Here is a 144179-nt window from a genome sequence, read left to right on the forward strand (position 1 = left end):
CCTTTTTGTTTTTATTACTCATGAGGCCACTTCTTATATCACCAGAACAGTGGTTCTCAACTAAGTGAGATTGTGCCCTCACAGTGACATTTGCCAATATCTGGGATTTTTTGTTGTTGTCTTAACTGTGGGAACAGCTGCTGCTGGAATCTAGTGAGTAGAAACAAGTTCAGTTCAGTTCAGTTCAGTCACTCACTCATGTCCGACTCTTTGCGACCCCATGAATCGCAGCACGCCAGGCCTCCCTGTCCATCACCAGCTCCAGGAGTTTACTCAAACTCATGCCCATCGAGTCGGTGATGCCATCCAGCCATCTCACCCCCTGTTGTCCCCTTCTCCTCCTGCCCCCAATCCCTCCCAGCATCAGGGTCTTTTCCAATGAGTCAACTCTTTGCATGAGGTGGCCAAAGTATTGGAGCTTCAGCTTCAGCATCAGTCCTTCCAGTGAACACCCAGGATTCATCTCCTTTAGGATGGACTGGTTGGATCTCCTTGCAGTCCAAGAGACTCTCAAGAGTCTTCTCCAGCACCACAGTTCAAAAGCATCAATTCTTTGGTGCTCAGCTTTCTTCACAGTCCAACTCTCACATCCATACATGACCACTGGAAAAACCATTGCCTTGACTAGACGGACCTTTGTTGCCAAAGTAATGTCTCTGCTTTTTAATATACTGTCCAGATTGGTCATAATTTTCCTCCCAAGGAGTAAGCATCTTTTAATTTCATGGCTGCAATCACCATCTGCAGTGATTTTGGAGCCCCAAAAAATAAAGTCTTGACACTGTTTCCACTGTCTCCCCATCTATTTCCCATGAGGTGATGGGACCAGATGCCATGATCTTAGTTTTCTGAATGTTGAGCTTTAAGCCAACTTTTTCACTCTCCTCTTTCACTTTCATCAAGAGGCTTTTTAGTTCCTCTTCACTTTTCTGCCATAAAGGTGGTGTCACCTGCATATCTGAGGTTATTGATATTTCTCCTGGCAATCTTGATTCCAGCTTGTGCTTCTTCCAGCCCAGCGTTTCTCATGATGTACTCTACATATAAGTAGAAACAAGAGATGCTACTAAATGTCTCACAGTGCATGGAACACACCTGTGTGTTATCTGGCCCTCAAGTGTCAGTCGTGCTACACGATAGAGTTCCAGTCCCGTTCTGTAGTTAATTGCATCTACAATCTCTGCTATCTAAGTCTGTGTGAGACATAAACACCTCTCACCCTGCTGGGCACTCAGGCTTAACCCATAAAGAAGCTGCTTGTGTAATAGAGTTCTTGACAGAAAATTTAATTGGGATAGATAATTTTAATTGGGACAGATGAAATCAAGCCCACCAGGCAATTTGAGAGTGCTTCAAATTAATGTGACTTTAAAGCATCCAGATCTGCATTTGAGCTGACTGAATGTAGTTTTCATGTCTACATCCAGCTAGTACTTGGCATACTTGTTAAAATAATGTAGGATTGATATGACTGATGGCTAAGGTCCTCCTCCTTTCTTCCCAACCTTTCCTAATGGAAGATTTCAATTTTACCTTGGAAATACAGCACAGAAAATCCCAATACTGTTCTAGGATACGAATTCCATCATGTTTATTTGTTGTGGTTGATTATTTTAAGATTAGAGTCTGTAAACTCTTTAAGAATACTAACTAATTAGTTATTGCAAAATGCCTAGGAAGAGGTACTAACATTGTCTCTCCAACTGGCTCCAAATTGGCAAAGGAGTACATCAAGGTTGAATATTGTCAGCCTGCTTATTTAACTTACATACAGAATACATCATGTGAAATGCTGGGATGAATGAATTACAAGCTGGAATCAAGACTGCCAGGAGAAATATCAACAACCTCAGATATGCAGTTGATACCACTCTAATGAGAGAAATAAAAAAGGAACTAAAGAGCCTCTTGAGGAGGGTGAAAGAGAAGAGTGAAAAAGCTGATTTAAAACTCAACATTCACAAAACTGAGATGATGGTATCAGGTCACATCACTTCATGGCAAATAGATGAGGCAAAAGTAGAAACAGTGACATATTTTACTTTCTTGGGCTCCAAAATCACTGTGGACAGTTGACTGCAGCCATGAAATTAAAAGATGCTTGCTTCTTGGAAGAAAAGTTATGACAAACCTAGACAGCATATTAAAAAGCAGAGATATCACTTTGCCAACAGAAGTCCATATTGTCAAAGCTATGGTTTTTCCAGTAGCCATGTATGGATGTGAGAGTTGGACCATAAAGAAGGTAGAGTACCAAAGAATTGATGACTTTGAATTGTGGTGCTGGAGAATGCTCTTCAGAGTCCCTTGGATAGCAAAGAGATCAAACCAGTCAATCGTAAAGGAAATCAGTCCTGGATATTTATTGGCAGGACTGATGCTGAATCTGAAGCCCCAAAACTTTGGCCACCTGATGTGAAGAGCTGACTCACTGGAAAAATCTCTGATGCTGGGAAAGATAGAGGGCAGGAGGAGAAGGGGGTGATAGAGGATGAGATTGTTGGATGGCATCACCAACTCAGTGGATATGAGTTTGAGTGAATCTTCAGGATATAGTGAAGGACAGGGAAGCCTGGCATGCTGCAGCTTACAGGGTCACAAAGAGTCAGACACGATTTAGCAAGTGAACAGTAATGAGAAACCCAAAATTAAGAGGTTAGGTGGTAACTTGCTTAAGGTCACAAAGTTAGTAGACCATTAAGGAAGTCTGGCTCAAGATTTTTGTACTTCTCTTCACTATGGTCTCATGTTTTCTTTCTCTAGAAAAAAATTAAATTGGTAAGATTAAAAATTAAACCCAATCATGTGGGTGTTTAGGATGAGAAATTGTTTGGGTTATTCATTCTTTTTGGGGTTGTGATTTCTTTTTCATATATGTATTTTTATCATATTCTGGCACTCATTTGCAGAAGAAGGTAGCAGCCCCTTAGTGTTCAGGAAAATAAGCAATGTCTTCAAGGGTGAGAGGCTTAAATTTTTTAAAATCTATCCACTTACTTAACTTTTAAATATTACAAATATTCTCTTTTCTTTAGTCATTAAACAGTTCTGTTGCAGAGCCAACACTGTAAGTAAAAACAATGACAATAAAGCAACTATATTACCATTTTAAAGATGTTACTATGTGTCAGCTGCTATGCCAGCCATATTTTATATTAATGCATTCATTTAAATTGTACATTTAATTATATATATGAAATACACACCATCATTGTCTCCATTTTAGATGAGGAATCTAAGATTATAAGAGGTAAATTGACTGGCCTATAATTGAGCAGTTTATAAATGGTGAGACAGGATTTCGTCTTAATGACCCCACTCTCCCTACAACACCTCTCTTGTTTTTCAAGTCTTCACTATTATTATTATTTTTTTTGCATTTTAAACATAGTTTGTGACAACTAAAATTAACTTTGCTAAGGTAAAATTCCCCTCCTCCCCTCACTGGAATCCTTAATTAACCAGAAGAGATGCTTAGAATGAAGGCAATTCTAAGGGTATTCCCCAAAAGCAATTTAAAGGAACTTGACTAGGTGATGGATTTTTTTTTTTAGAGGAAGACTATTCTGAAAACATCTTCTGGAGTAATTGCAAGAATTTTATTTATTTCCATATCCATTCCTGGGATTGAATAGAGTCTATAAAAAAAATCTTAATTTTATACAATTGTATTTATTAAGCATCCTAGCAAAAGAAAGCCATATTCATTGTTGAGTATCCACAAATCTGTTTCCAAAAAAAGGAAAATAAAGGCTAGCATCTACCCCTAATCTTTGGTGTCGGTCTTACATGCCTTGTTTTGATTTCTGCTGCCTACTTTCTGTGAATGTTGTGCTTAGTTGCTCAGTCGTGTCCAACGCTCTGTGACCCCATGGACTTGTAGCCCACTAGGCTCCTCTGTCCATGGGGATTCTTCAGGCAAGAGTACTAGAGTGGGCTGTCATTTCCCACGCCAGGGAATCTTCCTGACCAAGGGATCGAACCCACGTCTCCTGCATTGCAAGTGGAATCTTTACAGTCTGAGCCAGCAGGGAAGCCCAGTTTCTGTGAATGATCATTATTAAATAATTAAAAGTAGATAAGCATTCACAGATTTGAATGCTAAACTTTTCGGACTTTGGGACTTGCTGGAAGATTTGGTGAGATTAAAAAAAGAAAATCTTTATCAAGATTGTTTTGAAGTATGTACTTACACTGGGCTTCCCTGATAGCTCAGTTGGTAAAGAATCTGCCTGCAATGCAGGAGACCTGGGTTCAATTGCTGGGTTGGGAAGATCCCCTGCAGAAGGGAAAGGCTACCCACTCTAGTATTCTGACCTAGAGAATTTCATGGACTGTATAGTTCATGGGGTAACAAAGAGTTGGACACAACTGAGGGACTTTCACTTTCACATACTTACTCTAATTTATGTACTTACACTAATTGATATGTTTCCTTAAATGTCTTTATTGATTGCTTTTATGAATTATATATGTATAATAAATACATTAATATGCATGAATATTTCTATAATGATCAGTTCAGTTCAGTCGCTCAGTTGTGTCGGACTCTTTGTGGACTGCAGCATGCCAGGATTCCCTGCCCATCACCAACTCCCAGAGCTTACTCAAACTCATATCCATAGAATCGGTGATACCGTAAAACCATCTCATACTCTATCGCCCCCTTCTCCTCCTGCCTTCAATCTTTCCCAGCATCAGGGTCTTTTCCAATGTGTCAGTTCTTTGCATCAGGTGGCCTAAGTATTGGAGTTTTAGCTTCAGCATCAGTCCTTCCAATGAATATTCAGGACTGATTTCCTTTAAGATGGACTGGTTGGATCTCCTTGCTGTCCAAGGGACTCTCAAGAGTCTTCTCCCACACCACAGTTCAAAAGCATCAACTCTTCGGTGTTCAGCTTTCTTTATAGTCACTCTCATATTCATACATGACTACTGGAAAAACCATAGCTTTGACTAGACTGACTTTGTTGGCAAAGTAATGTCTCTGCTTTTTAACATGCTGTCTAGGTTGGTCATAGCTTTTCTTCCAAGGAACAAGCGTCTTTTAATTTCATGGCTGCAGTCACCATCACAGTGATTTTGAAGCCCAAAATATAGTCTGTCACTGTTTCCATTGTTTCCCCATCTATTTGTCATGAAGTGATGGGACTGGATGCTATCATCTTAGTTTTTGGAATGTTGAGTTTTAAGCCAACTTTTTCACTCTTCTCTTTCACTTTCATCAAGAGACTCTTTAGTTCTTCCTCACTTTCTGCCATAAGAGTGGTGTCATCTGCATACCTGAGGTTATTGATATTTCTCCCAGCAGTCTTGATTCCATCTTGTGCTTCACTCAGCCTAGCATATATCATGATGTACTCTGCATATAAGTTAAATAAGCAGGATGACAATATACAGCCTTGATGTACTCCTTTCCCTATTTGGAACCAGTGTGTTGTTCTGTGTCCAATTCTAACTGTTGCTTCTTGACCTGCATACAGATTTTTCAGAAGGCAAGTCAGGTGGTCTGGTATTTCCATCTCTCTAAGAATTTTCCACAGTTCGTTTTGATCCACACAGTCAAAGGTTTTGGCATAGTCAATAAAACAGAAAAAGGAAAAGGAAAGTGAAGTTGCTCAGTCGTGTCTGACTCTTTGCAACCCCATGGACTGTAGCCTGCCAAACTCCTCCATTCATGGGGTTTTCCAGGCAAGAGTACTGGAGTGGGGTGCCATTTCCTTCTCTGGGGGATCTTCCTGACTCAGGGATTGAACCCGGGTCTCCAGCATTGCAGGCAGACGCTTTACTCTCTAAGCCACCAAGGGCTCCAAAATCACTGTGATGGTGACTGCAGCCATGAAATTAAAAGACGTTTGTTCCTTGAAAGAAAGGTTATGACCAACCTAGACAGTATATTAAGAAGTAGAAGTGGATGTTTTTGATGATCCAATGGATGTTGGATCTTTCTTGCTTTTTTGATGATCCAGTGGATGTTGGCAATTTGATCGCTGGTTCCCCTGCCTTTTCTAAAACCAGCTTGAACATCTGGAAGCTCACCATTCACGGATTGCTAAAGCCTGGCTTGGAGAATTGAGCATTACTTTGCTAGTGCTTGAGATGAGTGCAATTGTGCAGTAGTCTGAACATTCTTTGGCATTGCCTTTCTTTGGGATTGGAATGAAAATTGACCTTTTCCAGTCCTGTGGCCACTGCTGAGTTTTCCAAATTTGCTGGCATATTGAGTGCAGCACTTTCAGAGCATCATCTTTTAGGATTTGAGATAGCTCAACTGAAATTCCATCCCCTCCACTAGCTTTGTTCATAGTGATGCTTCCTAGGGCCCACTTATGATATTGTATCTTTATTTACTTCCAGAGGGAAAATTTTCAGACTATCACAAATATTTCGAGATGAAATAAAATTTTTATGGAATATTAAAAACAACAACAACTTCTTCTTCTCTTGAAATTTGTACCATTTTGCTACTTTATCTCTGGTTCCCACCTGTGGAAACTTTAAAAAAAAGACGTCATAGAGGAGAAGTTGGAGATTCAGATTCAAGCCTTATGTGAGGCCTTGGAAGTTGGTGATTGATTGGCTGAAAGGCCGAGTTCAAAGGGTAAGTTAATCTTAGATGGAGTAATGAAAGAGTTAGTGAGAAAGAAAGGTGGCTTCAAAATATGAGGACCCATGGTATTTGCCAAGAATAGAGATAGAGTTTGCAAATGCTCTTTGAAGTTGGGGAAGATTTATGGCTTGGCTGCACGACTGTAAAGAACTAGATGGGTAGTCTTTGAGAGGTCTAGTTTAAGAATAAGATTGTTAAATTTCAGTTCCAATAAAGCACAACCAACCCTAAACCCCAGCTCATCCACCACAACCCCTCGTAAAAAGAAAAGAAAAAAAAAAAAAAAAAAAAAGAAAAGTAAAATAACCTCTATAAGAAAGCATTAGCCTTGGAAGGAAGATAATCTTGCAAATGAAAGCAACACAGTAGTTAAATGTAGCCAGACTCTAAGCTGCTTACAACAGTATTTGCTCCTTTTATATACATCTATTATAAGATGCTCCTTTCTCATTGTCTTTTATGTACTCTATGCTCTTGCAAGAAGCTTAGCTTTGGGTTTTTCTCACTTTAGTTCCTTACATGTGGAAATATAATTTGTATTAAAGGAGGTTTTTCATTTAATTAAAGAAGGCATTCATTCTGGAACTTGACTACTAATTAAAATCTAACATTTGCTTAATGTGGATGGGTTGATAATTAAAGGAAAATCTTACATATTTTTTTGCACTTCATAATTTAGTTGCTGTTTAATTTTGTACTCCTAATATTGTAATTAATGTATGTTGCTATATTTGATTTTCTGTTTCATTTTTGAAAGTAAGATGGTAAAGTGTCTCACTGCTTCCAGGGGGATTTATCCAGCATAACGCTTTTCCTCTGCCTGATCATTGAATGGCCGCTCCTCAGTTTTGCACCAAATTGATGTTTGTACCTGAATGCCATCTACTCTTTTTTTAAGCTGTTTTGCACTGTTGATATCAGTCAATGTTAACTTTCTTTAATAGGACTAGATTTATCAAGGTGTTTTTTTTTTTTTAAAACTTTGGGCTAAATCATGCAGGTATAGAAATAAAAAATGCAAAACTATTTTCTTTATGGAGCTCACTGTACTGGGACAGACAGAGAGTAAAATAAGGCTTCAGAAAACCATGTAATGTGTTACAATAAAAGCACAAGCTATATACTTGAGAAACAGAAGAGTGGTGAGTTTAGAAATTTTTTGAAACTTTGCATCAAATTTGCTCAGTTTGCATTCCACTCCTTCATGTGACTTATTGGCCAGTTGCTTTAGATTTATATCAAAATCTTGACTCCATTTTTTATCACAAACCAGTCAATTTTGTTATAAAAGTAATATAGGTTAACACATTATGCACATTTAATTGTATCTAATAACAAAAATAAATATAAAGTCATGTGGCTTATACTAATCCAAAATATTTAAACTCAGCTACTTTTTGCCTATTTTTGGGAGTCAGATATAAAGGTGGTGTTTGGTTGAGGATCAAATAGTCCCCTTCATGGATCGTAGCCTTGTCATGGCGAAGGGGCTAGTGTAACTCAGTGTAGCTATAAGCCATGCATGCGGGGCTTCCCAAGATGGACAGGTCATAGTGGAGAGTTCTGGAAAAATGTGGTACGCTGGAGGAGGGAGTGACAAACCATTCCAGTTTTTTTGCCACAAGAACCCTACAGTATGAAAAGGCAAAAAGATATAACACCAGCAGATGAGCTGCCTGCGATCAGGCCGTGTTGCGTGATCAGTGCTGAAAAGTCTCTTTACTATGAAGAGTGGTTTACTGCAAGTGGCATGAGTGTCAGTGAAAATAAGTTTTTCAGACATTTGTGGAGAGGGTGAACTTTTTGAAATATTGGTTGAAAGGGGCGGTGTCCGGCACTTGTTCCTCACTTGGCAGATGAGCGTACCAATGCATGTATGAAATGTGCTGACAGGGATGATGCCTGCCTTCTACCTTGTGTCTCACCTGATGGAGTCATTTTCTCTCTAGAGTCAGTCAGGCATATTGGAAAAGCTGTTTGTCTAAAGTTCAGCCTTATAGCAGTGTCTGGAGCATGTTAATGGCCTTTGGGCATTTTACATGCAAAAACAGTTGAACACTTTCCTCAAATATACGCAAAAAACAAACCAAACCAAACAAAATGCTCCTTGAGGTGAAAGTTAAGACTTCCATCGTTTTTCCACCAAAAGAAAACTTAGATTTAGAAAAAGGTATTGTGTCTACCAGTGGAGTGTGAAGAGTGTGCTTGAAGGGACAAATATGTTCACAACATTGTGTCACATATTCACTATGGTCTTTGTGTTTATGAATAAAATGTTCTTGGTAAGGCTATTTGTTATAAGAACTAATGGAAAATATCCTCAAGGCTTAAAAAGAGAATACTGGTGAATTAAACTAACCAATCTCTCAACTAACAATTATACAGCTATTTAAATTCATATTTATAGAAGTATGTTGTACAATATACTCTTCCCAGGTGGCTCAGTGGTAACAAATCTACCTGCAGTACAGGAGACACAGTAGATGTGGTTCAATCCCTGGGCCTGGATGACCCCTTGGAGTAGAAAATGGCAACCCACTCCAGTAGTTTTGCCTGGAAAATTCCATAGACAGAAGAACTTGATGGGCTACAGTCCATGGGGTTGCAAAGAGTCAGATGGGCTTGGGCACGTGTTGATAGTATACAATCGGGTATTAGTTTTTAAGTGGAAAAGGAAGGAAGTGATATTGTTTACATAGTATAATTCAACTATGTAAAACAATAAAAATTAAAGGAAAACCATTATTCTGCAGAAAATGTAGTATGAACAAAATTGACCAAAATATTGACTCATCCATTTATAAATCATTCATCCTGTTATCCACTTATCCCCTTATATATGATATTTATAAAGCTATTGCAAATATACATTAAGAATAGAATAAAGGGATTAAGACAAATTGCAAGTATGGAACATACTCTGAGCTCATTCTGATTGTGGACTATATGTAAAGTTTTAATACTTTCCTCTGAATCTGCTATCTATTCTATAAAACATGCAAATTTATCTTAAAATGAAAAATCACTAAGGTTAAAACAAAAACTGGATATATTAGCACATAACTATGAAACTTCCTAAACCTGGATTTTTGAGCATGGCTAAATGATACTGTGTAGACACAGCTGAGTCCCATTAGCATTGGAAAGGATGGTACATTTTGTGGTCAATTAAAATCCCAGAGGAAGCTCACTCGCAGCACCCAAAGACCTAATCTGAAATGGGTCCAAGGAGATTGCAAATCTATAGCTTAGTTCTTACAAAAAACACAGTAGAAATTTAAAAATCCACAATGGTTGTAGTTATTTAGCCACACAGACCACGCTGACCAACCGACATTTATTTTGTCTGAATGATAGCAAACCTAAAGCAAAACAAAAAGCCTTCAGGCAGTCAGCATCTAAATGCAGTCTCACCAGTTGGCTCTGCTGAACCTGTATACTTTTCTATCATTTGATGAGTAGCATTCACCACCTCTTTTATGGGCTTCCCAGGTGGCGCTAGAAGTAAAGAATCCGCCTGCCAATGCAGGAGACATAAGAGACCGCAGGTTGGGAAGATCCACTGGAGAAGGGCTTCCAACCCATTCCAGTATTCTTGCCTGGAGAATCCCATGCACAGAGGAGCCCAGTGGGCCACAGTCCATGGGCTTGCAAAGAGTCAGACAGGACTGAAGCAAATTAAGCACACGTGCACATCTTTTTTTATATCATAATCTCTGTCTCAGTCCTGTTCTATTTCCAATGTGGTTAATTATAAAGAATGCGCAGTGAATAAGTGAAAGTGAAAGTCGCACAGTTGTGTCCGACTCTCTGTGACCCCGTGGACTATACAGTCCATGGAATTCTCCAGGCCAGAATACTGGAGTGGGTAGCCATTCCCTTCTCCAGGCAGGAGATCTTCCCAACCCAGGGATGGAACCCAGGTCTCTGATGTTGCAGGCGGATTCTTTACCAACTGAGTCACCTGGGAAGCCCAGGCACCTGCTGACTACTTCTATAACTGCTCGTCCATCTTTCACATAAATATCTTAAGCCTGCGAAGACTGAATCGCCTCCTAGGAAACTTCCATTGTCTTTACCCGGTTTGCCTCGGAGGTTGGGCAACTGCCCTTTTCCATTTCCCTGGTCATAGTGACAAGTATTACAGAGCATCAGCAGGCTCCATGGGTACCTCCCTGCCATCATCCTTTCTTTATGCCCAGGAATCTGGCATTCCCTCTCTCTTAACCCTGAGGCTTAAACTCAGTTCTCTAGACACTATTATCCTCAGACTACAATCTTAAATCCCAAATACTAGCATCCATATCTCAAAAAAACATGGGCCAGAACAGAATTCCATTCTCCTTTCTACATAGAACTTCTCCATGCATTGCTTCTTTTTCTGGCACCTCTCACCTGCTTGAATTTCCAACTTGATAAGTTCTTCTGAAGTTTAATTTTACATCCTGTGTGTTAAACCAACTGCCAATTGCCCAGCTCAAATCAAATAAATAAAAACAAAGCCATGGGTTTTTATTCCTTCCCATTAGAATTTGCTTTTTGCTCTGCATTCTGCAATATGACTAGGGGGTAGAATATCTTTCCTACTGAGTGAACTTTGAGTGAGGTCAAATAATGACAATGCCTTGCGAATGGGGCTCTGCTAGGAAGCCGTGAGATGTATAAAATAGTAATGATGCTTTGAAGCTGAAACTTTCTGAGGTGATCCAAACCAGTCTGTGCCTGCAAGTCTCCTGTTTTTGAGAATGCCATGCAGCTGGGGATAGAGGGATGACATTAGGCCAGATTAGAATGTCCCAAACCTCCACTGTTCTGGCTGCAGTTCAGCAGGTTTTTTAGGATAAATGCTCTTTAGATTGTTGCAATCTTTTTGTTAATTTTGAGTTCTGAAAAAGTTGATTTGGACAATTTTGCCAGCATTTTGTTTTTGCTTCTATGGAAAAACAGATTTATAGAGGTTCTTTTTCCACCATTCCCCAAATCCTTACCTCTAGCTATAAAAGCTTTCTGGTTTCTGAAAAGAAACAAACAAAAAATAACTGAGCTGAGAATTTAAACCTGGTCTGGCAAACCTACAAGTAGATCAGCTTCTTAGATTTTATAATTTTTATTTGTACTGAATGGTTTTAAGGTCTCTCAAAGTCTTTTCTTTTATAGACGTTTGATTCCAGGTAGCTACAGGTGAATAATTAAAATGACTGTTTTGTTTGCAATCAACTCCCAACACTTCATTTACTGCTAGCACCTGTGCTATAAGTGCCTTTAAATCTAACCCATCAGAGAACCAATTATGGATTCCCATTGAAGAAGGAAACAGATAGAACAGGCTTCATCTTGAGAACTGGACCCCATCTTGGACTGGACTGTGGACTTTGAACTATATGCCCAGTATCTATGGAAACGACATACCAACTGGAAAACCAGGCCCCCGGATGGCCTGAAAGAATACTCTCATTATCTGTGTAACCAAATAGAATCATAGATTCTATTATGTTTGTTGGGGTATGACCACAGGCCTGTTGATAATTGTCCACTGTTAACTACCTAGGCTTAAGGCATATGAATCACAGGTTAACTTTGATTGTCTCTTTCTTTTCCTTTGTTCAGACTAGTTTCAGGGAATTTGGGGAGGTGGGTTTGGGCACATACACTTAGAGTATATAAGGTTTTCAAAAAAACTGGCTGGGGTCCTTGGCTAAGAGGAGACTCTGCCTTGGGCCCGCCGGTGTAATAAACTGCACTCCACTATCTGCATTGTCCTCCTGAGTGAGTTTCCTAGAACACGAGGCTACAACACCATCCTTAAGATTCTGTTCTTCTGGCTCTATTTCTAGGATCAATATGAGTGTCTATCAGAAAAACAGAGGCACCATCATATTATGGGATAAAATATTTTTAAAGGCATTAGCAGCATAAATTTAAGGTGGGGTTTGGTCTGGAAATACAAGAAACATCAAGAATTGCCAGAGGAAGTATGAACCATGGCAGTCTGGGAACTGGTGATGCTAAATGGCAAGGGCTGTGACCTGAATCCAGAAGCGAGGTGACATGGGACAAAAACTCAGGTTTAACTTCTCCCTGTCCCCTGGTTTACCCGGTTTTGCAGAATCCAGGTAACTGAAAGACAGATTCTGCTAATGTGCTTATGAAACTATCAGTCCAGGAGACATTTGGCTTAGTTATTGAGTCATTTACTGCCACTTAAATGTGATCTTCTGAAGGTTTAGGGTTGATAGCATATTCAATACTGTTATTTGTTATTTAACATACAGGCTTCCCTTGTGGCTCAGACAGTAAAGAAACTCCCTGCAATGCAGGAGACCTGGGTTCAATCCCTGGGTCAGAAAGATCCCCTGGAGAAGGAAACAGCAAACCTCTCCAGTATTCTTGCCTGGAAGATTCCATGGACAGAAGACCCTGGCCAGCTACAGTCCATGGGGTCACAAAGAGTTGGACATGACCGAGCAACTAACACACAGCTTTCCAGTAGATATCCCCATAGATAGTTACTAAATAGCAACTCTGCAGGTGCACTATACAGCTCATTTCTCCCCAAGGCAAGGATACTCGAATCACTTGCAAGGCAGTGCCTTTTCGCAGAACCTTGCACTCTGGCTCTAAGTATCAGGAGACCTTTTCAGTCACAGCCACACATTGCCATGCTGGGCGTGAAGGCTATTTCCCTCTGGTGTCGTGTCAATTCCACTTTATGCACAACTCCAGAGCTAACCCATCTCGCTTGGACTTTAATTAAATAACCTTCAAGGATGAAGAACCACAGGGGGCAAGGTCGCAGGGATAGCTACAATTATTTCCTGCAGCTATTGATTTTACACTAATGATCTTAAATGATGCATAGCTCTGGATCTAGCAGTCTCACTCAGAATGGCAGGTGGGGACTAACGCTTTGGTTCTCACAAGGGACCAGAGCAATTTAGACAGATTTAAACATGTTGATGCTGTTTTCTAAGAGTGAAGGAGGATGAAAGTTTGAAATTTGGAGGTTATGTGAATGTAATGGAGGGTATGATATTAAGATGAGAGACTTTGGAGCCAGAAAGAACTGAGTTCAAATGACAGTTTTTCCAAAATTGCTTGTGGACCTTGAACAAGTAGCTGGACCCCTTGGAGCTTTGGTTTTTCTTATCTGTAAAACAGGGATAATAATGGACCTTTTGCATTTTTTAAGAACAGTATAGGAGATGGCAATTTTAAACCAGTAAGCACTATGCTGCTTTCTTTTTTTTCCACTTAAGGCACTAGATACATGTTTTCCTCTTAGAGATATTTATCATTTGATTCTTGGTACACCAAAAGCCTTTAAATACCAAGTAAATATATCTCTAATGATGGGATTAGAGACCACATGTTAAGGAAGGTATTGAAAGAACACTTTCAAGACTTCAAAGAACTGGGTTTGCCACCTGATTCTACCCGACTGTGTGACCTTAAGCAACTTTTTGGCCTCTCTGAGCCTCTTGCACTTTCTGAAAAGTATGGGCACTGAGAGATCCCATACTGTGTTGTTTTAATGATAAAGGGGATTAAAAATGTGAAAGAAAGCATTTGACTGAAAGATGCAGTGCTGTAAAATGCTGTTAGCCATTATCCCACAAGTAAGCCTTAGTGGTCAGAAAATCTGAAGGACCAGAAATAGAGACATTTTAACAGCTTTGCAGAGAGTACTGATTTAAACGCTGCTGATAAGGTTGGGAAATGGTGGACACATGCAGGAAGGCTTTTATTTTTCTCCTTTTCTTTGACTTCTGAAGCTTAAAGAGACCAACAATCAAAGGGTACAAGAAATCATACCTTAAGGTTAGAAAATTCTACTAAGAGAGTTCTGAAAACAACCATGAGTCATGGTACTCTGTCTTTCTCTCCAGAGATCTGTGAAGGTAGTTGTATGCCTTCAGTTTTGACAGAGGATCTCTTGACAAAGAAAGCCTTCTATGTCAAACCATATCTTCTCATCCCAGTTTCTCATGGTAAATTTTATCTTCTAGTTTTTCAAGACTGTTTCCATGGGTTGAAATACTCATATTCTGACTCTAATTTACTATCTCTGAAATTCGTGTATTCAGTTAAACATTTTTTTTCACCAAAGATCCATTCCATATCTTTACCATTATGTAACTCCTGTGAGCTGTGAGATATTGGAAGTCCCATTGGACAGCTTCAAGTTACTTAGTGTTGAAAAGGCAGTCCAACGCATGGACAAAGAATGCCTGGAACAATCGTGCACAAGTAAGGAACTTAGCCTGCACCCAGGATGTCACGGAAGACATCCAGAAAGAAGTGATGTCTAAGTTGAGGACATGGGGGTAAGTTGGTCGGAGTAGTGGTGCTGTGCTTTCAGGGCCAGCTTGAGAATCTGTAAATTATGTCCTGTAAAGACGCTGATGCTGCAGAAGATTGAAGGCAGGAGGAGAAGGGGATGACAGAGGATGAGATGGTTGGATGACATCACCGACTCAATGGGCATAAATTTGAGCAAACTCCAAGAGATGGTGAAGGACAGGGAAGCCTGTTGTGCTGCAGTCCATGGGGTCGCAAAGAGTCAGACACGACTAAATCAACTTAGCAGGCATGCTTACCACCCAACTTGAGGCTACTTTGAAAGGACCATCCTAGCTTCAAATCTCCCCATGAGGTTGGCTGGTATGTCTCTTGGCCCCGCTTCACAACTCAGCTTCTCCCCCTCTTGCTTCCTTTCCCCTCTCCCTCAGTCACCTCTTGCTTCCTTCACCTCCCTCGTGAAGGTATTGATCTTGAGGGCACTGCTTAATAACCCTGTCTCACAGTCCACTTCCCAGGGTTTTCAGCCTGCTATGGACATCATCAAATCTATGGGATTTATCTCAGTACACAGGCTGCTGCTGCTAAGTCGCTTCAGTCGTGTCTGACTCTGTGTGACCCCATATATGGCAGCTCACCAGGCTCTGCCATCCCTGGGATTCTCCAGACAAGAACACTGGAGTGGGTTGCCATTTCCTTCTCCAAGTACACAGGCTAGCAACCCTCATTTTACAAATAGATAGTTCAGACCACCAAGTAAAGTAACTTTTCAAGTGATTACTGTTAGTCATGAATATGTTCTAGAGTGCAGGTATCTTGACCCTTTGTTCATTCCGCTTTCCCTGTGATGCAAACTTTGCCATCTATTTGCAACACCTGTGAATTGAAAAGAGAACTTTTCAAGTTGACCACATCTCCCTCCCATCGCCATCTCTCCTCACCCTCTGTGCGTTAGCCACGGTCAACTACTATTTTCACTTCTCCACATGTGGGTGATGAGTTACTTCATTCCTCAATATTCTTCAGTTAGCATCTTAGTCACCAGCCCATTGGTTGCCCGGCTACACATGGGAAGCAAGAATCTATCCAGAGAGATGCTTGACTCCCCTGGGCAGAGTTAGACAGATCTGTCTGCTCCTTTATATCTTCACAACGTACGTGACTTATAGAATGGTCTCTGTTTTCCTGCATTTTCCCACTCCAGCTTAAAATTTCTTAAGGCCTTGAAAAGCTTTTCCCTCTTGTATCTGTATGACTTAGAACAATGAGGAAAAAAAAAAGAAAGAAGATATTATAAATTTACAAATTTATAAATTGCTATACGCTTCTGGGCATATAGTCCATAGGATGGCAAAGAGTCAGACACAACTGAGCGACTAACACTTAGATATTATAAATTTACAAATTTATAATATATGCTATTTGCTTCTGGGCATATAGTCCATAGGATGGCAAAGAGTCGGACACAACTGAGCGACTAACACTTTCACTTTCACTGGGCATGTAAGCTCCTTCTAAATAAATAATGGTTGTGTTGATAGTAGTTGCAGCAATTACAGCAATCATGAATCTGAAAAATATAACAACATTAAAGAACTTTAACAAAATATTTTATGCTATTAAGAAATATTATCCAAAATGTGGAAAAGATTTGGAAAAGGATGATACAATGGCTTTTCAAAATTATATTGGAGTATTGTCTCACAGGTCTGTCTAAGAATCATTTAGTTCCCCCCAGTGAATGCACTTCTGATTGACATACTATTTACTATTTATTAGAACCATGACTCTGTAAAATTACATGTTTTGAGATGGGTTTTTCTGGTAGACATGCAAATCGTTTCTGCCCGGTAGAAGAGAGATCTATAAAGCTCATGAATGTAATGCCGCGTGTCCATGTCACTCCAGCATTCCCTCTGTTAGTGCCTGTATTTACTCAGTTTCTCTATTTCTGCCTTTGAACTAGTTGTAGCATCCTGCTGTTGCCCTCATTAATGAGTGAAACATATCTTTGACATGTACTCACTATATGTTTATATGGGAGGCATATTTTTCATGTTTTGGAAATTATACTTTCACAGTCCTTAATGTGAGGTGGGAAAAAAATACCTATCCTAATTTTATAGATGAGAAACTAAGGCTTAATAAGTTTGAATTAACCCAACATAAGCTTTTCGGAGTGCACAGTGATGGCAGGTTTCAAGTCTAAGGCTCTTGTTAAAATTAATTTTTATTGAAGTCGGTTGCTTTATGATACTCTGTTAGTTTCTACCGTACAACAAAGTGAATCAGCTATATGTATACATGTCGCTCCTCTTTTTTGGATTTCCGTCCCATTTAGGTTACCACAGAGCACTGGGGAGAGTTCTCCGAGCTATACAGTCGGTTCTCATTAGTTATCTATTTTATACATAGTATCAGCAGGGTATATATGTCAATAAATCTAAGTTTCTTGACTTCAGAACACATGTTGTATGCACAGGAATTTTGGATGTGGCTGAGAATATGTGTCAGATGGTAATTCCTAGCAGGGAAGTGTGAGACTGTTGAAAACACACATTTGTTGAATATGTGACTTTGCCAATTGATGGCCTTGATAAATAATCCAAGAAATATTTCAGGGTCACATTCTTCCCACTGTCTATACATTTTAAGTTTTAGGCCACCACAGTGGCGCAAATATTCAACTTTTCCTGCACCCATTCTAGCAATGGTCTTGGCATGTATGACTGTCAGTAGGAAAGTAAGAAAATGAGACAGAGGGAGAAAAGGAAGGAAAGAGAAGGAAAGAAAGTAAGAAAGAAGGAGATCTATGATCTGCCTTCTTTATTAAAAGTATATTTCTATTGCTTTGTTTTCCCTCTGGGACGTTTCTATGAATGATACAGACAGTAAGGGATTGTGCTCTAAGTGATATTTGTGGATGATGGACAGGACAGAGCCGTCCTAGACTAATTAAACATCTCTTTTTGTTTGTTTGTTTGGAGAAATGATGATGCCTTTGTGGAATTAGCTGTATCACTTGAGAAGAAAAAAAAAATTATTGTGAATTATTTTCTTCCTTACTCTATATTTGATCTGACTGAAGAGATTATGTTTATGAAATCTATTCCCTAAGGATAAAAAGAGAAAGAGGTCTAAGATGTTCATGTAATTAATATTAAATATTTTGTGCTTTTTAATATATAATTTAATTTATTTACTTATTTTTGACTGTGCTGGTCTTCGTTACTGTGCAGGCTTTCTCTAGTCGTGGTGAGTGGGGGCTACTCTCTAGCTGAGGTGCGCGGATTTCTCATTGCGGCAGCCTCTCGTTGCAGCATGGACTCTAGGGCAGGTGGGCTCGGTAGTTACGGCTCCTGGTACTTCATTCGTCAGATTCCTATCAGCTATTTATTCTTCCAGCATTTTTACTGAATGCTTTATATTTGCAGGATAACTGGCCAGTGGTAATAATAGGAGCTAAATAGATCCTTCTGTGTCCTATGCCCTCAATGAGTTAGTGGTCGTTCAGTTGGGAAGAGATACAGGTTAATAGAAAGTAATAATTTCCAAATGTGAATTAGAGAAGAAATACCTACAACCAGGATGGGCTGGAGATAGAAGAGGTCAGGAAAATCTTTCTTGAGAAGTTACTGCCTCTTTCTGAAGGAAAGATACTGATTACTTGTTGGACTGTTATATAAAAGACATTTCATGGGTATGGTATCTGATAGCCTGCCTTCACCAAAGGGTTAGAAAATCAGCTCAGATAATGTTAATCTATGTTTTCCCTCATTAAACCTCTTATCTGAGGCCTGAAATTACCCTTTTAAATTTAAGTTTGGGTCATCATTTCCAACTTAATTCTATTTTTTCCAAAGGGGACCCCACAGACATAGCCCCAAAGTCTACCTATCCCTTTGATTGCCTTTTCAGCACCAGGAAGTTCTGGAAGGCATGGGAGGTTAAATTATGCCATGCTTATTCATCAGTTTTCCTGGGGAAGAGAGGTTGAAAAGGTTTTAATTTCTACTTTCAAATCTGTCCAGATCTTTGATCCTTTGATCTCTAAGGAAAACTTGCACTGGAGTTTCCTATTCAAGTCTTAGGTCTGGCCTCATGCCGTCCTATTTTAGGGTCAACTGAAGATTCATACATTCCTGACAGTACTACAACTTAATGATATAGGTCTAGAAAACAAACATAATGGAAACATTTTTTCAAGCAGTGGAGGATCTCAAAATACCCACTGGTTTTCTCCACAGATGTTATTATTATTATTGTATGATTGTTGTGCTCATCTACACTCTCACCAGCAGGAAATAAGTGCAAATGAAAGTCATTCACTTGTGTCTGACCCTTTGTGACCCCATGGATTATAAAGTCCATGGAGTTCTCCAGCCCAGAATACTGGAGTGGGCAGCTGTTCCCTTCTCCAGAGGATCGAACCCAGGTCTCCCGCATTGCAGGCAGATTCTTTACCAGCTGAGCCACAAGGGAAGCCCATTATTATTGTTATTGTATATTATTGCATAATATGCAGCAATAGTAGTTTGCACACTAATGTATGATGTACCTAGAGCATACACCCAAGTGATTTCATGTTATGTCTATCACAAACCTATGAGCAAGTATTTGCTACCCCATTTTCAAACAAGAATGGAGTTTATGTCAAATAATCAATTAGCTCAATGCCAGTCATATAGCAACTGTGTGGTTAACATCTTAAATCCTTAACCCAAATTCCTTTATTCCTCTACAGTCAACATCTTAAATCTTTAACCCGAATTCCTTTATTCCTCCACAGTCACATATTTCTTTGGAGCAATCCATAAAAAAACAAACAAAGAAGAGTGAGGATTTTTATTCCATTAAAAAATTTTTTTATTTTTCAATTGGTGGAAAATTGCTTTACAGTTGTGTGTTGGTTTCTACCATATAACAAAGCAAATCAATCATAATTATATATTTATATCCCTTCCCTCCTGAGCAATAATGAGGATGTTAGTAAACAATTTTAATTTATTCTTAAGAGATATTCAAATACATTTTAGAAAACATAGGATTTTTTTCCCTCACAATTTCCGTTGTGTAAATATGACCAATGAGAGCACATCTTCAGTGTTTCCAAACAGTTCTTTGGAAGGTGTAATCTGTTTTCCTTTGTTATTTTAGGATATCTTGTCCCAACAGCAAGCTCTCGTATGGTTTATACATATGTATATATACATACATACACACAGTTGTATATATATATATACATATACACATATACATAGACAGCGATGCTATTGTCTGTGCGGCAATACGATTCTCAATGAGAGAGGAAATTGAAAAGCAAGAGGTGATGAAAACAAAATGATTACATCTCTCTGGGCACGAACACTGGCAACACCTGATAGTCTTGAAAGACATTTAGTTCTGTCCAATAAATATTTGTATCTGTCCAATGGAACCATTTCTTATTATTTCTGAAGTAGTCGTGACCAGATTTTACATGTAAGTAAACTTAAGGCTTGTTAGGATAATGAACTTGAAAGCTCTGGAGGTGTCACACAAAACTCTAATTGGCTTTGTTCAGGCTCTTAAAGCTGTAGGACACAATGTGGCGGTTTCCCTTGGAAAACGTGGCCGCTGAGACTCTAAGCCCTGCCCCCTGGCACCTAAAAGAAGCAAGCATGAACAACTTGGTTCCGTGTAAAGGAGCCTGTGGACACTGAGAATATGACTTGGTGTGTTTATTTGAACACTGCAGAAATCATAATTATAGGAAAACAACAGGCTAGTCCCTAGGCTCTCTAATTCTCAGAAAAAAAAAAAAAAATTCCAAACAAGTCTGGTTCCTTATATAACATACTCCTATTCAACAAACCCTCTGAATGCAGGGAATCTGGTTTCAACACCAAACGTTGTCATAACATTTAGATTTTTTCCTATCTTCTTATATAACATCCCTCCAATAACTGTAATGAAATATAACACTCTCTTTCTATGACTTGTCAGTGGGAGGTGGTGGAAATTCGCCAAGCAGAAGCAGGTCAATTGGTGCAATTTGTTCTTTAAGTAGGGACTCAGTGATTAAGACCCCTCAGTCATCCTTTGCTGGCTGTGGAATAATAAGAGACCTACTATGTTCCAAGTTCTTTTGTATCCTATTTTACATAATAGTCATAGTAAGGTTGAAATGCAAGTTTGATTGCTCCCTGTATAATGATAAATGCACTGAAGTTCAGAGCTACAGGTATATGACTACACCCAGTGAGAGATGGGCTGGGCTCTGTGCTCCAGCCTTGCTAAGTCCATAGGTCTTCCTAAGCCCACAGTTCTTCCTAATGCAAGAAAGAGCTGTACTACACCTGTTTGCATGAGGTCCTGTTCAGTGAATCCTTCTGGCGCATGTATAGTTTAGTGCATGTATAGTTTAGTACATGACATGGGTCATGTATGTATACTTGTATCAGTTATATTTGTTGGGGAAGGTATTGGACCTAATCATTTGATCATTTGAATGAAACTGATTAGTTCAGTCAAGCTGCCAGGAAATTCAAGGCTGTCAGTAGAGCAAAAAAATAAGAATGAAAGTACCTGAAAATAATTTGGATGTGTAGCTACATCCTCATTGTACGTCACTTATGTTTATTTTGAATTGGCGTTCTGGATTTCTCACTAAGAATAAAACCTGAACTTATTCCTGATGCCATTAAACTCCACAAGACAGGGCATGTCTACATAACCCCATTCTCAGCCCCTCATACCACTCTTCTCTCTTCTTGTATTCGAAGCTCAGGACCTTCCAGAGATTCTAGAATATTCAAGAAGATTTACTGACCGCTTGCCTGTATTTCTTTCTTCCTTTTTCTGCTTTGTCCTTCTCTCCTCCCTTCTTTCATTTTTTACCTTCTTCTTCCCTCCTTCCTTCCATTTCCCTTGATCATCTTCTTTTAACAAATATTTTTTGAGAACTTTTATGTTCCAGATAAGAGATGTTAAAGATTGCAGAATGGACAAAATGGAAAATGCTGACTTTGTATATGATACAATCTTACACAATGAACAAAAATATTTTTAGTATGTTTAAGGAACATCGAGGAATCAGAATTACTGGAGCAAAGTAAGAGAAAAGCATGGTAAGAAATAAGGTATAAAGGGAGCAAGGACTGCCAATGGTAAGGATTTTGAATTTTTTTCTAAGTGATGTATAGAGGCAATGGATATTTGGGTCAGAAAATGGATATACACTCACTGGATGCTTTGCAAAGAATAAAATGTAGGAATTCAAGCATAGATGCAGAAAAACCAGATGAGATATTTACTCTTGTCCACATGAGATATGACGGTGGTGTGGTTTTATAGAGATGGAAAGTATAAGGATTTGGGAAGTAATTTGAAGATAGAGTCAAGATGACTTTTTTTCTTACTTTGCTTAAAAAAGAATGATTCAATCTTTTTGGCTATAACAAGTGGGTGAATTGTAGAATTTTTGCCAATATGGGAGGAGAAACAAATTTTTGGTGAACATCAAGATTTTGTGAAATTCAAAATTTTTATTAGACATGCAAATGCTAATGTCAATAAACTATCTAGAATTCATAGTGGCATTGAGTACCTGTATATGGGAGTTCTCAGACTAAATCTGATCTTCCCACCTTGAGGCCTTTTACTCTGCCTGGAATGTCCTTATTCTGGATCTTAGCTCTCTGGTCCTTTGTCATCCCTCAGAGTTTAGCTTAAATTCCACCTTCTTAGAGATGTCTTCCCTTACCAAACCTTCCAAAGTGCACCTTTTCCTCTTACATAACCTTGTTTACATCTATCTGTCTATCTTTTTGTTGTGTTTTTGCCTTGTAATCGCTGTTGGTTTCTTTTCAGTTTCTTCAAACTTACCAGACATATTTTGCTTCCTAGTTTATTATCTACCCTCTCACAATGCTATAAACCCTGTTAGGCCCAGACCGTTACTATCTTATTTATTGTTGCATCAGTACCTATCTAGCTTAGCTCCTGCATGCAGCAAATACACACATACATCTGCAATAAATAGATATCTTTTCTATTCTGCTCATGACTTGCTCTTTAAGTCCCTCAGGACCGGTTGTGCTCATAGCCCGAGCCTATTCAGAAAAGGAGACACAGCATAAACAGCCTGAAACTGAGCTGCAGCCAAAGTCTGGGATGGTCCATGTACGCTGAGGCTGGCGTCCCTTTGTGGTTGTTATGCTGAGGCTGGCGCTCTTTGTGGGTGCCTCTGTCTAAATCCTTCCACTTCTCTCGAAAGCCCTTTTCCTAGACTTTCTTCAGAGAACCTGCAGTCTTTCTATGAGATAGTCATTAAGTACATAGCTACAATAGAATGTGATAGTTGCTAAAATTGTGGCTTTTCCTCAGAACTCTGTGAGGATAGAGAAGAAAACACAGCTACCTCTAACTAGGGATACAGACAGTGCTTCACAAGACAAGTCAATCCTTTAGCTGAGACTATGATAATGAGACATTTCATAGGTTAAAGTGGTCTAATATAGCTCAAAATATGTGAGTTCTGTACAAAAAATGTCTAAATTCTAATCCCAGCTCTTCCATTTATAACTTGTAGCCTAGACCAAGTAACTTGAGTATTTTAAGTCTCTCTTTCCTCTTCTATAAGACATAGGCAAAAATATATACTCTCTAGGGTTTATTTAAGCATTTCTATGATAGAGGTATAGGCTCTAACACTTTGTCCAAAGTACATGCACTAAGTACGGTATGAGTGTAGTTGTCATCAACGGGAAACTATGATGAAAATGGAAGAATATGTAAAGGTACAGAAGGAAGAAAATCATACCATGTTTAGAAAACTGTTCTCGTGCTTTAGTTCTAAGTACATAATACTAAGAAAATATGCTTAAGTTACTTTTACATGTTTTTAGTTATCTAATAAAATGTTAAGTTCCTTAAGGGAGAGAGATGCTTCTTGCTTCTGCTTAGCATATGGAAGCTTTATCTCATCTACTTTGCTTTAGATTTCTAGCTGGTTTTCCAGATTTGCGGAAAGGTCATATTTCATAGTGAGAATAGCAAATGCTTTGAAGTAAAGACAAACCATATGTGAACAAAATATCCATCACTTCTTTACCTTGAACAAGAGGCTAAACTTTCTGAACTTCAGATTTCTTACTTGTGGACTGGAAATAATAGTACTTATTTCAGAGGGTGGTTTTATGGAGTTAGATATTACATCGAATTTGCTGCCTGTGCTTGTTGGATAATATGACATGGTAGTATAGCAGTAGTAGTAACAGTAGTAAAAGTAGTAGCAACAGCAGCAGTACTAGTACTACTAGTAGAAGCAGTAGTAATAGTTGTTGCGTTACCTTGAAATGTTTAATATCATTATCTGTACAGCAGGAGATCTGTACAGATGCAACATGGTAGAGAATGCTAGTGCTTATCCAAATCTTGTTCCTTTTCCTCCTGTGCTTCTGGAGTAATATTACACATTCCCAACCTCAGGCGGCTCAGTGGTAAAGAATCCACCTGCAATGCAAGAGATGTGGGTTTGATCTCTGAGTCAGGTGGATCCCCTGGAGAAGGAACTGGCAACCTGCTCCAGTATTCCTGCCTGGGAAATGTCACGGACAGAGGAACCTGGTGGGCTACAGTCCATGGGAATGCAAATGAGTCAGACACAAGTTAGCAACTGAACAACAACCCCTTGTGACTAGGCAGGACAAAGTGCTAGTTTTAGCCAATAAACTAGGCACAGGGTCTACGTATTTCATATTGAGGCAGAAGTACAAAGGGCCAGCAGGTGACCCTTCTATTCTCTCTTCCCTGAGTGAGGCCCTATTCCAGATTGAACAACTACAATATAATGAAATTTCCGCCAACTTAGATCCTGAGTGGAATGGAACTCCAGACAACCTAAGTGCATAATATGTGAGAAATAAATACACTTGCAATGTGATAAGCTAGTGAAAACGGGGGCTGTTTGTCACTACATCATTACCTGATTTATAATGACTAGTACATTTAAGAACAGTTCATCGTGATTTTTCAGAACAAGAACGATTCTAATCCATTCTTCTCTTGGAAGGTCTTTGTGGACAATAACTCCCTGGTGACTGACATCAAATTAAGGCAATGATAATACTTCAATAGCAAAAAAGAAATATTTCTTCTGTGAACCCGGGAAACATGACAGGCACTGTCATTGTAAGACTATGTGATAAAGAGTTCAGGTATTTTGAATAGATTATTATGGATAAAATTGAGTTCAGATGGTCTCTTCTCTTACTTGAAGAAAGGCTGGTGCTTCCGATTTAAAGGAATTCCTTTGTGTTCATGTGTGTGTGGGGGGGGTGCTTGTTTATTAATGCAGAGACTTAGTTGACTGTTTTGAATGGTGATTGAAACACAAACAAATAAATCAAAGCCAAAGAAACCTCCCCAAACCAACAATCTAGTGGAGATTGGAATTGAAGTTACTTTCTCTTTAACAGACATTTTAATACACAGTGCCCATTATACAGAGTGAAGTAAGCCAGAAAGAAAAACACCAATACAGTATACTAACGCATCTGTATGGAATTTAGAAAGATGGCAACAATAACCCTATATGCAAGACAGAAAAAGAGACACAGATATATAGAACAGACTTTTGGACTCTGTGGGAGAAGGCGAGGGTGGGATGATCTGAGAGAATAGTATTGAAGCGTGTATATTATCAATTGTGAAACAGATTGCCAGTCCAGGTTTGATGCATGAGACAAGTGCTCAGGGCTGGTGCACTAGGATGACCCAGAGGGATGGGATGGGGAGGGAGGTGGGAGGAGGGTTCAGGATGGGGAATACATGTAAATCCATGGCTGATTCGTATCAATGTGTGGCAAAAACCACTACAATATTGTAAAGTAGTTAGCCTCCAACAAATATAAATAAATGAAAAAAAAATACACAGTGCGGTAGGTGTGATGACCTCCTACTGCTCTACATCTGAAAGCCCTTCCTTTGTCACTATCATCTTGATGGGGGTCTTTAGATAAGTCATTATAAGACTGCATTACCTAGTGATTAAAAGCCTGAATCTTGGAATCAAACTGCCTAATTTGAATGATATCTCTGCTGTTTGTTAGTTGTGTGACCTTAGGCAATTGACTTTAAAATCTCTATTCTTCTGTTTTCCTACTAGTAAAATGTAGATGTTCATAGTAAATATCCTGTAAACCAGTTCTGCTAATTAAACATGACAAAATATCTAAAGCACTTATAAAAGTATCAGGCATGTGTATGGTAACATTTCTGTAACTATTAGCTTTCTGTCTTATTTGTGGCTTTCTGGGACTCTGTTTTATTTTCTATAAAATAAAACAATTGGACTAAATGATCTGCCAAAGTCCTGTTATGTTTTTTCTCCTAATGAAAGTTCTATAGCCTAAGACTGTCTTTGTCCCATTATTTTCCCATAACCTAATTAATTTCAGTACAAAAGACTCTCAATAAATAGTTCTTACATGCATGTATCAATGACTTTATTATAATAGCTACCATTTTTTTAGGATTTAAATGTCACACACTGTTCTAGAGTCTATGACCTTAAATTTTCCCAATGAATCAATAAAGTCAGTACTATTATTACCTCATATTACAGATGAAGAAGTGATACAAAAAGATGCTAGATAACTATTTCAAGGTCATGTAATATAATTACTGAAGACTAGCTGAAGAATGGACTTCCCAGGTGACTCAGTGGTAAAAAATCGTACAATGCAGGAGATGCAGGCTCAATTCCTGGCTTGAGAAGATCCCCTGCAGAAGGAAATGGCAAATCACTCCAGAATTCTTGCCTGGGAAGAGGAGCCTGGACCGAGGAGCCTGGTGGGCTACAGTCCATGGTGTTGCAAAAGAGTCACACACTACTTAGTGACTAAATAACAGCAATAACAAAGTAGAAGAATAAGACTTGGATTTTAATGTATGACTTCTAAGTTCCTAAATGAGAATTGGGTATTTTCATGAAGACAATTCATAATATACTGGAATTGATAAAGAAAGTTGAAGTCAACTCTTGAAATAAAGTTTCCATTACCCACAGCTCTACCACATGGAGGTCATCTTGAACTTGTCTGTGCCACTCACGAAGAAATGAATTGTTTTTGAGAACTACGATTGCATTTATCTTGTCCTTACCACAACACTTAACACATATAGGTACTCAGTATATGTTGAATGGATGAGCATGGAAGGAATGAATAGTAATTAGAAACCTGGTGGTTGCTGAGGGAGACACTGATGGGTTATATTTCATGTGTTGTTTTACATAAAATTACCAATGTCATGATTCACCTTGACTCTATGCGATGTATCTTATATATTTCATTTGCACAGTCATCACAGAAATAGGTATGATGGAAACTGTTAAGTGATTTTACACATGAGGGTATCAGTTCAACCAAGATATTAAGTTTTTTGAATCCTAACTTCTAGTTGTTTCTACCACATCAAGTTGGCATGCAAAATTTTTTTTTTCTAAAAGAATCCAGCGTAGCTTTCTTCGTTAGAACAACTTTTCTGAAGGTTGTATACTTTTCAGGGAGGTGAGGGCACAGAGAACTAAGAGTTGGCAATGACCAACATGCAGCTTCGTATTATTTTCATTTCCATCATTCTATTGTTGAGCAAGTCTTAGATTAATCATTTCTGAATTTTTTGAAATTCAGAATGTCCATTTGAAATGGGGATTCAATTCATTGCCTCAATGTGCCAGCTTCTTGAGCCATTAGCATTTTCTAGGAAGCAACGTGTTCCCAGGTCTTTCACAGAGTAATTGACCCTGAATATCTGTGGTGAGAGACTGTGGAAGCTGTGTGAGGGGGCTGCGGCTGCCTTGCCAAAGCCATTCAGGGTTACCTGTCAGGTGAGTGAGATGACATTTATGAACCAAATATCTGAAGTGCCTCCCACATTTTTGCCCCAGCAGTTCAGCTTGGCAGAGTGACAGCTGCCAGTCGTTCAATATCTCGCTGTTACAGACAGGCTGTTCTAAATTGAAGTGATCAATGCTTTGATTAAAGAGTGAAGATAAAACTAGTCAGGATGGTCAAAATGGTTATTCCTATTAACATTGTCCTGTAAACCACTGAACCATTTGATCAATAGATCAGACTTCTAGATTGGAGAATAATAACTGTGGCTGGCCAGTTGGTGATGGGTTCCCTCAGACATCGTCCAGGGAACTTGTTGCCCTATATTAAAGGAGCACAGCTGGAAAGATCCACTCCAGTGCTTCACAAAATCATTCTTGGAGTGTGAGGCAATTTGGCTTAACATCGAACAAAATGACACATTAACATGGGACCATCTTCCGGGCATTGAATATATTTTGCAGGAAAAAATGGCAAACTGATTTTGAGAAAAGATTCACAGACCTGTAGATGAGTGATGAGAGCTTACTCACTTTTCCTTCTACTTTACAAGCAATACATTGAGTAATTAAGGAAGAATATAGCTACTGAATTATATTTTAAAATATGTACACTGTCCCTTTCCTCACAATCGACTGAGAAGAAATAACACTTCTAATCTTTTAGATGTAATGTTTCTAAACAAATCATAAAGCCAGGACTTGGTTTATATATAAAATTGACGAATTTCAGGGCCAAGTCTCAATGATGAGAAATCAGTGTAATGTATGTTTCTGCAGCGATTTTTAGTTTCTTTAATCTTACACTCCTCTTTGGATAAACAGAAGACATTTTCTAAAAACTGGATAGCAGTTTCTTAATATGGTTTTAGAATATCTCAAAGCACAAAAACACAAGTATAAAGGACACCTCTTCTCTCCTTATCTGGCCATTCAGGAATAGAAAGGTGTTACTCAGTTTCTGGAAGTATGCATTTCTTTATAGCAAACCCCTTCCAAGAAGATTTTGAGGCAAAATGGAAAGACATGGGATAAATCATAATAAAATAAGAAGAAGCCAGAGTGCTGTTACAAAGTAAAGTGAGTTGCAAGAAGGGTTGGAAATTTTAGTACTGTGATGTAAGTTTTTGAAAAATCATTAGAACTCAGCTAAAATTTTGCTATGAGCTGCTAACAACCAAAGTTAAGTTAGAAGATGCCCAATATGTGTAAAGATGACAAGAGCCAGAGCTCAGCTGAAGCAAGGAATGTTAAAATTCCAAAATCACCATTTTCCAATAACCAAGGTAATAATTGATTTAGATAAGGATTATCAAATATTGTTAAACTTATTAACTAAACTGCTTTCAGGAATCAGGCTATTCATATGGTCTTAAAGTATCTTCCCATAGTTAACCTGATACCGCTAAGGAATAAATATACCTTTCCATGAAATGATTCACTAGACATATTAACCAATTTATCAATCTTGGCATCATTAACAATGGGAACACCTTACTATACACCCCTCCTTGTGTGATGCAAAAAGAAGTAAGCAACATCTCTATGTAGTATTCCTACCAGAACTGTTTAACTTGACTCTAGTGATGAAGAAACACGCAAAATCAGAATGTGAAAAGAACTGATTTCTGAGTTCTAAATCCCTATGTTAAGGAGAACACTTTTATTATGTTTTCCGCTCCCCTACAACAAATGCTTGTGATTCAGTGGTCTTAAACCAGTCTTCAAGGGTACCTATTACTTTGAACATTAGCTTATTTTAGATGCTTTTTCCTTCCATAGGCTATAGAAGTCACCTATATGACTATCTATTCAGCTGATGAAGCACCAAGAAGGCTATAAGGTGGCAAATTAAATTCTCTTTTCTTAAATAGTTACTTTAACTGGTTCCATTATGACTTCTAGAATTGACATGGGAATCAGCAGGGAAGGCCCAGGTAGCATTACTCAAAAAAGATTACTATGTCTCAGGGCTTAATGGAAATGTGCTTTTAGGTTGTATCCTGAAAGCATGTCTGCTATAGAAAAGGGTGAGTCTTATGAGATTGGAAGATGTCAACTCTGAATGTTCCTGGAGCTAAATGGTGTCTCCTGGTGGTTATTCTTATGACCTGACCTTGTTCTCCCCAAATGCGCAATTATTTGCAGTCAGAAATTTACTAACATTTTTGTGCTAAATTGTGATAAAAAAGGCAACTAAATAGTCTTATTGAATTGATGGGTCAAAAGAAGATGAGACAATAAAAATGGCTGTGGCATGTACCACAGTTTTTCTGTCACTGTCTATCGAAAAGTTTCCATGACTTTAATCGGATTTCCTCATTTGGTAGGGATCATTTATGAGAGACCCCAAATTAAAAAAAACAAACATTGGATTTCCCCTGGGGAGACAGCCTTGGAAGTTGTAATTTTCTACTCTAAGTATAAACCGCTTCACCGTGAAAAGAAGGCTTCAGATAGATAATGACAATCATGCAGTTTATTTCATAAGACATCCAGCCCAAAGGCTTCCTAAATGGAAAACAGATGTTCTCTACATCTTCACTTTTTCTTCAGAAATACAGCCAATTTTTAGAGAGCTAGGGTGTCACATGGAGCTGAAGGAAGAACCTGTCTAGTGACCTTAGCTACAAATTCCAGCAGAGAAAAAATCATGGCAATAATATTTATTGGACACTTGGGATGAACCAAAGCTTGATAGGCGGTTTACGAACATAGCAACACTATGAGTCTGGTACTGTTGTCATCTTCATTCTATAGTTGGAAAAACTAGAACTCAGGAGAGTTAGGAGAATTGTCCAAATGTAAAGTAGGCATCAGGCAGTCTCATCTAGAAATCATGCCCATCAGTGAAGGAAAACACCAAACTCTATCAGGGCTTGTAGAGATTCCATGGGTTTATTTTCATATTGCTCTAAATTTTTATGACAGCCCTCAAGATAAGTATTGTAAGTAGTGTGGAACATGGAAATTGAGACTCAGAGAGGTGAAATACCTTGCCCACAGTCATTCTTCTGGTAACTGGGTGATGTTTGCACATTCATTGTCACCACTTCCAAAACAGCGTCCTTTAAAGGGTATCATGCTCACACTATTTCATGGATAAAGGAATTGTGGACCATATGTGCAATGAAATATTACTCAGTCATAAAAAGGAACAAATAGGAGTCAGTTGTAGTGAGGTGGTTGAAACTTGAGCTTGTTATACAGAGTAAAGTAAGTCAGAAAGAGAAAAAACAAATATCATATATTAACGCATGTGTATGGAATCTATAAAAATAGTACCTGTGAACCTATTTACAGAGAAGAAATGAGATGCAAATGTAGAGAATGGACTGGTGGACACATCAAGAGAAGCAGAGGGTAGGACAGATTGAGAAAGTAACAATGACATATATATCCTATCATGTGTATAATAGCTGAGAAGCTGCTGAATATCACAGGGGGCCCAGCCTGGCACTCTGATGACCTGACCTAGAAGGGTGGAATCGGAGGGGGCGGGGAGACTATCTATCTATCTATCTATCTATCTATCTATCTATCTATCTATCTATATGTAATTATGACTGACCTGCAATGATTTATGACAGAGACAACCACAACATTGTAAAGCAATTATCCTCTAATTAAAAAAAAATAAAGGGTATCATGTTATCTCTCTCTTTTGCTTATCAGGTTTTTCTTTTTTTGCCTGACTTTCTCTTATGCCTCTGAAGGTGTGAGACTGTTAGTCGCTCAGTCGCGTCCAACTCTTTGTGACCCCGTGAACTGTAGTCCATCAGGCTCCTCTCTCCATGAAATTTTCCAGGCAAGAACACTGGAGTGGGTTGCCATTCCCTTCTCTAGGGGATCTTCCCAACCCAGAGATGGAACCCAGATCTCCTTTATTGCAGGTGGATTCTTTACCAGCTGAACTAACAGGGAAGTTTCTTATACCTCTAATTTGTGTTAAATGGTATGAAATTATATGAAATATTTGGGTTTAAATCTCTATCATAGATAATCCTAGGATGGTCAGAAAATATGGCCGAAGTAAGTAGAATTTATGTCAAGCTTGGGAAAATAATCCCAGGTCCCAATAATAATCACAACAGATTGAGCTAAATTTAAACTTTTAAATAAGAATATTACACAAACAGCAAAGGCCATGCCTTATTTTCTGTGTAAAATACTACTATAAGCCACTGTGGCAAAGATTAATTTTCTCTCAGTATACAGTAGCTCCTTCCTTTTTAGTAATAGAACACCTCAACCACCACACATGGCTTTGTTCACATGACGGTTCGTATGATCACTCAGATAAATGCCACATTTCCAAACTCCTCTTGCAAATAATATTATGTAAGTCAATTACATGGAACATGAGAGAAAGTGAAGGGCTTAATTCAATGACATGAATTAAATGACAACTGCTTGTATTCCATTCCTTCTCTACCCCTTTCTTTGTGTCTAAAGAGAAAGTTGTGCCAGGAAGATAGACTCAGCCATGAAGACATGAGACAGCCCCCTTAGTGACTAGTAGAATGACAAGATGGAAGACAACTGGGTTCCTAGAAGATCTTGTGGGGCCAAACTGCCCACCTACTGTCAACTCTGCCAACTTCTGAACTGAGAGAGGAATATATATTTATTCTGCCTAAGTCACTGTGTTTGAGGTATCTTTATTATAGGAGCTTAGTATATATCTTACTAGATCAGTGTTTACTGAAATGAACATCAAGATCCATATTCTTAATCAAGAAAGCTTTATGAATTACATGTGATTCTATATCAGTTCAGTTCAGTTCAGTTGCTCAGTCATGTCCGACTCTTTGTGACCCCATGAACCACAGCACACCAGGCCTCCCTGTCCATCACCAACTCCTAGAGTCCACCCAAACCCATGTCCATTGAGTCAGTGACGCCATCCAACCATCTCATCCTCTGTTGTCCCCTTCTCCTCCTGCCCTCAATCTTTCCCAGCATCAGGGTCTTTCCAAATGAGTCAGCTCTTCGTATCAGGTGGCCCATATATAGTAACCTCTATATTTTCTAGTAAATTCATGGTGATACACTACATGGCATTATAGGTCAAATGTATCACCTAAAATTCATATATTATAACTTTTTAAAATAGAAAAACAAAACAAAAACAAATGAAAGAAGCAAGAGCCATCTATGTACCGTCTACAAGAGACTATCTTTAGGTATAAGGACACATACAGACTGAAAGTGAAGAAATGGAAATGGAAACCAAAAGAAAGCTGGGATAGCTATACTTATATCAGACAAAAAATACTTTTAAACAAAGACTATACTAAAAGACAAAGAAGGTCATTACATAGTGACTAAGGGATAAATTCAACAAGAGAATATTGCATTAGTATTTATACATCCAATATAGGCAAGTCAAGAAGCAACACTTAGAACTGGACATGATTCCAAATTGGGAAAGGAGTACATCAAGGCTGTATATTGTCATCCTGCTTATTTAACTTCTATGCAGAGTACATCATGTGAAATGCAGGCTAGATGAAGCACAAACTGGAATCACGATTGCCACGAGAAATATCAATAAACTCAGATATGCAGATGACACCATCCTTATGGCAGAAAGTGAAGAGGAACTAAAGAGCCTCTTGATGAAAGTGAAAGAGGAGAGTGAAAAAGCTGGCTTAAAACTCAATAGTCAGAAAACTAAGATCATGGCATCTGGTCCCATCACTTCATGGCACATAGATTGGGAAACAATGGAAACAGTGACAGACTTTATTTTCTTGGACTTCATAATCACTGAAGATAGTGACTGCAGCCATGGAATTTAAAGACACTTGCTCCTTGGAAGAAAAACTATGACAAAAACAAGCAAACAAACAAAAAAAAGCAACTAGACAGCATACTTTACTGATAAAGGTCCATCGTCAAAGCTATGGTTTTTCCAGTAGTCATGTATGGATGTGAGAGTTGGACCATAAAGAAGACTGAACACTGAAGAATTGATGTTTTTGGACTGTGATGTTGGAGAAGACTCTTGAGAGTCCCTTGGACTGCAAGGAGATCAAACCAGTGAATCCTGAAGGAAATCAAACCTGAATATTCATTGGAAGGACTGATGCTGAAGCTGAAACTCCATTACCTTGGCCACCTGATGTGAAGAACTGACTTTTTAAAAAAGTCACCTGATGCTGGCAAAGATTGAAGGCAGGAGGAGAAGGGAGTGGCAGAGGATGAGATAGCTGGATGACATCACTGACTCAATGGACATGAGTTTGAGCAAGCTCCAGGAGATGGTGAAGGACAGGGAAGACTTGTGTCCTGCAATCTGTGGGGTCACAAAGGGCTGGACACCACTGAGCAACTGAACAACAACAACAACACAATAGAGGATCACCTAAATATATAAAGCGAACATTAACAAACCTAAAGGAAGAAATGCAATCTACAGATTCAATGAAATCCCTATAAAAATTCCAGTGGTATTCTTCACAGAAATAGAACAATCCTGAAGGTTGACAGAAACCATAAAAAGATCATAATAGCCAAAGCAGGTTTGAGAAAGAAAAAAGCTGAAGGTGTCGATCTCTCTGATTTCAAAATAAATTGCATAGCTACAGAAATTAAAATAGTATTGGCTTTAAAAAAGACATAGACCAACAGAACAGAATAGAGAGCCCTAAAATAAGCCCACATGTATATGGTCAAATAATTTATGACAAAGGAGACAAGAATATACAAAGGGTCAGGGCAGTCTCTTCAACAATAAACGGTGCTGGGAAAACAAGACAGCCACATGCAAAGGAATGAAATTGGATCCTTATTTATACCATACACAAAAATTAACTCAAAATGAATTAAAAACTCAGATATAAGACCTGAAATTCTGAAGCTCCTAGAAGAGAACACGGGCAGTAAGTTCCCTGTTGTAGGTCTTGGTGATACTTTTTCTTAAAAAATCTGACACTGACAACAACGGATACAAAAGCCAAGATAAACAAGTGGTACTACCTGGAATTAAAAACCTCTGCACAGCTGAGGCAACAATCAACACAATGCAAAGGCAATGTACTGAATGGTAGAAAATATGTGTGAAATATATAACTAATGTTTTAAGATACATAATATTGTAATGGGCTTCCCTGATAGCTCAGTTGGTAAAGAATCTGCCTGCCATGCTGGAGACCCAAGTTTTGATTCCTGGGTCAGGAAGATCCACTGGAGAAGAGATAGACTACCCACTCCATTATTCTTGGGCTTCCCTTGTGGCTCAGCTGGTAAAGAATCTGTGTGCAATGTGAGAGACCTGGGTTTGATCCCTGGGTTGGGAAGATCCCCTGGAGAAGAGAAAGGCTACCCACTCCAGTATTTTGGCCTGGAGAATTCCGTGGACTACAGACCATGGGGTTGCAAAGAATTGGACAGGACTGAGCGACTTTCACTCTATATTGTAATGTAAATATATAATGATGTGTATTTAATATTCAAAATAATAAAGAACTCATACAGTCCAATCACAAAAACCCACAAACAACCCCATTAAAAACAGATGCGTCTGAATAGACTTTTTCCCAAAGAAGTCATACAGACTTCAGGTAGCCAACAGGTACACAAAAAGATGTTAAACATCATTTATCACCAGAGGAATGCAAATTAAAGCTACAATGAGATATCACCCATACCTATTTGTATGGCCATAATCAAAATAAACTGGAAATAGCAAATATTGGAGAGGGTGTGGAGAAAGGGGAACCCTTGTGCAGCGTTAGTAGAAATGTAAACTGGTACAACCACTATGGAAAACAGTATGGACAGTTTTGGGGGAAAATATATATATATATATATATATATATATATATATATATATATATAAAACTACCGTATAATCCAGGGATTCCTCTTCTGGATATTTATCCAAAGAAAATAAAAACACTAAGTCAAAAAGATATATATGCCCTCATATCTAATACAGCACTCTTTATAGTAGCCAAAGTACAGAAACAACCTGTGTCCACTGATGAATGAATGGATAAAGAAATTGTGGTTTATATGCACAATGGAATATAATTTAGCCGTGAAAAGAATGAGGTGATCTTGCCATTTGCCACAACATGTGTGGACCTTGAATGCTTTATCCTAAGTAGAACAAGTCACTCAGAGAAAGACAAATACCATACAATCTGTTTTATATGTGAAAACAAACAAACAAGGTGAAAACAAGCTTCCAAAGCAACCTCATAAACAAGAAAACAGATTGATGGAGCCAACTGATGAGACCAGAGGTGGGCAGTGAGAAGTGGGAAAAATGAGTAAAGACGATATTTAAAACAAGCAAACAAACAAACAAAAACACCCAACAGTGGGCAGTTAGGAAGGCCAGGGCTTTGACAGCACTTTACTGCTTACTGACTTTGACAATGCAACCTATGGCTGGTGGTGGAGATGTTGGTTTAGTGAAACGAAAAAGACTGGGAGCTTTGCGACCCCATGGACTGTAGGCTGCCAGGCTTCTCTGTCCATGGAATTCTCCAGTCAAGAATACCAGAGTGGGTAACCATTCCCTTCTCCAAGGGATCTTCCCAACTCAGGGATTGATCCTGGATCTCCTGCATTGCACGTGGATTCTCTACTGTCCGAGCCACCAGGGAAACCGAAAGAATTCCAGTGTCTTAATAACAAATTTAATTTTCCAATAGGACCTTCAGTAATGAAGCTGATTTTTCAGTGGTGCTAACTACTTAGCTTTGAAAAAGCTGGTGCTTTTAATTCTTAATAATCACTAACTCAAGAGAAAAAAATCTTACTTTTGTGCTATTGCACTAACATAACATGTCTTCAATTTTTATAGCTATTTTTCCCATTGTTATGGATAATAAACCTCAAATGCTTGTCAAAAAGGAAGAGTCAAGCTGAGGCTTTGGAAAGAACCTGACTGGCCTGTTGAAACTGAGGAAATGTCCCCCATGTCCCTTTGGGAACTGAGAATGTAGCCCTGATGATTTCTGAATAGACAAATTTCAGGTCACTGTTGTCTGTACAAATTCATAAAGAATTTTGCATGTTTGAAGCAATAGAAACTATGCAAAGTATGTAGCACATGCATGCTGCTTGCTCAGTTGTGTCCAACTCTTTGTGACCCCATGGATGATAACCCCCCAGGCTCCTCTGTCCATGGGATTCTCCAGGCAAGAATATTGGAGTGGGTTGCCATTTCCTTCTCCAGGGGATCTTCCTGACCCAGGGATTGAACCCACATCTCCTGCATTGGCAGATGGATTCTTGACCACTGCACCACCTGGGAAGCTGCAACAGAAACTATGATACATTCCTATAAAATCCAAGAAGTGGGATAGCCTTTCTTCCTTCCACTCTGTCTCCACCCCCTTTAGCCCAAGCTGGTAGTACTACTGTTGGAGTGACTAGTTAGGTCCATGGTTCATATCTACAACCATCTCCTTATCAAATTCTCGGTCTTGCCATACTCTTATTTTTCTCTCTTGAACAGGTTCTTCTCATTTTTTGGCAATATGAACAGGCAGAATTTCCAAAATCCTTTGTTTCTGGTTCTTTTCTCTTAGTAACTTCTTCCCCAATTTATTTCTCCCTCTCATATTTCACTGTAAGTCAGGAAGAACCAAGCCACAGCTTCAATTCTTGGCTTAGAAATCTCAGCTAAACAGCCAGTTTCATTGCTTGTAAGTTCTTTCTTCTACAAAAGCCTGAAATACAAACACAAGTTAGCCAAGTTTTTTGCTACTGTATAAAGACAATTATATTATTCTCCTTGGCCTATGACATGTTCCCCTTTTCCATCTGAGACCTCATCAAAATGGCCTTTACCATTCCTATTTCTACCAATATTCTATTCATGATTATGTATATATTCTCCAATATGGATACTGACTTTACAGTTCTCTTCTTCTTTTTGCTGATCTGTCATCAGAATTGCTTTTATTTTTTTTTCCATTTATTTTTATTAGTTGCAGGCTAATTACTTTACAATATTGTAGTGGTTTCTGTCATACATTGACATGAATCATCCATGGATTTACATGTGTTCCCCATCCCAATCCCCCCTCCCACCTCCCTCCCCATCCCATCCCTCTGGGTCTTCTCAGTGCACCAGCCCTGAACAATTGTCTCATGCATCCAACCTGGGCTGGTGATCTGTTTCGCCCTTTATAATATACATGTTTCGATGCTGTTCTCTCAAAACATCCCACCCTCACCTTCTCCCACAGAGTCCAGAATTCTGTTCTGTACATCTGTGTCTCTTTTTCTGTTTTGCATATAGAGTTATCATTACCATCTTTCTAAATTCCATATATGTGCATTAGTGTACTGTAGTGGTCTTTATCTTTCTGGCTTACTTCACTCTGTATAATGGGCTCCAGTTTCATCCATCTCATTAGAACTGATTCAAATGAATTCTTTTTAATGGCTGAGTAATATTGCATGGTGTATACGTTCCACTGCTTCCTTATCAATTCGTCTGCTGATGGGCATCTAGGTTGCTTCCATGTCCTGGCTATTATAAACAGTGCTGCGATGAACATTGGGGTGCACGTGTCTCTTTCAGATCTGGTTTTCTCCGTGTGTATGCCCAGAAGTGGGATTGCTGGGTCATATGGCAGTTCTATTTCCAGTTTTTTAAGAAATCTCCACACTGTTCTCCATAGCGGCTGTACTAGTTTGCATTCCCACCAACAGTGTAAGAGGGTTCCCTTTTCTCCACACCCTCTCCAACATTTATTGCTTGTAGACTTTTGGATAGCAGCCATCCTGACTGGCATGTAATGGTACCTCATTGTGGTTTTGATTTGCATTTCTCTGATAATGAATGATGTTGAGCATCTTTTCATGTGTTTGTTAGCCATCTGTATGTCTTCTTTGGAGAAATGTCTGTTTAGTTCTTTGGCCCATTTTTTGATTGGGTCATTTATTTTTCTGGAATTGAGCTGCAGGAGTTGCTTATATATTTTTGAGATTAATTCTTTGTCTGTTGCTTCATTTGCTATTATTTTCTCCCAATCTGAGGGCTGTCTTTTCACCTTACTTATAGTTTCCTTTGTTGTTCAAAAGCTTTTAAGTTTCATTAGGTCCCATTTGTTTATTTTTGCTTTTATTTCCAATATTCTGGGAGGTGGATCATAGAGGATCCTGCTGTGATTTATGTCAGAGAGTGTTTTGCCTATGTTCTCCTCTAGGAGTTTTATAGTTTCTGGTCTTACATTTAGATCTTTAATCCATTTTGAGTTTATTTTTGTGTATGATGTTAGAAAGTGTTCTAGTTTCATTCTTCTCCAAGTGGCTGACCAGTTTTCCCAGCACCACTTGTTAAAGAGGTTGTCTTTTTTCCATTGTATATCCTTGCCACCTTTGTCAAAGATAAGGTGTCCATAGGTTCATGGATTTATCTCTGGGCTTTCTTTTCTGTTCCATTGATCTATATTTCTGTCTTTGTGCCAGTACCATACTGTCTTGATGACTGTGGCTTTGTAGTAGAGCCTGAAGTCAGGCAGGTTGATTCCTCCAGTTCCATTCTTCTTTCTCAAGATTACTTTGGCTATTTGAGGTTTTTTGTATTTCCATACAAATTGTGAAATTATTTGTTCTAGTTCTGTGAAAAATACCGTTGGTAGCTTGATAGGGATTGTATTGAATCTATAAATTGCTTTTGGTAGTATAGTCATTTTGACAATATTGATTCTTCCAATCCATGAACACGGTATATTTCTCCATCTGTTTGTGTCCTCTTTGATTTCTTTCATCAGTGTTTTATAGTTTTCTATGTATAAGTCTTTTGTTTCTTTAGGTAGATATACTCCTAAGTACTTCATTCTTTTTGTTGCAATGGTGAATGGTATTGTTTCCTTAATTTGTCTTTCTGTTTTCTCATTGTTAGTGTATAGGAATGCAAGGGATTTCTGTGTGTTAATTTTATATCCTGCAACTTTACTATATTCAGAATTGCTTTTAAATTTCTACTCATGGCAAACTAGGCTTTTTTTAAGCATACATCTTGAAACTCTTCTAGTCTCTACCTATTGCCTGATTCCAAAGCTGCTTCTGCACATTTAGGTATTTGTTACAGTAGAATGCTATTCTTAGCACCATTTTCAGTCACAATTTGCTCAAACTAAGATTTAGTCTGCCTAGTAACATATACCATAGACTGGCATCTTAAATAACACACATTCACTTCTCAGTTACGGAGGCTGGACATCTAAGATCATGGTGCCAGCATATTTTATATCTTTTGAGGGCCCTACTCATAGATTACATACCACCACCTTCTTGCTGTGTGCTTACACAGAGGAGGAGAGGTCATTTCTCCATGTCTTTTTTTTTCTTTAGCAGATGGATCCTATCATGAGGATAGAATCTTAATCTAAGCCTAATTACCTTCCAAAGTCCTCAACTTTTAATAGGACTTCAATATATGAAAAATTTGGGGAGGGGGGTAGGCACAGAGGGGAGACACAAACATTCAGTCCATAGTACCACTCTTCTCATTTTTTGAATCTCAGCTAAATGTTACCACCTCTGGATGTTTCCTTGAATTCAAGGGAAAAACTGAATTGCCGCCTCCCCTGACGTTACTAGGCATGTGATTGTACCTTTAGTGTGGCATCTATTGCATTGACATTATATTTTTTCTGCTCTGGATTTTACCCCCCACCTGAAATATTAATGAGTTTGTGACTATGTCTAATTTATCCATATAACGTCTACGCCTGTCAGAGGCTCTGGCATCTAGTGTGTTCTCAGTAAATGTTGATTGAGTGAGTAAATAACAAGGACTATTTGTATTTATCTAGGTTATAATATTTATATGTTCAAAGATATGTTCACAGAAAAAGAGAGAAAGGACAGGATTAGAAGGAATTCAGATAATGACCATAAATAAAAGTGCCTTGGTAGACTTCTGAAGACAATCAGAAAATTTAAAAATTTCCCTGCTCAATTCCAGTTGCCTTTTGCAAAAGGAAGCCTTGTGCCAAAGTACTTTCTGAAACAGAGGTTTATCCCTGTTTTTTTTTTTTTAAATAATAATAACATAGCTTCTCTTATTTGTAATATCCCTCATATATCCTTCCAGTGATCATGTAACTAAATATTGTCTACAATAATCTCACCTCTGGCATCTCATTAAGCAAAGCCTGGTTCAGTACTGGAGGGAATAACTCGTCAAAGTCAACAAATTGTGCTGAAGGGCAGCTTCAGTTGCCTCTAGTGTAAGAAAACAGTCCTTTAGGAATCTGCAGGGAAGAAGCTCAAGTGACATCTTAGTCTGATTTGTATAATTCTGAAGCTCACCTTCATATGATAATGAAGAACACAACTCATTAAACTCCATGATACAACAAATATTTAATTAGTAACTAATGTTTATCAGGTATTGTGCTGGGCACTGTAGGTTTGATGACGAATGAGACACATTCTTTGCTTTCAGGGGACCCAGTAAGTTAAGGTGAGACAGATTGTTAAACAAATATACTATTCTGGCAGAACCATTAGGGCAGGGACTGTGTTTGATTTGTTCCCTCTTTAAGAGCTTGGGATAGTTCCTGGGACAGTATGACTCTATACATCTTGTTAAGCAAATTGAAAACAATATGGGCTGGTATATATAAAAGCAAGGGTATGTTCAAGGCACCATATTCTAATGCACTTTGTTGTGAAAGAGAGGCTGGACCTGGGAGAAGACTCCATAGAAGCAGGAAAAATCTGTGTTTTGAAGGGTAACTAGATACCTTGTTGGAAGGTGTAAAATGGATAAAAGGGACTGGGAATTGAGAGGAAGGAACTTTCCAGGCACAGGAAACAGAGCATGCAAAGGCTTGGCATTGTAAAATAGGACAGAAAGAGACAGTCGAAAAGAATATGTCTTACAGAAAATGGAAGAGAAGGATATAAAAGCAACTTATGCTAAGAAGGATGGGAGCCCCATAAAGAGAATAAGGAGAATGACTCTTACTGCAGAGAACTAGTGAAATTTGACAGCTTCTTCAGGTTAAGTTCAGCTCCAGTTAATACTACAAAGCCTGATCTTATGTCAAGGGCTTCCAGAACTGTGCCACCGCTCTTTGAACTAGGAATTCAAAGACCTGGCATATCCATATAATAGAGAGATCATGTTTAAACACGCTCAAGACCTGAAACAGGTGCATTTAAAGTGGGAGGTGGACCAAGGACTACTGCTTAGAAGCTTCCTTTGCTCTCGGCCTTTGCCGAATTTCTTTCTCTGCAGTCTAAATCTGACTTCCCCAGTTTGTAGTTCAGGGAACGTGTCTGAGTTATGTTAGTGCCACTTGTAGAGGCACGTCTTTGCTTTTATCCGCTAGTGAAGCCGTGGACAGATAATAGATTCATCAGCTTTACTATGCCAGAGGCTTTCAATGAAAACCACAAATCAGAAGTGACATGGTGTGATGGGAAGAGTGAGGCTATCGACGTGAGAATAACTTGAGGTCAAGGTCGTATTTTCTAGCTTCTGCCTCAGTGAGACTTTAGTTTCTCTGAGTCTCAGTTTCCTCATACATATTTTAGAGCTAATACAGTTTGTCAAAACTACTAATAAGTTAGTCTTCATATAAAATAAAAATTGACATAAAGTCATAGAAGAATAATGACCATTTTCTGAGTATCTGTTACATCTTCCCCCTACATTTCTCTTGTTTCTTTAATCATCTTAATTACCCTAATAAATTGATATTTCTTACTTTTCTAATTTGCAAATAGTGAAACTAAATTTCAAATGTATAAACTCAATAACACATACAAATATGAATGCCAGCAATATTTATACTTATTAGTAAATCTTCATTTTTTGGATCATGATTTTTGGGGGTCGGAATCCTGAAGATGGAGAAATTTTGTCTTGCTTAACACCAAACTCTTAAAATAGATATTAATAACTTCCTTGAATTCCTAGAGTAACGCATGCAGTACTGGTAATATTATTAGTAGAAGGCAACATTTACTGGGAGTTTTCAATCTGTATTAGACACTGTGCTATCTTTAAATAAGTTAAACCTTAGTTCCTCATAATCACACTAAAATGTATACTTTATGCATGATATCATTCTACCATGTAAATAACATTATCGCCATTTGCACCATGAGAAAGCTGAGGCTCAAGTGAGCAAAGAAAATTTCCCAATGTCAAGCAGAAAGTAGAGGTGCCAGAATTCCATACAGCCTAACCTCAGTCTAAGCACAGTGTTACACTGACTCTACATTTTCTATTGTGTATTTTCAATTGAAAATGTAACATTGATAGAGCAACATGACACCAAAATACCATATTCATCTCAGCCCTCTGTCCTCATGTATACTATTATTCATGCCATAATAATCATCAACCTCTGTTTTATATCTGACTGTACATGTCCTTAGTACTGCATGTGGGAGTAGGGCGGGGTGGAATAAAAGTTTACACTACAAATGTCTTCATCTGGAGATAGGTGGTCTGCCATAATCATTGTGTGGCCCTTTCCTGAGCCATATCCCAATTCACCAAAAACTATGTGTATTAAGTATTCAGAGTAACAGTAGTTTTCAAAATTGGCATCAACAATTGTGCGCTTCTACTATTCAATTTCTTAATCAGAAAGAAAAAAAAAAAAAACCTGACCAACAAACTTTATACCCCATTAAGTATATTTATATCTATTTCCATTTCTAAAATTTTTATTTATTTGCACATTTCAATACTGAATCTAGAAACATTTATAACATTTGCAATGCATCAGGAGAAATTTTCCTAATGGCTTTCCCTCTAGCATCTGAAATTCTATCATTCCTTTTTAGTAAAAAGAGATGATTACTTTGGGTCACTTTAATACCATGCTTATTCATTCAGTTGATATTTACTGAGTTCCTACCATGTGTTAGACAGAAGCAGTATATAATCTGGGGAGAGGGAGAAAAATAACAAATTAATACAATAATTTTGAATAAAGATAAATTTTATGAAAGGACCATAAAATGGCATAATAGATTTAAAATAAGCGGGTCATAAGATAATCTCGGTTAAGGGATGACATCTGAGCTGAGACCTGAATGGGAGTAGCCCATGAAAGGACTCAGCCCGTGAAAGTGTGGGAAAGAGTATCCCAGGAATAGGTGGCAGCAAATGTAAAATCTCTGAGGAGAAAGCAACCTGTATTCCAGAAACTTAAGTAGATCAATGAAGCTGCAGTGTAGAGAAATAAGGATGTCATGATATGAAATGAGATCATATAGGGAGGAAGGAAACGGATAGAAGAATTTTCTGGGCCATGTTAAGGTCTTCGGACCTGATTCCAAGAATGTTAACTATAATAAGCATTCAATGCGAAAGCAAGTGAAAGTTGAAAGAATTTTCCAAACATCATATAAGAATGAGGTTATGAAAATATTTCATCAGTGGAAATACTGATCCAATTATGGCATCCCAGTTGTACAGAGAGCTGTACAGATAGGAAGGGATATGAAGATGAGCCTGGGGTCTGCGTGAGAAGGAGTAAAATGAGCTACAATAGAGGATGATATAAACATTTTTCTAAGGCTCAGTCTTCATGCCAGTGAAGTGAATTCATTTCCTGTGAGCATTCTTGATTTGTGACCACCAGCACCCGCCTCTCCAACTTTTGCAAGAGCACACAGACATCACCCTTGGGAATCACTTCACTCCCACTCGCAGTCCAAGGATTTCAAATGGTGTTGACTCCTTGTCATGTTCCTGGGACTGTGGAGGGATGGCATTTGTGATCGTTGCCTGACTACTTATGGCATCTCATTACTCTGGCCACAAAGTTTGTTTCAGCTTTGGCCATGTAATCCAACTTGGGCTGGTGACCACTATGTCAAGATATCCCTTCCAGTGTTTGAGTAAAAGCAAAACAAAACTGTTTTCCCCAAATTCCAACATGGAAGACTATAAGTCTAGAATTACTGGCAACTTTCTTGCTACCACATGGAGCCTAAATATGAACCAAAATGGAGACGCATGAAGCTGAGAAATAGAGAAAGCTTAGGATTTAATAGCATGGTTTGAGTTCCATCTCAGGCAGTCCTTAGCCTATATCAATCAGGTCCAGGAGAAAGTAGAATTCACTCTAGATGTTTATATGAAAGTACTTTAATGAAACAATTATTTTCAGAGGATTGAGCAAAGTTAAGGGGGTAAAAAAAAAAAAAAAAAAAAAAAACCCAAGGAAAGATGTGGCACTCAAATCTAGACAAAAATGAACTTGTTTTCAACTCTGGATATAAAGAGACAAGGAGAAGAAATAGTGTTATTTTATCAATGTATGACAAAACCCACTGGAAAAAAAAAAAAAAAGAAATAGTGTTATTTTAGCTCAGTAAAGTTGGACTAGTGGAGAAGTGCTTTATAGGGGATATTAGAAGTGGAAAGATGGAAACTCAGCCCTGAAGGATAGAGTGAGAAGAAAAGAAGTGTTCTGCTATTTTTCACATCCAGCCTTCTCATCTCAGGCCAGTAATTCCCCGGTCATCACCCAACTGGAAGAGAGCTAGCAGAGTTAGTGAGGCAATTAAGAGAAATCAGCCTCCAGTGTCATAGGGAAGACTAAAGAAAAGTGGATAGTACATAAGAAACGGGGCAAAAAGAGAATAATTTGTACAAAGTCAAATTGAATACCCTGTAACTTCTCATATATATGAGCTAAAACATACATACATCCTCACTCTTTTTTGAGGCCATCAGAAATTGGTATGCCACATTTTGTAATTAAGAAGATTCTATCTAATAAATCCTTGGTATCTTGAAAAATTGCAGTAGCCTCTGCCACACAGAAATCTTTTATTATAAAGTATCTTGCTCTGTTGAGGGTCAGAGTGATCTTGAAACATCCAGTAATGCAATTGGTAAGTGAAATGTATGTACACATTGTTTCCAGTTCTTTCTTCAAAGACCAGCTGAGAAAGAGATCATGAGTTGGTGAGTCTTCCATATCTATTAGATGGAAATATTAATAGAATGAGTAGAATAGTTGGAATATTTTCATGTCTAGTTTAATGCGGATGGGTAAATATTCATATGACAGCAGTCTCTTTTCACACAGAGCTCAGTGAGAACACTCCTTCAAATTAAATGAGTCCAATGGGGCTTTTAAAGTTGGATAAAGAGAGATAGGAATGTTTCTGCAAGATATAGATGAATGGTTGTGTACACTTTAGGTCTCTAGACACATAAAAGTACCTCCTCTGATTATTCAAAATGAAATTCTATATCATAATGTAGAAGTAATGAAAAGGTAGCAAATTAATCCTAAAGTTTATCATCTGAAAGGAAGGTCACAAAGCTGATCACCTTCATTTTATGGATGAGAAAAGTGCAATCAGAGAGGCGAAGTAACTTGCTGAATGTCACCCAGCTAGTTAGTGGCAGAGCTAAAATTAGACTTTGAATCCTAAATCTTGGCCTTAAGCATTTTGTTCTACCAAGTAATATTATAGAGATTTGAATGCAGAGATAAGAGATGGGTTTGAATTCTAGTTCCATAACTTTGGTGTTGAATCTATTAATGAGGTGCTTACCTTTCCCCTTGTAACTCAGATGGTAAAGAATCTGCCTGCAAAGTGGGAGACCTGGACTTGATCCCTGGGTTGGAAATATCCCCTGGACAAGGAAATATCAACCCACTCCAGTATTCTTGCCTAGAGAATTCCATGGACAATACAGTCCATGGGATCGCAAAGAGTAGGACATGACTAAACAACTAACACTTACCTTTTCCAGAGTGAAATATTCTAGCTTAATGTATAACACCTGTTGATTTTCAATTATTGTCATTTCTCCAGAGTTCAGACATGATTGTATTGACACATATACATTTTCCTTTTCATAGACTTCTTATAATCTTGCTCAACCTAGTCAGTCCTTTTTAAAATTACAGAATGTTGTTCATTAGGGTACTATTGGTAAGTCAAAGTATTAGAACTCAGAAGTTCCTCTACTATTCAGATTACCATCATGGTTAACATATCACCTCTCTCTGCTATCTAAAAACGTCAGTGTATAAAGAGTTAACAAGCTTGACAGTGATGATATTTGGTTATCACTGATCTTCTGTGGTTAAGGAAGCTAAGCTGTGATTTTTATGGCAGACTCTCAAAGTTTCATCCAGAGTTGAAAAGCAAGCATTGATTTTTCTCTTTGATAATTAACTTGGAAGTGTCTTGGGTAATCCAGTCCAAAAGCTGGCAGCATCTATGGCCTCCCACTTTTTTTTTTTTTTTTTTAATATTATTTTATTAGTTGGAGGCCAATCACTTTACAACATTTCAGTGGGTTTTGTCATACATTGACATGAATCAGCCATATAGCCACATGTATTCCCCATCCCGATCCCCCCTCCCACCTCCCTCCCCACCCGACTCCTCAGGGTCCTCCCAGTGCACCAGGCCCGAGCACCTGACTCATGTATCCCACCTGGGCTGGTGGTCCGTTTCACCATAGATAATATACATGCTGTTCTTTCAAAACATCCCACCCTCACGTTCTCCCCCAGAGTTCAAAAGTCTGTTCTGTATTTCTGTGTCTCTTTTTCTGTTTTGCATAAGGCCTCCCACTTTTAAGAAGAGCTTGCAGAATGCCTAGATTCAGCTTTTTTCCCCTCTGTTTCCCCCAAAGAGGCAATAAGGGGTTGACTGCATTTGCCATTTTTAGTGGCTTAGCCTCTCCTGACGTGACAGCAACATTGGGCCAGTAGGTCAGGTTTGATTTACTCTATAATGAGGCTTTAGGGACAGTTTTCTCTACTAATCTCTTACTCCTCTTGAGTAGCAGCAACTGTGGCTTATAAATGTTGCCATTCTGTAACTCCCGGAAAGACTTGCTGATCCTGTGAAATGTCAATGTCACTGTTATTTCTTTGAACTTGAGTTATTTTAGTCTTGTACCTCAAGCCCTAAATGAAGTTCCCAAACCATAAATAAATGTAGTAATTGGCCCCAACCACAGTGACACTGGCAAGACTTTGATATATTACTAAACAATCATATGCTTCTCTTAGAATCATAGCATTTCAGAGTTTGAGGAGGCCGTAGAGGTCATTTGCTCCTACTTCTTATTTTGCCCTCTAGTTACATAGCAACTAGAGTATCAAAGGTTACACAGGACTTTGATATTTAAAGAAAATTGGTTTGAACTGCCTTAGCCCTCATTCCATAAAAGTAGGCACTCTGCAAAAAAGTTTTGCAAATTTTCTACATGGTTATGTCCACTCATCCCCTCTCATTTCAATGGCCACCTATCTTAGTTCTCAGATGGCTCGGTGGTAAAATGTCCACCTGTAAATGCAGGAGACATGGGTTTGACCCCTGGGTTGAGAAGACCTCCTGGAGAAGGGAATGGCTGTCCACTCCAGTGTTCTTGCCTGGAGAATCCCATGGGCAGAGGAGCCTGGTGGGCTACAGTCCGTGGGGGTCACAAAGAGTTGGACACGACTGAACCACTAACACTGTATTATGTATGGGAAGATGCAAGCCTCTGGACTCACTGAATTCATTCCTTTCATATGCACCTCAGCTGTCTGGGGTCAAAACCTGTTTCTTGATTGTTTACATCCTTAATCCCTTGTTGATCGTAAAAGGTGGCAGATGTGGCAGATGGCTGCTTCTTGGATACCCCAGCTCTTCGCAATCACCATGAGGGGTAGTGACATCTGCTGGATTGCAGGCATTGTGTTCCCTTTTGGGAGCCCTCATTTACATTTGGAGGTCAGAAATTGCTGATGGCTGTCATCTCTTGCCCATCGATTTGGCAGGACAGAAGAAGCAACTCGTTGGAAAAGACCCTGATGCTGGGAAAGATTGAGGGCAAGAGGACAAGGCGGCAACAGAGGATGTAATGGTTGGATGGCATCATCGACTCAATGGACATGAGTTTGAGCAAGCTCAGGGAGACAGTGAAGGACAGGAAAGCCTGTTGTGCTGCAGTTGGTGGGGTCACAGAGTCCAACACGACTGAGCTACTGAACAACAACAAACTGGGATTAAGGGGCTTCTCAAATGGCACTAGTGGTAAAGAACCCGCCTGCCAATGCAGGAGTCTTAAGAGATGCGAGTTTGATCCCTGGGTCGGAAAGATCCCTTAAAGAAGGCATGGCAACCCACTCCAATATTCTTGCCTGGAGAATCCCACAGATAGAGCGCCTGGTGGGCTACAGTCCACGGGTTGCAAAGAGTCTGAGACGACTGAAAGAATTTAGCATGCAAGCATACACTGGGATAAAGGGTTCTTTGTGTGTTTCAAGTAACTCTCTTTATCAGATGTGTCTTTTGCAGATATTTTCTTCGAGTCTTTTATTGATCTTCTAATTCTCTTGATACTGTCTTTTACAGAACAGAAATTTCTGATTCTAATTAAGTCTATCTTATCAATTATTTCTTTCATGAATTATGCCTTTGGTTTAGTGTTTAAAAAGTTGTCACCATACCCAAGATAGTCTAGGTTTTGTTAAAATCTTTCATTACCATTTTCTGAATTTCACATTGAACCACTGAGTCAGGATGTGATTTTTCATATTATATTAATAAAGCTATATGTAATAAATGTAGAATCTAAAATTAAGAGGAATCTAATTGTGCTTCCTAAGGCCCACTTGACTTCACTTTCTAGATTGTCTGGCTCTGGGTGGCTGACCACACCATTGCAGTAATCTGGTTCATTTGGATCTTTTCTGTATAGTTCCTCTGTGTATGCTTTCCATCTCTTCTTGATCTCTTCAGTGTCTACGAGTCTCAACTGTTTATGTCCTTTATTGTGCCCATCCTTGGGCAAGCTGCTCTCTTGACATCTCCAATTTTCCTGAAGAGATCTCTTGTCTTCCCCTTTCTGCTGTTTTCTTCTAGTTTTATGCACTGTTCATTGAAGAAGACCTTCCTGTCCCCCTGCGCTGTCCTTTGGGAATCTGTGTTTACTTGTGTTTAGTCTTCCCCTTTCTCCCTTGCTTTTTGCTTCTCTTCTTTCTTTAGCTAGAGGCCTTTAGTGAGGCCTCTTCAGATAACCACTTTGCCTTCTGCTTTTCTTTTTCTTTGGGATGGTTTTGTTTGCTGCCTCCTGTAGAGTATTACGGACCTCCACCCATAGTTCTTCAGACATTCCGTTTACAAGTTCTAATCCCTTGAATCGATTTGTTATCTCCAATGCATATTCATAGGGAATTTGATTTAAATTGTATCGGGTTAGCCTAGTGGTTTTCCCCACTTTCTTTAACCTAAGGCTGAATTTTGCTATGAGAAGCTGATGATCTGAGCCACAGTCAGCTCTAGGTCTTGTTTTTGTGGACTGTATATAGATTCTCCATCTTCAGCTACAAAGAATGTAATCAATTTTATTTCTGTATTGGCCATTTGGTGATGTCCATGTTTAAAGTCAACTTTGTCTACCTCAAATTGGACACCCATTGGGGGGAAAATCTAATTTTTTGCTTTCCCTCTTTTTAATTTACAAAAGTAGCCTTAATTTGGGCCTGAATCCTAACCTTTCTTGTAGATATTAAATCTCAAGGAAAACTAGATTTATATATTTTACTCTTTATACAGAGCCAAAACTAAGTCAATTATTTTCCTCCATCTCTCTTTGAAGGGAAGATTTGCCTTTTTTTGTTTAAATTTTATGTGAGATTGTAGATTTAACTGGTTCCCAGATCTATGCAGCCCTCCATCTTTGTAAATCTAGCATTTTGTCTCCTGACTACTGTGAGTAAGCTTGTAAACCAGAGCAGCTGGTTACCCTAAAATGGTATATGACCTTAAATTCAGTGCTTGTTTGTGCCTGAAGTAAGTGTGTGCTTTTTGATATTCTATAAATTTTATTGTTATAGCAAAGACTTTGTTTATAATTTATGTACCATTTTTTGAATATTTGTAACAAGACAATATTTGTAACAAGACAATATTTTGAATATTTTGTAACAAGACAATATTTTGTAACAAGACAAAAGGTAATGTTTATTTTGTGTTCTGAGCTATCATCCACATTTTGAGGGATATGTCTAAATCTCACTTTTGGGAAAGTTTTCCCATTGGACCCTTTTCTCTGTCAATTTATAAAACTTTTATGTATTTAAAAATAAGATAAATAAAGATAAATATATTTCTAAGTTTTCACAGAGAAAACTAAAAATTTTAGTAATACTATTTGGTGAAACTACTTTTTGAATATTGTGATATACAAATATATGTCAGTTAATAAAAAGGACAAATACAATTTATACTTCAAGAGAATCAAATCTGTGTGTGTTTGTGTGTGGAATTAGGGTCAGGTTTGTTCAGAATGATGTCATTCAATACTTTTTTTTTTAAATTGAGTGCTAGTAATATTTCTATAACTCTGCTCTCAACTATGTGACTAGATTAAAACAAAAAATGGAAAAATGTAATGAAGTTGTTCTATAAAAAGTAGAGAACAATGAATATTTTGGGAGAAAATGCAAAAAATAGCCTGAGGAGGTGCTTCATATTCCCTTCTGTTAGAGTTTGGAGTATACTAAATATTACATAATTCAATATTTATTTGTACTGTGTCTTCAACATGCTTTTAATTAATCTAATTTATTTGTTTCTTTAAAAATCCACATAAAATTTTACATGATAATAATAATTTTTACTATTATTGTCACTTCACAAATAAGGAAACTAACATTTACAATGGGTACATGATATGTGAAAAGTATTAGAACAAAGATGGAAACCTGAGTCTTTAATCTTAAGTTTTCATGATGTGTTATTGGTTTAAAACTCCAGGGAAATAGCCAAATCTCCATCAGCTTCTTAACCTACTCTTTTGTCTTTCAAAGGATGGCATGGTTTGAAAATACAGCTCTCATCAGTTGTCTCTCTTTATCATTTGTAAGGTCTGTAGGGGAAGCGTGGGCAGATGTCAAATAAAACTTGCTTTGGTAAACAGCATCTGATGAGTGTGGTATAGCATAATTCAAAAAGAATTGCAAATATGAAAGTAGGAAGACTAGACACCCACAGTTGTGTTGCTGATGCCAGTGTTTCTGGCTAGCTTGTAAATACAGTCTTGGCATTCATTTTGTGATTTTGTGTTATGTGCATTCTTCATTCAGGACACACATCCAAGCTATAGATTTTCCAACTTGTCCATGTGGAAGTAACAAACTCTTCATCATGGGATTGAGTTCAGAATGCTTTTATAGGACATCTCTCTTTAGGAGTGATTCTGGGCAGATTTTTTTCAGTGGTTTGAAGGCCAATGATATGGATGTTTTCCAGTGGAGAAGAGGATCCAAGATTGTGGCTTGATCAGAGATTGGAAAAAAAAAAAAAAAAATATATATATATATATATATATATATATAACAACACTCAGTCTCTGAATCAACCAGCATGATTCTCAGCTACAAGAGGAAAATTTGAAAAAGAATGATAGACAAGTCTTTTCATTACACCTACTGGATATTTCCATTACTCCTGTATCTGGGGATTTGTTCATCACCTTTTGGGCATAAGATCGTGTAGAAAGGAAGATATGATATAATTCATGGCATCTAGATGAGAGAACAGAGAAATCCCATTTAAATCTAGTAGCACAATAGGAATGTGAGGAAAGAGTGAGTATTGGGAAAATAGAAAATAAGTCTGCTGTGAAGTCTGTCATGCTCAAGTGCATGTCTGTTCTGTAGAATCTGTGATTTGATGATCATTGGTGATGTGACTCTTCCTCCTGCGAATGTCTCATAAAAACTAAGCTGAAGAGAGGAACAAAGTGTTTTTAAGACTTTTGACAGAATATTCACTTAGTAGTTTCCATTAGGAAAAAAAAACTATCGAATGATCTATTTTTACTCCAGGTGATTATGTATTATTTCTGAACACATTTCTATAAAGGATGCATGTAGAAAGCATACATATAGATAAGTGCACACATCAGATTTCATTATATTTTACACAAATTTGAAGATACTTGTATAGTCAGCACCAGTTCAAGAAACAGAACATTCCAGCATCCCAGAAGCCCCGTAATGTTCCCATCCAGTAAAATAGTTCCCTTCCAAAAACTATTTTCCCCAAGAATTAGCAATATCCTGGTTTCTAATATTGAAAGTTTGCTTATTTGTAAACTGTGTAGAAATGGAGTCAGACAGCAGCATTTTGTTTTAGTCTGGTGCTTTTCACTCAATATTATTTTGTTTCAGTTCACTCATACTCATTGGCTTATGATAATCATTATAAGAATTTATGCTAATCAGATATTTGTTAGAGAAAGACTTTTCCATCATTTTATTTGACATTTAGTTATTGAGAGCAAAGTGTGCTGGTCAAAAGACAAAATATAGCAATTAAAGAAATTGTGGTCTTTCCTTCAGGGAGATTTCAAGCTATAGGCTGGAGAATTAGTAATAAGTTTTACAAATCTAATAAACAACTTAAAATATGCAAATGCTATGAAAAAAGGGAACAGAGTAAAACATTTTTAAAAGGTAGATCCTGTCTTAAATACCGTGTTAAAAATTGAAAGCATTTATCTTGGGTAATGCTTAGATAAAAATCTTTAGGCTCTAAAGCAATGGAAGTCAAATATTTTCCATATTTACTTTTTCAATGACTAGCAAACTTAAATTTAACGATGCCCCCATGAATCCTGTGGATATGGAGGGCAACTGTACTAGCTCATTTATATAAGGGAATTGGGCCCCCATGGATTTTAATATCCCCAGTGCATTCTTGAACCAATCTCCCATGTATCCCCCATACCATAGGACAACTATATATATATATATATATATATATATGTACATACTAATTACATACATTTAACAATTGTTCTAAATTTGCATAGTATTTTAGTGTCCAAAAAGATCAATACCAACAAATGAGCACTTACTAATTAATATATCTCTCATTTTTCATCATATTAACACCATGAGGTAGATGGAGACATTATTGTTTCTTTTTTGTAGCACAGAAATCTGAAGGTTAACTTGTCGAAGTTACATGGCTAGTCAATCCAGTTCAGTTCAGTCCTCAGTCATGTCTGACTCTCTGTGACCCCATGGACTATAGCATGCCAGGCTTCCTTGTCCATCACCAATTCTCAGAGCCTGCTCAAACTCATGTACATCGAATCGGTAATGCCATCCAACCATCTCATCTTCTCTTGTCCTGTCCCCTTCTCCTCCTGCCTTCAATCTTTCCCAGCATCAGGGTCTTTTCTAATGAATCAGCTCTTCGCATCAGGTGGCCAAAGTACTGGAGCTTCACCTTTGGCATCAGTCCTTCCAATGAATATTCAGGACTGATTTCCTTTAAGATTGACTGGTTTGATCTCATTGTAAAATCAATAGCAGATCTGTTTTTTGAACTCAGAGCTTTAAAGTCAAATTGAGTGTTCATTCCAGTACCCAAGAAACTAAGTAGGAATGCAAAGAATGTTGAGGGAAAAGAAAAGAAAAATGAGGTAAGAAATTCCAAATTTTAATTTCACCTAGATTCCTTATACTGGAAGTCCTTAAGACTCTAAAGGAACAATTTCCAATTGTGTTTCAGTTTGTTTGAAATAGCAAAAGAATTAGGAAATAAATATAGCACTAACAAAAATTGTCTTTTGACCAATGCTAAAATAATCAAAAGTAAGAAAATTTCTTTACTATAGAACATGTGTTTGCCTTTAATATGGTAACGTAGAGGGACAATTACTAACCATGGAATTCTTTTGCTTTTTCCTGTGAGATATTTCATATAGTCTCACAAAACATACCTAAGAAAATGCATTAATAAATTATCCAAAATCAGCCCACACACTGATTTACACAAGAACAGTTAAGAAAAATACTTGTTATTTTATCCTGAACAGAATTATACACAATGGACAGAACAGTTTATTACATAGTGTTCTAATTATAAAGACTATGTACCCATATTCCCAGACAGAAAATCCATTCTATAACCTTATCTTCCATCAGAACTAGGCCACAGACTTTAAAGAGGGAAACTGCTTGATGGGTTGTCTCCTGAACCCTCAGTCTTCATGTGATTAATGTTTGACAAGAAATTGCTATTAGACTACACATAGACATGTTTAGGAAAGTAAAATAAAGGTCTATTATGAAAGAAAAAAAAGATTTATTTTTGAATAGTCTTCCAAGGTGGTCTCTTCCTTTAAAAGTGAGAGTTCTAAAAATTGGAAGCAGCAGTCACAATCCATAAAGATACTTGACACATTAGTTTAACCCAAGTCATCCCAAATGGGCCAATAATTTGATTCTTTTTGATCCCAGATAATTAAATAGGTAAAGTTGCTTAATGAAACATGGGACCTATGTTCTGACCTCTCTTTGGGTTCACCAACTATTGTTTGCAGGTAGAACACCACTTGAATTTCTGCCTGCAATAGAATGATGCTTCTGTTCTTTTTTTTAATTTTTTTCATGTCATAAAATTTCACCTGTGAGAAGGTAGGGATGGATGACTTCTGTCTTAGGTAATTAATTTTTAGCATGCCAGATCTTTTAATAGCCCCTCTACTGTGAGGCTGTTTCTGTTCCTGGGTCATTCCCAGGGGGATCTAATGTAGGAGCAATGTGTAATTTAAGGAGAATTAGAAACAGTGGAATGCTATTTTTGCCCACCGAGTTCCCTAATATTCCCTTCAACTGTGACATGGCATCCATCCTCTAGCTGCTGAAAGTTCTTAGACTGATAGCTCACATCTGCATTCTTTCCTTGAAGGCTGTCCTTTAGAGATGAACACTGACCAGCCTAGAGACTTTTGGGGGCTATATGGCCCTCTACTTCCCTTGCCTCAAGAGATAGCCTCTGATGCAGTTTAGACTTCAAATCCCTGAGGGATCATGTCGAATTTAAACTTCATCTGAACCCACATTCTGGCTATGCCCCTTCAGCATTACTATCCCAGTTCTCTCACCCTAACTAATTTCTCTTGAGACATTTCTCACCGTAAATCACATGTACACAAATGTCAACATCAGGCTCTGATTTAAAGAATGTACCTTAGTATAGATGTCAAATAGTAACCGGTAAGGAAAGGAGGAGCAAAGACGTGCACCCTCAGAACTTTAAGGATCTAAGAACCAAAGAAAATCCAATTCTCTAGTTGTGTAGCATACTGATTACGACTAACTAAGAAACAAACTGGGGTGAGATTAGTCAGATGCTTGTAAGTTGTTAGTAAATGCATCAGACTGGAGACTAATCTGAACTATTAACTCACAGCAAAAGCAGGCAGTCAAGAGAATCATGTGCAAGTCGATAAAGAGACCTTTATCTCAAGTTACAGTGTAAAAGGATATTAAAACACAAAAATACACTTTTTTTTTTTCTTTTTTTCTTTTTTTTTTTTTAATTTTTTTATTTTTCAGTGGGTTTTGTTATACATTGATGTGAATCAGCCATAGAGTTACACGAATTCCCCATCCCGGTCTCCCATCCCACCACCCTCTGCACCCGATTCCTCTGGATCTTCCCAGCCCAACAGGCCCGAGCACTTGACTCATGCCTCCCACCTGGGCTGGTGATCTGTTTCACCACAGAAAATATACATGCTGTTCTTTCGAAACATCCCACCCTCCCCTTCTCCCACAGAGTTCAAAAGTCTGTTCTGTACTTCTGCGTCTCTTCTTCTGCCCTGCATATAGGGCCATTGTTACCATCTTTCTAAATTCCGTATATATGTGTTAGTATGCTGTAATGTTCTTTATCTTTCTGGCTCACCTCACTCTGTATAATGGGCTCCAGTTTCATCCATCTCATTAGAACTGATTCAAATGAATTCTTTTTAACGGCTGAGTAACAAAAATACACTTTAATAAAAATTATATTTGAGACTACTAAAGAATGGTGTGTTCAAAAGCGTCCAGGAAAATTCATTTCAGAAGAAAACACTCTTTCACAAGTGAAGAGAGAGTCCTGGCTCTTTCCTGGGGGGAAATTTCACACTTAGACGTGGGCAAGAGAATGCCTTCTAGAAAATTTGCAGAGTTAAAAAGAAACCCCTAACAGGAGTGAACTCTTGGTAATGGTGGGGAAGGTAAGGAGATTTAAAGTCACAAGCCCCCCCAAATGTAAAAGCAATCATTAAGCCTTGTAATTCACAATTTCACCCAATGTATCTGAGTAAATGACAGTGACGACAGGACTGAAAAATACAAAATATCTGCAGTCTCGAGTACTCTCACTGTTCTTGGAACAAAGTGACCCCTGCTGCTGACTCTGAAGGAGAAAGTGTGAACCAACGCTCCTTGGGCCAAATCTAATAAGAGAGCTTAGTCATAGGGACTTAAAGGGACCACAGTAACACACTGGTTGGTGGGTTGGACTAACCAAAAGTACAAACTATTTTATTAAAGCTGAAGTTCAGCTGCAGATTAACATGACACTTTATCTTCATTGCCAGATATAAAAAAGACCCGCCATTTCTGAGAAAAACTGATCAAAATGGTAGTGTACTTCAAACTCCACCATTATTCTACTTAAAATACCCCATTGACAATAGAAATGCAAAATATGTAACAGATATTAGATTTAGCAGGCAAGAATCTATAATAATGATTTTAAATATGTTTAAAGACTTAGATGAAAAGGTAGAGTGAATAGGTAAATGGATATGGATTTTCCACAAAGAAAGAGAATCTATAAAAATAATTGAGTCAAAATTCTAGAATCAAAAGTACAATACCTAAAATGAAAAAGAAAGAAAAACAAAGCATAAAAGAAAACAATAAACACTAGATAAACTTAGTAAATGAATGGACACTGCACTTAGAAAAATCAATAAACTTGAAAATAGATCAATAAGTATTAACTAACTAAAACATTTAAAAAACAATATAAATAACCATTTGAAAAATGACAAGCAGTCCAATATATGTGTAATTGGAGTTCAGGAAGGACAAAAAAGTGTGCAATAGTTTTGCTCACAGCTTCATATGTATGAATCTTCAACACTTTATCTAATTCAGTTCAGTCCAGTTCAGTCACTCAGTCATGTCTGACTCTTTGCGACCCCATGGATTGCAGCACACCAGGTTTCCCTGTCCATCACCAACTCTCAGAGCTTACTCAAACTCATGTCCATTGAGTCAGTGATGCCATCCAACCATCTCATCCTCTGTCATCCCCTTCTCCTCCTGCCCTCAATCTTTCCCAGCATCAGGGTCTTTTCCAATGAGTCAGTTCTTCACATCAGGTGGCCAAAGTATTGGAGTTTCAGCTTCAGCATCAGTCCGTCCAATGAATATTCAGGATTGATTTCCTTTAGGATGACCTGGTTAGATCTCCTTGCTGTCCAAGAGACTCTCACGAGTCTTCTCCAACACCACAGTTCAAAAGCATCAATTCTTCGGTGTTCAGTTTTCTTTATAGTCCAACTCTCATATCCATACATAACTACTGGAAAAACCATAGCTTTAACTAGATGGATCTTTGTTGGCAAAGTAATGTCTCTGCTTTTCAATATGCTGTCTACATTGGTCATAACTTTCCTTCCAAGGAGTAATCATCTTTTAATTTCATGGCTGCAATCACCATCTGCAATGATTTTGGAGCCCCCCAAAATGAAGTCTGTCACTGTTTCCCCATCTATTTGCCAGAAGTGATGGGACTGGATGCCATGATGTTAGTTTTCTGAATGTTGAGTTTTAAGTCAACTTTTTCACATTCCTCTTTCACTTTCATCAAGAGGCTCTTTAGTTCTTCTTCACTTTCTGCCATAAAGGTGGTGTCTTCTGCATATCTGAGGTTATTGATATTTCTCCAGGCAATCTTGATTCCATCTTGTGCTTCATCCAGTTCAGCACTTCTCATGATGTACTCTGCATAGAAGTTAAATAAGCAGGGTGACAATATACAGCCTTGATGTACTCCTTTCCCTATTTGGAACCAGTCTGTTGTTCCATGTCCAGTTCTAACTGTTGCTTCTTGATCTGTTTTAAGCAATCACCCATGAAATAGGCAACTTAAAAGAATTGAAACCTTAGTTTTCATTTGAAAAAAGAAGTTTTGAGGTTTTTTTTTATTCCTACATTCAGATACCAAAAATCATGAAAATATTTATTCCTGTAGTTAAGAAAAGGAATTTAAACATTCAAAACTGGCATAAAGAAGAAATAGAAAAATAAGACTAAGGCAGCTGTTTTTTTGTTTGTTTGTTTGTTTGTTTGTTTGTTTTTTAAAACCAGGGCCGTTATTGATTCCAGATAGTGAAATAGCAACTCACTGGACTGAGTTGGCTCTAGTCCAGATTTATTCCCTTGTTATTTGGGTGAACTTAGATTAGGGTGATTTTTACCTTCTATAACCCCAGTTTCTTCTTCTACAGATGATGTATTTGGAGATGAATCTTTTGGCTCATATGCCTCTCAGAGTCTATGCAATTGATGCTTAATCCAAGAGTCAGTAAACTATGGCTGAGGGCCAAATCTGCTCCATGGTCCACTGTTATAAATAAAGTTTTATTAAAACACAGCCATGCTCACTTATTAACATATTGTCTATGGCTTCTTGCAAGCTTAAATGGCAGAGTCAAATTGTGACAACAAAGGTCATATGACCTCCAAAGCCAAAATATTTACTATCTGTGTTTATAGGAAAAGTTCATCAACTCTTTGGCTTATCTGAATGAAAAGTGGACCTCTGTAAACTATCCCCAGTGTCCTAATTCTGCATTCACTTGCATGGCCCTAGGGAGTCTCAGCTCTGCTTCATTAATTTGGCTGCTGCTGAGAAGCGCTGACTGCCCTTTCCAAGCACTTGAACACCAAATTCCCTCAAGAGAGGATAGTGACACTAAATTGCAGTTAGGAACAACAAAAGGGATTTTCAAGGAGAAAGTAATGCTTAACCCAGAAAAACAGAGAAAGTATAAGGATGTTGTCATCTAGAGAAGATATTTTATATAAAAGGATTTAATTATCACAAGTATGCTTGAAAAGTATTCTGGTTCTCCTATTTCTAAGCATGTAGTAGGATTGTACAGTCTATGGAAAATCTCTTTTTTCCATGTAATTTAATACAATTATGGGTGTTATATATGATTTTACTTATAGTCCCAGAGATTCACAGGGGGGTATCTTGGCGGAGGATGCTTAAAATTCTACATAACCCACTTCTGCCTAACATGCTTAATAACATATGAACTGAGATGATATGTTTTATCTCATGGAGTTAACTTTAAGAGTTATCAAAGATTTTCTGTGAATCTTTTCACAGAAAAGATAAACTTGCAATACTCTAGCAATAAACCAGCAATATTGCACATGGTGTCTCTTCTGTCAGCTTGAATTCCAAAGTGAAATGACATAGACTAGAGATTCCAGCCAATCTGTGTTGGACGAGACTAAGAACTGGATCTTTTATTTTCTTATTTGAAGTAAAATGTACATGCAATAAAATTCATTGACATTGAGAGTGAAATGAAATGTATTGATAAAAGTATATACATATATATCCATATAATAAGATATACCAATCAAGATATAGAGAATTTCCATAACTCCAGGATGTTTTCTTCTCATTTGCTTGCAGTCAGTCCTCACTCCAAGAGGCATCCACAATATCACTATCATGGGTTTTTTTCATGTCTTTGGGTATTATAACTAAAATTTTGTGCACAATATTTTATGTCCTTCTAGTAAATACTCAAGAGTAGAAGTGTTATATAATATAGGGTGCATGTGCATGAAATTTTTAAGTAAGTTTTAGTTTTTCGAAATGCTTGTGTTATTTATACTCCCACCAAAAATGTTTGAGAATTGTAGTTACTCTGCATAGTCCAAATTTGGTTTTACCAGTTTATAAGGATATGACTTTTTTTTTTTTTTTGGTATCTTGTATTCTGTTCCATGGCTAAATTCATTTATTAGTTCTAGAAGAATTTCATAGTTCCTTTTCCAGATTTTTCTGGATGGATCCTTTAAAATCTGGAAATTAGAGAATTAATTTTGAGTCTTTCCTCTTTACTAATATCAAAATCTAAAGCTACACACTAGTCTGTAGTCACTGTTTCTATTTCATTCCTTAAATTTTGATATGCTGTAATTTTTTGTCTTCTAGTTGAGATTTTGGCTTCTGATTTCCCCTTTAGATTTTTTTCTTGACATGAAAATTATGTGCAATTGTGTTGTTTATTTTTCAAACACTTGTGGGCTTTCTGAGTATTGCTCTTCACTTCTAATATAATTCTATTGTTTTCAGAAATATTCTACAATTTTACTTATATGAAATTTATTGGGCCATTTTATCAGCAATCATATAGTGTACCTTTGTTTCCACTCTATGTGTACTTAAAAAATATATACTCCAGCTTTTGTTTATAATGCTCTATAGATCAAGGTGATTGATAGCATTTTTTGGAATATTTTATAACTTTGAATTTTTCTGTAGTTCTGCTACCAATACTTACAAAGAAATGTTAAAATCCTCAATTAAACTGCAGATTTGTCAATTTTTGCCTTTAATTTTCTGTCAGTTTTTCTCTATGTATTTTCAAATAGTATTATCAGTTGCTTAGAACTTTTTAATTATCTTTCTAATGGGCTTTCATCATTATGAAATATATTCATTCTGTCTGGTGAGGTTTCTCATCTAACACATCTGTTTCCTCTTGTGCTTACTATAGGTATAGGTATAGTGTGTGTGTGTGTGTGTGTGTGTGTGTGTGTATTTAACCATATTTTAACTGATCTCTCATTTTTATTTATAATATATCTATTAAAAACATAGAATTGTTTTTTATTAAAATCCAATTTGACAATCTCTGCCTTTTATTCATTTAAAAAAATTTATTTATATGCAATGTGATTTTTAGTAGAATGGTTTTCAGTATAAAATCTTGCAGTGTATTTTCTAGCTGTGTCATTTCCCCTACTCTGTTCCTCTTTCCTTGAATTCTTTTGGATTAATCAAGAAATTTTTTAAGAACCCATTTTATTTCATCTATGGATTTTCTAGCTGTGACTCTTGTCATTATGTTTTAAACGATTGTTTTAAAAATTAAAATACTCGCCTTTATATTATCAGTCATTTATTCTTACTATAGTTCCTCTTCATTTGTTTTCTTACTTCTCGTTATGCTTCTTAGAATCTTCTCTGGTAGACATGCCCTACCTTCCTCTCACCGTAAAAGTGTAGACTTCTCAGGTTGAAGCAATCTTCGAGACCCGGTGGCGCCCTCCTTGTCCTGCTTCTCATTTCCTTTCAAAGCCCCTGTGATACTTCTAGGGGCCTCCTGAGGCTGCACAGGGTCTTGTTCAAAAACCAGTGCTTTAGACAAGACATAAATATCGGAATATGCCTGCTTAAACAAAGAGAAAGTAGTTTATGGGCAATTATAAGAAAACTTTTCCTTCATAATGAGTAGGAATCTTTCCTGTTTCTAAAGAGCTCTGACCTTGTAATTATGAAATTATGAAAGCAAACTGTATTTATTGCTATTACTAGTTAAAATAATGTGCTAACCACAAACAAAGCAGAATAAAACAGAGAGGTTATAGAGATGAATTCCCCTAGAAGTTTAAATTGGTATGGCATAAGAGAGGTTCAAAATGTTCTAAGTATTATATGATATTTAACCATAGGGATTGTTAAAAGAAATAAAATGATGGATTGGACTTTAGGGAGGTGACATCTTTATAGAAATTAGAATAAATTGCTTAAGAGGTAGGCACTAGCTGAGGGTTATACATTTAATATATTATAATAAAAGGGTATTTTAACAAACAGCTGGTCTGAAATTCTATACAATCTTGTCACTTACTTATGTAACATATCTCAAAATCTGTTTCATATATAAACACCTGGAAAAATATCTATCTTCCAAGATTTTCTTTATGATTAAATGAGGATCTGTAAGATCATGTCAATTGATAAGTCATCTTCTGAGTTATTTTCAAACTCTTCATCAGCAGAATTTATAAGTATAATAGTTATTGTTTTATGCCCCAAACTTCATTTGTTGCATTAATGCATAGTAAAAGTGATTAAAATGGACTTCTGATTAATACATACATTTAACCAAGTTAGAATGATTTTCTCCTCTTACCCTACCATTTGTCTCTTTCATTCTTAAATTTTCTCCTCTCTCTCTTCTCTTTTATCCATGTACCAATTATGGTAGACCTGTCTCTGTGTTGTCACTTAAGTTGTGTCCAGCTCTTTGTGATCCTATGAACTCTAGCCTGCCTGGCTCCTCTGTTTATGGGATTCTCCATGCAAGAACACTGGAGTGGGTTGCCATGCCCTCCTCCAGGGTGTCTTCCTCATCCAAGAATTGAACCCACATCTCATAAGTCTCCTGCATTGGCAGAAGGGTTCTCTACCACCAGTGCTGCCTGGGAAGAACTAATCTGGTGGGGAAAAGTCCGAAGATCTCAGTGGTTTAACACAATAACAGCTTATTTGTCCTTTATTCAAAGTCTACAGTAGCTCTGAGAAGCTCTCAGCAGAATTCCAGTTTCTTTAAATCTTATAACTATAAGCACACTGACAGTGGTTGGAGAAGAAATCAGGAACCACTGAGCAGTGGCTTTGAAGTGTCCAGCTTTAGCTTGGTTCACATGTCATTGGTCATGTTAAACCACAGGCACACTTTAATTTTGAGAATGGGTAAGTCAAGTCCTTCTGTGTACACTGAGGAAGAGGAGAATACAAGATCACTGTGATCAGCAGCGACATCTGCCCCATCTAACGTCACTTTCCCTCTTATCCTTTCTCTTTCCCTGCCGCCCTCTTCTCTCTTCAATACTCCTTCCTATTTTCCCATCCTTCCCTCCTCCCTCCCTCTTCCCCTTGCTCTTCTTCCTTCCTCTCTGTCTCCCTGTATTTCTTCACCAGATGATAATATATGCATGCTGCCTATGTAGGCGTATGTTTGTGTGGAAGCGTGGATGTCACTAAGCTAACAGGACTTGGATGATGGGTCAAATCATTTATGTTTACAATTTAGAGAAAATGGAAAAATGCAACTAAAGAAAACAAATGCATAGCCAGAGGGATCATTCAAATCATAAACCTAGAAATAAGCAAGGACTTTTAGCTAGAAAAGTGATATGAAGTGCTAAACAATGAAACTCTAAACAGGAAGAAAAATCATGCCATGAGAACCCATGACTACCAGAATCTTCTCAGGTAGAGTCTCAAACATGAGTCCTTCAGGGATGTGGTCTAAACTTAAAGTCCTGCATAATATGTAAATTTTGGAAATCAGCCTTTATGTGGTGTCAACAAAAAGAAAGGATCAAGCATTCTGATCAAAAAAATATTTTGGATCAGACTCAAGGTACTTTGAAGACTCATCTCAGCTTATGGTCAGCAATGTGACTTATTCTTTACCCAATCACCAGAGACTTCTAGATGCTCCCATTAAATGGTAGAAAAATCTCAATGTCACCATGATTCATTTAGAGCTGATGTGGTTATTGCAACATGTTGATAGATTGTAGGTCTTAAGGCCTCTTGTTTGTGCATCTGGTGCTGTTTCAATAATTTAAGGTTCAAAACTAAGAGAGAGAAAATATTCCCCTGTGTATCTTCCTGATAGATAAAGGTTCTAAGGCTGGAAGGAGGGATGGAAGCTTCCTATTTCTCATTCCTCTTTCCCTTCTAATGTAAGAGTAAGTGAAATTGAGATTCTGAGTAAATTTGTCCAGCTCATTAGAATCAGCTTTATATCAAATATAATTGACTTTTATTTCTTTTGTTTTAACCCCATCTCTGTCACCTTCTGTCACTCCTACCTTCATTGTATTTATTCTAGGCCTAGGAAAAATGTAAAGATAAACATAGAGCTATGCCCCAAGTGAAGTTCCAGGTATGGTCTTCCTAGAATTGTTTTTCTTTCTAACTAGAAATAAAGGAACCAATGAGCACTGTTCTTGCTTTCCTCCAGTCCTAATCCTAAAGTCTGAAATATATTAAATATTTATTGCCTCATGAATTCCTTGAATAATCTAAACTTCAAGTATGGGATGTACCGTTTTTGACTGAAAAAAATAAAAAAAAACAACAAATGATGATCATAAGTGTAATGCTTCTGGGTCCTATAAAAGATAGTTAATAGTCCTCCCCACAGAAAGCTGACAGTCAAAGATGGCACACTTTTCCTTTCATTTCTAACTCTGCTGCTAGGTATTCATATGTCATGACAGGTAACCACTTTCACAGACCTCAGCTATTTTATGACTATATAAAATTGTGTGTGTGTGTGGTGTTAGTTGCTCAGTCATGTCCAGCTCTTTGTGACCCCCATGGACTTATTAGGCTTCTCTGTCCATGAAATTCTCCAGGCAAGAAAACTGGAATGGGTAGCCAGTTCCATCTCCAGGGGATCTTCCCTGATCCAGGGTTTGAACCCAGGTCTCCTGTATTGCAGGCAGATTCTTTACCATCTGAGTCATCAGGGAAGCCCTATGTAAAATTAGGGGTTGCATTAAATCAGTGTTTCTCAAACTTAAGTGTCCCTTTTTCTTAATTTCTGCCATAATTCCACCCATAATTCATGCATTGGGAAGCAGATTCTTTACCACGGAGCCACCTGTTAAACCCTATAAGTCCATGACCTAGATTATTTTCCCATAATATTTTTCTTTAAGTAAACTTAGAAGTGTTCTATTGCTCTATAATAAGTTAATATAAATGTACAGCTTAAAACACATGTTTCTTATCTCACCGTTTCTGTGGGTCAAGTGTCAAGTGTCCAGGTCCCTGTTATTGTTGAGCCAATGAATTGTGTCCAGCTCTATTGTAACTCATGGACTGTAGCGCTTCAGACTCCTCAGTCCATGAAATTTACCAGGCAAGGATACTGGAGTGGGTAGCTATTTCTTCAGTGGATCTTCCTCACCCAGGGATCAAATCTGTGTCTCTTGCATTGACAGGCAGATTCTTTACACATTGACCCACCAGGGAAGTCCAACATAAGGCAGTAATTACAGTTGTGTTCAGGACTTGGTTCTAACCTAGAGGTTCATCCGGCAATGGATCCACTTCTAAACCCACTCAGATTTTTAGCAGAATTCACTTCATTAGGACTGTAAGACTGAGGGCCCTGGCTTCGTACTGGGTAGTGGCCAGAGGCTGCTCACAGCTTTTACAAGCCATCTTCAGCCTCTAGAAGAGAAGCAAAAGGCAAAGAAGAAAAGGAAACACATACCCACTTGAATACAGAGTTCCAAAGAATAGCAAGGAGAGATAAGAAAGCCTTCCTCAGTGATCAATACAAAGAAATACAGGAAAACAATAGAATTGGAAAGACTAGAGATCTCTTAAAATTAGAGAAACCAAGGGAACATTTCATGCAAAGATGGGTACAATAAAGGATAGAAATAGCAAGGACCTTAGAGAAGCAGAAGATATTAATAAGAGGTGGCAAGAATACACAGAAGAACTATACAAAAAAGATCTTCATGACCCAGATAATCACAATGGTGTAATCACTCACCTAGAGCCAGACTTCCTGAAATGTGAAGTCAAGTGGGCCTTAGGAAGCATCAGTACAAACAAAGCTAGTAGAGGTGACGGAGTTCCAGTTGAGCTATTTCAAATTCTAAAAGATGATGCTGTGAAAGTGCTGCAGTCAAAATACCAGCAACTTTGGAAAACTCAGCAGTGTCCACAGGACTGGAAAAGGTCAGTTTTCATTCCAATCCCAAAGAAAGCCAATGCCAAGGAATGCTCAAACTACCACACAATTGCACTCATTTCACACGCTAGCAAAGTAATGCTCAAAATTCTCCAAGCCTGGCTTCAACAGTACGTGAGCCATCAACTTCCAGATATTCAAGCTGACTTTAGAAAAGGCAGAGGAACCAGAGATCAAATTGCCAACATCCATTGGATCATCAAAAAAGTAAGAGAGTTCCAGGAAAACATCTACTTCTGCTTTATTGACTATGCCAAAGCCTTTGACTGTGTGGTTCAAAACAAACTGGAAAATTCTGAAAGAGATGGGAATACCAGACCACCTGACCTGCCTCTTGAGAAACCTGTATGCAGGTCAGGAAGTAACAATTAGAACTGGACATGGAACTGCAGACTAGTTCCAAATCGGGGAAGGAGAATGTCAAGGCTGTATATTGTCACCCTGCTTATTTAACTTATATACAGAGTACAGCATGAGAAACACTGGGCTGGAAGAAGCACAAACTGGAATCAAGATTGCCGGGAGAAATATCAATAACCTCAGCTATGCAGATGACACCACCCTTATGGCAGAAAGTGAAGAACTAAAGAGCCTCTTGATGAACGTGAAAGAGGAGTATGAAAAAGTTGGCTTAAAACTCAGCATTCAGAAAACTAAGATCATGGCATCTGGTCCCATCATTTCATGGCAAATAGGTGGGGGAACAGTGGAAACAGTGACAGATTTTATTTTTTGGGGGGCTCCAAAATCTCTGCAGATGGTGACTACAGCCATGAAAGTAAAAGACGTTTGCTCCTTGGAAGAAAAGTTATGACCAACCTAGACAGCATATTAAAAAGCAGAGACATTACTTTGCCAACAATGGTTCATCTAGTCAAAGCTCTGGTTTTTCTGCTAGTCATGTATGAATGTGAGAGTTGGACTATAAAGAAAGCTGAGTGCCAAAGAATTGATGCTTTTGAAGTGTGGTATTGGAGAAGGCTCTTGAGAGTGCCTTGGACAGTAAGGAGATCCAACCAGTCCATCCTAAAGGAAATCAATCCTGAATATTCAGTGGAATGATTGATGGCTGAATCTGAAGCTCCAATACTTTGGCCAGCTGATGGGAAGAGCTGACTCATTGGAAAAGACCCTGATGCTGGGAAAGATTGAAGGCGGGAGAAGAAGAGGACAACAGAGGATGAGATGGCTGGATGGCATCTCTGACTCAATGGACATGAGTTTGAGTAAACTCCAGGAGTTGGTGATGGACGGGGAAGCCTGGAGTACTGCAGTCCATGGGGTCACAGAGAGTCTGACATGACTGAGCAACTGCAGTGAACTGAACTCAGCCTCTAGAGGACGCTGTGGTTCCTTGCAGCATGGCATGGTCCTCCCTGAGGGTCCTCACCCACTATTGAAGCTTGTTTCTTCCCAGTCAGTGAGGGTAAAAGGTAGAGGGTCTGCCCCTGCGTTTACTGTTTAATCTAGGCAAGAGACCCACTCACTCAGACCGTGACTCTCACTATCCCTTCCTGTCCTCATATATGATTAAGCAATAATATCCTAAATACAGAACAATTTCATAAACTCCTTTATTTGCCTGAATCAATTGATTTTCTTGCACTTAAAATAATTTTGACCACTCTGGATAACAATGTAGTTACTAAGTTTCTTTACTTAACCAAGCTTTCATAAACCAACTGTCTTCTGATCATTAGAAACATGAGTAAGAAAGTTAGCTATAATATTAAAAAAAAAAAAAATCAGCCTTAAATGTCTTAAATAGCTTGAATGATGACAAGCTATTGAGAGGATCTTCTCTACCCCTGAGGTTCACACCTGACTGGGCTCAGATTGTAAACAATAAGGACCAAAGACTTTCAGCACACACTTAACAATTTCAAAACGGCCTCTCTTTATTAGTTATCTATAGCATAAATAGGAAAAACTGAAGTTTCTTTAAATGTCTCTCAGTGTGACTTAAAATTCACCTACCAGTAGAGTTCCTAAATGGAACCTATCCACTCAGGTTCCAAATGGATTCAACAATCCTTTTCTCTTAGACTCTCACATTCCATTACTTATTCAGTTTCCAAAAAGGGGGGGAAAAGGAAAAGAAAATAAGGTGAAACAGTCATGAAGTTTGCTTAGCTTTCAGTTACTTTCACTAAAAGCTCACATTTTTGCCTTGTTCTATGGAGAGGAAAATACAATATATCACTATGAAGTAAAGGAAAAAGTTATAACAGTAACAACTAAGTTCTGATTAGCCATGTGTTTCTAAAGTGCCTGAGATCTAGGTTTCATAATCAGGAAGACATATACTTTATTAATTTCTTCTATTCCATTTTGTTAATGTAATAAACATATTCTTCTAGCTGCTGTTTTTAAATGGAAAATATCAGATTTTGACATTATTTCAGATATTTCCTTTAGAGCATTTCATTGGTGGAAAATGAATATTAAAGCTTTTACTACAGATAACCTTTATTGCTGGTTATTTACCAGTAATTTTGCTGCCTGCAGAGATATTTTTAGTATTTCATCTATATGAGCTGACAGCAACAAATTTTATAAATACTTTCCCCTGCTATTTGAAGTCATTTGCATTTATACATATATAATTATTAGTTTGTTATAAAAATGTACTTTAGAATTTCAAATTATTGATGCTATCTTTTTGATAGTAATAAGATCCAGATTCTTTATGGCTAAAAATCAACCTAGGCATGACACACCTTTTAAAAAAAATCTATTCTATTAATGTTTCTAAAAAAACTGTAAAGTTTGAGGAGAAATAATATTTCCTTGGTCACTCCCATTAAAGTCTGTAAAGATGTTACACATAAAACAGTGGGATCAACCTTAATGTCCATCAATGGAGGATTGCTCAAGTCAATTATGGTGTGGCCTTACAATAAAATATGACACTGAACCATTTAAATTTGGCATTTTGAAAATCAAAAACAATTGAATATAAGCAATTTCATATGATCCACTTATTGTTATTTTTTTCACTTATTATTATTATTAAGCAGTTTAAAAGAAAGAAGTCCATGTATTTATAAAGAAAGACATCCTCAAATTATGTTTAGTTTAATAGAAAAGCAAATTACAAAAGAATACACCCTATTTGATTTCATTCATTTTTATTTCCTATAGAAATAAATATGCTCAAAAATATATGGGAAATTTCAGGATGAGATGAGGGAATAGGGGAAACTCAGGCTAGGGAATGAGGAAAACAGGGATCTTATTTTTTCTATTTACATATTTTTCTACAGTTTGATTCCTCAGTTTAAGCACAAATTAATGGTATAACTTGTGTAGTTTTTTTTTTTTTTTAGTTAAAAAACAATCAGGTTCTCTTTCTTCAGTGTTACTCAAAGTATGGTCTATGGGTGATACACCAATTTGTAAAATTTATCAGTCTGTAAAATGATAGGTACAGAAATTGAGAGAAGCATTTAGTAATTTTACAGCAGTTTGGTGAGTAATTTTATGTTTATTCAATCTAATAATGAAAAACTGGGGCCTGAATTTTGTATGTCCTTTTTCATTTTATTTGTCCATGGATTGATTTTCACTGTATTTTACAAAAGAATACCCATGACCAACTGGAAATAGAAAAGAAAAGAAAAAAAAAATGGCCCTGACAGTTTGAGAAGCACACGTTTATCTTTATTTTTTCAGAATCCAGGACAGGTTCTGGCAGAAAGAATTACTGAATAAATGCATGATAAATCAATACATGAATGCAGCTGGCAAATTTGAAAGGCTCTAAGATGAGAGAAAAGATAGAATTTGGTGCTGTATTGGATTGATGTGTGGGGAGAGAAGGAGGTGGACACAGGGAAAACTCCCAGGTGTTTATATTCAGTTCCTGGGAGATTGCTGATGCCATTCCCTAAAACTGGAAACACCAGAAGAGGAGCAGATTCACAGTGTGTTTACAGATGATTAATTTATTTTTGAACAGTTTGATGTTGAGGTTATCAATAACATATCCAAATGGAGATGTCCAGGAAGCAGTTAGGTATAGGGGTTAGAAACTCAGGAAGCAGTCTGGGCTGGAGGTGTAGCTTTCAGAGTTGTGGCCATTAGAACAGTGGTTCCCAACCTTTTTGGGCTCAGCTGGTAAAGACTCCATCTGCAATGCAGGAGACCTGGGTTCGATCCCTGGGTTGGGAAGAGCCCCTGGAGAAAGGGAAAGACTACCCACTCCAGTATTCTGGCCTGGAGAATTCCATGAACTGTATAGTCCATGGGGTCTCAAAGAGTAGGACATGACTGAGCGACTTTCATTTTCACCAGTTTCGTGGAAGATGATTTTTCCAAGAACCAGGGGTGGAGAGATGGTTTCAGAATGATTCAAGCATATTGCATTTATTGTGCACTTTATATCTAATCTAATGCTGCCATTGATCTGACAGGAGGTACCAATTTGGGCCTGGAGGTTGGAGACCCCTGTGTTAGAATGAATAAGATCATTTGGCCTGTAGAATGAGAAAATGAGAAAGAGGCTGAGGGCAAAGCTCTGGGTGCTGACCACAGTGCCTGGCACTAGGTAGATGAGTAGTAACTGTCAAATGAAGAAGTAGGTAGATGTGAACCTAAGTCTGTTTTATTCCAAGTCCAATCTCTCCTTACTAACCCCAGTTGGCTCCTAAACACCACAGCATTCTAACAGACACTGCTTAGGACTGGGGATAGGGTGAGGGAAAAAAATCCAAAACATGACACAAAGAATGGGTCAGCTGTGTTGCATTCTGCTAAAAAATCAAGGGAGATGGCAAGAGAAAAACAAAGTGTCTACCTGATTTGCCAACATGAAGGTTGACAGCAAATATTCTTTTGGGAGAATGATACAGTTAAGAGCTGTTTGAGGCTGGTTGAAAAGCAAATAAGGGTATATAAAATGCAGACCATATGTCCGTCCCTTATCAAGAAGCTTAGCTATAAAGATAAATTGATGTCTTAGACATTGATAAGTTATTTCAATGTGGGCATAGAGCCTGATTAATTCACTGGACCTCCAAATAAAATGCTTTATTATATAATCTGGCTTGAACTATTTATCATTGTTTCATGAATACTAGTAACCAAAATAATTCTAGTGAGAAATATATAATTTATTAAATGATCATCATGTCCTAGGTAAGTTTACTTCATGTCAACCTAATAGCAAACTTATGAAATAGGTTTTATTTTTATTTTACAGAGGAGAAAATTTGCATTTAAGAGGAAAAATGACTTGTCCAGAGTCACTAGGTATTAAGCAGTTTAACCTAAATTAACTCAAAATGGTCTCATTCCAGAACCATAACCCATGTCTTAATTGATCATCTATCTTAATTTCCTAAATATTAGGAAAAATGCACTCACTATTATGAAAATATATCCACCTTCAGCAATGCACATATAATCCCTTAATTAGCTCCTGGAAGGCAAGAAGGAATGCAAATTCATGCTTGCTCAATCATGTCCTCTGAGTCTTTACGACCCCGTGGACTATAGCCCTCCAGGCTCCTCTGTCCATTGAATTCTCCAGGCAAGAATAGTGGAGTGGGTAACCATTTCCTACTCTAAAAGATCTTCCTAATGCAGGGATCAAACTCACAGTCTCTTGCATCTCCTGCTTTGGCAGGCGGATTCTTTACTACAGTATCTTCTGGTAAGCCAAGCAGGAAACATAAATTTTAAAAAGCCTGAATACCTGATCTAACATTTTCAAAAATCTGCCGAGTTTGCTAGGGTAACTCAATTTTTTACGGTAGACCTGAATTATATCACTGGAAATTTTGTGCTTTAGGCTAAATAGCTCTTGATATCATTTTCAGCACTAGTATTCTGTCATTTGTTGTAATATTCTTTCATTTCCATGTTAATACACTCATATATTAATAAAGCTTAAGGAGTCCTACCAGAAACAAGCCTGTTTACATTTATTTACTGAGAGTTTTTCAAATTAATTTGAGAATGAGACACTTTCCTAGTATTATTTATTAGCAAGACCAAAAGGAATTGTTCAAGGTCTGATGATAAAAACCCACTTCTTGTTGTCATTGTAATTTTCATTATCATCATCATTATTAATTAATTATACTTTTTAAAGGTCAGTTTCCTGAGGACTGAATATTGAGCAGGTATAGTTTAATGGAGAGAAAGCTCAGGAAGAAACTGCTCTCTGATGACAAACTTGCATGGGATGGAGTAGGTTAAGAGTATTGGAGCACCGACTGTGTAATAGATACAACCCCCTCCCCACCCAACACTCTTTGCCTACTTGGCATTTGAAAGCCTAGATGTTTAAAGCTACTGTTGCATCAATCTTGGTGAGAGAAGCCTGTTTCATGTCTGCCCTGATTTGTTTTCTGGTAATTCCAATAGCTAGGGCTCAAGAATACACTTAGGGTTGGCCAGTTTGATGCTTGGGAAGGGAACTTTATGTCTGGACTGAGAACAGATATAAACAGGGGACATTTCTACTTCGCACAGTGGATTGGATACTATATTGTTGGACACTTATTCATCATGAACTTATTTTACACTCTGAAAACTTACAGAAAGCAGAAAGCTCTAACCCACAAGGACAAGCATTTTTAAAAGGAGAGGAAATGACAGGAATAATGTCTGGTGATTAGTAACTGACTTCAGTTCAGTTCAGTTCAATCGCTCAGTCATGTCTGACTCTTTGCGACCCCATGAACCGCAGCATACCAGGCCTCCCTGTCCATCATCAACTCCCAGAGTTCACCCAAACTCATGTCCATCGAGTCAGTGATGCCATCCAACTATCTCATCCTCTGTCATCCCCTTCTCCTCCTGCCCTCAATCTTTCCCAGCATCAGGGTCCTTTCCAATGAGTCAGCTCTTCCCATCAGGTGGCCAAAGTATTGGAGTTTCAGCTTCAACATCAGTCCTTCCAATGAACACCCAGGACTGATCTCCTTTAGGATGGACTGGTTGGATCTCCTTGCAGTCCAAGGGACTCTCAACAGTCTTCTCCAACACCACACTTCAAAAGCATCAATTCTTCTGTGCTTAGCTTTCTTTATAGTTCAAGTCTCACATCCGTACATGACCACTGGAAAAACCATAGCCTTGACTAGACAGACCTTTGTAGGCAAAGTAATGTCTCTTCTTTTTAATATGCTGTCTAGGTTGGTTATAACTTTCCTTCCAAAGAGTAAGTATCTTTTAATTTCATGGCTGCAATCACCATCTGCAGTGATTTTGGAGCCCAGAAACTGACTTAGCATACCAGATAACAAGGAACCTTAACCCAGTGTGAGAGAAGTCCCACAGCCAAGGGATTACCACTGTGGAACCACACAAAAATGCATCAAGAAGTCACGGTAGAAAATACCTCTGAAAATAGGCTGGAGGTGTAGTTGAAAGCCATAAGATTGCTTGGAGGCCCATGGAAAAAATCATTTAGACATTCATATCTTCTTCCCCACCCAAGAAGGAAACTGGAAAATGATGAGCCAGGGAAACTCTGATTTTAGTGGCACTGGGCAGAGCTGCGAGCTCTGCTGTCATAATTAAATTAAGAAAGTTACGTGAAAAGTGAGATTATTAGCACCCCTCCCCTTCAGCTTCCAGAATACTGGCAGCGAGGCTTAAAATTTTCAGGCAGAAAAACAGATATTTCTTCTCTAGTAAATTGACTAGTTCAAAAGCAAACACCTAGAGAAATAGATAACTAGGTATCTTTCCTATGAAACAAGACCATCCTGAAGCCCAGGATACATGGAAAACATGAATAATCCAGCTTCTGTCTGTTTCAGTCTTAAACAGGAGCAGAGTGCTGAAGGTCACCAAACATTTGAGAGAATCCTGTAACATTGAAGATAAAAACCAAATAAAAACAGAAAGAAAAAAAAAATAAAGGAACTAGCCAATGCAGAAATCAGGGCAGGGGGATACTTAAAACTGAACCATTGTAACCCTGTTGTCTCTTTCCAAGTTCCTGAATACAGGAATAGAATCTACTATCTGGTACAGGCTCAGAATCTATCAGCATCGGGAGAGGTGCTGTAATCTGTGGAGTGACAATTATTATCTCAGGAATGTCAAGGAAGGAGCGCTAGTGCTACACTTTCCTACCAAAATAGTACATTTGAACCAGTATCTCACCTCTGAAAATCCTGACAGTTTGTGCCACCACCACCAAAGAAAAAGTTAAAATGAGGAAATGATGATTTCTATTAAAAATAATAATAATCCTCTTTAAGTTTCTAGCTTGGGTGCAGAGGATAGACAGTTTCTAGGGGAAAAAAAAACACAGGACATTAATGCAGACTTCATGTTGCAGATTAGATTCTTTAGGAAGCAGAGGCTGAGATGGAGTTAAGAGTGCTAAGGTTTACTGATTTGTAACATCTGTGAAAAGAAAAGAGGGGGAAGCGGGACTTTGAACAGGAATCCATAGAGCCATAATACAGATCTGACAAAATCCTTACCAACCCAACAGGAAGCTCCAGGGCAAAACTGTTCATTAGAGAAGTTCCATATTGGGCAAAAATGGTCCAATTTTGCCACCCATCATCTTGGTAAATCACTGACTGGGGCCGCCCTGCGAAGAGTAGAATATAATCTCAGTTCAGTGAAGATGAAACCCGAAGGTGCTACCAGCTGGAAGCACACCCCGTGCAGCTGTGCAGCGAATTTTTTTGAAGGCGTCCCTAACTGGAGCATCTCCATAGCTGCCTCCATTCTGCAAAGATAACTGATTAAAACTACTGTTCCAGACATAATCTTGTTTGAGAAATTCAAACAGCCATTGGCATCTTGATGCAGCTATTGATCTGATATTTTCCCTTGATCCTGATAAACTGAAAACACTATTCTGTAGTTATTTGGCTAAAAAGACAGTATGCCTTTGCTAAAATGCACCAGGAGCATGTCATTTTTTGGCTTTGTAATAATATCACACTTTTGTTGTTGCTGAGTCACTAAGTTATGTCTGACTTTTTGCAACCCCATGAACTGCAGCACAGCAGGCTTCCCTGTTCTTCACCATCTCCTGGAGCTTGCTCAAACTCTTTTTTATTAAGTCGGTGATGCTATCCAGCCATCTCATCCTCTGTCATTGCCTTCTCCTCCTGCCTTTAATTCCCGACATCTGAATCTTTTCTAATGAGTCAGCTCTTCTCTTTAGCGTGCTGATACCTAGAGCATCTCATCAACCCATACAACGCTGCAGAGGGTGACTTCAGTGTTGGCTTCACGTTGATAGGATCTTAACAGGAAGTAGCTGGTATCCTAGATATTTCAGGGTGACATATATACACTATAAGGTTAGAGATAAGCTTCACTATAGATACATGTCACCTCAGTGAGCTTTCTGTAGGTCCAATAACTGGGACATGTTCAGATGTTGCATGAAAAGTCTAGAAACCTGTATTAAGAATTATACCCAATGATTGGTATGCATCTTTCAGTTTTGATACCAAAATATAGCACATTTTGGTATGCTGCTCGGATGTATCTGCCAGATGACCTGAAATGCTTCCAAATTTGAGGACAGAAACCTAGAATGTGGAAAGATATTCCAGTAGGTAAATGAGCAAGCAGCAGCAGTACTGCTTGTTGGCCTTAGGAATAGAGAGGCGCAGGAGTGCCTGAAATGTCTGGGGAAGGTGGAAATATGTTGTATCTGTGGCATGCTCCAGTAGCGGCTTCCCAGTGGAAACCTTTATGATTCAGGGATAAAACATTACCATCATCTAAATTTAACTTCCCGTCATTTAGCACAACAGCTTTTCTCTCCTGCAAGAAACTTAAGACAGAATTAAAGCCTAATTATGAGATAACAATGACCATGCAGCTCAAGCTGCCAATCATAAGATGTTTATTTTTTGATCCATAGATTCTTCACATTGGTTGTTTTTATTAACTTTTACAACTCTTGTGAAAATGATAGATCCAAATCAAGATGATATTTAAAATATAGGATTGCACGTCATCTCTATGGGCTACTCCTGGTTTAGTGCCATTTCTCTTATGTAATTATAGCCTTATGGGGAGTTACCTGGGACTAGTTATCAAAGGAGGAAAAAATCCAGAGCAGTTAGATATAGATCTGCATGATAAATTGGCATCCAATGGAAATTGACTGCTAATCCATTCTAAGTCTAATCAGGTATTGAAAGATAGTGGGAAAGGAAAATACCTCTAGTAATGTATAAACGGTGAGATAATGATTTGGATAAACAATAAAGAACTTGGAAGAAGCTAGTGCTTTGCTAAGTCGCTTTAGCCGTATCTGGCTCTGTGTGACCCCATGGACCATAGCTCGCCAGGCTTCTCTGTCCATGGGATTCTCCAGGCAAGAATACTGGACTGAGTTGCCATGCTCTTCTCCAGGAGATCTTCCCAACCCAGGGATTGAACCTGGATCTCTTATGTCTCCTGCATTGGCAGGTGGGTTCTTTATCACTAGCGCCACCTGGAAAGCCCACGAAGAAGCTAGAGTTCATGGCAAAGATACCTGTGGAAGACTTACATGGATGAATCTCTTGAAATAGGTCCAGTATACGATAATATCTGTTTTTCAAATAAATGTTTACTAAGTACCCTTCACTGCAGATGGTGATTTTAGCCATGAAATTAAAAGATGCTTACTCCTTGGAAGGAAAGTGATAACCAACCTAGATAGCATATTAAAAAGCAGAGACATTACTTTGCCAACAAAGGTCCATCTAGTCAACACTATGGTTTTTCCAGTGGTCATGTATGGATGTGAGAGTTGGACTGTGAAGAAAGCTGAGTGCCGAAAAATTGATGCTTTTTGAACTGTGGTGTTGGAGGCTCTTGAGAGTCCCTTGGACTGCATGGAGATCCAACCAGTCCATCCTAAAGGAGATGAGTCCTGGGTGTTCATTGGAAGGACTGATGCTGAAGCTGAAACTCCAATACTTTGGCCACCTGATGTGAAGAGTTTACTCATTGGAAAAGACCCTGATGCTGGGAGGGATTGGGGGCAGGAGGAGAAGGGGATGACAGAGGATGAGATGGCTGGATGGCATCACTGACTCAATGGACATGAATTTGGGTGAACTCTGGGAGTTGATGATGGACAGGCAGACCTGGCATGCTGTGATTCATGGGGTTGCAAAAAGTCCGACATGACTGAGCGACTGAACTGAACTGAAGTACCCTTCCAGTGAAAAAGGCAATTAAGAAGAGTCTTCCAGATAATAGCTTCTTTCCTCAGCAATTCTGAGATTTCTCAAAGGGCTTGTGAACAAGTAAAGTTTGCATGGATTCAATAACATGAGCTTCCATTCACAAGGCTGATTTCCCTTTTGCTACTGTTCAAACTTGTAAGCAATTGCAGTTAAACTTTGGCCCCCAAATATTATGACTTAACAAACTAAAGAAGCCACACAGAAAGAGTTTGATTTTAGTGAACTCCTATTTATCAGGTAGGAAATGTTAATTTATCCTAACTTGAAATATACCTGAATTGATATTTGCTTCTTCTAGATCATCATTCTTTTTTGCCTGAAATGCTATCTGAAACTTACTGAATGCCTTATTGTATTTGCCATGCAAAGTGAACTCAATTTTCAGAGAAATAATGAAGCAATGATATCTATAGAAATCACTAAAGTTACCATATCCTCATCACTCAAGGAGCTAGACTTTTAGAATGATAGAATATTAAGGGAATCTCACGTAAGCTCTAGCTTGGAGATAGTGCCTTATAATGTGAGGATGGTGTGATATAAGATGTGTACAGTCTAGTATGTGTACATGTGTCTAGGAACCAAAGGACATAATTAGATGTCATTCCATGTATCATTAATCTGAACTCCTACTGGTGACATACTAGCTTTTAGAATCTATGACTCTGATTCTTATTAGTGCAGACATCTTAATGCTCAAAGTAAGAATGCTTCCACCACAGAACCCAACACTGCTCTAGAATGGAACAGATTCTGTTAAATTGGAAAACTTGGTATTCTAATTGGTCCTGTTCAGCTTGTCTTGTCAGTGGGTAAACAGGAAGAACGGGAAGTTACAAGGTATCTTGTCTTATCTGTCTTATTAAGAGAAAAATGAGATTGCTGTTAAGAAAAGGGATATGAAGTCATCTAGAAATGATTAGGTGATCCCAATTGGTGTTACCTTATGCTACTCCATTCAGTATGAAAAGTTAAGAATGCAGCCAGTATGTATAGAAAGTACCAATGTAGGCTTAATTAGTTCCTCAAAAATTAAGCTGTGGTTCTTCAAGCAGTTGATAAAATATAAATGACTATATTGTCTAGGAATTAGCAACTGTTTAAGGTTACCTGGTTATTTCTTCTCTATCAGGCAATGTGACTAAAAGGCATATGTGCCTTTGAACATAAACAGGGCAAGTAGGCACTGTCCGTCTGTGGAATGTTCTTGTTCAGGGCAAATAGCTCCTTTGGAAAGTCTTGGTCATTCTTAGTTCTTGGAAGCAATAGTAATAGGGTTATTTCTCACCTGCCTACATGACATGATGTGCTCCAGAGAGAGAGAGAAGCAGCCTTTGACATCAGAGACATTCTCTCACCCTTTCTTTTATGTGACTTATCAAAAGGCTAAGGCAAAGTGAAAAATAGACCAGCCAGAAACAAGGTGAAAAATGACCTTGCGGGTTATGAGTTTCAATCGACTCTGATGATGTCTGAGACATTTTCATTACAATAGTTGAATGGGGAAAAGTGGGCACCTTTTTCCTTTTGAAAAAAATAAATGGCTCAGAATAGTTCTTTTTCTATTCCCTAGCTAAGGATCCAAAGATTTTTCAGTATTGGGCAGTACATTGAAACACTTGGGGATTAGTACTCCAGGGAAATTGATCAGAGAGAAGTTAATTTCTTAGGCAGATAGTTTCTGTCCTGTGATGTCTCCAGGAGAGAAGAGTCTCAGAGTTCTACTCATAATAATTCTATGTTGGGTAAAGCAAGCACTCAAGTTATAAATCAGTCTATGCCTTCTACTAGATACCAAAGGGAAATAGAATTCTTCCAGACAGCCACTTCATAAATATATGCCTCTCCTATTCCACTTATTAGGCTTTCCTGGTTACTTAGACAGTAAAGAATCTGCCTGAAATGTGGGAGACCTGGGTTTGATCCCTGGGTTGGGACGATCCCCTGGAGGAAGGCATGGCAACCCACTCCATTATTCTTGCTTGGAAAATCTCATGGACAGAGGAGCCTGGTGGGCTACAGTCCATGGGGTCACAGAGAGTCGTACGTGACTGAGTGACTAAGCACATTGCACTTATTTATCCATCCATTCACCCATCCATCCAGATAGCCATTCAGTGAGCCATATATCCAGCCAGCCAGCCACCTCAATGAAATTCGTTTATTGAATAATTACAATACATCCAGCATTATAGGAACTACTGTGGAAAATACGAGAAAAAAAAAGCAAACAAAAATGTGTTGTAAAAAAAAATCCATCTACTCCAACATTATCTTTATGAAGGTAAGAAATGGAGGTTCCAAGTAATAGGAACAAACCTTTTCATATAATTATATGAATTTTCCATCTAATTTTGTGACAGCCTTGACCAAGTCTCAAAGCAAGTTGGCATCAAAATGAGGGCCAAGATCCAGAATACCTGAACCTTGGAGAAGGTATTTACTCTTTATGAAATTATAACCCAAATGTGGAGGAAGAACCAACGTATGTGAGATAATTCAAAATAATGAAGTGATGCAGTGTAGTTATAATCAGTGTCACATACCATATCGTTTGTTTTGAATTAGTCTCATGTGTGTTGGTATAATAATAACAAAATTAAATTTACATAAAATTTACCTAACATATGTAAATGTGAAATAAATGAGAAATGAGTGTGGTATAATTTTAGACTAGCCAAGGAAGCCCTGAGAAGGTATAAGTATAGATGTATGTAGTTTGAGCCAGTGGTGTGTAGGATTTAAATAACTGGGAGATGTAGGAAGGGATATTAGGTGGAGCATCGTGAATACAATGGCTGTCGTGTTGGGTTGGTGCCGCTATCCCCAGGGTAGGTGATTTGACCTTTCTTTCTTCATCAAAAGATAAGAACCAGCAACAGTTGTGCATGTGTGTTCATTTTAAGATGATAAAGTTGCCAGCTTCCACACTTGGGTAACTATTAGGCGTCTGGTTGGTTGATTGGTTCTCTAGTTGTTTTCTTTTGGTTTGAATTGCCCTGTTCTTTTCCTGAGCTGCAGGAAATCAAGCTGTCCTTGCACTAACTCCCCACTTTCGGTTCCTCTGTGAAGAGAGCAGGGGGCCGTGCCTCAGGGCAGTGCAGGAAGAGATCAAGCTCAGACTCAGTCGCTCAGGTCTTTACACTGTCCCCCAGTGCACTGGTTTGCTCTTCCCTACTCAACTTCCTGCAATGTGTATCGACAAAGCTTAACAGTTTTTACCCTTGTCGATCTGCATAGCAGACCTGTACTAATCCCTAAACTACAAATTAAATGCTTGGGGCTGAGCAGAAATCAGATTAAAAACCTCACAGTTCATAGAGACCAGCTCAGCAGGAGCAGTTAGACTCTAAGCCATCTTGAAGGAGTGGAAACAGGCTGTTGTCTGAAGCCCATTAAAGCAGAAGCTAGAGGAGCTATAATGTGATATTAAAGCTAATTTCCTACAGGCTGAGAGGTGCCTTGGACATAATAAATAATAATAATATTATACTGCCTTGTCAAAACATGCTTTATACACACATTAATATGACTTACTGTTTAACAAGAAGAGTGTTGGCTATAATCTCAATGACATCTACTAGAGTGTTATGAAATGGAATTGATATTACAATAGTATCATTTCCTAAGGGGCTTTAATGCAGCAAGAGACTGTTTATGCCAGAGTAGAAATTGTCTTGAGATATAATTACTCATAATGCACTTCTGAGCTGTTTGTGTGATACATATTGTTAGTAAAATAGTTTCCCTTGAAAATATAAAACAATTGGCAATTTAAAAGTCTAAAAATTTAACTTATTTTGAATTATATTAACTCATTAATTAAGTAATGCATTTGAAAAAGAAAGGACTAAAATGTAGCTGTTTTAAATTGACTATATATGGATTCGGGAGTGACTTGTTTCCTATGCCTCACTGACATACCTAGCAGGTACTGCAGTGAGAAGACAAGATAAGGTGATGGCTAGAGTGAGATCATGTCAAGGAAGAGGAAGATAAAGAAATGGGGATGAGTCAGGGTTTCCTTGGAAAAATCAACAGGGCTTGGTACATGACCAAAGGCTGGTGATGAAAGAGAAGGAAATCATACAAACTGATAAGATGACTTTGAAATAAAATGGAAAAAGAGAAAAGTAAATTTTGTAAATAACCTTGAATGATTTTGATCTATATTTAAGTAGAAAGGACGAAAACCATAATGATATTAATGAATATCGAGAGAGGCCACAATGAATTGTAAAGTATGTGTTGGCATAAAATTAAAGGAAGAGATTGTTTCCAGTTGATAAGAATTCTCAACGCTAATGCGTGTTGATAAGAGGTCAGAAATGAAATTTTTAAAACTACATACAACATTCAATAGTGAAGAGGATCTTGTTGCCCATGGTACAAACAGTTACGTTAGGGCTAAGAAATTACCAGAAACTCTGCGAGTCAAATCTCTTCTCTGAAAGTGTCCACCCATTTTCCACGGCTAGTCACCCTAATTCAAGGGTCCGTTGAAGATACTGGATACCAGGACTTCCCTGGTGATCCAGTGGTTAAGAATCCACCTACCCGTGCAGGGGATAGCAGTTCAATCCCTGGTCTGGAAAGATCCCACATGCTACGAAGCAGCTAAGTCTGGTGCAACTGCTGAGCCCAAGTGCTGCAACTACTGAAGCCTGTGCACCTAGGGCCCAAGCTCTGCAGCAAGAGAAGCCATTGCAATAAGTTCCTGCATCTCAGTGAAGAGTAGTCCCAGATCACCTCAACTAGAGAAAGCCCATATACAGCAACAGAGACCCAGAGCAGCCAAAAATAAATAATAAATAAATTCAGAGAAAAGATATTGGATGCCAGCACAGATGTTGTGGTTTGCTGTAGGAGCGTGGGGATTGCATATGAATTAAAAAAAAAAAATGCTGAAGTTTGTTGATAATGAGCAGAGCTAAGAATGCACTAGATATGGGGAGGAATACAGAGGCCATGGGCCAGGAAGGAGTCATGGGTTTGGAATACAGTGGCAATTCAGATTAGAACTTTTCTTTTCCCCCACAATCAAAAACATCAGTGGAACTTGGAGAATCAGGTAGATGTCCGAAACAATGTCAGTTGTTCATTTCATTCTATATTCTTTCCTTGGATTATCTTATCATCATATATGATTTTAATTACTATATGTGGTTATAAGCTTTAAACATATATATCTAACTGCCTGAAGGGCATCTCCCATTAAATGTTCCACAAACTCCAGAAATTCAGTCTGTAAAAGTCAAGTTTTAATCTATCTTCTTCAGCTCTGCTTCTCATTCTCCTATTTCAATTGATGTTATTTTAATTCATCTCGTTGGTCAAATAAGTAGCCTAAAGGTCATGTGTCCTCCTCTTGTAATACCAACTTCTAATCATGTATCAAGTCTTGTTGATTTTGTTAAATAAATCCTACTCGACTCCATTTACCTCTTCCTTGATATTATCTCATTTTAGGCCACCGTTATCTCTTTTCTGATATTTGTAACGTCTACTTTTCTATCCCCAAACCCGATTCTTGACAATTCACCCTGCCTAAGGTAGGCAGGATGGTAATTTTAACTTGCATAATTAATTTTGTTTTTCTTCTTATTAAAACCCTTTGAAGCCTTTCCAGTGTTCTTAAAATCAGTTCTGATGTTATTAATCCAATTTGAAGAATTATAATATGGAACTTGCTTATCTCTGCTTATTTTTCACTGTTCTTCCCCTTGCTTCTAACTCTAGACTCAGTGTCCTTCTTTGTTTTCCTCAAACTTACTGTGCTCCTTCCTACCTTGGGGTTTTTGAATACAGTCTGCCCTCTCCCTAAAGCATTCTTATCTGTGTTTGAACCATGCCTCTACCTTTTTATTGGTTAACTTCTCTTTATTCTTTATTTTCTTTCTCAGAAGTTGCCTACTTTGGTATGCCTTGCAATTTTTTTTTCTTGAAGAGCAGGGTAAAAGGAGTTTCCACACATAGCCCTTTAGTAACGTGTTGGTAAGATGTGGCGGGGCGTGGGGGGCGGGTGGAGCATTCTGTATTCCTATGATTAGGACTCAGCCTTTAAGGGACCTTATGACTCTGGGCAGTGAATTTCACAAGAGTTTCAGTGTTTTTCTCCCCACATGGGTGGAACAGGAAGGCTGGAGCAGCTGGAGCTTCCCTTCCCTCAGGTAAACTAGGCTTTGGTAATACCCCAGCGGATTAGTCTCCGGTTAACTAGCTTTTCCCTGGAATAAGCCTTGTTAAAAGAACACAGTATTTTCTCTGTTCATATTGCATATTGCAAAATGTGTCCTTTTCCCTCCTCCTGCCAGAAGCCTGAAGGAATTTTTCTCAGATATTTACTGTGAGAATATGGTTGAACTCCTGAAGGTAAATCTCACCACCTCACAGTCCCCATGACTGTGTCCCCTGCATTTTAACTCTCTTAGTTGTCTGCCACGGAGCCTCCACCAACCAGTTCATCAATTTCAATTCTGGTTTCTCATGGTAGTCTCTGCTCCTAAGTCTGTGCTCCAGGAAGCCATGACTTGCCGTAGTCACCTGTCTCTCCAGTTTCAGGGGGCAGATATTTTCCCTGTATCCTTCCCTCTCTTTCACTCTTTTTTTTTTTTTTTTTTTCGGTCACACCATGCAGCATAAGGGATCTTATTAGTTCCCTGACCAGGGATTGAACTCATGACTCAATCCTGGACTTCCAGGGAAGTCCCTCCCTCTCTTAAAGATCCCAGAAGAGTTGTTGATTTTCAGTCTGTTCAGCTTTTCATTTGTTAAGATGGAGTGGAGACTTCCAAGCTTTTATATACAACACCACAGCTAAGAAGTTACTTATTTAGACAAATGCTCTTTGTTTCACCCGATTTTTATTTACTTGCACACACACTGCCTGTGTTCCTGCTGCACTGTAAACTTCCTCTAAGAGGTTCCCCTCAGATTGGATGATAATTAGGCTCACGTGCTTCTGTGCCACAGATATGAAGAATCTAGAGTCACTCATCAATGTCGTCTCAGGACAAAGCACAAGAAACGCAGACGTTCTCGGTAAACAGTATCGAATAAGTAAGCAACTGAAAGGTAGCAAGCGCTGTCTTAGGTTTAGCAAACGACTAATAATACCTTAATCCATGTTTGATATTTCACAGCAGGCCTGCCGTCATCCATAAATGCCACAACCAATGTATATGTCCCTAACCAATGATGCTACTCCTTCATTCTCAATCCATGTAAGACTTTATAATTCCTCTAAACTTGCAGCTACTTCCAACTCCCAGCATTTGCCATTTGGGAAATAATTTATTTTTCGCCCATGTCCTTGATTATACAGATTAAATCAAAACCGGTGATTTAAAGTTCTTAAACCTCTCCTAGGTTCATGTTTTTTTTTTTTTTTGTGCTACATTGTCACATGCATACTACTTTTTTGGAAGTATAAAAAAGCTGCCGCTGACAAAACTGTGTCATTTTAGATAATTCTAAAAAAGGCCAAGATTTTTTCCAATGATGGTAAATCTTAGTATTTATGCTTGGTCTTGGTTGCTGAGACCCTTAACAAAAAATGGAATAAAATAGGTCATTAAGAACATTCATTCATCACACACATTCATTCCACAGAGATTCATTAGTTATTTACTGGGTGTTTAAAATTGTGCTGTGGTTACTATGGTGAATCCAGCATTATCCTTGCCACTGAAATGTCACAGCCTCTTCAGTGAGGAAGGCAGGTAAGACTAGTTGCAGTAACAGGTGATAAGGCCTGTAAACAAGTAATGCATAAAGTCCTATGTACAAAACAGGGAGAATCAGTTGATCGTGGCAGAAACCAGGAGGACAGCTCCACTGAGGAAGTGATAACAGATTCACAGCTGCAAAGGGAGATCTTCGTGCTTCTCTACAGGCCTATTCCTTTCCCCAGTCATTCAATCAGACTCCTTCTCCAACATTCCTGCATCGTCCATACTCACTCAGCCCTCCGACTCTTTGCGACCCCTGGAATGTAGCCTGCGAGGATCCTCAGTACCTGGGGTTCTCCAGGCAATACCCTCCTCCGGGGGAATCTTTCCAACCCAGGAATCGAACTCAATCTCCTGTTTCTCCTGCATTGCAGTCGGATTCTTTCCTCTCTGAGCTATCAGGAAAGCTCCTCTCCCCCAACCCCCCACCCCCGCCCCAAGACTCGTTTTCTTATTTCTTTTTCTCCCCACTTTCAAATGATGGCTTTAATTCCTATTTCACTGAGAAAATAAAAGTATCTAGAAAAGAACTTCCAGAAGGTCCCTCTACCATTTTACCTAGCTACTGCGTCACCACTCCTTGATCCCCGCGTGTGCATGCGTGCTAGTCGCGACAGTCATTTCCGACTCTTGGCAACCCGTGGACTGTAACCCAGCAGGCTGCTCTGTCCATGGGGATGCTCCAGGCAAGAATACTGGGCTGCGTTGCCATGCCCTCTTCTCGGGGATCTTCCCAGCCCAGGGATCGAACCCTCACCTATTACATCTTCTGCATTGGTAGGCAGGTTCTTTACCACTAGCACCACCTGGGAAGCCCTCCTTGACCCCTGTCTGACCTTATTCCCTTCTGTCCCCCACCAGACTCACTCCAGGCACAGCACACAGCCCTCCTCAATGTTCCTCCAATCAGCAAGTCTATATTCCTGCCTCAGGGCTTTTGCACTTACTGTTTCCTCTGACTCAAAACTCTTTCCTCAAACCTCTGAAGTACTTTGTTCTCTCACAACATTAAGGTCACAGCTGAACTGCTTCCTTATGTCTAAAGTCTGCCCTGGCTATCCTGTATAAGCTGTATCTTCTACCCACAGTTTTATATCCCCTCAAATCTGATTTATTTTTCTCTATGCCCTTATCACAGGCTATATTTGCTGTCCTGTTTATTTGTTTCTATACCCCCACTAAAAAATGAACCCTGTGAGGACAGAAATGTGAATAGTCTTGTTCACTGATATCTTCCTGTTGCTTAGAATAGAGACTTTCATACTTTAAAGTCTAAATTCAAATATTCATTTACTTTAGATACTCAATAAATATTATTGAATGAAAAAAATGGATTGAAAGAGTGAGAACTAACAAATAAGTTATGGTCAATAAATAATACTGAAAAAATTAGTACAGGCTAAGAAAGAAGTTTATCCTGGATAACTTCATACTTTGGATAACATAATTTCATACTTTAGATAACATAACTTCAGGGCTTCCCTGGTGGCTTAGATGGTAAAGAATCTGCCTTTCTCTGCTGGAGACCCAGGTTCAATCCCTGGGTTGGGAAGATCCCCTGGAGTAGAAAATGGCAACCCACTCCAGTACCCTTGCCTGGAGAAATCCATGGACAGAAGAGCCTGGCAGGCTACAGTCCATGGGGTCTGGACAAAGAGTCAGTCAAAGAGTCAGACAAGACTGAGTGACTAACACTAACTTCATACAATGAAGAGAAAACATTCAAAGGTCATAACACAACCTTTAAGAGTAGGTCTTATGCCTTATAACCTTTGTAGCTCTGGTATTTACCACAGTGTCTGGTAAACCGTAGGTATGCACTGAGTAAATGAGTGAAAACGAAGTACTGTTCATTAAATCCATTAAGTCCGTTTAAGTCCATCAAATCATGCTTGAATGTTTAATGATATGAATATTTTCAATAAAGATTTTGTGAAAGAGGCATGTTGTAGTATGGGCTTCCCTGGTAGCTCAACTGGTAGATAATCTGCTGGCAAGGCAGGAGTCCTGGGTTTGATTCCTGGGTCGGGAAGATCCCCTGGAGAAGGAATAGGCTACCCACTCCAGTATTCTTGGGCTTCCCTGATGGCTCAGATGGTAAAGAATCCACCTGCAATGCGGGAGACCTGGGTTCGATCCCTGGGTTGGAAAGATCCCCTGTAGGAGGGCATGGCAACCTACACCAGCATTCTTACCTGGAGAACCCCCACGAACAGAGGAGCCTGGCAGGCTACGGTCCGTGGGCTTGCAAAGAATCGGACATGACTGAGCGACCAGGCACCGCACAGCATGTTGTAGAATTCCCTGTGTGGTCTGATGCCCGCATGTAAAAGAGTATATTTAGGATAACTATAGGCTTAGGAAACTAGAAGGGTAATTTTAAAAAAATGTAACAGTGGTTATATCTAGGTTATGGCACAAAGATGAATCAGCTTATATTTAGTATGTTTCATCATTTCTATAGTTCTTGTTCTTAAACCAAAGTAAAAACACTGTAGAAACCACATTATGGTATAAAAATAGGAGTGGAAGAAGCAGTAGAGAGAAGCCAACAATTAGTGATCTGCGGTTTAAGATTACCTTTTCATATGAGTGCAGCTTTATGGACCATTTGAACAGTTGGTATTTTTGTGTGGTGCACAAAGGCTGAGAGCTGCCATCAGCAGTTTTCAGAATGTCACTTGAACTCCTGTCAAGTAGCAGGATATTCATTCATCTTCATCAGCTACAAATTTGGAATCCCAATTTAATTTAAAAATATTTATTGAGCTCTTAATATGTGCCAGGCACTCTGCCAGGCACTGGATCCACCAAGGCAAACAACACACAGTTCATGACCTCGGGGCTTTCCGTTTAGACAGAAGAGAAAACAAAAGCGAACCAAACAGGCACACCCACCAAACTCAGTGTGACTATTATAATGAAATCTGTGTGAGGGCAGGGACTAAGTCTGTCGTATCCACTTTTCATCTTCTGTGCACACATCGTGGCCAAAATGCAGGAAACCATCAACAGCTATTTGTTCAATTTTAATTTAATGAATGAAAACTGAACCTCTTGAAGTATTCTCAAGGTATGTAGTATTGTGAACCAAAACTCCGTTTTCAAATAAAATACTGATTACTCTTCTTTCTTAGAGGGAATTCCATGAATGTCAGTAATTTGGTCTGGTGTAAATGAGTTGTTCTTAGACTTGAAAATTTCACTTATTCAGCAAGAATAGGAGACAACTACAGGTGGAAAACTTCTCTGAAGATTTGCATATAGCCCAGATATGGCATTCCTTTCAGTCTTATTGATGAACATTAACTGGAGAGCTACACACAGTGGCAACATGTAAAGGGAAAAGAACATGGATTTGAGTCAGAACAAAGTGGGTTTTCTGGTGGCTCAGTGGTAAAGAATCCGCCTGCAATGCAGAAGACACGGGTTTGATTGCTGGGTCAGGAAGATCCCCTGGAGGATTACTTGGCAACCCACTCCAGTATTCTTGCCCAGAAAATTCCCTGGACAGAAGAGCCTGGCAGGCTACAATCCATGGGGTCACAAAGCGTCGGACATGACTGAGTGAGCATTCAGGCACACACAATGTGGATTTTACCCACAGCTTTTTAACATCTAGCTGGGTGACTTAGAGTAAATTGACTAATCTTTCTGAGGTTGCTTCTTAATCCTTAAAATGAAGGTTTAGATATATCTCAGGATTATAGTGGAAGTTAGATAAAATAATGTGTGAAAATTTCCATGAAGATTAGAGATATCGAATATGGTATATTAATTTTCTAGGGCTACCATAGCAATGTACCACAGATTGGGTGGATTAAACAGCAGAGATTTATTTTCTCACAGTTCTGGAGGCCAGAAGTCTAAGATCAAAGTGTCAGTAGGGTTGGTTTCCTCTGGGCCCAATCTCTGTGACTTGAGATGGATGTCTTCTCCCTGTGTCTCCAAGTGTCTTCTCTCTGTGTTTAGGTATGTGTTCTAGTTTTCTCCTCCTATTAGATTAGGACTGACTATAATGATCTCTTTTTAACTTCATTACCTCCTTAAAGATCCTACCTCTAAGTAGAGTGGCATTCAGAGATACTGGGGAATTAAGACTTCAACACATGACATTTGAGAGAACACATTTCAGCCCCCAACACTCGAGTTCCCTTCCTTATTTCCTCCTCATCTTTGGGAGGATAGAATTCTGATATTCGTATACATTGAAAGCTACTGGTAAATCAAAGACACTCCCACCACCATCACAGAAGCTAAGCAAATTATGGGCATGACTTGGCAGAATGAAGGTTCTTTTTTGGGATCAATGTGTATTCTCAGGTGTAACTTGAGTTTAATGTAGATACCTTATGCCATTTTAGACCTGATGGGAAATGGAAAAATTTATAAGCTACTTAAAAACATTGTGTATGTTTATATACAAACTTTTAAATGGAAAGAAATGGGAGCTCACAGGTCGTTTCAGCTCATTTGACTACTCCTAAAACTTGATTCCCTCTAACTACTGTATAAATGAGAAACAGATGTAATAAAACTAAGTATATAGATGCAGTCTATATACTCAGGACTCACTGACTGTCCTGGCTGAGCTCAGACAGGTGCAGTATTACCAGCATCATTTTCTGTGCATAGTAAAATTGATATAAAGAGCAGCTCAATAGAAGAGATACAGTCTGCAGTGAAGAGTTTATAACACTTGTCATAATGGATCTGTCAGAAAAAAAAAATGTTTACAGTTCATTGCAGAATATAAAATGTTTGCTAAATCAGCAGTAAAAGTCGGAGCTCAAATAAATTTGCAGTGAGGGTAGCAACACAACACAGCATAACATAAATACACCCAGCAGGAGAGTAGGAGAAAAAAAGGCAGCAACAGCTAAGTTCTGAGAAGGATTTGATTTATGTCATACATAAATATAAGGGGTATTAGGAAGATTAGTGCATTAGGATGTTAACACAAATCAAGATGTCCTGTGCCAAGCGGGGCTGCTTGCACAACAATAAACAGGGGCAGTGCCAGGTAAGTTGCTGCAGCGTCTTTCTGAGCTCATTTCAAGCTGAGAAGTTTCTAGTTGTGGGATAGTGGTGTCATTCCAAATAGTGTGTTGTGATGTTCAACTGGAACTCAACTGTTTGGACCACTGCCTGACCGTTGACACGGTTCTTCCTAGATAGAAAATTGCTTGTTCTGAAGTTTGAAAAGGAAAAGAAAAAGGGGAGGGGCTATAATGGAAAGGTTAATGATCTTTTAGGAGGCACCTCTTCCGTGATAGAAAGAAGCTAGGAAATATGCTTCGGTGTTTGGTCTCTGTTTATAAGGTAACAGAAGAAGCCCCTGGCAACCACGTTAATCCTCTGTGACTGCCTCCTGGTGACAATTCTGTGGATCAAGAGTGATCACCAAACATAAACCAGACAAATATGCCTCTTTCTGCCAGAATTTGGAATTGCTTATGAATGGGGTGGTCTCTGGATCACTAAATCTGTAATGTGCTTGCTCCCATGTGACACAGCATACCCTGAAGCCCACCTCTGGGCTGGAACAGCAGTATATAACCTCTGCTCCCAACTGCTGTTTCCAGACAATTCTTCGTCCCGCCTTTACACACAGTCCTACTACCCAGCCGTGTCCTCACCTCCAGTCTCTGGGGTCAGTCTTTAACTCTTTGAATATTCTAGCTCTTTGTTCACTGTTTCAGTCTCCAACAATATCTCATCATAACTGCTAGTGATTTTAATGTCCATCAGGATGAGCATTCCATTAGGTGGTGGTGGTTTAGTCGCTAAGTCGTATCTGACACTTGTGACCCCATGGACTGTAGCCTGCCAGGATCCTCTGTCCATGGGATTGTTCAGGCAAGAATACTGGAGTGGGGTGCCATTTCCTTCTCCAGGGGATCTTCCTGACCCAGGAATTGAATCCAGGTCTCCTGCATTGCAGCCATTCTATTATATTGGGCTATAAATTCTTAACTTTCTCTGATTCAATAAACATGTTTTCCACTACATTAAGCACTTATTGCCAAAGTCATATCCTAGGTCAGGATATGACCTGTAAAGGCAGTCTCTCTGTAGCCTAAATTGTAGTCATCCAACAATTAGATCATTGCCTCTTACCTTTCTAAGTTGCTCCTTGAAGCACTTGACTAAGAAATTTTCTGCTTTACCAGGACCCTCAGTCTTCTGATTTTTGTCTCATTTTTAATGACCTTCATTGCCCCTACCTCTTGTGTCCTTGTTTTGATCCTTGAACAGTTTGGCTGTCATGGACCATCACTGCAATCACTTTGCACACGCCCTCAATTATCTTGCTTCATGTCTCACTTTATATACTCACCTGACAAATTTCTAATCTTGATTATCTCTAACTCTTCCCATAGCTGGACTAAACATCACAACTGAACATAGCTGGAGAAAAACACAACCACCCTTCTCTGTCTCACTGTAAACCCTTGGCCACTGTTCTCCGTGGACTTTCTTCTGCCGAGCAAGCGTAACTGCATCTCTTTGTCCATTCACTCTCCCACGAACCTCATTCACCTCTTCTCTTCTTCCCTTAAACATTCAGCACCTCTTCTCTCCTCCATCTCAGACACCTGCCTTGTGTTCTTATTTCACTGAGAAAATAGATACTGAGAAAAGACTCTCCACCCACTAACTGGCATCTTTGCCCATGTATTTCTTCCTCTCCTCCTGTTAATGTGCAAGAACTGTGTGCATACCTAACTGGGTCAGCATCTCCACCTGTGCATTGATCCCATCCTCTCCAACCCATTTAAGAACATCATCCCAGTAATTCTCCTTCTCTCCTTCACTATTCAGTTTCCTTATCTAGCAGATTGTTCTCCCAAGCCTGCAATATCTGTCATCTGAAATGCAACAACAACAAAAACCTCATTTTAGAAACTTCCCTGGTGGTCTAGTGGTTGGCTCTGTGGCCCAGTTTTGATCCCTGGTCAAGAAACTAGATCCCACATGTGGCAACTAAGATCCAGTGCCACCAAATAAAGTAAATAAAATAATTATTAAAGAATTTTCATTTGATTCCTATCTCTTCATCTATTGCTATAATTCTCTGATCCTGCTTATCTCTACCTACTGTTTCTAATTCCTTTTTTCTTTTATTCTCTCTTAAATCACCTCTAATCAGTTTTTCTACACCACTTCACAAAACTGCATTTGTAAAGGTCGGCACTGTCCTTCTTGTGACTAAAGCTAAGTCCTGATTCCAGTCATCTGGTTATCAGAATTTGCAGCTGATTGCTGTGTCCTTAATTTTTCAATCTTTCCTCCCTTGGTTTATAGAGCATGGGAGAATCTTGATTTCTGTCTTATTTTAGTGAGCTTTTGATCTCAGTGTTCTTTGCTCATCTTCTTTTATTGCTTCAACAACCAAAATATTCTAATACTCTAAGACTTTATCTATATAAATAGATATCTATATAAAGCTCTTTGAATCTCATTGTTCTCCTCTAAACTCATGGCTTTAAATATCCAGGCAAGAATACTGGAGTGTGTTATCATTCCCTTCTCTAAGGAATCTTCCTGACCCAGGGATCAAACCTTCGTCTCCTGCATTGCACGCAGATTCTTTACCATCTGAGTCACCGAGGAAACCCACTTATCTGGTGTTAACCCGCAAATATATATGTTAATACCAACCTTCTCTAAGGGGATTCAGATTCTTGTTTCAAATTTCCTACTCATCTTCTCCACTTGGATATATAAAATACATCTGAAGTTTAATGTGTGCAAAACTGAATTCCTAATATTCTTCCTCCTAATATTCTTCCAAAGCCACTGTTCCCATGGGATGGCAACACCTTCCTTCTGGGTGTTGAGGCCAAATCTTTCATGGGAGGAAAGTGCCAGTGGTTGATTAGTGCCATTTTTATTATCAGGGACAATTGATGATTCAAATCTTGATCAAATCTTCCCCCTCTACAGTAACACATGAAACTTATAGGAGTATAGCAGATCCAAACAGAGTGAGTTTCTGGCCAAGGTTATTATATATAGGACCAAGCACCTGTACCTCATTATTGAAACTGTTTATCAAGTAATGACTAACCGATATTTAAGAGATACACCTGCAGCAGAAAATGAGCACAAAATATGAAAGTTGAAGGGGCCACAGAGCTGATGGTTTCCCTGAGCTGACATCAACCTGTCCCACTCAACTTCTCTTAAGAACTTGTGCATGCAGAGTGCAAAGTGATTTAAGGGTTTCAGAAATTGCTATATGAGTCAGTAGATGTCTGCAATACCATTGTCATGAATTCTACATTGACTCTTACCCTGCATCCTTTCTTAAAGCTAAGTAAAGGTGATGCTTAATGAAACGTATTCAATAAACTTGACCATCAGTCTGAAAACAAGACCAATGCTGCTGATCAATCACTATGAGTGTTGCAGTTTAGAATCTTATTCAACTCTTTTTTTTTTTCTCTCTCCATTCCACATATTCAATCTATCAACAAGTCACGTTGGCTGTATTTTCCAAATGTATTGAGAATCTGAAAAAAAATAACTCACTGCTCTGCACTGCTCTAATCCTGATCTTAGCCATAGACCACTCCCTCCTAGATGATGTAACAGCCTTCTGATTGGTATGTTTCTTCACTCTCTGTCCACCCGCTTTTCTTAAAACTGCAGGTAAAGTATTCCTTTCAAGATGGGAGGCAGATGATGTCACTCTTCTGAGAATCCTGCCAATGGTTTTCTACCTCATTCAAAGTAAAACGTTCTTCCAGTGACCTGTAAGATCCTACTGACCTTGCTACTTCTCTAAGATCCCATCTCATTTACTCTCCCCGTTGATCTTTCTATTCCAGTCATGCTGGCATCCTTGTTCTTTTTGTGAATGACCAGCACTCCCACCTTGAGGACTTTGCACGTGCAATTCTTTCTGCTAGAAGATTCTTCCTCAGAATATTTGTCTACTTGTTTACTCACCTCCTCTAGGTGGACCCGTGTTTCAACATTATCTTCTTGATGAAGCTTTCCTTGACTAAGGATAATCTCAGAATCTAGAATTGCAGCACCGCCTTCTCTATTTTTCTCCATATTCCTTAACAACCTGACATATTAAATAAATCATTTACTTGTTTATTACTTGTCTCTCTCTCCTAGAATATTAGGTCTCAAAAGACATGATTTTTTGTTTGCTTATTCATTTCTGTATTTCTAGTATCTAGAATAAACCCAGGACTTGGTCGATGCTCAATAAATGCTCATTGAATAAAGTAGGTTGTTGTTTTGTTCAGTTACTAAGTTGTGTCTGATTCTGCTACCCCATGGACTGCAGCATGCCAGGCATCCCTGTCCTCCACTATCTCCCAGAATTTGCTCAAGTTTATGCTCATTGATTTGGTGATGCTATCCAGCCATCTCATCCTCTGCCACCCTCTTCTCCTTTTGCCTTCAATCTTTCCCAGCATCAGGGTCTTTTCCACCTGATGAAAGAGCCGACTCATTGGAAAAGACCCTGATGCTGGGAAAGTAGGTTGTAGGCTGTTAAAAATACCAGATGTGATGTGTCCTCTGGCCCCCCTCACTGGTCCACTTTTCTGGGCTAGTGCACTCATTCCCACCCCCCATCCCCCGCTCCCAGCTGCTATGAATTCACTGTTAACGGCACATAGGTGTTTCTTTCTCTGTCTACCAGTTGGTAACTGGTTGGTTATACCTTGGAGAAGCAGTCTCTCTGTCTGGTTACATAGTGGTACAAAATGCTGCCCTCTTGACTCAAAGAGGGACTAACTATGGTGCATTAATTGTCCAGACCCTGAAGTCAGACTAAAACTAGTCTTCAGCTGTAAACATAGTCTGGATTAGTATTTTTCATCTCTCCATCCTGATTTATTCACTCCCCTTCTCCTCATTTTGAACTGTTGTGTTGGAGAAGACTCTTGAGAGTGCCTTGGACTGCAAGGAGATCCAATTAGTCCATCCTAAAGGAGATCAGTCCTGAGTGTTCATTGGAAGGACTGATGCTGAAGCTGAAGCTCCAATACTTTGGCCACCTGATGCGAAGAGCTGACTCATTGGAAAAGACCCTGATGCTGGGAAAGAGTGAGGACAGGAGGAGAAGGGGAAGACAGAGGATGAGATGGTTGGATGGCATCACCGACTCAATGGACATGGGTTTGGGTGGACTCCAGGAATTGGTGATGGACAGGGAGGCCTGGCGTGCTGCGGTTCATGGGGTCGCAAAGAGTTGGACATGACTGAGCGACTGAACTGATAATAAGCTGTTCTCACTTCAAACTCTACTTCTAGGGAGCACAACCTAAGATTACTGAAAAAAAAGGATGAGAATTTATGTTACAAATGTAGATCTCTCCTCTCCAATCTTTTATTTTATTTTTCAAGGAAAATATAGAAGGCAGTGAAATGGAGAAGGTTACTTCTCTGGAACATTTCAATGAGCACCTATTAAAAGTGACATATTAAGCAAGTCCTTGGACTCCTGGCATGTGTGAAGGATAAAATAAAATCTCTCATACTTTCAGTTTAGCTCTGACCTTTATCACATTACTTGGGGATAAGAAAAATTTAACTACTAGCTTCAGATGAGCTTTAAGATGGTGGCCATTTTTGTGAGACTCTGAGTTACATAAATATAAAGTTTAGAATGAAAACAAAAGTCCCCAGCTTTCAGAGTTAAAGTAAAAATTATATAAGATCATGTAGGTGAAATTACTTAGTTCCTTATGTGTGATCTATAAATCAGCATAGATTCCCATTGGAAGAGTAAGGATGGAGGTAAGACCCTAAAGCAGATTCTCACAACTTTGGTCTAAATGTGGGTTTTTTAATTTAATCAATTAATTTTTTGGCTGTGCTGGGTCCTCATTGCTATGGGGGTTTTTCTCTAGTTGTAGTGAGCGGGGACTATGCTCTAGTTGCAGTGTGTGGACGTTGTGTTGGCTTCTCTTGTTGTTGAGCACAGGTTCTAGGCCGTGAGGGCTTCAGTAGTTGCAGCATGTGGGTTCAATAGTTGTGGTTCCTGGGTTCTAAAATACAGGCTCAATACTTGTGACACATGGACTTAGTTGCTTCATGGTATATGGGCTCTTCCAGGCAGGGATCTGCTGCATTGGCAGGTGGGTTCTTTACCTCTGAGCCACCAGGGAAGCCCTAAATGTGTTTTTAAAACTTGTTGCTGGTTGAATGCCTTGGAAAATAGACTCCAAGACGCTGATTAGCTTGCAGTATGTTTATTAAGGAGTATCCTTAGTTTCAGCACTCATGAAAGTGAGAAGAAGTAGCATTGGGCAGAGGGAAAAGTTATTTTGGTATGTAGGTCCAATGGCACTCTTCCACAAACCTCAAGACCTTTGGAGTTTGAATAGCACCTCAAAATTTTTCCGTGTTTGGCTGAGGTGGTCACACCTTAATAGTCCCATGTTAATTCATCATTGCCATGACCCAGCTTGGGAAAGGGTATGACCTTTGAGCTAAGTAGCTCTTTGCAGCTGAGAAAGTTCCTGAAGGTGCTGAAAGTTGAAGGCTGCTGATAAGATTTCTGGGAGCTAGGGCAAAAAGTTGAAGGGGAATCCAGGTAACAAACAGCATCAGTTCCCAGAAATCCTAATATATTTGAAGAAAACAGAGACCCCTATTCTTTCATTCAATTGCTTACTCAAGAAATATCTGTTGAGCTCTGGTTATGTCTATGGCACTTTTCTAGGTACTAGAGATATAATGAGGAGTAAGACTTGGTCCATGACCTTGAAGGTAATAATTGAACGTCGCAGATGACTTCTATGTAAACTAATAAATACAAGTTTGTGAATGCTTTTCAGAAGTAAGAAAAAAGTGCTGTGGGAGTACAAAGGACAGAACGAACAACTCAGCATAGGGATTTGGGGAACTCTTCACCTTGGTTTCACCACTCATTTATGTCTAAGTAGCTGAGCTGTTTCTATAGATGACTACAAAGAAACCGCTTGCATAACATATCACTTTCAGTAGGGTCTCACTGAAACATTTTAAACTGTTGTTTAGAGCAAGAGTTTGTCTCCAGACAAATGTATGCCCCTGAACTATCCATTTAGCTTATGGCATATCTATGGCATAGCAAATCATGCTCTTTCTCAAAATTACAAAGATTTAGGTATGTGTGTCAAAGGATATGTATTCTTCAACTCAGGAAAATTTTAAATGGCTGAAGGTAAGTATCCTTAGGGGGAAAATCATTTAAGGGAAAAAATGAAGAATCTGGCACTATTTACTGTCAAATGGATTCAACATGGTGGCCACGCATAAGTACTCAGCAAATGCTGGCTGTTATTCATTAATAAAAATTAGAGTCACTCAATAATCAAATGCATGCTGAGAGCTTACAGTAATCAGGAATTACTGGATTTATATATTATTATGCTCTTTAAAAGCATAAGTCAGACACCTATGGTGTGAATCTTGAAAATGACTTAATCATTGCCTGGACACTGTATATTGTAATCACTGATGTCAATGTATATTTATGAGCTTTTGGAGATGCCCTAAAATAAAAACAACATTCCAGCTGAAAGTTCAAAGGAACAGATAAACCAGAGCCTGATTTGGGAACTGGCCATGGAAAACTACGGAGTACCATAAAACAGGGAATTTTGAATCTCAGGAACCTGTGGCTTTTTTCTTAATCTGAGCTTCAAGTTCTTTATCTGGTAGAAAGGGAAAATAATATTCTTCTCCAAAGTTATTATAATATTTAAATAAGATAATAACTGTTAAGTGCTTGGCTCAGAGTAAGTACTCACAAATGTCAATCTCTTTTCCTTTCCATCCCCTGAAAACACTTTCTAAGAAAATTACAATGAGAGGTTACAATGTTTAATAGGACCAGCTCCATCAGTGAATGAAAAAATAGCACTTTCATTTCAGTGTTCAGAAAGGTTAATGTCAATACACAGTATAAATAATGATTGCATCAGTAATGACCCATACTGTCATTTACATAAATGGATGAGAGTCAAAGTGCGTTGTATGCAAAGAAAACTTTGAGTCTTTATAAAACAGCAGGAAGACCATGGACACTGCTGCATGTAGACTTGAATTTTAATTCCAGCATCTCTGCAAACTAACTTCTTGACCTTGTAGCTCTGATTACTTAACCTCTCTGAGGATCCAACATCAACATAAAAGTGGGGATCAAATATTCCAACTCCACTGGGCTTTGCTAAGGATTGAATAAGATAATGTGTATTAAATGTTGGTTATATCATGGTGTTTTAGCCAGTCAGTGAATGAGCATCAAATCTTATGGCATCTCCAAGGATTTCAGATCTGTCCTGCCCTTTTCTTTCCCCTATTTCACCCCTAACTGCTAACTGTCTAGCACTTTCTTACTTTATGTCATAAAAGTTTAGTAAATAATTTATTGAATGACATCAATCTTCACAGTTGACTGTAAGCCCATCCACTAAATGTTATTCCAGTTTATCAAGCCACACCCAATATTGTGCTTACTAATATAGAGATGGAGTTTCAGGACATAAACATTCATAGGCTTGAGAACAGTTAGAGCGGGAAAGGGGCTTTAGAGATATCTACTCTCGTCACCTCATTTTACAGATGAGGAGACTGTGTTGATAAAATGCTCCCATTCCTGAGACTTAGAATATCACCCAGGCAAGTCCTTGGCCATAAACAAGGTACAACTGACATTTGGACATGGTATTTGGAATCACCTTCCACCTATTAGGTAACACTTGTTTTTTCTTTGGTTATCAATTGTTTTAATGTTATAAGAATTTCCTATAATTTGTAACTTCAAATACACATGTGTTTGAATCTGGAAATTTAACTGTGATCTTGGTCACTTTCCTCAATTTTTCTGACCCTCATTGCAAATTGGGAACAACAATGACTATTACCAAGTGGCATATAGTGTTCACACTATTAATTAAAGGCATAATCTCTCTCCTTCATTTCTAACAGATGGTAATTTTTTATATCAGACACTATGCTTACGCATCTTGGCGTTCCTGATAATCTATAAATGTTCATAGATTTAAACCTTTTAAGTTGACAAAAATTTAGTAGCTGATCGCCCCAATGATTAGTGAAAAATAGTCGTCAGTTTTTAAGCACAAATGTCTTGTCAAGCACTGGACTTTGTATTTCACATTTACTATATCTTTTAATTTTATATCCACCTCTGCAATAGGTACTATTATTATGACCATTTTTCAGATAAGGAAAGTGAGTCGCAGATGTTGATGTGTTAATAATTTGCCAAAATTCACATGTGCAATAAGTGGGAATGTGAGGATTTGAACCCAAACAAACTAAATACCCTCTGCACTGAGTGGGTGTTTTATTCACAAGACTAATCTGACTGCATTTTCTTCAATGTTGCTGGTTGTTTTTCTTGCTTCTAATATTTCCTCATGCTTGGATCTCTGTTTTGTATACAATATTATTGAAAATTGTGGTAGTATAAATAGATCACATCATATGACCTCTGTGTGATGTTCGAAGGAAAAACTCCTGCCCTGAACTAACTAGACATCATAACATTCTACTCAAAGTCCTTCTTGTCCTTGTCAGCAGCAGAATCAGTAGCTCTAGCCAGAAGTGTCAGTAAGGAGGCTTGATTAAATATAAATATGTCTGTGGAGTCATACTTAAGGCAGACTTTTTAGGTCACTGCAGCTGGGAATAGAAAATGATTTTGGATTTTGAGTGTGAGATTAATTTCTAAAAGTAAACGAGGCTGAAAAATATAGTACATGGCACCTTCAAGTGACTGAGAAAAAATGTTAAATGTTAGTTGTTCAGTCATGTCTGACTCTTTGCGACCTCATGGACTGTAGCCCGCTGGTCTCCTCTGTCCATGGAATTCTCCAGGCAAAAATACTGGAGTGGGTTGTCATTCCCTTCTCCAGAGGATCTTACCAACCCAGGGATCGAACCCAGGTCTCCCTCATTCCAGGCAGATTCTTTCTTGTCTGAGCCATCAGGGAAGCCCCTTTAAAAAACAAACAAACAAAAAAAAAAAACTTACCATGTGAAACATGCTATAGTATTTTTTGTTTATTTTCCCTTATAAAATAATCACAACTAGGAAGATTATAAATGAAACATGTATAATAACATCCACTAGTGACACCACTTGAAATAGAATTTTTTCCCCACTCAACTCACTCTCTAACTATGGAGGAAAACAAATAGCACAATTAAAATACACACTGAACCCACCAGAACATATGCTTGAAGTTTTCCATAAGCAATAGGTCTTTAATAATAATTTGAAGGGGTTTCTGGTTCCAGCCAAAATGGAGTAACCCATTCCTTCTGGATTCTCCTCTTTAAAGCTAAACAAAATCCAGACACAACACAACAAGCAAGCACAAGAAAGGTGGAAAGTCAGTGGGTTGCCTAGAATATTGGGGATGTGAAAAGAGACAGTGTGCAATTCCCTGTTTCCTTATTTGCTCCCACACATTCCAGACAGAGCGTTGTGTAAACTCTCAGTCCTGGACATTCAACAGGCTAAAAGAAGAATTGAGAAAGTCTATAATTTTTAGCCAAGTGACTGGAGAAGTCATGGCTTAAGACAACAAGAAACCTTTTTGGCAATACTGATCCTAATCAAGGAAGCACTCATAGAAAACCTGCCGCCCCCTTCCCCATGGTTTCAGGAGGGTTGACTGAGTTGCTTGCAGTCTACCCACCCCACCAACCCACAGAAGCAGACATGGTCTGAGCTCCTACCTTACGAGGAGAGTGCCTAAGTAACTTGCTAATCCTTCATTCCAGCTCAGTTCAAGTAGGGGGTGGTTAGTTCCCCCAGCCAGCCAAGGTAGTGGATGTAAGTCTGAGCTGGGAGTTGCTCTTCCATCTTCCACTCAGCAGAGGCAGGCTGTAAGAAAAATTTCAACAGGATCTGTTACGAAACTCAGGTTAGGCCGACCGTCAGTTGAAAGCCAATACTCAAGAGACCAGTGTTGATAAGAAGGGAAAGTTGGCTTATTTCAGAGACCAGTAATGTGGGGAGAAGAACATGTCCCAGCGAACCAAATTCCCACTGCCAATCAGAGGGCAAGAGCTTTTAAAAGGGAGTTTCAGGGATACAGAGTCAGAGGGAGGGGGCTACGTTCAGAACAGCAGGTCAGATTCAAGACTCATCTTGAAATTGGTCTGGTGGTTGTGTGATCCGTGTTTTCTTGATTGTTTTAAGTACAGTTGATCTGCAGTTCAAGGCTCAATTGGTTCCCATTTCCTTGAGGCCAATTCTTAAAATTGTGCAAGATGTACCAGCCTATGTCATGTTCCAGTCTGGTCACTGTGCAGCTAGCTTTTTCTATCTGGTGGGACTTTAAGTATCTGCAAACCAGCACAAAGGATTTGGCTCAGGATATTATCTGTAGTCCTTGAGAAGGAACTAAAGATCCTTGATTTTGTTTAATGACTGAGCTATTATTTTGTCTTGTTTGACTGCTTTCCTTTGCTTCTGCATTTTCTTCTCTGATTAAATTTATTCTTTGGCTAAAATTTTTTTTAATGGACAAGAGGCAGGCAAAGGACATGGTCCTAAAAAGACCCCATAGGGTTCTGCCCAGCTACAAATCCAGTGGCTAGCTGAGTCTCCACCTCCATCTGCTAGCAATGAGATTTCACTCAGTGGTGAAAATCAGAGGAAATCAGCACCCTACTTTCCGCCACCTCTGGTGTCAATGGGATCTGGTAGAAAGCCAAAAGTCTACAAACCCACCTGGCACCAATCAATTCAGTTCAGTTCAGTCACTCAGTCATGTTCGACTCTTTGTGACCCCAGGAACCGCAGCACGCCAGGCCTTCCTGTCCACCATCAACTCCCGGAGTCCACCCAAACCCATGTTCATTGTGTCAGTGATGCCATCCAACCATCTCATCCTCTGTTGTCCCCTCCTCCTGCCCTCAATCATTCCCAGCATCAGGATCTTTTCCAATGAATCAGCTCTTCACATGAGGTGGCCAAAGTATTGGAGTTTCAGCTTCAGCATCAGTCCTTCCAATGAACACCCAGGACTGATCTCCTTTAGGATGGACTGGTTGGATCTCCTTGCAGTCCAAGGGACTCTCAAGAGTCTTCTCCAACACCACAGTTCAAAGGCATCAATTCTTCTGTGCTCAGCTTTCTTTATAGTTCAACTCTCACATCCATACATGGGAATGACCAAAACAGTGGGAGGCAGGGCCACTTAACACTTCACTTCTTGTCGCACACAACTCCCCACCTCTGTGTCAGAGGGGTGCTGTGGGGAGCTGGGCCTCCACCCCTACCTAGCCTCAACGAAGCAAAGTGAGTTCATTCCCAGCGGAGGCTCGTTGGGGTTCATTGAGACTCCTCCATTAACTGGATATCCTCTTTTAACTGCATTTTCTTCCCTTTTCCAAATTCTCTACTCCTCTGCAGTTGCTTCCTTCACCTCTCCAATAAAATACTTGTGCTTAAATCCTTGCCTCAGGCTCACCTTCAAGATAAGACATCATTCAACTAATATTTACTTGAGCATCTTTTTAAGTTCGGAGTACTATTGTAGGAGTTGCTGCATTTGTGAAAAAAAGATTTAAAGCAAATCATTTCTATTGTCATGGAGTCAATATTTTGGTGGAGGAAACAAAGATTCATCATGTCAAAAATAAATTAAAATTGTTTAACTGCTATGAGGAAAAATAAGATGGCATAAAGAACATCTAAAGTTAATGAAATGTATCAAGTCCCTTGGATTCATCACAATCCCATCTCATAATCCAAGTTTGAATGCAGCTCTGTAAAGACTCCTTCTTCTTCATCCCTCCAACTCTTTCTAGAAGGCCAGTAGATAGTGGTTAAAGCAACACACATTTATTCATTAATTCATCTGCCAAATAAAACTTTATCAGGAATTGGATATGGATCAGGCACTGCAGGACACAATTGCCATTTTACTAGAACTACAAAGCGTTGAATCAAATAGAACACAACCACCACCAGAAAATGAAGTGTTGACTTAAATATAAGAGAACAAAGGAAGAGAGAAAGCTTTTTGGTAGCTAGAGGAATAAGAGGTTTCAGCACTGAGGAAATCATATCCTGTCTCCCTGCTCAAAATTAAGGAAAGTATCAAAATGCAAAAATAAGTTGTTCATCTCTCAATTCCAATTGAATAAGTAAAAGTTTCATAGAATTTAAAAAAAAATAAAAGCTTTTAAAATGTACTTGGCAAGTACATTTCAAGTACATTATTTTAGTTCATTATTCTTTATCTATCTCATCTAAATAGTTCTCTCACAGGATAGAATTGTGAAGCATTCAGTGGGGACCATGGAAGAAGGAACTGCACCTTGTTCAGTGATGGAATCCTTTATTCCCATTGTACCTTTGCTTATGTCCTGTTCTAACCTTCAAGCTTCAGCATCCTGATATGTCTGCTGTGATTAACAAATACCAAGTCCATTTAAAAACCATTGCACTAACACCACCAAGTTAAATCATCCCTTGGAGACTGAGTTAGAAAAGATCCTGATATTGGTTTTATTGAATTGCTTAATTCTATTTAAAAAGAGGGGAGCCAAAGTATAAGAAATGGCTGGATGCCAATAGTACCATATTCCACACAGGCCTCCCCTTCTCCGGTTTGCTGTCAGTGAAAGGTGATCCCCTGGGTGACACCACATCCAATTAAGCATTTTTTGTGCCTTTTATTTTACATTCTTGTTTTTCATATATAATATCACAATGCTGAGATATTACCAGTGACGTCATTGCTTCCCCCAGCATGTTTTCAAATACCTCAGAATTTTCCTGTGTCTGTTTTTAACACATTGACCACAACTATACTGAAATCGCTAATTGAATAAATTATTGTTTAATATTTTTCTTCACTGCTGAAATTCGCTCAGTTTCATAAGTTTTGCCCTGTCTTGTTTATCACTGAAAGTCCAGTTTTTAGAAAAGAGTGTAGCACAAAGTAGAATCTTGTTGAATGAAGAATGGAACACTAAGAAAACTATCTTCATACCAATGCATTTCAAGCTTTAAAATATTCACAAATTCTGATCTCTGTCCCCTCTCCTAGCTAGACATTTTGATTCACTAAATCGGGACAAAAATCATAATTTTCATTTCTAGCAATCCCCAAAATGATGGTCAAGCCACTGGCTTGGATGCCACAATTTGGGGATCACTTGTCCACTTGACTGTATGACCTAATTGAAGAAACCAGTGATCAGATTCTAGGTCTGCACTTGAGTTGTTATGGCCTCCACAATACATTTGAGATATTGGGCATAGTAATCAGGGATTTCTGGTGTCTCAATATAAAGAATGGCACTATGTATAAGATCGCTATCTGTTTTTGTACGTGGACCAAGAAAAGACTGAGGTAGCCTAAGGAATTATGAAATTCCCTAGATAGTGTTACCCTGGACTTTACCCATCTACAGCACACATCTCACTACATACCGAGATGCTAGGGGTACCTTCATCAGCATTTTACATTTCCTCCTGCACCAGTTTTAATCAAGCTACTGACCAACACTGTCTTCCTCTTAGGACTTCCGAGTCACTGATTCATTTCTGAATTGTGGAAAACCATCTCAAAGAATTTGAAGTTCATATTTACCTACCTGTTACTCACCATTTACAGATTGATTGTCAAGTCCCAGGGATCAATTCAAATCTAAGAGTGTGTAAAATGCTCTCTTATTGACCCTACAGCTGGATTATTTGCCTACTTCCACTTCCCTTGTTGCAATTCTCTATTCATAATGTCCAGTTTCAGAGAAATTTAAATGCAACTCAGTGATTTACAGTAACAGTTGTGCAGTGACTGACATTTTTATAAGTGTTTGGAACTGAATGAATTGCAAGTTATCTCTGCTTACTTACAGTTTTGAGGAGGAGTGGTCATCTCGGGTTTTGAGAGAGAAAAAACAGTAAGTTAGTCAAGGAAGTTGGATAAAAGGGTGATAATGCACATACAGAGAGCCCTTGCAACTCTTCTGACTTCTGTTCCAATTCTTAGGAGGCAAAGTGGTCTGCAATTCTTTCACGTTGATAATTATAGAATCTCTTCTGTAGGAAGTTGGATAAAAAGGTGATAATGCACATACAGAGAGCCCTTGCAACTCTTCTGACTTCTGTTCCAATTCTTAGGAGGCAAAGTGGTCTGCAATTCTTTCACGTTGATAATTATAGAATCTCTTCTGTATTCTTACCATAATTCTCCCTTCTCTGGAGCTGGACTGTAAATGGGTATTGTCCCAGAGATCAAGGCAGACAATGGAATAACTCTCTATTCTCACATTAATCTTCAGCCCTTAGACTTCAGACTGACTTGAAACTTTGCCATCTGCCACTCTTCAACAGGGGACTGGGGCCTTCTCATCATGGCCATTCTTCCTAATCATCAACTCATTACTCCATGGTAGAATATGCCTACACAGGGAGTGTTTCCACCAAAACATCCCCCAATTCATAACTTTTCTTTAAAAAGAAAGAAAGAAAGAAAAAGGCATACTCTTTAGGCAGCATCATATTTGGTAAATAGTGATGGAAAGTAGACTTGGATTTTTCCATCCAAGATTCTAGTCTTTCTGTTGGTATCATACTATTGTCTTAGAAATTACAAATTTCTCAGCCCTCTGATGATAATGAAGAAATCTCCATGTATTAAAGTCTACTGAGAATCACAAATCCAGCTCACTGGGAATTTATCATCACCCAAAGTTTTGAACTGAGAAAGTATTCCCTCTCTTAATTACATGTCACATTGGACGTGATTATCCCTTCATGCTATTTTCTCTGGATCATTTTGTTCTGAATTTCTAGACTCCTGTCTATCAGTAAATCACACTGGCTCTTTACACAGACTTCAACAAGTGGGATGTTCCTACATCAATCTTTCTTCACCCCCTATAATAATCCTCTTTTTTTGGAATTGACGAGTTGTTGTTCCCCCTGCCCTTAGTTCCTTTAAAGACATACCTCCACTTTTTCTAGTTAAATAGAATGAAGTTATCACTGGCTCCAACCCACAGAACTTAAAAAGCATGACCTTGACTTCTTGACAACTTCGTATGAATAAACAGATCAGATTTCTGCTTCCTCATGTAATTCACTCTCTCTAAGAAAGACTATAGAAAGTAGGTTAAGAAGAGCAGTAACTACCACACTTGGTATCTATAAAGAGCTCTTGCTTACCAGCATCCTGCCTGATGCAAAGCTTTTGAATGTATTTTTCAGTAAATATTTCTTAGCTGAGGTGCATAAATGTTCTTGTTTAGTAAAAGACAGCCGGTGATGCAAGAGAATAAAAGCCTTTGGTAGAAAAAGCATTAGAATGGAGAATTTTACATCTCATATAAATGCTAAAAAATATTCATTGAATCGGATAGCATAGTAAGTTAGAAAAGTACTGTATAAGATCAATGTTTCTCTCCCAAAGTTCCCAATTGTCTATGCATGTAGCAGAGAGTACAGTAATAGAGTGGGCAACTGAAGGGTCTATTTCTTTACCCTCACTTTATCAGCAAGGACATCTCTCCTCCATTGTTTAATACATTTGTCCAATCATTTGGGGAATAATGAAAAAAGAATGTTTCTTGAAGCGGAGGAATGTGTCATATTGATCTTTATGGCCACAGTGCCTAGAAATATGTCTGGACTGTAGTAGGTATATGATGGATGCTCGCTGAATGAGAGGGATGCTGGAGGGAAAGTAAAAAAGCAAAGCCATGAAAAAACTCTCCAGATCACACCCTCTCCATTCAAATATTCATGAACCGATGAGGCGAAGAAATTGTTCTGCTCTGTTACAATATCTGTCCCCGTTCCCTCTTCCACACGTGTAAGCAGCAAGCACTTACTGTCAGATTGGGACCCTGGGGAAGTCATTCATTTCCACTTGAACCAGCTGTTTCAAATAACGTGTGCATGTTGCGTTTAGCAAAGGAAAATTATACCTTTTCTTTTTTTGATTCACTGAGGGATTTTTATTTGGAAAACATTTACTTGTATCTTTCAGCTGCTGTGATAGGTTTCACAGCAAGCTTCTGACTATGAAAGAGGAACCCCTGCAAACTCCTAACCTTCTTCAAGGTCTCTTGTGGAGCCAGGCGAAGGAGAACGGGAAGGGAGGTGGAAGGCAAGCTGAGTATTCTCAGGGAGTCAGAACTCACATGGGAGCACTTCTGAGCATGTCTGTTGAAAAGCAGTCTGTGGGGGGGAATCAGACTTGGAGCAGTCAGGGCAGGGTTCGAATCTCAAATTCAGAATTTTAAGTGATTGAACTTTCTATTTCACCTTCATGTGAATAAATAAGATATACCCCTACAGAGTGTATCTAATGTAATGTTTTTAATGCATTAGATGTGCTCAAAAATTGTAGCTTCTATTATTAAAAAAAAAAAAAAACTACCCTTTTAAATAAGGAAAGAATAAAATTTACACATCACTAAGGACATCATTAGGGAGAAATTCAGATTGTTTTTCCAATAGAAGTGAAAGAATTACACTAACTGAGACAACAGTGCACACTCCATATTCTCTAGCTTGGTCCAACTTGTGACAAATAATTACTTTTCTAGGGGACAAGTTATTTGTCTCTGGTACCTGCAAATAGTTCTAGCATATAGTAGGTATTTAATCAGTATGTGTTTAATAATGAACAGTAAGGACCTAACAGAAGCAGAACAGATTAAGAAGAGGTGGCAAGAATACACAGAAGAACTGTACAAAAATCATCTTAATGACCTGGATAACAACAGTGGTGTGGTCATTCACCTAGAGCTGGGCATCCTGGAGTGTGAAGTCAAGTGGGCCTTAGGAAACAGAAAACTCAGCAGTGGTCACAGGACTGGAAAAGGTTAGTTTTCATTGCAATCTCAAGGAAGGGTAATGCCAAAGAATGTTCAAACTACTGCACAATTGCACTCATTTCACATACTAGCAAGGTTATGTTCAAAATCCTTCAAGCTAGGCTTCAGCAGTACGTGAACTGAGAACATTCACATGTACAAGCAGGGTTTAGAAAAGGCAGAGGAAGCAGAGATCAAATTGCCAACATTCATTGGTTCATGGAGAAAATGAGAGAGTTCCAGAAAAACATATACTTCTGCTTAATTGACTACACTAAAGCCTTTGACTGTGTGGATCACAACAAGCTGTGGAAAATTCTTGGAGAAATAGGAGTAGAAAAACTGACTGGTTCAAAATTGGGAAAGGAGTACATCAAGTCTATATATTTTCACTGTGCTTATTTAAATTTATATGCAGAATATATCATGCAAAATCCTGGGCTGGATGAATCACAAGCTGGAATCAACAACCTCAGATAGGCAGATGATACCACTCTAATGACAGACCATGAAGAGGAACTAAAGAGCCTCTTGATGAGGGTGAAAGAAGAGAGTGAAAAGCAGTGAAACTTGAGAGTAAAATCTTGAAACTCAACATTAAAAAAAAAACTAAGTTCATGGCATCTGATCCCATAACTTTATGGGAAATAGAAGGGAGAAAAATGGAAGCATTGATGAATTGTATCTTCTTGGTCTCCAAAACTACTGCAGACAGTGACTGCAGCCATGAAATTAAAAGATGCTTGCTTCTTGAAAAGAGAGCTTAACAAACCTAGATAGTGTATTGAAAAGCAGAGATATCACTTCGCTGACAAAGGTCTATATAGTCAAAGCTATTTAGTCATGTGTGGATGACAGAGTTGGACCATAAAGAAGGCTGAAAATTAAAGTGTTAGTAACTCAGTCATGGCTAACTCTTTGTGACCCCATGGACTATAGCCCACCAGGCTCCCCTGTCCATGGGATTCTCCAGGCAAGAATATTGCAGTGGGTTGCCATTTGCTTCTCCAGGGGAGCTTCCTGACCCAGGGATTTAACCTTGGTCTCTCACTGTACAGGCAGATTCTTTACCATCTGAGCCACCAGGGAATCTGAAGTTCCAGTTCTTTGGCCACTTGATGTGAAGAGCCAACTCACTGGAAAGGACCCTCATACTGGCAAAGATTGAAGACAAAAGGAGAAGAGGGTGGAAGAGGATAAGATGGTTAAATATCATCACCAACTCAATGGACATGAATTTGAGCAAACTCCAGGAAATAGTGGAGGACAGAGGAGACTGGTGTGCTACAGTCCACCAAAGAGTCAGATGCAACTTAGCAACCACAATAACAACTATATTTGCATTATAGACTCTGATGATAAGCAACAGTGCACCATTTACTTAGGAAGAACTGGCTATATGCACTGCTTTATAAGTTACATTAAAATATAAAAATGAATGATGGAGATGTGGCCTGTGGCCTTTGCCCTCCACTGTGATTTAGTACTTTAGGCATACAGGATATGTTCCAGGAAGAGTGAGTCATCTTATGATTTGTGCATCAGATTTGGGGAGCTTTGAGGTTTAATGTTAAATATATTTGGAATGTGGAATGATGTGATATTAACATAATATATGACTTTGAATTCTCAGAAACCATCAGGGATATTTGATCCAAAGGAAAGACTGATTAGATGGAAGCAGTTAGGAGGAAATTAAAATGGTCTGGCTTGCTAGTTTTACAACTAAAACTACAAGATAGAAAGAAATAATTTGCAGAGTACAGACATCGATATCCTTATTTTGACAATAGTCAACCTACTTTTCAGTTCAGTTCAGTCAATCAGACATGTCCGACTCTTTGCAACTTCATGGACTGCAGCATGCCAGGTTTCCCTGTCCATCACCTACTCCCGGAGTCCACCCAAACTCATGTTCATCGAGTCGGTGATGTCATCCAACCATCTCATCCTCTGTCGTCCCCTTCTTCTCCTGCCCTCAATCTTCCCCAGCATCAGGGTCTTTTCTAATGAGTCAGTTCTTCACATTAAGTGGCCAAAGGATTGGAGTTTCATCTTTAGCATCAGTCCTTCCAGTGTATATTCAGGACTGATTTCCTTTAGGATGGACTGGTTGTATCTCCTTGCAGTCCAAGGGACTCTCACGAGTCTTCTCCAATACCATAATTCAAAAGCATCAATTCTTCAGTGCTCAGCTTTCTTTATAGTCCAATTCTCACATCCATACATGGCTACTGGAAAAACCATAGCTTTGACTAGATGGACCTTGGTTAGCAGAGTAATGTCTCTGCTTTTTAATATTCTGTCTAGGTTGGTCATAGCTTTTCTTCCAAGGAGCAAGCATCTTTGAATTTTCTGACTGCAATCTCCATCTGCAGTGATTTTGGAGGCCCCCAAAATAAACTCTGTCACTGTTTCCATTGTTTCCCCATCTATTTGCCATGAAGTGATGGGACCAGATGCCATGATCTTAGTTTTCTGAATGTTGAGCTTTAAGCCAACTTTTTCACTCTCCTCTTTCACATTCATCAAGAGGCTCTTTAGTTCTTCACATTCTGCATAAGGGTGGTGTCATCTGCATATTTGAGATTATTGATATTTTTCCTGGCAATCTTGATTCTAGCTTGTACTTCATCCAGCCCAGCGTGTCTCATAATATACTCTGCATATAAATTAAATAAGTAGGGTGACAGTATACAGCCTTGACCTACTCCTTTCCAGATTTGGAACCAGTCTGTTGTTCCATATCCAGTTCTAACTGTTGCTTCCTGACCTGCATTCAAATTTTTCAGGAGACAGGTCAGGTGGCCTGGTATTCCCATCTCTTCCAGAATTTTCCACAGTTTGTTGTGATCCACACAGTCAAAGGCTTTTGGCATAGTCATTAAAGCAAAGTAGGTGTTTTTCTGGAGCTCTTTTGCTTTTTATATGATCCAATAGGTGTTGGCAATTTGATCTCTGGTTTCTCTGCCTTTTCTAAATCCAGCTTGTACATCTGAAAGTTCACAGTTCATGTATTGCTGAAGCCTGACTTAGAGAATTTTGAGCGTTACTTTGCTAGCATATGAGATGAGTGCAATTGTGCAGGAGTTTGAACATTCTTTGGCATTGCCTTTCTTTGGGATTGGGATGAAAACGGACCTTTTCCAGTCCTGTGGCCACTGCTGAGTTTTCCAAATTTGCTGACATATTGAGTGCAGCACTTTCACAGCATCATATTTTAGGATTTGGAAGAGCTGAACTGGAATTCCATTATCTCCACTAGCTTTGGTCCTAGTGATGCTTCCTAAGGCCCACTTGACTTCACATTCCAGGATGTCTTGCTCTAGGTGAGTGATCACACCATCGTGATTATCTGGGTCATGAGGATCTTTTTTTGTATAGTTCTTCTGTATACTCTTGCCACCTCTTCTTAAAATCTTCTGCTTCTGTTAGGTCCATGCCATTTCTTTCCTTTACTGTGCCCATCTTTGCATGAAATATTCCCTTGGTATCTCTAATTTTCTTGATATCTCTAGTCTTTCCAATTTTATTGTTTTCCTCTACTTCTTTGCATTGGTCACTGAAGAAGGCTTTCTTATCTCTCCTTGCTATTCTTTGGAATGCTGCATTCAAACACTGCAGTTCTCCTTTGCCTTTTGCTTCTCTTCTTTCCACAACTATCTGTAAGGCCTCCTCAGACAACCATTTTACCTTTTTGCATTTATTTTTCTTGGGGATGTTCTTGATCCCTAGCTCCTATATAATGTCATGAACCTCTGACCATAATTCTTAAGGCACTCTGTCTATCAGATCAAATCCCTTGACTCTATTTCTCAGACATCCGCTTCCTTATTTTGAGTATAGTCAACCTTCTTTAACATGGGTCATATATGGAAAAATATGTAGTATTAGGAGGAAGGAGGAAGATGACAACCCTTTGACCTAACAAGTTAGAAGGAAAAACAGGTCAAATTTGTCAGTCATTAGACAATTACAGTTCAGAGTTGGCTGAGTAATTTCAAGATTGATAAAGGAGAAAAATTAAAAGATATTCATAAAATGCCTGTGTTTGAATGAAGATGAAATTAACCTAGGGAAAAATGTAAGAGGAGCAGCAGCCTTAGATGAAAAATAAAGCATTCTTGATATGGAATAAAGTGAAACTAATTAGAAAACAAATTACCTCACAAGCAAAATAGTCTAACTCAGGGATGTTCCAAAAGTTGTTCAAGTTGGATAGATCAGAATCAACTTGAGAGATTCAACAATTTCAGATTATTGTATCTTTCCTTTTGAGATTCTTGTTCAGTAGAGCTGGGCTAAGGCATGGAAAGCCAGATAGATAGATAGATAGATAGATAGATAGATAGATAGATAGATAGATATTCTTGTTTTTTAAAGGGGCAGATGTTTTCTGGTGGACAATATTGAACAAAATCACCAATAAACTCCAGTGTCTTTCTATATCCACCTGAATTTAAGTCTAAGAATGCTCGAACTACCACATAATTGCGCTCATCTCCCACGCTAGCAAAGTAATGCTCAAAATTCTCCAAGCCAGGCTTCAACAGTATGGGAACCCTGAACTTCCAGATTTTCAAGCTGGATTTAGAAAAGGTGGAGAAACCAGAGATCAAATTGCCAACACCCGCTGGATCATCGAAAAAGCGAGAGAGTTCCAGACAAACATCTACTTTTGCTTTTATTGACTATGCCAAAAGTCTTTGACTGTGTGGATGACAACAAACTGGAAAATTCTGAAAGAGATGGGAATACTAGACCACCTGACTTGTCTCCTAAGTAATCTGTATACAGGTCAGGAAGCAGCAGTAGTGGACATGGAAAAACACACTGGTTCCAAATCTGGAAAGGGTATGTCAAGGCTGTATATTGTCAGCCTGATTATTTAACTTATATGCAGAGTACATCATGAGAAATGCTGGACTGGATGAAGCATAAGCTGGAATCAAGATTGCTGGGAGAAATATCAATAACCTCAGATATGCAGATGACACCACCCTTATGGCAGAATGTGAAGAAGAACTAAAGAGTCTCTTGATGAAAGTGAAAGAGGAGAGTGAAAAAGCTGGCTTAAAACTCAGCATTCAGAAAACTAAGATCATGGCATCTGATCCCATCATTTCATGGCAAACAGATGGGGAAACAATGGAAACAGTGACAGAGTTTATTTTGGGGACCTCCAAAATCACTGCAGATGGTGATTGCAGCCATGAAATTCAAAGATCTTGCTCCTCGGAAGAAAAGTTATGACCAACCTAGACAGAATATTAAAAAGCAGAGACATTACTCTGCCAACAAAGGTCCATGTAGTGAAGGCTATGGTTTTTCCAGTAGTCTTGTATGGATGTGAGAGTTGGACTGTAAAGATAGCTAAGTGCCAAAGAACTGATGCTTTTAAACTATGGTGTTAGAGAAAGCTCTTGAGAGTCCCTTGGACAGCAAGAAGATCCAACCAGTCCATCGTAAAGGAAATTAATCATGAGTATTTATTGGAAGGTCTGATGCTGAAGCTGAAACTCCAATACTTTGGCCACCTGATGTGATGAACTGACTCATTGGAAAAGACCCTGATGCTGAGAAAGATTGAGGGCAGGAAGAGAAGGGAATGACAGAGGATGAGATGGTTGGATGGCATCACCGACTCTCTGGACATGAGTCTGGATAAACTCAAGGAGTTGGTGACAGACAGGGAAGCCTGGCATGCTGCAGTCCATGGGGTCGTAAAGAGTCAGACATGACTGAGCGACCGAATTAAACTGAACTGCACTTGGGTCTGGAAGTCGAAAGGGCACAAATGACCAAAAGAAAAAGAATAAAAGTGATACCACTGGTTACTTTTTTCCCCCACTAAAGTTGCTCTTTTTTGTGTGTGTGTACATGTTTACTCCTAAAGATTAAAAAAAATAATAAATAAATTTTAGCCCTGTAGAGTCTAAGTTTTATTTTGGTTGATCTGGCCCTTTCAGGGTTGAAAGATTTCCCATCTCCTTTACAAAACCTTCCTCTCCTTTACTCCAAAACCTGCTAAATCCAAGGTATTAAATTTGCTACAAGGTAAGAGGGAAGCTCAAGAGGAGGGGGATATATGTATACTTATGGCTGACTCACATTACTATACAGCAGAGCATTGTAAAGCAATTATCCTCCAATTAAAAGTAAAGTGAAACATTGTAAAGATTAAGTACAATCACACCATTTTAGGGGACTTCCCTTGTGGCTCATTCGATAAAGAATCCACCTTCAGTGCAGGAGACTGCCTGCAGGATCCCTGGATTTGGTCCCTTGGTCAAGAAGATCTCCTGGAGAAAGAAATGGCAACCCACTCCAGTAATCTTGTTTGGGAAATCCCATGGACAAAGGAGCAAGGTGGGCTACAGTCCACAGAGTCGCAAGAGTCAGACAGGACTTAACAACTAAAACACCACACCGTTTAGTATTTGAGACAGCTTTAAATATCATGTGGTTCAATTATCTCATTTAAAAGAACTGAAAATGTCAAGGAATTCTCTATTTGTCCTCTAGGTGTAAAGGTGTTAATGGGCCAGAATGATTTATTATTTACTTTTGTATTCTTGCTCCTGCATTTCATATTTTCAGTTTTTCAAAACTGATAAAACTGCATTATCAGTTTAATTTGCCATGTTGAATTGCCCAATATGTTTATTCCTTCCTTCTCTCTCTCTCACACGTGTGTCTACCCACATGCACAGCATACACATATATGGATTATGGTCTAGATTTAATTCTAATCAGCATAATGTGACTGGAACAGGTTTGATACCTGCCAAAATGTGGCTTAGCTACACAGAACAATCATCTATTTTTTACTTCACTACTTAAAAAAATTCATAACATAGCTAGTGAGGAATCTTCACTAATTTTTCCATTTTCAGAGAATATTTTCATGTCTTTCTCAATATGAATGGAATGAAAATCTAAGGATATAGAATTTCACATAAGACTGTCTATGAAGTTTTGTTAATGACTAAATGAAACCCCATAGACAGTCCATGGAGTTGCAAGAGTCAGATGTGACTTAGCAACTAAACCACCACCACCATGTTTAAATTACACTTCAATAGCTATCAAGATTGCAGCTGAGCAATTTCATACCCCAAGTGTAATTAAAAGGAGAAAAAGATACAAGGAAATTTAAAAGAGTAGGAAAGATTTCAAGCTTTCTTCCAAACTTTGAAGATATGTGGAGAATTTGATTGAATGACAGTGAATAATGTAATAATCCTACTTCCACAAAGAGATTTCCAATTTTCAGAGCACTCTCGCAAACGTTATCTCCTCACACTCACAGTGCAATGTGATGTGATGATTCCAACAGAAACTGATTTCTTCCATTTGTATGTAAGAAGATTGAGAAGGTTGAGTTACTTTCCTTGTATTTAGGAAGCTTTGCCGCTTTTTGAAGTGGTCAGGAAGCACCACCGTTGAGAAGAGACCATGGGATAGTGATAGAAGCAACATACCGAGCCCTCCTCTTGAAATGACTCTGGAAGGGCTAGTAGCTGACTTCAAGCAACTCCGTTTTGCTTTTGAACTTATTTTAATCTTGGCAGAGATGAAGAACACAGAGTTTTCAGTCTGCTTTGGCAGCAAGCAGATCCATAATAGCCCAATCTAATTAAAGGTCTATTCACTTCCGCTATTACCATTACACTAGGTTGCTCTGCAATGATAAAAGTAAGTTGAGCAAGGCAAATCCCATCTGAAAATGAACAGTTCTGTCTGTTTATTGACTTCACCTTTGTCTGTTTTGGATTTGCTTGGTATTCATTTCCTGGGGTTTTTGGGAGCGATTGTTTGCTTTAAGTGGATGGAAGAAAAATTGAACACATTGATGTTTACCTGACCTAAGACTTTCATGGCAAAAGCTAAGACCAAAGAGCAAATTAATGCATACATTGGTCACAAACCATGGAGGCAAATGTTTGGAAGGTCTTGAAATTTTAATGCATACTTTATACTCCATCGGGAACATTTAAAAGCTTTGACCTTAGCCTATGACAATCTGGGAAAAAAAGGAAGGGTGAGGAAGTCTGAACTACACATCTAATTTTATGCCTGATATTGTGAAATGTGTTTTGAAGCCGGCACAACAGAATGTGGTAATCCATGGACTTGAGACAGGGGAGATGACTTGTAGGTGTTAGAGGTAGTTACCAGTGTGTGCATCCTCAATGATTTCAACTCTATAGTTTTGAGATAGAAAAGCCAAGGCAAAAGGACTGTTTTGCGGTCAGAAAAATCTAGGCTAGGATTCTAATATCTATTAGGAAACCCTCACCCCAGCGAGTGTAGCTAAACCATGCATAATCCAAAAGATGGATATTATGCCTCTAAGCTAAAACTTAAACCACAAATTTTATTATTAGCCCTTTCTCCTGAGATTTCCCAGACTAAGCTAATACCTAATTGAGAGATAAGCTTGAACCTCATTTACAATAGAGATTTGAGCATCATGTGAAACCTGGGCTATCAGGGAGGCCAGGAAAAGTGCAAATAACAAAGTAGAAAGTCCTTCGTCATGTTAAAGTTCTAGCCTCAGTATATTCTCTTGTTCCTAATCTTAACCCTTGCTCCAGAGACAAATAAAGAGGGAATAGAGGAGAATGCATGTAATACAGGTTATTGAAAATTTACAAAAATATCTGAAAAAGTGCCAGGCATATAAAAACATGAAATGAATTTTAGTTATTGTTATTATTATTATTGTCACTATTATCATGATCCTCACTATCAGCGGCAACATCCCCAGCAAAATCATCTTAAAGGCATTAGGTAGTCCTATGAAATAGTCCCTGAGTTAGCAGCTTTGATTATAGTCTGTATTGTAAAATGACTCAATATGAACTTTAAATTTGTAAGGACATAAGTTATAGGTCCAGTAGTTGGATATTCAGGTGCACATAATCCCTTCACATAAGACATGCTCCCCCGAAGTGAAATATCTGTCAAAACCTCCAACTATCTACTCATTCCCATTCCTATCATTGTCTTTATCTGGAGCACAGATGAATGCCACCCAGGTGATGGTGTAAACAGAAGTTAAACTGCTCTGAACAATTGCCTTGAAAAGAAAAATGAGACTCAATTATTCAAACTGAACTAAGTACCCTCTCTCTCTTTAGTTGCTAAGTCATGTCCAATTCTTGCGACCCCATGGACTGTAGCCTACCAGGCTCCTCTGTCCGTGGGATTCTCCAAGCAAGAATACTGGAGTGGGTTGCCATTTCCTTCTCCAGGGGATCTTCCTAACCCAGGAATCAAACCCTGGTCTCCTGAATTGCAGGCAGATTCTTTACTGACTGAGCTATGAGGGAACCCTACGACCAACAGTCAACTGGAAGGTGACTTTGGAGGCACAGCCAACCTGTGCCCTCCAACTCATATAGATCCCAACTTGAGAGAGGGAATCAATGGTATAAAACACTTCCTTTCCAGAGGCACCATGTTCCCCCTTGAGTATGTAAGTTTTGTGGAAGTCTGACAGTAGCTAGCTCAGACAGTAGCTTGCCTTTCCTGTAGCAACTGCACTTTAGGGGTCAAAAAACCTTTCAGTATTTAAGGAACTAGCACTAGAAGGTCATGGAGCCCTCAGATGACTGCAGAGATCTCTTTAAAGTAAGACCCCCTTATTTACTCTGGGACCTTCTTGGAAGAAAAGCCAATTTTAATTTTTCTGTTCCTTGCAGGCAGTTAGTTGTCCTGATGGTAGAGCGTCATGCTGTTAAAATTTGTCCCTGAAATGCATGCAGACTGGATTCTACTCACTGGCTAGGATTATCATGGATGATTAGGTTATCCTAGACTTCCTCCTTGCAAGCTATTTAATATAATCACTAAGACGTTCTTCTGTACCTGGATTAATGCCATGGACCAAATGGAAAAGTCAATACAGACTTTTAAGGAGAAAGCTGCCTGCTGTCTAAGTTAGACCCTAATAATTTGGAAATTTGTTCAACTTGTTGGGTCCAGGGCCCCAAGCATGGTTGTAGTCAACATTGTGGGTTGATCTCCTCCTGCTGCCTGGACTTCTGTTATTAGAAATCTTTATTCAATGCTATATGAAAAAAATTGACTTGACTAATTTGTTGGATTAATTGGAATGGCAGATGAACTATCATACTTAAAAGAACCTTTTCTATAAATCAAGGCTGTAGGAATGAGGGGTAAATCTTCTGGGGAGATCATTCTTCATGTGTCCTTCATATTTCTGCATGTCTTACAAGCAGAAGCACTCTCTCTTTTTCTTCTATATTATCATCTCAAGGATATTGGTAGAGCAAAAGCCTTGGAAGACAGTGATAATGGCTCCCTCTAGAGAGCAGTGCAGATTAGTTTGCTGAACAGTGTAATTAATATGATGTCTCCATCCTGGGCAAAGATTAAGTAGTCTCATTGCCTGTTATCAAAGATATGAATTCTCTAAACTGAGATTCCTCTCCTATAAGCACACACTGCATACGTAGGTGTCACATAGCCTTTTTTGTGCACTTCTATGGGATGTGTACAAGGTCACAAAGCTCTATCTATAGTTCTTCAGGCACTCTATCAGATCTAATCCCTTGAATCTATTTGTCACTTCCACTGTATAATCATGAGGGATTTGATTTAGGTCATACCTGAATGGTCTAGTGGTTTTGCCTACTTTCTTCAATTTAGTAATAAAGAGGAGAGTGAGAAAAAAACTGGCTTAAAACTCAGCATTCAGAAAACTAAGATCATGGCATCCAATCCCATTACTTCATGGCAAATAGATGGGGAAACAATGGAAACAGTGGCAGACTTTATTTTGGGGGGCTCCAAAATCACTGCCAATGGTGACTGCAGCCATGAAATTAAAAGACGCTTGCTCCTTGGAAGAAAAGCTATGTCCAACCTAGACAGCATATTAAAAAGCAGAGACATTACTTTGCCAACAAAGGTCTGTCTTGTCAAAGCTATGGTTTTTCCAGTAGTCATGTATGGATGTGAGAGTTGGACTGTAAAGAAAGGTGAGTGTCAAATAATTGATGCTTTTGAACTGTGCTGTTGGAGAAGACTCTTGAGAGTCTCTTGGACTGCAAGGAGATCCAACCAGTCCATCCTAAAGGAGATCAGTCCTGAATATTCATTGGAAGGACTGATGCTGAAGCTCCAATACTTTGGCTACCTGATGCAAAGAACGGACTCATTGGAAAAGACCTTGATACTGGGAAAGATTGAAGGCGGGAGGAGAAGGGGACGGTAGAGGATGAGATGGTTGGATGGCATCACCAACTCGATGGACATGAGTTTGAGTAAGTTCTGGGAGTTGGCGATGGACAGGGAAGCCTGGCGTGTTGTACAATCTATGAGGTCGCAAAGAGTTGAACATGACTGAGCAGATGTGATATGTGGCTCTGAGAACCAGCACAAATGCTGATACTCTAGATACTGCTGTTCTGCTACTGCTAAGTCACTTCAGTCGTGTCTGACTCTGTGTGACCCCGTAGACGGCAGCCCACCAGGCTCCACCGTCCCTCGAATTCTCCAGGCAAGAACACTGGAGTGGGTTGCCATTTCCCTCTCCAATGCATGAAAGTGAAAAGTGAAAGTGAAGTCGCTCAGTCGTGTCCAACTCTTAGCGACCACATGGACTGCAGCCCACCAGGCGCCTCCGTCCATGCGAGTTTCCAGGCAAGAGTGCTGGAGTGGGGTGCCATTGCCTTCTCCAAGATACTGCTGTGGCTGCAGCTGATAATGTATTTTCTCTCTGATCCAGGAGTCTCATGTCTTCTGCCATCCTCCATGGAATTGTGACAGGCAAACTTTTTAGTTTGCAAATAAGGTAAAGTCTCAACCTCTCCAAACTTTTTGACAGAGTATGGGCAAGGTCTAGGAATTATGATAACAAATGTTCATATCTTCTTATTTATTTGCATATTATTGCATTTTTTGATGGCTAATGTATCTGTAGTGATTTTTAACAGTTGCTCTTAAATGATTCGCTCTATAATTTGGAGGCTGACTCACCCTGATATCACCAAGTTCATCTTTTATTTCTCATTGGGAAAATAATTGCATTAGCAAATTGTGACTATTTTCCACTGTTTTAAATAAATTAGTTTAAAATCATGTGCCACTAACTAGGGACAGATTCATGGTAGAATATGGAATATCTGTGAATACTCTATTAAAACAACCCTCAAAATTTCAGCAACACAAGCATAAAATTTATTTTTCATTCTAACAAAGTCTACTGGCAATGCTCTGGAAAGAACCCCTTGTACAGTGATCTTAGCCATCCAGATTGCTATATCTTGGCTGCCCATGTCTGCCTACACACTGCCTTAGAAAGGAAAGCGATATTGGACTCTTGCACAAGATCTTTTCACTGCCTCAACATGAAAGTGACACATGATAATTCTACTCATAGTTCATTGGTGAGAATTAGTCAGATGACCCCAACCAAATGGAAAAGGAACTGAGAAGTGAAATCTTTCATATGTTTAAGACACATAATACTTTCTAATCACCTACAGAAAACTAGGGGAAAAAATACCTTTGAATTCCATTAGGAAAAAAAAAAATTACGATTGGTTTGATATTGGTTCCCAGTGTCTGCACAGGGAAAATAAACAAACATGGCCAAAAACATCTTCCCCATAGCTAGCATGGCCACCTGGGTGTCTCAGAAGGGGATGTGCTCTAAGCATTGTATGAAACTCTGCTCACATCCCTCTATGAAAGAACAAATAATGCCAATTGTCAGCCTTGGAAATATCTGGATAAATATTCAGAGACACTTTTAAGTATATTTCATGTACATCATCTCATTTAATTCCCACAAAGCCCAAGGAAAGTTTTATTAGTATTCTTTTCTTTAACTTTTCATTTTATATCAGAGTATAGTCAATTAACGATGCTGTGATAGTTTCAGGTGGGCAGCAAAGAGACTCACAGACTTAGAGTACTCTTATCTTAAAAATGAGGAAAGGTAGTTAAGGATAAGTCACACGACTTTTGCTCCTGGAAGTTTAGCTCTTGAGTCCAGACTCTTCTCCACCTCTACTATCTACTGATATCTACTATCAGCATCAGTCCATGCAATGAACACCCAGGACTTATCTACTTTAGGATGTACTGATTGGATCTCCTTGCAGTCCAAAGGACTCTCAAGAGTCTTCTCCAACACCACAGTTCAAAAGCATCAATTTTTCGGTATGCAGCTTTCTTTATGATCCAACTCTCACATCCATACATGACCACTGGGAAAACCATAGCCTTGACCAGATGGACCTTTGTTGGCAAAGTAATGTCTCTGCTTTTTAATATGCTGTCTAGGTTGGTCATAACTTTCCTTCCAAGGAGCAAGCATCTTTTAATTTCATGGCTGCAGTCACCATCTGCAATGATTTTGGAGCCCCCCAAAATAAAGTCTGACACTGTTTCCACTGTCTCCCCATCTATTTCCCTGGGGTGATGGGACCAGATGCCATGATCTTTGTTTCCTGAATGTTGAAATTTAAGCCAACTTATTCACTCTCCTCTTTCACTTTCATCAAGAGGCTTTTTAGTTCCTCTTCACTTTCTGCCATAAGGGTGGTGTCATCTGCATATCTGAGGTTATTGATATTTCTCCCAGAAATCTTGATTCCAGCTTGTGCTTCTTCCAGCCCAGCGTTTCTCATGATGTACTCTGCATATAAGTTAAATAAGCAGGGTGACAATATACAGCCTTGACGTACTCCTTTTCCTATTTGGAATCAGTCTGTTGTTCCATGTCCAGTTCTAACTGTTGCTTCCTGACCTGCATACAGGTTTCTCAGGTCAGGTGGTCTGGTATTCCCATCTCTTTCAGAATTTTCCAGTTTGTTTTGAACCACAAAGTCGAAGGCTTTGGCATGGTCAATAAAGCAGAAGTAGATGTTTTTCTGGAACTCTCTTGCTTTTTCAATGATCCAATGGATGTTGGCAATTTGATCTCTGCCTTTTCTAAAACCATCTTGAGCATCTGAATGTTCTCGATTCACGTATTGCTGAAGCCTGGCTTGGAGAATTTTGAGCATTACCTTACTAGTGTGTGAGATGAGTGCAATTGTGCGGTAGTTTGAGCATTCTTTGGCATTGCCTCTCTTAGGGATTGAAATGAAAACGGACCTTTTCCAGTCCTGTGGCCACTGCTGACTTTTCCAAATTTGCTGGCCTATTGAGTGCAGCACTTTCACAGCATCATCTTTCAGCATTTGAAATAGCTCAACTGGAATTCCATCACATCCACTAGCTTTGTTCATAGTGATGCTTTCTAAGGCCCACTTGACTTCACATTCCAGGAGGTCTGGCTCTAGGTGAGTGATCACACCATTGTGATTATTTGGGTCATGAAGATCTTTTTGGTACAGTTTTTCTGTGTGTTCTTGCCACCTCTTCTTAATATCTTCTGCTTCTGTTAGGTCCATACCATTTCTGTCCTTTATTGAGCCCATTTTTGCATGAAATGTTCCCTTGGTTATCACTAATTTTCTTGAATAGATCTCTAGTCTTTCCCATTCTGTTGTTTTCCATTTGAATGCAGAGTTCCAAAGAATAGCCAGGAGAGATAAGAAAGCCTTCCTTGGTAATCAGTACAAAGAAATAGAGGAAAACAACAGAATGGGAAAGACCAGAGATCAAGTGGTTAATATCTCTTAAATTCCTACAAGGTCAGTCTTATTGTTAAAAAGTGGAGCTAAAGCATAGTCTGGTTCCAAGTCTATAGACATTCAAGTTTAGCAAAACCTAGAATATGAGGGTAACTCCAAGAGTTAAGGAATTTGAAGGCTTTGCAGTCAATCTGATTTAGCTTTTTTGCTCCATTTTGCCTCATAATTTGCATCATGAAGACTGATGTGACATGTTAGGATCTAAATTATCTGGCTATACTTGCTTTCTTTTCATGGTACATGGAACCCCATCCATATTTTAAAACCTTTTTTTCGGAATATAATTGGGTCAGTTATGATTATATCTGGGGTGGTAATCAAAAACTGCTGAATTATATTGACAATAGTGTTTAAATTTTACTAATACTGTATCGAAACTACATGATAGTATATTTACCATATTTTGAACAATAATGATTTTTTTCATAGCACATTATATACATATTCAAAGCCATTTTATGCCTATTATCTGACTTAGGGTTTTACACACCTGGTCAGCGAGTTAAAGTGTATATTGTTATCACCATAAGTGAAATGAAAAAACTGTGGCAGAAGTTAAATGACTTTATTTTTAACACAAATTAAACATAAGCTAGGTTGGGTGACAGAGTGAAATAACGCATTTCTTAGATGTCAAAGAATATGCAGTCTCCACAAGGTTATGAAACTAAATTTGAATCAAATGTAATTTTATTCAGTTCCATTAGGATAATATTTTGTTACTCTGGTTCTTATCTGGTTCAATTAAATATGAATACAAAGAGAAGTTATAATTCAAACTGGTTTGTTTCACAGTTCAATTAATATATAGTATTTTGAGACAATTAAGTGCGTTCGTGACTTTCCCCCCAGTTTTAGATGCATGATTTGGTTGTAAGCAAGTTGCTAATTTAATTGGAACACATTGAGGAAGGAAACAGAAGGAAATAGTAATTATATTTTGAGAGGTTATTTGCATACCTCTATATCACCTCATCTTTATTAACTCTGTAAAATACCTGCCATCATCCCCATTTTACAAACAAGAAAACTTAAAATATTGTGTTGGCTAAGTGTCTTTCCTATGGTCACCCAATTATAATGTGTGAGATTTAGAATTGTTCTAATTTATTCATAGGTTTTATGACTTTGAAGCTCTTGTAAGATTCTTGGGTAGTGTGTGTCTTCTACGTGTATGATAGTGTGGTCGTTCTACATGGGCAACTATTCTTAATTAACTTTCTACTTGTTTTCACCTAATGAGAACATTCTCTGTGTAAAACCTTGTGTAATTTCATCTATCCAATAAGCCGGAGTGAAGGCTTTCTCGAAGAACTTCTTTAGAAACATGGTTTAGTTTACAATTTTATGAGCACTCTAAGCTGTTTTCTGTGACAAGGCTCACATCTGTACATTCTGGTAAACTCTTTCCAATCACATTTGTTTACTGTCATACAAATATGGCCCAGATATTATGGAAGATGCCTAAAGTCCCCAGGGAAAATCTATTCAAATTCATGGAGAAGTGATTTAGAATAAGCGAGGAGGATAGAATTCATAATTCTACATCTGGATCTGGAAAATTACCATTTAGATGTAGTACTGACCCTGACTCAGAGATTTGTCTCGATATTAAGAAAGTTTTTTTGTATTACCATCATCCCTTCAAGCTAGGGTGTTATTGCATCTTTCAAAACAAATTGCAAACTAATAAAATCTAGAGGAATTCATCAGGTTTCTAGAGTCTGAATTTCACACGTGCAAACTGTCAGCTTTAAGTAAATCAGGCAAAACTCTTTAAATGAGTCAACCTCTCCCTGAATATGGGAAATGGGAAATGCTATTCAGTAGTTAGAATAAAACAGTTTGAATGGTGAGGAATAGAATAAACTTGCTCACAGTTGCTGTGCAGAGATAGTGAGAGATGATTTGAAAGTGGAAATTGTCATTTGTGATGGGTCTCCCTGTTAACACACTCACATGTGTGAAGGCATTAGAGAGTATGGGTGAAACCAGTGAGCACATCTCTGTAAATCAAGCATTCATCAGAAGTTTCTTCCTGCTAGGATTTCTCATACCTGACTTGACTTCCATTCCACAGTCAACCCAGACATCAATGAATGCAGATCAGGAAGCCCTGTAGAAAAGGTCCTCTGAAGACATCTTCAGAGGGTGGTTCCTAACTGACAGCCAAAATTCATGCCAGAGAATGCTAAGGGCAGGTGACTTTAAATGTGTGGCTGAAAACTTCATAGTGAACTTGGGGATTAGAGCTGGATTCCAGCCCTGCTTCTGTCCTTTTCTGTCCTTTATGTTAACCTGACTGGGCAAGTTACATAATTTCTTTGAGTCTTAGTGTCCTCATTTGTAAATGAGTGATAATAATGGTGGTGTTTATCTCATCATGGATCAAATTAGTCCATATATGCAAATACACAGCACACTACCTGGTCCATAGTGAGCACTCAAGAAATGCTATTTGAAATTCAAGACCAAGAAGAAATCTGTCAAACTTAAATCCCTTTTGGACTCTTTGAATAAAGAAGCAATATGTTTACTAGCATTCTAAATAGTTTATTAACCAGTATTAAATTCTTACTGTGCATCTATTTCTGTCCTTCTGTAATGGAATCCCTGAATACCCAGACACTGAAGGTAAGACATACTTCCCTAGAAAACATCTAATTTCCCCCATTCCATAAAATCCATCAAGTGTGCATACCTTGAGGCTTGTATATTTTACCACTTGCAAACTGTGGGGCTCTTCTGACAACTTTCCATGACACAATCCCTTCCTCCCCTTTTGTTTTACTCTGGGGGAAAAACTCACATTGCAATTTCCTTTTTCTGATTCTCCTCACCTCTTTTAGACTAACTTTTAGTGTAAAACGTTTCCTGTGACTGCTAAATCTCTTTGGCTATATGCACTGGTTAATTACTTTCCAGAGCATCTGTTGCTTGTCAGGCAAACATGTTCCACATGTTTGTTAAAATGGCTTTTCTTTCTAGAAATTACATTGAAGACATTCTGTAATGCAAGGAAGAAGAAAATGAAGGCCCTCTCATGTGTTAGGCATCTGTTATCTGTCAGGCACTCCTCTAATGATTTTGTCTAATCCTTTCAGTAACCCTATGATACAGGTTAACATTGCACTCATTTTACACTAGGATAAAGAATTGTAGAAATCAAATCAAAACTCAAATCCAAGTATTTGTGTTACTCAAAAGTTATTGGGGCAGTTTTCTGATTTGATATTTAGATTTTGAGAATCGTGTAATGAAGTCATATTACTTCTCTTTTTTAAAAACAGCAACAGTAATAGCCATAAGTGTCCACCATCACAGCCACCACCTAAAATCCACAATAATTTTAGGTTACAGAGCATCACTCTCAAGGAAAAAGTTCTGTATCAGTAAGTGCCTAGAGGGCAAAATGAGTGTGGCCGGCAGATCTGATTTATCTCCAGGATTCCTGCCGCTCCCCACTATATGTTCCCTGTATGACCCTTTCCCCTTGAATGTGGTTGGGATTCGGGAGTACAGGAGTCATTGCATGTGTGATTATGTTACATGATACATCAAAAGGGATATTTCAGATGTCACTAAGGTCCTTAATCAACCGACATTGAGTTAGTAAAAAGTGAGGTTATCCTCTGTGGGCCTGACCTAATCAGATGAGTCGTTAAAAGAAAGAAAGTGAAAATGTTAGTTGCTCAGTTGTGTCTGACTCTTTGCAATCCCATGGACTGTAGCCGGCCTCTGTTCATGGAATTCTCCAGGCAAGAATACTGGAGTGGGAAGCCGTTCCCTTCTCCAAAGGATTTTCTTGACCCAGGGATCAAACACTGGTCTCCTGCATTGCAAGCAGATTCTTTACCATCTGAGCCACTAGGGAAACCCTAAAAGAAATCAGATAGATTCAAAATAAGAGATTGCTTCTGCTTGCATTGAAGAAGAAAGCCATGTTGTGATTTAACATGGAGGGAGTCACATGGCAAGGACACAGGGTTTAGCCTCTTGGGGCTGAGGGCGTTCCTGGGCCAAGAAGTAAATGGGGACTTGGTTCCAATTACTGTAAGCAACTCAATTCTGCCAATAGCCAGTTACCTTAAAAGAGGACCCTGGACCTCGGTGAGAACATGGCCTGGGTTAACATTCTGATTTCAGCCTAGGAAAATGCTGAGCAAGAGACCCCGTTAAGCTGTGCCCATTGACAATGTATCTATCTCTATGCTGTGCATCCCAGGGACAGGGGAGCCTGGCGGGCTGCCGTCTATGGGGTCGTTCAGAGGGACACGACTGAAGCGACTTAGCAGCAATAGCGGCACGCTGTGCTTCGTCGCGCAGCTGGGTCTGACTCTTTGCGGCCCCATGGACTGTAGCCCACCAGGCTCCTCTGTCCATGGAGCTTCTCCAGGCAAGAACACTGGAGTGGGTTGCTGTGCCCTCATCCAGGGGATCCTCCCAACCCAGAGATCGAACGCAGATCTCCTGCATTGTAGGCATATTATTTACCGTCTGAGCCAGAAGCCCAAGAATACTGGAGTGGGGAGCCTATTCCTTCTCCAGGGGATCTTCCCGACACAGGAATTGAATCGGAGTCTCCTGCATTGCAGGTGGATTCTTTACAAGTTGAGCTACCAGGGAAGCCCATCTATATCTATATCTATGTCTATGTCATCTGTTATCTATATCTAATCTGTAGTTCAAATGACTCAGACAATAAAGAAACTGCCTGCAATGTAGGAGACCCAGGCTCAATCCCTGGGTTGGGAAAATCCCCTGGAAAAGGAAATGACAATTCACGCTAGTATTCTTGTCTAGAATCCCATGGACAGAGGACCCTAGTGGACTACAGCCCATGGTGTCACGAAAGAGTTGGACATGAAGGGACTAGTTGGACATTAAGGGACTAAATAGCAATAGAATATGTGGGGGCAGATATATGGGAAAACTCTGTACCTTTCTCTTAATTTTTATGAGCCTAAAACTTCTATAAAAATTAATTCTGTTAAGAAAAGAAAAACAGAAGAGAAGCATGATAGTAAACTGGAAATTTGTAAAAGGATTCAAGTGAACCTGGCTGATGTACCAGCAATATCTATTACAATTATGTACCATTGAAAATATTACAATTAGCAGCTTAATAACTCTGGAGTCCTTCTTCTAAAAATTAAAAAACAATAAATTGATTAAGAAAATGTTCCTTTTAATACTATTCAAACTGCCACTTGTTAAATGACTATTATGTCCCAGACATCATTTCATTTACAAATTACCATAACCTTGTGATAGTCATTTTACTACAATCCTCATTTTACACATGATGGAATCTTTGTTATAAGAGATAAAATAATTTGGCCAAGTGAATGTATCCTATAAGTAGGTGAGCAGGGATCTGAATTATCTGAGTCAAATTGGGTGACCATGCCTCTCCACTGAACTTCCACTTTTTTCGGTAGGTTTAAGGGAAGATGTTGGCAAACTGCTTCAGATAATAACCATGAAAAGTGTTTACTATGTGTCAGGATCTTCTAAGCACTTTATGTAGATTAACTCTGCACTTCAAAAGAGTATACTTTTTTATCTTTTGAAAGAGATGTGTTATTTACTATGATCAACCAATATATAACAATGACAGATGCTTTAATACCTTGAAAACTTTGTGCTCTAGTTTCTTTATCTCTCTCCCATTCTCTTTTCCTTTCTTTTCTCATCTTTCCTTTCTGTCTTGATTTAATCTTTAATTTGCTTTGGATACCACATTTTCAGCAAAAACCATGATGTTATGAGAGAGTTACAAAAGATCAAATATGAAGCCTGCCTTTCAGGTTCTTACAGTTTATTACAAAAATTAGATGAATGCATAAATGTCTATAGCATAAGCTGAAAAGGGGGTTCAGAAAGACTATGCATAGATATTCAAAGAAGGAAGAAATTGAATTTACAGTTGACTGTTGAACAAAGCAGTTTTGAACTGTTTATGAGTGGATTCTTTTCCCCAAAAATACACCTTAGTGCTGTACGATTCACAGTTGGTTGAAACCACCAACACAGAACTGTGTACACGCAGGGGCAACTATGAGACTTGAGCATCTGAGGATTTGAGTAGATGGGCAGGTCCTAGAACCATTCCCCAAGCATTGTTCAAGGGTCAGCTGTATTTGAAAATGTTGACAGCTAAAGCAGACTTTGAAGGAAAAAATGGGATTTAGATTTATTGCCATGTAAGGACAGGTCATCATAGGTGGAAGGAAGAACATGAACACATTTATGGAGACAGGAAGGAGCAACTTTTCTGACGTCCAGGTTAGCACTTCAATTTGGCTGTAGCACAGAAACGGTTAAGGGCTGCATGGGCTACTCTAAATGCCAAGTTAAGAAGGTTAGGCTTCAGTTTTCACTCAAGGTTCTGATTTCGAAGCCCCAGTGGGATGAGGAAACTACCAGATTTTGGACAACTGTCGAGCATGTATTTTTACTCAAGGTAATTGTCTGTCTCTTGATGCAAAGCCAAAGGGAAATTTTAAGACTGTTTATTTTGCTGTTTCAGTACACACCAGAGAAGAGGATAATACTGAGTTGAAGTTCCTCTAAAATAATGTCTTATGACCAATGAACACCTGCCATGAGATTGTGTTTCTTTTTGATGTCTTTTTAATCAGCTTACCAATTTGCAGTTAGAAAACAAAGCAACCAAAGCCGCATTAAGTCAGAAGCACAGTAATCCTCACCTCCCTCTCAGATCAACACTGCTTCTCTTGAGCACACTTATTTGTTTTTGTCTCTATTCAAGAAGGGGGATAAAAACCTTATTTATGAAGCTTTCATTAGTGACCTGAAATACCACCACAGAGACAACGGTTTTTCCTGGTGTTTATTTGGACAGTCAGTTATTCACTTGCAATGTAGGTATGTGCAATTGAGCACAGAAAATAATGGACAAGAACTTACTAACAATTTCATTGTGAGCCAGCAAAATCTCAAATTGCATCTCATCATATCAAACTACAAAGCACCCAGAAAGGACGGATTTTTGACTGCCTTCCAAGACTTCAATTAAATAACCCAAAGTAAAGTTTGTTTGTTGAGAAGTTCTAACCACAGATGTTACCTACTGTATGACTGAGTAGCTATATGTGGGAGGAACATGCAATTTATTATCCAAAGAAGGATGGTTTTGACAGAAAAAAAAGGAGATAGTAATAATTATAGCAAGACCACCAAGATCTATGTGACCTGTCCCAGGGAAAATTTTCCTTGGAACTCAAACTCAAAGATCATATGCTATTATTATTCCAGATAATGAAAGATTTGAAGGGGAAGGAAGGGGAATTTTATAAATTGCCTATCTTGAACACTTCACTTAAAAACTATGTTGATTTTGACTCTAAATATATGTCCATGGAGTTTTCCAGGCCAGAATACTGAAGTGGGTAGCTATTCCTTTCTCCAGCAATTCTTCCCAACCCAGGGATTGAACCCAGGTCTCCCGCATTGCAGGTGGATTCTTTACCATCTGAGCTACCAGAGAAGCCCATAAGAACTATGTGATTTTGTCTCTAAATATAGAATCGACTCATTTCAACACCCTTTTCATGGTAGCTACATGATTTCTGAGAAATATGTTTTTAATAATGTAGAGGAAAGGTATTTTCCAGGACATGCATCAATGTTGCTATCTCTTTTAGCATTTAGAATCTCAGGAAAGAAGCCTAGAGTAATGCAAAGATCCTGGTGGGTAGACAAATGATGTCAGTTGATGCTTTGCACTTCCCAGTTGAGTTGTTCTTAACCTATCTGGACCTTAACTTCTTCACCACCTAATAATATTCCGTATGAATCAAACATTCTGCTAAGCACTTTACACTGATCGTCCCATTCTGTCACAACAACACTTTGAGGTAGGTATTTTTAGTATATGTGTTGCCAAAGCGAGCACAGAGGTAGGTATTTTTAATATCCGATTTTCAGATGATAAAAGTGGTTACTCCCTAGCCTCTACCCTTGATTTATTTTCGCTTATAGTATCTTCATTTATATACTTATATTTCCAACTAGTTTGTATGCAGACACACAATTTGATGCTTCAAAAAATGCAAGTGAGAGAAAGGAAGGAAGAAGAAGCTTCTTAAGTTGCTAAAAGTGATACATCTGTTCCAGATTTGAATTAGAAGTTAAACCCCAATCATCTGAACCCACAGTCTTCACTACTCCTTTGTATTGTCTCCTTAATTTACAATGCCACTGTGAGAATTAAATGAGAAACATCCTGAAGTATGAGTTCAGTGGATATGTGTTCAATCCCTTTTCTTCCTCTCAGATCTGTGGCCTTTGGATCACTGGGGAATCGTGCTAGAAAATAAAGAAACATTGCCTTCCTCAACTCTCAAGGGACTCATTCATATTGGAGAGCTCATTTAATGATTTACAATGGATGAATATCTCTTTCCTTGGCAGGAAATCTATTTAAAGAAAACAAATTAAGATGAGTTACTTGATGCATTTATGGGACCTGATCCAGGGAAATCCATAAAGAAATTACTTTGTCAGACTCAGTCTTTTTCAACAATCTAAGCTACTTTTTAAAAATATTCCTGATTAGAGTAGACTTTTGATGTACATCGATGTGTTATTATTGTTATTATTAACGAAAATAATATTCTTCAAAGATGTACAAATGATGAATGAGGTATAGTTTGTAATATTTCCAAGGTGTGAATTTGAACCTTGCATGACAGAAGACTGGTATTCTTGGTGAGATTTGTAGCTATCAAAAAGTGAGCAACTTGAGGATATGGAAAAACTGGAACCCTTATACATTTCTGGTAAGAATATAAAATGATGAAACTACTTCAAAAAGCTAAATGTAAAAATTACCATATGATCCAACAATTCTAATCCTAGGTATGTAAACAAAATAGCGAAAGCAGAAACTCCAATAGATAATTACAAGCCAGAATTCACTGAAGAGTTATTCATAGTAGCCAAAAGCTGGACACAATCCAAGTACTCATCAGCAGATTTAAAGGATAAACAAAATGCATATATGTATATACAATGAAATATTGGGCTTCCCTGGTGGCCAGACAGTAAAGAATCTGCCTGCAATGTGGAAGACCTGGGTTTGATCCCTGGGATGGGAAGATCCCCTGAGGAGGGCATGGCAACCCATTCCAGTGTTCTTGCCTGGAGAATCCCTAGGAACACAGGAGCCTGATGGGCTCCAGTCCATAGGGTTGCAAAGAATCAGACACAGCTGAGTGACTAAACACAGCACAATGAAATGTTATTCATCCACTAAGAGGAATAAAATTCTAACACATGCTACAGCCATGATGAACCTTAAAAAATCATGCTAAAATAAAATAAAACAGGTGCAAAAGAATAAATATTATACAATTCCACTTACATGAAATATATAGAAATAGCAGAATCAGGGAGACAAAGTTGATCAGAGTTTATCCGCAGAAAGAGAGGGTTAAGGTGTTATCAGTTAATGGTTACTGAATTTCTGTTTGGGGTGATGACAATTTTTGAAAATAGATGATGACAATGTTTCACGATACTGTCATTGCAATTAATATCATTGAATTGTTCATTTAAAAATGATTGAAGTGGAAAATTTTGTATATACATGCCATCTCTCAAATTTTTAAAAAGTATACAGTAATGTGACTTTCCATTGTCTTCTCAGGCTAAATATAGTAAGTCTCTTAATAGAATATAAAACTTTTTTGTTAAAAAAGAAAAGGATATTTCTTGAAAAATGGGACTCTGGATGAACTTGAAGGGGGTGCTGGACTGTGGCAAAGAAAATACATGACTATCCATGGGAATGTAATATATGAGAAACTTGATGAGACCAAAGATTTAAAGACTTGCAGATTTTTAGGAGATATTTCTGGTGAATGTTGTGATTCCATTGTGCCACAAAAATTCCCAAAGTTGTACTAATATCTCCATAATGGCATTTTTCAGCATGAAAAGAGGACTTAAAGTCAGCAATTTGGGTAATTTGGAGTTATATTATATCGGCATCTTACTGTAGTAGCACTGATATTATTTAATATTTTAGTGCACACTGCAGATTACCAACAAAAAGATACTGTCTTCAGCAGTTTCCAAACTCAATTTACCATAGAATTTATTTATGCCCATCATCAGTAACACAAATGTTTATCCCAAACTGCCGTCTCGTTGAGGCTGCCACACGTTGTATCTGCTCCCTCACCAAATGGGAGGCCAAGGGCGATAGATTATATTCTTGACAAAAGATTTTTCTATTCCTCCTTATTGAATAAGGATTTCTCTTACTCATTCTATGGATGTCAGCCTTGCTCATGGAATTTTCTTTGGTCAGTGAAATGTGAATGGAATTTCCTGAGAACTTTTAAGAGCCAGTGTGCGGTGTTCTGCCCTCTTCCATGAGAAACGTTCCATGTAGAAGCTGCTCTATCAGCCAGATTAGTGAGAGACATGTTCTGAACATGGGGAAGGAAGAAGGGTGAATGTTTGTGATCAGGGAAGTCAGCCATGGTAAACAGTACTATTGCCTAAAAGTATCTTCTGCTGTTCCCTGCAGAAGGATTATGCAATGTCAGGCTTGGCTCTGAGACTCCTGTGGCCGTGACATGTGAGCAGAAGTGATGTGTATTCTGTCTAGTGAGCCGAAGTTTGGTGGTCCTGTTCATGGCATTGTAAATATTCCACACAGATGGACTATCCAGTCAGTTTGTATTCTGGATTGAAGATGATCTATAGTTCTCCTATAATTAACTATTGTATGAGTTAGAAATGAATTATTATTTTAAGCCACGGAAATTTGGAGTTGTTTGTTACCTCCAAACCTAGCCTAGCTGAACTAATAGGTTAGGAAGCCCAAGATATACTAATTAATTATCCCATCTTCTTGGGATACTATGAATGGTCCAGGAATGGGCTTATTGGTCACATCAGGCAAATTAATATTCTCCTCCAAAATTCTAATTTGAGGAGTTGGCTTAAAGGCAATAAATATATAATTAATCCCATTTTAGTAATGGAAGAATATTGTCTTGTAGTTGACAGGAATATAGTCATTGGCCACAGTGAGAACCAGTCACTGGGTTATAGCTTTTAAAACTATTGATGCTGTCGGTTGGTATAAAAACAGAATTTTCAGTGCTTTAGAAATAGTTCTTTGAATTTTAAGAAACAAATCTTAACAATTTTGTGGTGCTGTTTCTTAGTTATCTCTTGTCATTAAATTATAACTGTGACTTGATGCACATGTTGTAGATTAGAAAATGTGTGTTACTTTATGACAGGTCTTGTCAGAGCTTTTTTATATACTAATGTGTCCTATGTTTCTCTGGGAGGAGCAGTATCATACATAGTTATCCCCTAACATTTTTATTATATAATCCCCTTCAGAGATTAATAATTTATAGAAATTGTCTTGAAAAACTCTGCTCTATAAGTAGCTTGTGGCTTCTGAATGTTTCCATCATGGAAGGTGGAAGTCCAGCTCCCTGTAAGCCAAATAAATTTTGTGTTAATGATTCAAAATACTAAACAGGGATATGTTCCACAATCACTATGAGTGAGTTCATGGGGACATAATATGCCCCACGGGGACAAACTATTCATTATCATTACTTTCTGGATAAATCATGGAGAAATTTTATAGGTATATCTGAGATTGGTGAACAAAAGGTTGAGTATACAGACATCGGCTCCAGAAGATCGCATCCACTTACTCTTACATCTACATTAAGAATCTGGTGTTTTCAAGAATGTGTGCATTCTAGTTGCACAACTTTATTACTATGTTTAGCAGACATCTTTTAGAATATGCATCCATAACCCACCCACCAATTCTCTTAAATCTTTGGGCCAGTTTACATTTCCTTGGAAATTGTGATTGGAATTAAGAAGCTGCTTCTGCAATGTAACTAGAAATATAACATACACACTTAGGAGAGAGGCACTAACATTTTCTACTCCATGAATAACAAAAAATAAAAAGAAAGAAAAAGAAAATTGAAGTCTAGATACATGCAAGTGCATGTATCAATTGCACTTAGATAGATACAAGGCAGAAATGTTCAATTTGTGTATTATTTTCTGCAGTTATATAGAAAACTCTGGAATAGTTTTGGTTTTATTCTCTGGTTGCTACTAAAATTTTATCTTTATCAATGCATTTAGGCAATTTTATTATGATACGGCTTGCTGTTTTTCTGTGTGTGCATATGTGTGTATGTGTTTGCATGCATACACATATGAGTGAATGCTTAAGGATTATCTGTCTTATGATTTATTAAGATATTTCGTTCCATGAGTTTAAAATTTGTATCAAATTGGGGAAATTTGTGGGCCTTTATAGTTTCAAATACACCATTTACTCGGTACACTTTTTTTGAGATGTTATTATAGATATGCCAATTGTTTGATATTTTCCCAAGATACCAAAGTTAGTTTTATATTTTTTCAATCATTTTCTTTCTCTTTGTGTTTAGTTCTGACAGTTTCTATTTCTATATTTTCAGGTCATTAATCTTTTCTTCTGCAGTCTCTGATTTGAGGTTAATCTCATTCAATACATTTTTCATTTCAGATATTGCATTTTTCTTTCTAGATTTCTCTTTGATTCTTTCACCTTTATATTCATGATGTCCTGTAAATTATTGAACATATTGTTGTAATTGTTCTGATTTCCTAATCTCCCAATTTCTTCATCTTTAACATGTCTGGATCTGTTTTTATTTTCTAATGTTTCGTCTTGATTGGGTTAGTTTCCTGCTTCTTGGAATGTGTAGTGAATTTTATATTAAATGCTGGAATCATCATATATTATGTTGTTGGATATCCTATTTCTTTTTATTGTTCTAGAGAATATTGAGTCTTGTTCTCTCAGGTAGTTAAGTTACTTGCTATTGGGTCAATGCTTCTTAGACTTATTTTTAAGTTTTTTAGTCTTTCTAGTGAAGCCTTTAACTTTAGAGAGAGTTCAGCCATAGCCCTAAGGCATGACACTTCTGGGTTCTTTCCTGAATGCCCCTGGTATTCAAGAAAGACTGGCAATTTTGACAGGTTGAAAATCAAATATTTTCAAGCTCTGTGTGAGCTCTCAGAATAGTTTGGTTTGTGCTTCTTTGCTCTTTGCTGAGCCTCATGAAGCTTCACAGTCAAAGCTCAAGGGTTGTTTTCTGCATAACTTCTCCTTTCCTGGAAATCTTTTAAAATAAATTCCAGGTCCCTCATTTTCTCTGAACTCTTATCTCCGTCTCTTCAACTCTATGGGCCTGCCATTTTCTGCCTATGACCTCTCTCACTACATCACTGTTCAAAAACTGCTTCCAGCCAAAAATCTATGGCAAATTTAAGGATCATCTCATTTGCTTTCTTATACTCAGGTATCAAAATTTTGTGCTGTCATCCACTCTGTCTGAAAATAGCTTTTGCAAATATATTTTTTTGGTTTGTTTTAAAAATATCTTTGCAGAAGAAGGGTAAGTCAATTCAACTTATTCCATCACTGCTAGGGACGAAATTCCCAACACTATTATTACTGCTTTTAGCATTTACAAGAGTGGGAATGCATATTGTTTCCATAACTTTAATAGTTAACCTCATCAATATTGTTTCTAATATCCTTTTGCTGCTACTACTGCTCTTGGAAGACTTAAGTATTTTTGTAATGCAATTACCTTTTTTGGGCAAAAATTGTGTTTCTTAAGAAAATAATTTTGTCATAATAGATTAAATCAGAAATATTTGTGTGCTAGTTAAATTTTCATCTGTCGGTTTTACATATTTAGCTACTTTATTGAGTGTCTACTATGTGCAATATTTAATGTAAATATTACATTTAATTTAAATTTAATGTAAATCTCTAATTTACCTGATGCACTATATATAAAAAGTAAGTGTTCTTTTTCACTATTAAGATGGACTTTTTATTTTAAACTTTTAATTAATTTACCAGCTAATAAGGTAAAGGGCTACAATTTGAACAAAAGTGTTTCAAATGCAGGAAAAAGAGACGCCAAGTTAGAAACAAAAAGTTATCGTCATGTGTCTTCCAGTGACACATGCTAAACTTATGGACTGCAAAGTGCTTCCTGTCTAAGACTAGTTCTCCACAATAAGATTAATAATTTTGCTTCAAATGTATATAAATTGAATCACTAAGCAGAGTGTTAAATTTCTGCTGAAGATGTTCAGAACAAAACTTTTTTTAATGAAGGAAGCAGTGAAGTATATTTTCTTTAGCGTTCTGTTGCAAGCTGCTTTTATCATCATAAATTACTAACAAAGAGGTCCACACATGCAATAACGTTGTCTTACACTCTCTGGCTTCATAGCAGGGATGACCTGTGTAATTTTTCTGGACCTCAAAAAGTAAAAAATTGTGAACAGAAATTAATTTGAATATCTCTTCCTGCTCTTGGCATCATTTAATGGAGATAAATTATTTAGAAAAAGTCATACATAATATTGACAGGATGAAGTAAACTTATTTTAAAAGGTCTTCATTTTTCATATTAAAGCACTGAGAAATACCTGAAAAAAAATTAAAATTTTCCTATGGATAGTTGAATCATTGGAAAGCTGAATGTCTAGACAGCATGGTATTTAAACATAGGCTTTGTTACCAGATTAACCTCCATTAACATTCTCTTTGCCATTTCCTATCTGTGTTCTTCAGTCACTCAGTCATGTCCAACTCTTTGTTACTCCACGGACTGCAGCATGCCAGGCTTCCCTGTCCTGCACCATCTCCCGGAATTTGCTCAAACGCATGTCCATTGAGTTGGTGATACCACCCAACCATCTCATCCTCTGTCGTTCCCTTCTCCTCCTGACTTCAACCTTCCTCAGCATCAGTATCTTTTCCAATGAGTGGGCTTTTCACATCAGGTGGCCAGAGTATTGCGATTTCAGTTTCAGCGTCAGTCCTTCCAATGAACACTCAGGGTTGATTTCCTTTAGGACTGATGTTTGATCTCTCTGAAGTCCAAGGGACTCAGGGTGTTGAGCAATTTCTTTAAACCCTAGTTTTAGTTTAAATTAATTGAGAATTGAATATATGAATGCTCAGGTCACAGAGTTCTTAAGACTAATAAATAGTCCATGAATTTTTTTTTTTTTTTTTTCATCTTTTTATTTTTTTTTTTTTATTTTTTTTTTTAATATTATTTTATTAGTTGGAGGCCAATCACTTTACAACATTTCAGTGGGTTTTGTCATACATTGACATGAATCAGCCATATAGTTACATGTATTCCCCATCCCGATCCCCCCTCCCACCTCCCTCCCCACCCGACTCCTCAGGGTCCTCCCAGTGCACCAGGCCCGAGCACCTGACTCATGTATCCCACCTGGGCTGGTGGTCCGTTTCACCATAGATAATATACATGCTGTTCTTTCAAAACATCCCACCCTCACGTTCTCCCCCAGAGTTCAAAAGTCTGTTCTGTATTTCTGTGTCTCTTTTTCTGTTTTGCATATAGGGTTATCGCCACCATCTATCTAAATTCCGTATATATGTGTTAGTATACTGTAATGTTCTTTATCTTTCTGACTTACTTCACTCTGTATAATGGGCTCCAGTTTCATCCATCTCATTAGAACTGATTCAAATGAATTCTTTTTAACGGCTGAGTAATATTCCATGGTGTATATGTACCACAGCTTCCTTATCCATTCATCTGCTGATGGGCATCTAGGTTGCTTCCATGTCCTGGCTATTATAAACAGTGCTGCGATGAACATTGGGGTGCACGTGTCTCTTTCAGATCTGGATTCCTCAGTGTGTATGCCCAGAAGTGGTATTGCTGGGTCATATGGCAGTTCTATTTCCAGTTTTTTAAGAAATCTCCACACTGTTTTCCATAGTGGCTGTACTAGTTTGCATTCCCACCGACAGTGTAAGAGGGTTCCCTTTTCTCCACACCCTCTCCAGCATTTATTGCTTGTAGACTTTTGGATAGCAGCCATCCTGACTGGCGTGTAATGGTACCTCATTGTGGTTTTGATTTGCATTTCTCTGATGATGAGTGATGTTGAGCATCTTTTCATGTGTTTGTTAGCCATCTGTATGTCTTCTTTGGAGAAATGTCTGTTTAGTTCTTTGGCCCATTTTTTGATTGGGTCGTTTATTTTTCTGGAATTGAGCTTCAGAAGTTGCTTGTATATTTTTGAGATTAATCCTTTGTCTGTTTCCTCATTTGTTATTATTTTCTCCCAATCTGAGGGCTGTCTTTTCACCTTACTTATAGTTTCCTTTGTTGTGCAAAAGCTTTTAATTTTCATTAAGTCCCATTTGTTTATTTTTGCTTTTATTTCCAATATTCTGGGAGGTGGGTCATAGAAGATCTTGCTGTGATTTATGTCGGAGAGTGTTTTGCCTATGTTCTCCTCTAGGAGTTTTATAGTTTCTGGTCTTACATTTAGATCTTTAATCCATTTTGAGTTTATTTTTGTGTATGGTGTTAGGAAGTGTTCTAGTTTCATTCTTTTACAAGTGGTTAACCAGTTTTCCCAGCACCACTTGTTAAAGAGATTGTCTTTTTTCCATTGTATATCCTTGCCTCCTTTGTCAAAGATAAGCTGTCCATAGGTTCGTGGATTTATCTCTGGGCTTTCTATTCTGTTCCATTGATCTATATTTCTGTCTTAGGAGTATGTCTACCTAAAGAAACAAAAGACCTATACATAGAAAACTATAAAACACTGATGAAAGAAATCAAAGAGGACACAAACAGTTGGAGAAACATACCGTGTTCATGGATTGGAAGAATCAATATTGTCAAAATGGCTATTCTACCCAAAGCAATCTATAGATTCAATGCAATCCCTATCAAGCTACCAACGGTATTTTTCACAGAATTAGAACAAATAATTTCACAATTTGTATGGAAATACAAAAAACCTCGAATAGCCAAAGTAATCTTGAGAAAGAAGAATGGAACTGGAGGAATCAACCTGCCTGACTTCAGACTCTACTACAAAGCCACAGTCATCAAGACAGTATGGTACTGGCACAAAGTCCATGAATTTTTTTAGGAAATAGCCAAGGCCTGTTATAGGGTAACTGATTAACAAATTATATTGATTGTTAAATTATCTGCTTGTGTATTCTTCTGCAATCACATAGCCCTTTTACTTTACTTATCTTATATTACTCATATATCCTCACTTTATATGTAATTTATTTGTTTAATTTATCCCCCTAATTACACTATAAATTCCTTCAAAGAAGATAGCATGGCTTAGGATAAAATATGCAAATAGTTCATGTACAATCGTTATGACTGAATAAACAGATAAATTAATTAACACCTTAATTTACACCAAATACTAAGTTTTGCTGAGCTATGCAATAATATAACTTTCAAAGGTAATTGCTTATCACCTAAGCACAGCACAGTGCCTTGGAGGATAATTTGAAAGCTCAAAAGCTTCAGTTTTCTTCTTTAATATTTTTTTTTCTGCCTATATTAGCTTTCTAGGGCTGTCATACTAATAAAATATCATAGACTGGATGTCTTAAACAGCAGAAATGTATTTTCTCACAGTTTTGGAGGCTAGAAGTCTCAGGTCAAGTTGTTGGCAGATTTGTTTCTTCTGAAGCCTCTCTTTGATTTGCAGATGGCGTACCTTTTCTAGGTGGTTTTTCCTCTGTGCATGAGTCCTTGGTGTCTCATGTCAAAATATCCTCAGATTAGATTAAGGACCACTCTAAAAGCCTCATTTTAACTTAACCACTTTTTCAGATTTTATCTCCAAATATACAGTCTAAGGTAGTGGGGGTTCAGAATTCAACATATAAATGGGGGGCTTGGCACACACCAACCCAAAACACTGCCCTTTCCCTCGTCCTCTTGAATAAACTTGTTAACTAACGGTAGAGACTTGAAAGAGTAACTTGCTGACCACACCTCTTTGTGTGATCTTGTGTGTGTCTGTGTGGATGACAGACACCTAAGCACCAAGGGACACATGATGCTCCAAAAGGAAAAGAAAGAAAAACACACAAGAATGTTGTATTTGCATCAGGTCACTAGTGTATTTCTTTGGACTTCTGACAAGCTACATACATGACTTAGGAAGGCCCAGGTAGCTCAGTGGTAAAGAATCTGCCTGTCAGTGTAGGAGAGGCAGATGGCACGGGTTTGATCCCTGGGTTGGGAAGATCCCCTGGAGGAGAAAATGGCAACCTACGCCAGTATTCTAGACTAGGAAATTCGATGGACAGACGAGCCTGGAAGACTACAGTCCATGTGGTCACAAAGAGTCAAACATGACTGAGCATGTACATACGCACTATAAATACAGTATTCTATGTGGGATAGTTAAAAGCTTCAGGATATTATGCGTTTGACATTTGAAAATTTATGTCAAGGAATTCTGTTTTTCTCCAAGGAGAAAATCTCAAGTGGGAATCATATTGTACGAAAGGGGGCACTTTCCAGGGCCCGAGAGTGGGCTCTTGTCTAGCACTTGGAAATGAACTGTCCAAGGAGACACACATGCTAACAGATCAAGAGGCTTTATTGGGAAAGGGCACCTGGGCTGAGAGCAACAGGGTAAGAAGCCCGGGAGAAATGCTCGGCCATGTGGCTGGCAGTCTTGGGTTTTATGGTCATGAGGTTAGTTTCTGGGATGTCTCTGGCCAATCGTTCCGACTCAGGGTCCTTCCTGGTGACACATGCATTGCTCAGCCAAGATGGATTCCAGTGAGAAGGATTCTGGGAGACTGGTAGGAAATATGGACTGGGGTTTCCTTTCTCCTTTAACTCTTTCCAGATTCTTCTGGTTTGTGGTAACTTGTTAGTTCAACCTTCCTTACAAGAACCTCCTGTTCTAAGATAACTCACTCAAGTGGTTACTATCAGGCCTGACCAAACAGGGTGGTTTCAGTCAGTGATTCCCCTAACAGTTAGTGTTTGAGTACCTTTAATCCTTTTTTTTTTTTTTTTTTTTTTTTGCCTTGAGGGTAGACTGTGTTTCCAGCTGACAGAACTTTATGTCTCTTCTTTGGAATTGCATTTCACACAACCCCCTGAATCACCACAGAAAATTACCATGATCAATCAATGAAGACCAGAAAAATGAAAGAATAACCACTGATTTGTGGTCAGTTTCTTCTGATGCAATACATATACTAGTGAGCTAGAGACTTGTGAGTTTGAAAGCTAAATTTGATTAGAAACTGAACTTTTATTTTTATAATGAGTTCTTTTATCTTTGTGTGTAGGTCTCTGCTCACGTAGAAGTTTGTTAAAAGCATATGGAAAAGAACTAATTAGAATTAATCACAGCACTATAAAATTTTAGCTTTAGAGAGACGTACCGTATTAGTATACACACATTATTTTAAGGAGTTTTTAACGAGTGTGTTAGCAAACCAAATGTGGGTCTGCTAGTCTATGCGCCGTAAAGTCAATCTATTGACCCTGGGCTGTGTTGAAGTGCAATGTTTAGTGTAAGGCATCAGTGCTCAAAAACAAAAAAAAAAAGGAACAAAAAACCACTATGTTTCAGGGAAGCAATTTTTAAAGGCAAGATGAGGGAGCTGATTTATGAGGTAAGTGATTGACTCAATTCTCTGCTTAGCTGATGGTGAAATAACGGGGTCATATCACAAGAGTTAACATTATCTGTTCTCAGGCTCCAGTAATTCTGGGGGCTCTGTGTTCATGGTCTTCCAGTAGTTAACTTCTTCCATTTGGTGGGAGTTTTAGCATCTGTAATACAACTCAGAAATGTGCATCAAATACTATTTTCTAGCTACTTCAGGGAGGAACTGCAGATTCTGCAACGGCCATATAGCTGAGTTACTCTTTAAATTGTTACCGGTCCTCCTGGTCCACCTGCTACTTCTGCCACATCATGTTTCACATCCTTTCTATCCTTCATGCTTGTGCCAGGTTTCCTGTCTCAGGGGAGGCCTGGGAGACCACAGTCTTTCTACAAAGAGGCAGGCAGGACAGAGGAGAGGGGTCTGACGTGGAAAGTCCTGTAGGTGTCCTGCTCAGTTGCAAGTGAAAGTAGACTACCCTTTGGAAGTTTACCAGAATAAGCCCCCTGGAAATAAGCCTCTTTGGCTTATGGATTCGAGTTAAAAGCCATTGAGAACAAGCAGATGCAGGAAGAGCTCTAAGAACTGGGCACATGTTTGTTTTTCTTTTGTAAAGGAAATTTACATTTTAAAAAAGAAATTTACATTTGTAAAGATGTCTCCTCTCATGCCAGGAAGAGGCCTGTTAATAACTCATCAGTGGAGAAGGCATCAGTTTAAATCTGCATCACAAATCTTACTAAATAACCCTTTCCACCAAACCTCCTGGTCCTGTGGGCATGCTGTCTCTTGAGTCCTGTCTGACTCTTCGCAACCCTATAGTCTGTTGCCTACCTCCCTCCTCTGTCCATGGGATTCTCCAGGCAAGAATCCTGGAATGGATTGCCATGCCCTCCTCCAGGGGATCTTCCCAACCCAGGGATCAAGCCCCTGTCTGCATTGCAGGCAGATTCTTTACAGCTAAGCCACCAGGGAAGCCCCACTTCCTGTTCACCATCCCACTATAAGCCCCAAAAGAAACGTTCTTTCCTTTGTTTAAACCTAAGGCATTGGGCATATAAGCCCAAATCAGTGATTGTGGTGTGGTGGTTTAGTCACTAAATTGTACTCGACTCTTGTAACCCCATGGACTGAAGCCCACCAGGCTCTTCTGTCTATGAGATTTCCCAGACATTAATACTGGAGTGGGTTGCCGTTCTTTCTACAGGTGATCTTCCCAGGTTTCTAACATAGGTCTCCTGCATTGCAGGCAGATACTTTATTGCTGAACCACAAGGGAAGCCTCATTTCTGAGTGTACATACTCAATACACATGTTAGTAAACTTATGTTTGTTTTATCTTGTTAATCTATATTTGCCACTGTAATGCACAGCACCCCAGCTGTAAAACCTAAGATGAGTGGAGGAAAAATATTTTCTTCCCTCCCTTACAATGTTATAACAATCTGAGTGACAGAAGTTCAACCACTGGTGATTTGAGATTTTAGCAAATGAACACAGAAGACTTATTCACTTCTGAAATGTTCAAACATATTTTTCATCCCAGTAAATATGACCTTTGTTAGAGTTGTACTTAAAATTACTTTTCTAAATTCCCCATGTTGACTTATAAAACGATGCACGACTTGAGAGTTGTGAGTTAAGTTTTATTTGGGGCAAAATGAGGACTGCAGCCCAAGAGGCAGCACCTCAGATAGTTCTGAGAGACTGCTCCAAAGCGGCAGGGGGGGAATGTCAATGTATAAGGTTTTGGTGAAAGGGGAGTTCAATACCATTAAGCACTCATTTTACAAAA

Source organism: Muntiacus reevesi, chromosome 9 (genome assembly GCF_963930625.1).
Source record: "Muntiacus reevesi chromosome 9, mMunRee1.1, whole genome shotgun sequence".
Lineage (NCBI taxonomy): Eukaryota > Metazoa > Chordata > Mammalia > Artiodactyla > Cervidae > Muntiacus > Muntiacus reevesi.